Genomic DNA, 143629 nt, shown 5'->3' with positions numbered 1-143629 from the left:
GTCTTTTCTTGCTCCTCCTCGGTTTTGATAATGAGTGTGTATTGTGTCATGTGTTACAGCACTGAAGGAGTGACATCACCAGGAGCAGTTGGAGAGCAGGATTTCAGAGTACTCTTCTTGTGAAATATCTTCCTAAATCCCATGACTCTGGCCAAATCTTACATTAAAAATCACATTTTTTTGTTTTTCGTCACAAGTCCATTGATAGATTGATTGATTCAGGTTTGAAAGTGGTCAGACTTATAGTTTAGATGTCAGAAGCCTCAGTTTGACACAAAGTTCATGCCCAGAGATTGCCTCCCCATTGGTTTACATTGTAAGGTGTGATGTGACGCTGCAACTCTCAGGGCTTATAAAATCTGAACCGTTCAAGTTATTACAAAGTTTTTAACAACTTTTGTTCAGCACAGTGTCATAAGTCATGGATCAAAGTTTCAAAGTCGATACCATTAACATCCTTGGAGGAGATAGCGTTTGTTCGGGGTCCAAAGTTGGCACAAAGTCGTACTTTGATGAAGGAAAAACTGCAGTACAGAGCTACAAATTTTAGTTTTGATTTTATTTTTCTGCAGCACTTTATCACCAAACTGTCACTCTCACTCCATTTTTTCCCTTCCCCTCATAGGTCATCCTCACTATTAATAATACATATAAGACCTACAATTATTGTAAAATAAATGATAATAACCCCAAACCTCATACAAAGTTTGTATATAATGTACTATAAGTATATAGACCTTTCTGCTATAGCCTATAAAACTGAGCTACATTCAACTGTCAGACCCATCCCCCGCCTTTCTTTCCTCCTTCTCCCTGTCAGATTGAGAGCAGGATTTCAGAGCAGTCTTCTAGTGGAAATGTCTTCATATATCCCATGACTTTGGCCAAATCTTACATTGAAAATCACATTTTAGTAGGAATTTTTGTCGTGAATCCATTGAGGTTTGAAAGTGGTCAGACTTATAGTTAAGACATCAGAAGCCTCAGTTTGACACAAAGTCCATGCCTAGAGATTGCCTCCCCATTGGTTTACATTGTAACGTGCGATGTGGCACTCCAACTTTCAGGGCTTATAAAATCTAAACCGTTTGAGTTATTACAAAGTTTTTAATAACTGTTGTTCAGCACAGAGTGATAAGTCATGTAGTAAGGTTTGAAGCCGATACCATTAACGCCCTAGAAGGAGATAGTGTTTCTTGGGGGTCCAAAATTGGCACAAAGTCATACCTTCATGAGTGAATTGTGGACTTCCTGTTGGATTTAGGTCAGGGATGTCAGTGTATGATTTGTAGGTCTTGTTGAGACAAATAATTGAGTTTTTGTGTGTAGGTGTACTGTGACATGGACGGAGGACGGTGGACGGTGAGTGTTTGAACTGAAGTCATCAAGTCACAGCTGAGTGTTTTTCAGTATGAACACTTCCTGTTGGACCTTCACAATAAATCATGAGCTATCAGAGATTTTGTGTGTTTATCAAATTACTGTAGGTTAAGGTAGGTCCCAGACTAACTTAAATTATTAAGGTAGGAGGGAGGTGAATGTTAAGTTGGGTTTGGGTAGATAGTTAATCAAGAAATTCTGAGGCTAATCGTATAGGGAAATTTTGGGCTGAGGCCTTAGAGCGAGAGTAGGCAGGTCTAAAGGTAAGTTAAAGGTTTCTTAGGTATTTTGGAAGTCTAAGAGATTGGATCCTTCCAGGCTGTGGTTGAGTCGTCCTCCAGAGTTTCTTCAGCATCTATGGTCCGTAGGGTTGTCCTAGGTCCGGGTGCATCCGTGGCCTAGCCACCTAAGCTGGACTAGGGGATGGAGAATTTGGGGGTTGTGAGAAAATTTGAAAGAGACCGATTGTTTGGGGGCCAGATTCGTTGTGTGTGGTGCATTGTGGGCTGTTGCATGAGTGAGGCTAACCCTCATAGAAGACTGGGCCACGTTCAAGGTCCTGCCGCCCTGGACCACCACACCCTGTGTGCTGCTCTATAGTCGGGACACAGGGGGGCCGCATACTTACCACCTGACCGCCGCAGGCTATTTGTTAACACCGCTAGGTTGCCCTAGCCTGGCCAGTCAGGTATGAAGATCCTAGGTCTCGTGACTTTTAAAACCGGGTTGTGGAGCCTGTTCCATACTTCGCATGACCCCGGGAATTGCTGGTTTCAAGCTAAAAGCTAAGCGAAAGTAGTGGTTTTTAAGGCAATTTCCTGTGCCCCGTACACCGCACAACCCCAGGATATGCCATTATACTCACCATTATACTGCAGGAATGGAAATCAGTGTCATGCTGAAATTCAGTTTGTAGGTGCCTTTATAAATAGAGCATAAAACTGTTATTTTCTACTTTCACAGCAAAATACTGTTACAAGCAGTGCAAATTAACAATAACTCGTGTATTACTGTTAATTTGAACTTTTCACAAGTGACATACTAACAGATTTTTACCGTAAACAGCAAATTGTACGAAATACTACTCGACACACTATTGTGTAACTGACTACTAACAGTGAGGACTACAGTGAGTTTCAGTACCTTCTCTGTGTAGACTCCAGGTTCATAATTATCCATTTCAGAAGTGACTGGGTGGAAAACTCTGGCAGCACGGCCTCAAATAGCCCCAGCAGTGCGATCCAAACCGTCAGCATCTTTCTCCTGCAGAGCGATGACACTTATTCACGTCCTCTAGCATGTGGTTCTCTGGGACATCAAACAATGATGCAGTTAGTAGTGCATATGTTTTTAGTCAACCACCTTGTTGCAAACATGCCACGTGCCTGCCTGGATACAAAGGTTAGAAGGTAGTGCAGGAATATATTCATTTTAGACATGCTTTAACCAAAGATGGAACGTGTCACTGTTGAATAGATTTGGTTTGTCAAAGACACTAGTAGAGCAATAAAATAAGCGCAGCAGAAACGTCAGTTCGGACCACTGTGTTTAACTAACTGACTGCTAACAGTGAGTTCAAATTTTGAATATTTTTCCCACAAACCTTGTTACTTGACATAATTACTCAGACCGTATTTACAACAGTGAATAAACAACCATTTGAATTGTGACTTCAAATGTTAAGACAAATTATACAACTTCAAAGTGTTTCTTTCAAACCATCTCTCACTTTATTAACATTATTAATGAATGATGCTAAACATTTATACACAATTATAAAGTAATGGAACAAAGCATGGAGTTTATTCAGGTAGTTAAACATTCAAAAGTCATTTAAAATGTACATATTCAAACAAGTAGTGTAGTCTGTCTGAACACTGTACACAAATAAAGACAAAATATATCAACATGCTCCTCTAACTGTTGCATGTCAAAAAATGCTGGGACGACTGAACTGGAAAAATGATATGGTTAAAGAACAATGGGACAGCTTTAGTGGGTGTGTGTCTGTAGCTTAAGTATCTGATGGTTTGGTACAGTACATCTGTAATTGTTGCCAGGTACTAATGCTCACCACATTATTGTAACCAAATAACTGCATCTAATATCAGTGCCTGTTTGTTTTTTAAAATTGGTATTTTCCATTAAAAACCCTAATTAATGTCCCTCTAATGTAAGTTGTAACCAGACTGTCCAAGTGTGTGTTTATAAAAGTTTGTAATGAGCGAATGACTGACTGAGAAAGTGACTGAGTGAATGACGGTCACCATGAGTAACCAAGACTAAGTGAGTAACTGAAAAGTGTGGCTAAGAGACTGATTGTGTGGGTGGGTGAGAGGAAACAAAAACAATGTGTATCATAAACTGTAGTAGTGTAAATAGCACACTTCAGTGTTGCATCTATCCGGGAATGCAACACTGAAGGACTGGGATATTGCTGCAGATTGCTGATGTGTTTCATATAGGCCACTAGAGTAATAAATCTACAAGTACACAACACTACACAGACAGTGATGGGATATTATCAACATAGAATTAAGTTATTTGGGCATGTTGTCATATAAAACAAAGTAAAACGAAACTCACTGTGTAGTTTGGAACATCAGAATCACAAGTCCAGCTCCGCTCCCAGAAATGTTGACTTGCTGCTGAAACAAGATATTATTTTAGCAACAGTACAGATGTAATAGTTAGCAAAACTGATTTCAAAACTTAACTCCTGCATCTTTAGTCCTATGCCTTTTACATTTCAACAGAATTAAATTCACTTCAGGAAAATAATTTGAGTAAAAATATATACACCAGTAAAATAGATTTTTGTTTGATGTTGTGATTGGATGACACGGTACCGGATTGTTATCATGACAAAAGCAAGGGCATATAGCACAATTCAAACTGATTGGAAATGTAATGTATTTTGACAATGCTACAAAGCAAAGCAAAAAGGAACTCACCTGGTGATTTGCTGGATGAAAATGGGTGAGAAAAAAAAAAAAGAAAAGTCATACGCCGCTGTCCAGGTGCACATATGCCAACTCTACTGTTGAGAGCATCAGAGTGGACAAAAGAGTCATTAAGTTTCATTCAGCGTATTCTGCTCATTCGTCATTCACCACAGTTGGATCACTCATTCAGTATACAACAGATTTAAATGTTAAGTGTGTTCATAATGGAGAAGGGACAAAATTGACTTTTGATTTATTTTTGTGTGTGCTATTGATGGATAATATTCTCCCACAATGCAATACACAAAACAAATGAGGGAGCTACAAAAAATATCCCTCTGAAGAAGAGTGTCAGATGGATATATTGGATAGTTGCTTGTAATTACTTTCAGATAATGTTTATATAAGGTAATGATCATTAAAATTATGTTTTTGTAAGCCATTTTCGCATGTTCCTATTTTTTTGTACAGTATCAAACCAATATTTTTACCAGGAATTTACTGTAAATAGATGAGATAATCACATACAATTAAAGCCTAAAGCTCTCAAGATACCACTAATGGGTGTTAAAGGAGGATAATTTGAATATTTTTTACATAATTTTTTTGTGTTTTACATCCAGAAATTTGTGCTTTGATGGGGCAGTCTTAAGGATAAATTGGGTAATTCTATGAATTTACAAAAGAATACTGTATAAAACAAGCCATTATTTAGATTAGGTAATTTTAAAGTATTTCTGCAATGTTTTTCATTTTTTTGTGCACATTTATACATTTATTTAGCATTCTAGCAATATTTTATATATTTTTTTGTTTTTATTTTACAACAGTTGGACTGTAAAAATGCAGATAATGTCTACAGTAAATATCTGTATTTAAAAAAAAATTCTTTGTATACTAACTAAAGGTGTTTTTACCATTATTTGACGGTAAGTGTTTTTTTTTTACTTTTTAAACTTTTTTTTTTTACATTAAATTTAAAGTAAAACAACAGAAAGTTGCCTTAATTTTACATTCCGTAATAGGATGTGTATTATTTGTATTTTTACATAGAATTCAATGTAACGTAACATTCAAGACCATTAAGTAATTGAAAAACCCTGTTAAAAAAACTATAATATTCCACTATATTAATTTACAGATTACAGCCTTTATTTTATGGTGAATATTTTTAATAAAAATAATTTACTGTGTTTTTATGGCATTTACACAGTAATACAGTAATACAGTAAATTTTTGTGAATTAAGTATTTTTTTTTTTTGTACTCAATTTGATTTTAAGTGGACACAGGGACAACGCATATCCTGCACCTGATATGGAGGCACTGACTGCTTGTCTAATTTTCTGAAATTTGTCTGTGAAGAATGAGGCAAATTCATTGCAAGCCTTGGTGGATAGAAGTTCAGGGGCTACTGACACAGGACGATTTGTTAGCCTGTCGACAGCAGCAAATAAGGCACGTGCTTTTTTTTTTTTTTTTGGCAATGATTTCAGAGAAGAAGGACTGCCTTGCATTTCTCAGTTCCAAATTATAAATGTGTTGTCTCTCTTTATAGATGTCTTAATGAACATGGAGATTTGTTTTTCGCCACCTGCATTCAGCTTTTTGACTCTCTCTTTTTCCCCATTCTGACCAGTGTGGCATTTCTCCATGGAGATCTTTTCTTACCAGAGACAACCTTCACCTTAGTGGGTGCAATGGCATCAATAACATTTGTAATTTTAGAACTATCTACAAGCTCATTGATCGAGACTCAAGAGAGGGCAGGTATGACAGAGAAGGCCTGAATAAATATTTCACTGGTGTTTTCAGTGATATACTGTTTTGTGATTACCTCTGTTTGAACATTTGTGTGCATGGAGATAACACTCTCAAAGAAAACACAGGAATAATCAGAGAGAGCAACATCAGTCACCACAACCCTAGAAATGTTCAGACCCTTAGAGATAATTAAGTCCAGAGTGTGCCCTTTGTTGTGTGTGGGCTCCGTCACATGCTCAGTCCATAGTTATCAAGAACATAATACAGTTCTTTAGCCCCTCCGTCCCTGGGGGTTGTCAACATGGATGTTAAAATCACCAACAATAACTACACAGTCAAAGTCAATACAAACAATAGACAGCAGCTCAGCAAAGTCATCAAAAAAGGTTGCACAATATTTAGGTGGCCTGCAGGTAATTAGAAATACAGCTCAAGAGGAGGAATTCAACTGAAGAGCCACATATTCAAAAGAATCAAAGTTTCCATAAGACATCTGTCTGCAGAATGGCAACTCCACCTCCTTTCATATGCACTCTAGCTTCACTCTTAAAACTGAAGTTGGGTGGGGTTGACTCGATAAGACTGTTATCTTGATCTAACCAAGTTTCAGTTAAGAGCATAAAATTCTGTAGCTGTTGTGGAGGTGGGGTAGGGGGCGGACAACGTAACTGTGACGAATGTGTTGAGACTGGTCGAGGACTTAAGGCCATTGGTGGAGGTGGACACCAAGGGGGATTTAGGGGAGAGAAAATGGTAGGTAGGGTGGGGTGTAAGTTTGGTCCCTGCAGTGACCAGCTCTTTCATCTGGTCAGTGAACTCCAAGAGGGGGGAGGAGGGAGAAAGGGTGACTGGGGAAGAGAGTGACCTGGATGGGGTTTGGGGGGGTGAAGGGGGTGAGAGGTGTGAGAGTTGGTGAGGGGGGTGAAGACTCCTCCTCTAAACTCTGTTGACTGTCGTGTTTAAAGCACTCTTTAGGTGGAGGCTGAGGTGGCTCTCTGGACAGTACATGCAGTTGAAAGTGATGTGTTCAGTGCCAACAGTCTGCCGAACCTCCCAACTCCTTTTCTGACTGGCGGTAGAGGGCAACTGATAAACACCTCAGCATTCAGAGAGCTGACTGTGTTCAACACATCACCAAAGTCTCGTTCGTGAGTAACAACAATCATAACAATAACAATAACAGCAGCAATAGCAATAGCAATAGCCGGGGAAGGCTGCCAACAGGACTGCGAGGACTGCGAAGGCTTGGCCTGCAACCCAGGGTTTCCTGATGAGAAAGCACAAAAAACTGTGGTGAAGAAGCCAAGTTAGTAACATGCATTGATGTTACATAAATGTATACAGATGGAGAGGAGGAGGAGGAGAGAGGAGCTCAGTGCATCATGAGAAGTCCCCCAGCAGTCTAGGCCTATAGCAGCATAACTACGGGCTGATCCAAAGTGAGCCCGGTCGGCCCTAACTATAAGCTTTATCAAAAAGGAAAGTTTTAAACATAGAGAGGGTGTCTTCACCCCGGACCGAATCTGGAAGATGGTTCCACAGGGGAGGAGCCTGATAGCTGAAGGCCCTGCCTCCCATTCTACTTTTTAAGACTGTAGGAACTATGAGCTCTTCAAGATATGATGATGTCTGATCATTAATCATAAGTCAGTTCCTGGTGTAGACTGTAAGCAAACAGTGACACTACAGGGCAGAGAGCCCTGCTGATAAACCCTTTCGACTCAAAGTAAAATAACCCCACTGACTTCAAGAAAAATGAGCCTGTAGATTGACAATAAGAAAAAGCCTCAAACGTAGAACAGAGACAGTCCTGCTGAGGTCATCTGGGGCCATGAAGTGAACGTTGTTCAGCAGGTGAAAGGAGGGCAACATGGAAAGTGAACAAGATACCTGTTGCTTTTCCTGAAAGGTGCGTTGTTATTATTGTGCTGGATTGTGACCACACCTTCCTCGGAAGGCAGATCAACTGGACTTCAACTCAAGTACAAATGCATGAGAAAAAACCCTGGAAACTGAACGGGAGCAGGAAAAAGAAGAAGTTGAAGGTTGAAAGCATTTGACGACGTGTTTTTAGGAGACAAGAGAGAAAAAAAAGGTGAATATGAATTTTGATTCCAGTGCTATAGAGCTGCATCCCTCCTGCGGGACACCTGGAAATCCCCCCAGTGATGAACCAGTAAGGAACTCAGACCAGCACATCCAGGATCTGGAGCCAGATCCGGTGCTGGTTTGGGCTCCCAGTGGGAGGCGACTGATCTCCGGGCTGTTGGGGATAAATGTGGTGCTGCTGGGAGCGGCCCTGGTGGCCGGTGAGGCTTTTAACCCCAGCGGCCTGAAGCACCAGGAGCCCCAGGTGTTCATGCTGCTGCTGATGGGGGTCAGTTTGGTTTGGATGTTGTGGTACCTGCTGTGGGCCAGGAAACAGCCGGACATCAGCCCACATAAAGACCACCACGCCGGAGGAATGACTGTCATGGGTATCTTCTTGTGTATTATCATTACAACAAAATTTACTCAATAGTAGTTTTGGATCTTGCGTTCAAGTATTTCTCTTTTCTCCTCCATGTCCCAGTGGTCCTCCTGCTTTTTGCTGCATGCAGTCTGCTGCTGCACATCTGCAGGACTGGTTATTTGGTCAATATGATTGAGTGTAAACCTGCTATTACAGTGCTCTCTACCTTCGTCGAGTCTCCCTTTCTCACACTGCAGGTAAAGATTTTTATTTTCTGGTAGAGAGTTGGTAGAGGTCTGCTGAAAGAATAGCAAAATCCAGAGGAAATGTTATTTTTATGCAGCATCTTATGGTAGAGAAAAGGTACTTAAACCTTGCAAAGTCACAGCTTTCAATTACTACTTGTTATCAAAGGTTTTATCAAATGATTTCTTTTTTATGTAGAAATACTGTAAGTGGTCAAAGTGGTCTGACCTTTTAAAGTAAGGTCATGCAGAAGTAGAAAAAGGTATAATCTGTCAATTTTGCATTGAAAATCAAAGCCACTGTGACCACAAGCAGTAATTACAAGAGGATGTTAAATGCTAAAATACAGTGTAACAGTAGCACAAGTAGAGAAAGAACCATAAGTATATGACTGGCATGCTTATGACTTGGAACAGACTGGCATGCTTATGACTTGGCACAGTTATTGAGGCTGTGGGTGGTAAACAGAATATGCACAAGGGAATCCCCAATCACAACCACCTGTCGCAATTTGGGAACAACCACATTATAAACTCCAACGTTGACTGCAGCTCTGTCTGTGCACACCATAGATGTATAAAGAGAAATGGATGCAGCGTTGCTGCTCAGCCTTGCTTTCAATGTTGCTTTTCTCCTTTACCTCAATTCCTTTTGTTTCTGTACCACTTTGAGATTTGCATTATTTAAAAAAAATATGAATCAATCTTTAAATTGTTACTGTTTTGTCCTATAGTGCCTTCATTTAATAACACATTTTTCTTTTTGTAGACATATTTACTGTGGGCTCATTCCAAAGACTGTGTTCACAGACACAAGATAATCACCAGGTGTATCACTCTACATATGTTAAAGCCTTTTTTATAAATATCTTGTATACATTTTCTTATGTTTATTAGTTTAATGATGATTGTAATTTCCATCTTCAGGCATATGTTACTTTTGCATTTGTTTCTTTCATAAAGTATGTTTACATTGGCGTGCTGTATTTGCCGCAGATCTGGGCTGATGATGATCCTCTCTGCTGACCTTCTGCTGTGGCTGAATGCGGTAACAGAGGACTCCATCCATGAGGAGATTGAGTTAGAAAGAGAAGACAGCAACACAAGCTTATCTAAAGCAGACATGTCTGATTTAGCAGGTAAATAATATGACAAACATAAATCTTTGTGCAATGAAGAAAAACTTCATCTGTATTTTGATAATCAATTAATCATTTTCAATCAATCAATCAATCGTTTAATGAACACACGACAGAGTTTGGTGGAATTTGCTTTTGGTACAGCATGTATGGAAGCTCATATCACTGTGTAGACATATAACAGATAACAGTTTAACATAGAACTGGCAAAACAAACAATATACGTGAATTTGCATAACAATATTTACAGACAGCATATACACTGACATGACATTTATAGTGCAGGTGCATCAGGTAGGGCTTATTGCAAAGATTATTGCAGGGTGTTCAGGGTCCTTATGGCAGTGGGGAAGAAGCTGTGTTTGAAACGGGGATGTTTAAGTGGACAGGGACCTATAGCGACTCCTGTGGGGCATCAGTTGGAACAGGTGGTGAGCAGGGTGAGAAGGGTCAGAGATTATTTTATTTGCCTTTTTGATAGTGTGTTTGATATATAGTGATTCAACTGATGGGAGGGGTTTGCAAATGATCTTGGATGCTTTTTTAACTATGCACTGCAGTTTTTTTCTTGATTGACTGTCCAGGCTGCTGTACCAGACTGTTATAAATGAGGAGAGCACAGAACAATCCCTACTTCTTCAGTGTAAAACTGAAGAAGTAGGGATTGTTTGATTATTAATTTCTTGAGCTGTCGAAGGAAAAGAAAGTCTCTGGTGGGCTTTTTTGGTGATGTGGTCCGAGTTGATCCTCCATTTGAGAGTGTTGCTGATGAATGTGCCAAGAAATTTGAAAGAGTCTATTTGGTTGGTTATGGGCTTTCCAGAGATGTGGATGGGGGGATTGGGGGGGGGGGTGCTCAAACAACTTCATGACCTCGGATGTTAGGGCAATTGGTCTGAAGTCGTTGAGGCAGGAGATCTTATTTGATTTTGGCACTGGAATTATGATTGAGTCCTTAAAGCACCGTGGAACTGTACACTGGCGGAGGGAGATGTTGAAGATGTCCGTGAATGGGGGGGCCAGCTGAGCTGCACAGTGGTTCAGAACAGCTGAACTGATCTTGTCTGGGCCTGCTGCTTTGAGTCATTTTTAAAGATGTGAATATTTTCTTGTTTCTTTAGTCCTCTATGATAGTCTTTGAGTTGTGGACTGTGATTGACGTTTTTCACCATTTTCTGACATTTTATAGACCTAATCGATTAATTGAGAAAATAACCGTCTGATTAATTAATACTGATAGTTGCCAGTCCTTGTGTAATCTTCCACCCCTTCCTTGAACCATATATATTTTCTGAAGTGTTTTCCTCCATGTTTGTTTCCAGAAACTGCCAATTCAACCTTCTGTCGGTGCAGTGCGAGTGCACAATGTCTCATCTTCAGAAAAGGCTTCGAGATCCTTTATCCCTTTAACATCGAGTACTACCTGATGGCAGGCTGCATGATCTATGTGATGTGGAAGAACGTGGGCCGCAGGATGGGTCCAGGTCACCACCACGTTAGTCAGAAGTTAACCATAAATATTGTTTACCAAGGCGGAGTCATATACGGCCTCGTGTTAGGTGGCCTGGTCCTCATAGCAGGAGCGACTGTCTTCATTCTCTATCAGGTTTGGGTGAGCCAGCGTCAGCTCCGCCGCACCGCCTTCCTCGTTTTTTACAGCTACCATTTAGTGGTCATGCCTGTCATGTCTCTTTGCTCCTTGGCTGGTCTGCTGGTCCACAGGCTGGAGAGGAGGGCACACGAGGGGGGACACAACCCCACTCGTAGCCTGGATGTGCTTCTCCTGGTGGCGGCAGCTATAGGCCAGCTCGCCATCTCCTACTTCTCCCTGGTGGCAGCCCTAGCTGTGGGGACCCAAGGGCCTCTGGGGGAGCTAGACCTGTCCTACTCCCTCCTCAGCCTCATGGAGCTCATCCTGCAGAACATCTTCATCATCAAAGGCCTCCACAGGCACCCAAAGCTCCTCGCCAAGAAGGAGCAGAGCAGCATATTCAAGGTACCTGCATTTCATTTGAATGTTTTGTAAACTTGCATGAATCAGTCATTACAAGGTTTTGTTTAAATGATCAACTAATCTGCCCCACAGCCAAAGATAAAGGTTGTTTTGCCAGTAGAAGAGAAGGGGAAGATTGATATTTCAGTGCCGGATGCATCAGCACCCCCTGTTGTTCAAGAGCATGCTGAGAAAAAGTCCTGGACCAAAAGAGTGATACAAGAAATCTGTGCTTTCCTCATCCTATCTAATATCATGGTAATGTCATGTTTATCAACTGATTTAAAAAGAAACATTTGCATTTTCAAAAATGTCTGTAACACAACGACGTTCCCTCTTCTTCCAGCTGTGGGTCATCCCTGCGTTTGGAGTCCACCCTCAGTTTGAGAACGGTCTGGGGAAACAGTTTTTCGGCTTCACCGCTTGGTTTGTTTTGGTGAATCTGGGTCAGCCGCTAAGCGTCTTCTACAGGATGCATTCAGTGGGAGCTTTAATGGAGCTGTTCATCACTGCGTGACGAGCAGCGGTGGTCCAACACTGACTATATGACTGTAAAAGTAGATAAAACAACATGATGCACATCTATAAATGATTATATGGCCAAAAGGTTTAGTTTAGGCACCTTAGTTCCAATGAAGGAGAATCTAAATGTTACAGCATACAATCATATTTTAGATATTATGTGTTTGTTTCCAATGAAATGGCAAGAGTTTGTGTTTGTCTTTTTCCTGTTTCAATATGACAGTGTATCTGTGCACAAATCCAGCTCCATAAAGAAATGGTTTTCCCATTCTGATGTGGAAATCATGCAGACAAGAGATGCAGTTGGAAATCCATCATATTATGTGCAGACTACACAGTAAATGGTTTGACTGTTTGCTTGATTTGGGTTCCTGCCCATTAAGGTGTGGAAGGTAATGAGGATGTAGACATACTGGCAAAACAATCACTTAGTAAATCACAAAGCAATTTAGTAAAGCTGAGGCCAATAAATGTGGCAATAATACTGCGATATCAATCACACATGAAGACATCTTAAACACCTTTAATTATACACTTCAAAATAAAACTCAACTGGAACATACACACACTGTAATCACCCTGAAGAATTTCTTTTTGCATTTATTTATTTTTTTGCTCTACACTCCATTTCAGTAGAACTGCCAATAAATCAAATGAAGAAGTTTGTTGTGGAAGAACTTGACTGGCCTGCGGAGTCCTGATTCAACCCCATTCAACACCTTCAAGATGAACTGGAACACTGACTGTCAACCAGAAATTATGCAAACATCACTAAAATCTGTTGGAAAGTCTTCCCAGAAGAGTGGAGGCTTTTTGAGGAGCAGATAAATGTCTGTGGTACTGGAATAAGTTGTTCAATGATCACTTGTGGGTTTTATGTTCACATATCTACATACTTTTGGCCATATGATGTACTTTAAGTGAAATAACTTCTCTGAGCTTAAACTGATTGCATCAGTTTTTAATTCTGACAGAATAAACAACATCATGTTCACATCTTTAAGTAGTTTTCTTCCTGTTTCAGCAACAAAACACATTTACAGACAGCTTTACTGTCCGAAAATGACAAAAAAAGACATCCCAATCTCATTGAAGTTTCAGTCCATTATCAGACCACGCCGGGTTTTCTTGCAGCTGTTCAATTGTAAAAAGCTTACATACATCATCATCATCATCTAAATCAGTCTTTGGTCCCTGCTGACAGTTTGTGATTTCCAGAACTTCATACAGTATGTGGCAAAGAGCGTCAAATATAATGTAAACAGAAAACATTGAATGTGATCTAAAACAAAAAGGCAAAAGCTTCCCTTCGTCACTTAAACGTCTAATGATATTTTTGGCAAAATGAATGAATTAATATTCAATAAATGTCACATTTGATGATTATATCAAATTTTATGACCATTTGGCATTTCATTCTACTGCATCCACTCATTATAGAGGTTTCATGTGATATGTGTTCACTCATTCATTGACACTTTTTTCTTGTCTAAACCTGAAATTACAGGTCAATGCTTGTTTTCTTCTATAACAAGATGTGAGATCTTCCTCTGATTCTTCACAGTTCAGGTGTGAGGACGGTGAACCTGTAGATCTTGTTGTTGGCGAGTCTGTGAAGACAACAAAGTTAGTGACCAGCTGGTGAACATATGAGATTTTGGACATATCGTACAACCCTTGATTTTAAACAAAAAAAAAAGGAAAAACAAATCATATAATGTTTTTTTTCTGAATTACAGATTATGTACATCCTTTTGAATCTCTTAAAAAGTAATTTTATAGTATTTCTTGTCATCTTTTATCTTTTAGTGCTCACGGTTTCAACATTTTTATTCTAATTTAAAACTTATCGATTATTTATACGTGTTTTTGTTGTGTCTTGTTCATAAATGTGAAGACAATTAAACTGTAAAAAAAAATTCTAAAAGTATATTTTATTATAAAAAGTTGTCTGATTCCTTACTTGTTGATGCAAATTTTCTCCACCTGAACTACATGCAATCTTCCAAAAGTTTGGGGGGAGGAGAAGAGGAACCAGGGGGTGGAGGAGGCCTCCAGGAGGTGCAGCATCTTGTTCGCTGTCACCATGGACAGGCTCTTCAGGTACGTTGATACTGAGGAGGGTGATGACACACAAGAAAGTCAAAACACAGGCACAGATCAGCAGTTCTCCTATTCAGCCACCAGGGAGCGACATTTCAGCTGCAATACTCACTGTTCACTATTACTGTGAGCAGGCAGTCAAAAAGAGGCTGGAGGCGCTGGTGCCCACTTCCGTGTGGCCTCCTTCAGCATGTCCAGGTAGCCGTCCCGGGCCGCCCGGTGGTAGCGGTCGTTCATGGCTGCCCACGGCTCCGGCAGCCCCGGCTCACTCTGAGCTCGCTTCCATGGAGGGTTGCGAGGGTTTTGTTCCCCCCACGGTATTTAGGCGACTTTTAGTCCGGGAGGAGGCGAGTCCGGACGGCCTGGAGAGGAACGGAGCTGGCTGACAGGCTGGTTGCTAAGAGACAAACACGAGGCGTGCTGGTTGTCAGGGAGGGGGCGGGGTTATGATGATGAGCCCCGCCTCCTTTAGGCTGTGCTCTAAAGTCAATGAAAAACTGGTCACATGATTTAAGCTTTATGGTAGTGATATTTTAATTTATTCTTAAAATAACTCAGTGGGCAAGAATGTTAGATTTTAAATACAACTATTTATAGTTTTTTGGAAATGAAATGAACCAACAGAAAACCAAACTTTACCTTATTTCTTAAGTGATATTGAGCTCTATTACAATTCTCTAGTCAAGCTACAAAATAAAAAAAGCAACAATGACCCAAATAATTTTTAAAACATATAAAATTATTGACTCATGTTACTTGATCATTAATCTGCACCCCTTTATTTATTCATTTATTTATTCCTCCTCCTGTGTGTCATGGTTCTGTCCCAGTCTGGCTTTGTGTCCCTCCACCAGTCTACCAGATGCCCTCAGACTTCTTCCCTGTTTGTTGAACTGGACTGGAGTGGCAGTTGACCCTTGAAGTTGAAACTGAATTTTGCTTTCACACTAGCTGTTTTCTTAAGGAAATGTGACTGAGAACTGTTGCTTGCTACACACTGACCCTCATAGAAACTATGTACAAATAAACTTCAACATAACTTGGACAATGGTCTTTAAAGAACTCAAACATACGTTGCTGTTGACATGAACATGAAACAATACGTTTGTCAAGCAGCGTGGCCTGCATGTAACAACAAAAACTGTTGCTCTGAGTTTCAGTTCACTTTTGCCAAATTAATGTAATTCTGAGACAATTTAATGAATGACCATTTATATAAGAAGAGGATTGTGCATGGTTATATTGTGGACTTTTCAGTCTCATTAGCTTCCTACATCTTCCCCAGCCAATCAGCTCCCAGCCTACCCTTGTGTCTTGCCACCTGTTCATTGTTGTTTCATTAGTTCAGTTTGTATTTAAGTCCTGGTTTTCATTTCAGTCTTGTTGGATACTTTGTTCAGTTTGTTCTGTATTGTTTTGTATAGTTCTGTTCTCTGCCTACAGTCTCCTGCATTCGGATCCACCTGCTCCGCTACTCATAACACAATTTATTATTTTGCTTTTATTGAATGTAAAAAATCTTTACCGCATGTAAACATTTTATTTTATTTCATTATGTCAAATTTGAATTCCCTGGCACTTTGTTTCCTCTTTTTGTTCTTCAAACCTATATGTTACTGTTTTTTGAATGTGACTGTTGTCAGTAAAGTTGAGTAAACAAAAAACCCCCCAATGAACAGAAGGGAATATAATACCTTTCAATATGTTGTACAACAGCATATAGGATAAACTTGAGTAAAACAGAAAAGAAACATCTAGAACAGAAGATAAGAGGACTTTATATACAGTTGCAGTACCGCAGGGATGTTCAACTAATTGACTCAACTAAAAACAACAATTGTGATTAGAGTGAAATACCTCCACATAACATAAACAACTTAATAAGAATACACTCCGGTTATGATCTTTAGTAAATTTACAGTAAGTTAGCCACCAACCTGAGCTGGTTGTCGCCACATATTGCATTGAAAACTGGTTGGCAAGCAAGCAGAGTTGTTGAAACTGTTATCAAAAATAAATAAATGGATAAGTGGTTGAAATAAATTGTGAAAAGATTAATGGTTGATGGTTGATGACACACAGGATTTAGTGGATTTCAGTTGATAAAGTTTGCTAAATAGTAATGGATAAATGGCTGAAACAGTTTGCAAAGCATGTTTAGCTGCAGTTTAAATTGTTATCTAAGAGGGTAAACAGTTGAAATGAGCTGAGTTGTAATGAAAAACAGTTGAAATAGTTAAAAGCAATTGAATATATAGAAGAAATAATTATCTAAAAGTAGGCTAAAGCAATTGGAATAGCTAAAAGTAATGAATAAACTGATAAAATACTTAAAAGGTAATGAATAAATGGTTGAATGGTCCAGACTAAAAGTTACCACTCTCTCAGCAAGAAAAGTGAAACAACATATTTCCCCAAAAATGTCAAACTATTGCTTTAAAACGATCTGAATCCTCCCAACAATCATTAATTCATTCTTCACCGAGGTCAGTTTCCTACCTTCTCAACATCTCCAAGTGAGGGAGGAAAGATACTTCACATAGGCAAAGTGTCACATGTCAAGTAAGTTTCTGCTTCACATGGAAAGAAGTGAACATTAAAACTCCTGGAACAACAATAAAAAAAAAGTTTAGCTTTGTTTAGAAGTAGGTGTGATTTGTAGTAAATGGATTAAAACCTGCAAAACCACTGATATGGTGCAACTCAACTGAAAGCGTCGTACCATCATGTCTGAAGGATTTAGCTCCTCAACCACAAATCATACTGTATATTTTTTACTGACCATTTTCCAAACTGTATATTTAAAACAACAGACTTGATGTTATTAGTTTCATGAGCTTTAATATTGCATAGAAATTAATGAAAGCTAATGACAGGGACAGCACTGCAACATTGTTCACAAAAGGCAAAGCTGTAATGTAAAGTTCATGTGATTTATAATAAATCTCGGCTAAAACCACCTGTATGCTCCTTTAAATCACAGACGGAAACTAAACACTATCAGCTGGTTATCAGTTTTGAACTATTAGCTGCAGCTTAAGCACTGCAGTGATAAGAGTCAGGCTGTATATTCATAAGTCAGTTTCTGGTGTAGACTGTAAGCAAACAGTGACACGACAGGGTAGATAGTCCTGCTGATAAACCCTTTCGACTCAAAGTAAAATAACCCCACTGACTTCAAGAAAAACGAGCCTGTAGATTGACAATAAGAAAAAGCTTCACACATATTACAGAGACAGGTCTGCTGATGAAGCGAACTTTGCTCAGCAGGTGAAAGGAGGTCAACATGGAAAGTAAACAAGATACCTGTTGCTTTTCCTGAAAGGTGTGTCGTTATTATTGTACTGGATTGTGACCACACCTTCCAGCATAGGAAGGCTGATCAAACATTACTCAGTAGCTTTCAGATGCATGCTGGCACATGTTGAACTGCAGGACTTCAACTCAAGTACGAATGCATGAGAAAAAACCCTGGAAACTGAATGGAAGTAGGAAAAAGAAGAAGTTGAAGGTTGAAAGCATTTAACAACGTGTTTTTAGGAGACAAGAGAGAAAAGGTGAATATGAATTTTGATTCCAGTGCTATAGAGCTGCATCCCTCCTGCGGGACACCTGGAAATCCCCCCAGTGATGAACCAGTAAGGAACTCAGACCAGCACATCCAGGATCTGGAGCTGGATCCGGTGCTGGTTTGGGCTCCCAGTGGGAGGCGACTGATCTCCGGGCTGTTGGGGATGAATGTGGTGCTGCTGGGAGCGGCCCTGGTGGCCGGTGAGGCTTTTAACCCCAGCGGCCTGAAGCACCAGGAGCCCCAGGTGTTCATGCTGCTGCTGATGGGGGTCAGTTTGGTTTGGATGTTGTGGTACCTGCTGTGGGCCAGGAAACAGCCGGACATCAGCCCACATAAAGACCACCATGCCGGAGGAATGACTGTCATGGGTATCTTCTTGTGTATTATCATTACAACAAAATTTACTCAATAGTAGTTTTGGATCTTGCGTTCAAGTATTTCTCTTTTCTCCTGCATGTCCCAGTGGTCCTCCTGCTTTTTGCTGCATGCAGTCTGCTGCTGCACTTCTTCAGGACTGGTTATTTGATCAATATGATTGAGTGTAAACCTGCTATTACAGTGCTCTCTACCTTCGTCGAGTCTCCCTTTCTCGCACTGCAGGTAAAGATTTTTATTTTCTGTTAGAGAGAAAAGTTTTGCAGCTACATCTCTCTCCAAAAAGGCTGCTGAAACAATAACAAAAACTAGACAAAAGGACATTTTTATGAAGCATTTTATGGTAGAGAAAAGGTACTTAAACCTTGCAAAGTCACAGCTTTCAATTACTACTTGTTATCAAAGGTTTTATCGAATTATTTCTTTTATATGTAGAAATACTGTAAGTGGTCAAAGTGGTCTGACCTTTTAAAGTAAGGTCATGCAGAAGTAGAAAAAGGTATAATCTGTCAATTTTGCATTGAAAATCAAAGCCACTGTGACCACAAGCAGTAATTACAAGAGGATGTTAAATGCTAAAATATAGTGTAACAGTAGCACAAGTAGAGAAAGAACCATAAGTATATGACTGGCATGCTTATGACTTGGCACAGTTATTGAGGCTGTGGGTGGTAAACAGAATATGCACAAGGGAATCCCCGATCACAACCACCTGTCGCAATTTGGGAACAACCACGTCATAAACTCCAACGTTGACTGCAGCTCTGTCTGTGCACACCATAGATGTATAAAGAGAAATGGATGCGGCGTTGCTGCTCAGCCTTGCTTTCAATGTTGCTTTTCTCCTTTACCTCAATTCCTTTTGTTTCTGTACCACTTTGTCCTGTTTTGTACTGTTTTGTCCTATAGTGCCTTCATTTAATAACACATTTTTCTTTTTGTAGACATATTTACTGTGGGCTCATTCCAAAGACTGTGTTCACAGACACAAGATAATCACCAGGTGCATCACTCTACATATGTTAAAGCCTTTTTATAAATATCTTGTATACATTTTCTTATGTTTATTAGTTTAATGATGATTGTAATTTCCATCTTCAGGTGTATGTTACCTTGCATTTGTTTCTTTTATAAAGTTGATACTGGTATATTTGCTGCAGATCTGGGCTGATGATGATCCTCTCTGCTGACCTGCTGCTGTGGCTGAATGCGGTAACAGAGGACTCCATCCATGAGGAGATTGAGTTAGAAAGAGAAGACAGCAACACAAGCTTATCTAAAGCAGACATGTCTGATTTAGCAGGTAAATAATATGACAAACATAAATCTTCATCGGTATTTTGATAATCAATGAATTGTTTTGAGTCATTTTTAAAGAAAGAATGCTAAAATTCTCTGGTTCCACCTTCTTAAATGTGAATATTTTCTTGTTTCTTTAGTCCTCTATGATAGTCTTTGGGTTGTGGACTGTGATTGACGTTTTTCACCATTTTCTGACATTTTATAGACCAAATGACTAATTGATTAATTGAGAAAATAACCGTCTGATTAATTAATACTGATAGTTGCCAGTCCTTGTGTAATCTTCCACCCCTTCCTTGAACCATATATATTTTCTGAAGTGTTTTCCTCCATGTTTGTTTCCAGAAACTGCCAATTCAACCTTCTGTCGGTGCAGTGCGAGTGCACAATGTCTCATCTTCAGAAAAGGCTTCGAGATCCTTTATCCCTTTAACATCGAGTACTACCTGATGGCAGGCTGCATGATCTATGTGATGTGGAAGAACGTGGGCCGCAGGATGGGTCCAGGTCACCACCACGTTAGTCAGAAGTTAACCATAAATATTGTTTACCAAGGCGGAGTCATATACGGCCTCGTGTTAGGTGGCCTGGTCCTCATAGCAGGAGCGACTGTCTTCATTCTCTATCAGGTTTGGGTGAGCCAGCATCAGCTCCGCCGCACCGCCTTCCTCGTTTTTTACAGCTACCATTTAGTGGTCATGCCTGTCATGTCTCTTTGCTCCTTGGCTGGTCTGCTGGTCCACAGGCTGGAGAGGAGGGCACACGAGGGGGGACACAACCCCACTCGTAGCCTGGATGTGCTTCTCCTGGTGGCGGCAGCTATAGGCCAGCTCGCCATCTCCTACTTCTCCCTGGTGGCAGCCCTAGCTGTGGGGACCCAAGGGCCTCTGGGGGAGCTAGACCTGTCCTACTCCCTCCTCAGCCTCATGGAGCTCATCCTGCAGAACATCTTCATCATCGAAGGCCTCCACAGGCACCCAAAGCTCCTCGCCAAGAAGAAGGAGCGGAGCAGCATATTCAAGGTACCTGCATTTCATTTGAATGTTTTGTAAACTTGCATGAATCAGTCATTACAAGGTTTTGTTTAAATGATCAACTAATCTGCCCCACAGCCAAAGAAAAAGGTTGTTTTGCCAGTAGAAGAGAAGGGGAAGATTGATATTTCACTGCTGGATGCATCAGCACCCCCTGTTGTTCAAGAGCATGCTGAGAAAAAGTCCTGGACCAAAAGAGTGATACAAGAAATCTGTGCTTTCCTCATCCTTTCTAATATCATGGTAATGTCATGTTTATCAACTGATTTAAAAAGAAACATTTGCATTTTCAAAAATGTCTGTAACACAACGACGTTCCCTCTTCTTCCAGCTGTGGGTCATCCCTGCGTTTGGAGTCCACCCTCAGTTTGAGAACGGTCTGGGGAAACAGTTTTTCGGCTTCACCGCTTGGTTTATTATGGTGAATCTGGGTCAGCCACTCAGCGTCTTCTACAGGATGCATTCAGTGGGAGCTTTAATGGAGCTGTTCATCACTGCGTGACGAGCAGCGGTGGTCCAACACTGACTATATGACTGTAAAAGTAGATAAAACAACATGATGCACATCTATAAATGATTATATGGCCAAAAGGTTTAGTTTAGGCACCTTAGTTCCAATGAAGGAGAATCTAAATGTTACAGCATACAATCATATTTTAGATATTATGTGTTTGTTTCCAATGAAATGGCAAGAGTTTGTGTTTGTCTTTTTCCTGTTTCAATATGACAGTGTATCTATGCACATAAATCCAGCTCCATAAAGACATGGTTTTCCCATTCTGATGTGGAAATCATGCAGACAAGAGATGCGGTTTTAAACCATATTATGTGCAGACTACACAGTAAATGGTTTGACTGTTTGCTTGATTTGGGTTCCTGCCCATTAAGGTGTGGAAGGTAATGAGGATGTAGACATACTGGCAAAACAATCACATAGTAAATCACAGACAGCCAATATGCAGGTTGTGTTTAGTAAAGCTGAGGTAAAAAATGTAGCAATAATACTGGGATATCAATCACACTTGAAGACATCTTTAAAATATACAAAAACATGTCGGTACTGGAAGGAAGCTGAGTAGGAGCTGAAGGGAATAAACCCGTCTCAGGCAGGTTAGGGCATATAGGACTTAAAGGAGACATAACATGCACATTTACAGCTCTATGTTTTTATTCTGGGACTCTACTAGAATATTTTTGCATGATTTACAGTTAAAAACTCCTTATTTATCTTATAATGGCCCTTTATGCAGCCTCTCAGTTCAGCCTCTGTCTGAAACAGGCCGTTTTAGAGCATTTTTATATATGTTCACCTCATGTCCTGGAAATTTGACCATGTTTAACATAGATATTTGACATCATAACAGTATATAAAAGACAGAAATTAAACACTTCATAAAATAAAACTCAACTGGATCATGCACACACTGTAATCTGCCTGAATTTGTTCAACATGTGCTACTGAAGTGTGTGTCTAAAAGGAGGAAAGCAGCATTAAAAGAAGCAAAGCATCACATGAGTGAACCTCCTTGGAGAAGCATCATGAGAAATATATCATCACGTATATTAGTTTTTAGGTTTTTTTTTGCTCCACACTCTATTTCAGAAGAACTGCCAATAAATCAAATGAAGAAGTTTGTTGTGGAAGAACTTGACTGGCCTGCGGAGTCCTGATTCAACCCCATTCAATGTCTTCAAGATGAAATCTGTTGGAAAGTCTTCCCAGAAGAGTGGAGGCTTTTTGAGGAGCAGATAAATGTCTGTGGTACTGGAATAAGTTGTTCAATGATCACTTGTGGGTTTTATGTTCACATGTCTACATACTTTTGGCCATATGATGTACTTTAAGTGAAATAACTTCTTTGAGCTTAAACTGATTGCATCAGTTTTTAATTCTGACAGAATAAACAACATCATGTTCACATCTCGAAGTAGTTTTCTTTGTATTGTTTCAGCAACAAAATACATTTACAGACAGCTTTATTGTCCGAAAATGAAAATTTCAGTCCATTATCAGACCACGCCGGGTTTTCTTGCAGCTGTTCAATTGTAAAAAGCTTCCATACATCATCATCATCGTCATCATCTAAATCAGTCTTTGGTGGCCGCTGACAGTTTGTGATTTCCAGAACTTCATACAGTATGTGGCAAAGAGCGTCAAATATAATGTAAACAGAAAACATTGAGTGTGATCTAAAACAAAAAGGCAAAAACTTCCCTTTGTCACTTAAACCTCTAATGATATTTTTGGCAAAATGAATGAATTAATATTCAATAAATGTCACATTTGATGATTTTATCAAATTTAATGACCATTTGGCATTTCATTCAACAGTCAATAACAGTCGATGCTTGTTTTCGTCTATGAACAAGATGTGAGATCTTCCTCTGGTTCTTCATCACAGTTCAGGTGTGAGGACGGTAAACCTGTAGATCTTGTTGTTGGTGATCTTGTTGTCAGCTCCTCTAAATCCTCTGGATCTCAAAGAGCCTTATATCCGTGTCGTACCAGACTGGAGGATCTACGTTGCTATGACAACAAGAGTCAGAGAGGGAAAAAACAAGTCACTGTCAAAAGTTGAACCATGACCGCCAAAAGCTGGTGAACATTCGTGACTCGTCAGGCCGGTCTGAAATGAATCATGTTTGTTCTCGCAGGCTGGTCCAGCAGACTGCTTTGTTTTCATTGTTGTAAAACAGAATAAACAGTAAAACAAACAGGTTAGATAAAGGTTTATATTCAGTTCGCTCACCGTAAGTAGATGACTCCCCACATGTAGGTGCGGAACCACATGGCGGTGCCGGCATTCGCTTGGTACTTCCTGATGAGGATGGGATGAGGGACGGGCAGGAGGCCGACAAGCGTTCCGTGTTGAAGGAATTTCAGGATTTCTGACTCGTCTGTCAAACCCCTGAAGAAGAAAACGACACTGATCTCATCTGGATCAAACTAATATAAGTAAATAAAGCCGCTGTAATCAATATTTATATATTAACAATGGCTGAAAAAACAATGTGTATTATCACAACCGACAATTACCACTGATTTGTTGTCCCTCTCAGCTCTTCTGAACGTTTTTAGTGTCTTTTAGCTCCTGGTTTTGGTTTTACAGGCAAAACTTTACTGTGTTGGTTCACTCTTAGTGTTCAACAACCTTGTTTCCAGCAGTAGCTGTCCTTAGTAAAATAAAGCTTTGATAAATAATAAAACACTGTACACTTCCTGCTCAGCACCAAACTGAAGACAAAGTTAGTGACCGGCTGGTGAACATATGAGATTTTGGTCGTATCGCACAACCCTTGATTTTACACAAAAGAAGGAAAAACAAATCATATAATGTTTTTCTCTCTGAATTACAGATTCTGTTTAATCTCTTGAAAACTTAATTTTATAGTACGTCTTTTATCTTTTGGCACTGTTTTAACGCTTTTATTATAATTTAAAAATATATCTACTATTTATATATATTTTTGTTGTGTTTTGTTCATAAATGTGAAGACAATTAATCTGTAGAAATGTTTTTAAAAAGTATATTTTATTATTATAAAAAGTTGTCTGATTTCTTACTTGTCGATGCAAATTTTCTCCACCTGAGGGACGAGAACTTGTAGCAGCCGCATGATGGTCTGTAGAGGAAGTTTTGCCTTCCATGACAACACCTGAAAACACGCAGATATCATCACGATGAGGACGAAACACCTGACAGAAACCACCAGATAGACCAAAAGCTAGAAAATAAAAGGAGAATCAGCAGAAAAGACGTCTCCTCACCCAGTCTGTATTAGCGCTCCAGGCTGCTGATGATGATGAGACGCTCGATAGCCGACTCCTCGCTGCTTCTGACTCTGTGTGGTAGACCTGACAACACAATACAAAGCCTGCGAGTCAGTTTCACTGCAGACAGAAAGATCTGAACCAGAATAAGAGCATCGCCGATGTGAATTCTCGTTTTACCTCGTGGTCTCTCTCCGAGTTGGACTCGGTGTCGCTGGCTGCTGCTGCTATAGCACTGCTGTCAGCAGGCGTCTGTGGAGGGTCTGAGTGCGGCACAGCAACCATCGTACCATCCTGACTCACTTGGGACTTCTCTGTTATCTTATCAATTCCTGAAGAACGCAAGATCATCTGTATTGATTTGCTGGACAAAAGGAATGACAACTAGAAGACGAGTTATTTTGTGATTTATTCCTTCGTGAAGGATGGCAGCTGTAGTCAGCTTGATTCACAGCAGTTACAATAGATGACACTGACTGAAAAATACATCAAAACATCCATGGACATGTTTCAAACTGCTCCTGCTGTATGATGCACTTCTCTGATGTTAATCTGTATATTTAGTATGTTCCAAAAACTCACTAAAAAGCTCAAAACATTACTTCCGTGTCAAACTCTTGTGCCTTTCTAGCTCCAAAGCTCAAACTGCAGTAGTGTATTTAGCGATTTATGGGCGAAGTGGGAAATGTTTGGAAAGATGCTTCATTTGGATGTTTTTATACTTTTTAAAAATTTTTTATCCCATTTGAATTCATCATAATCGTTGTGAATCTAAGTTGACAACAGCTGCTGTTACACAAAGAAGCACAAAACAAATGTTTCAGAGCGAAGGAGCTGGATGGTGTTCAGATGTAAAAACAGATACGTATGCAAAGGAAAAAGAGAGCTGCTCTAATCAATATATTTATTTTATACAGTGTAGTAAAAGGGAAAAAATGCTCTAGAGCTGCGACGATCAGTGGATAAACAAAAAAATTCAGCAACTATTTAGATGTTAGAATAATCGTTTTAGTCGTTCTTAAGCATGTTTTAAGCTTTCTCAGATGTCAGAATTTGATTTCTTTGCCATACATGTTAATAAACTGAAGATATTTGGATTTTTAACTGTTGGTTGAACATCTGAGGACATCACCTTGAGCTGTGGGAAATTATAAACTGGGATTTTTCAGAATTTTCTGGCATTTTGTAGATAAAAAAGTTAATCAAGGAAATAAGCAGCAGATTAATTCATAATAAAAACATAATAGTTGCAGCCTTAAATTGTGGCCATCCAAAAAATGATCAACTGTCTGCAAATGTACTGCTTTGCTTCATTCTCACTGCTCTCATCAGTGTTGTTTTCAGCAGCTGTTTTTGACCAAATCATAAATAGCAGACAGACAAAGATACTAGCAGGTGAACATAGTGGAGCATTTAGAGAGCAAATATTGAACTTACAACATCAGGTCACTAGAAACTTGACTCCAGCTGAACGATAATGTTGCTGTGTGTCTGATGGATGTGTAAATAAGCAACTTTTTGTTGTTTGCGTTGGCAGATTTCATGTTTATAAGGTGATAAAATGTCTGTTGTGTTTACAGCTTGTTGTACTGCCCCCAAGTGGCCAAAAAAAAATCAATTAATGCAGATTTAATGTGACAACATTTTGAAAGTTTCAACAAAGATTTTTCTGGGTGAAACATTACCTTATTAAGCTTGAGAGACGTTGCAATATTCAGTCTGTAGACAAACTCTTTGTGCTTATAAACTTTCACGTCCACAGCGGATGAATATTTATAAGATTTATCAGTGGAGTATTTCTTTAATTGATCAGATATTTATGTAATAACAAAGTTCCCTGCAAAGTTACTCCACAGTTCTTACACAATCATAATGAACCCTTTGGCGACTGCACTAATCTAACGTCATACCTGGGGTGGCCTCTAAGCTGGTTTTGAGCGTGCCGGGCTCAGCTGGTACAGCTGGTCTGGAGCCCTCCATGGACACTGTCTCTATAGAGTTGGTCCTGGAAATCCCAGACTTTTTCTTCTTCTGCAGGGCCTTCTGAATAGCTGCCGTGTCAGACGGCAGGTTCGCTAACTGGTGGAAAACAGTACGCTTACGGATGATGGCGTACACCAGGTTGCAGTTACCTGTGAGGGAGATTTTGCAGTTGGTAGCGATCCGTTGTCTGTTAACTTTACTTTAACTCTGCAGTGTTTATATAACTGAGTTCACATCTGTGTTCTCACCATCAAACTGATACTGGATGATGTTGTTGAAGACCTCCAGCAGGAAGAAGACCAGGTGGTGGTTCTGGGGGGAGGAGAAGAGGAACCAGGGGGTGGAGAAGGCCTCCAGGAGGTGCAGCATCTTGTTGGCTGCCACCATGGACAGGCTCTTCAGGTACGGTGATACTGAGGAGGGTGATGACACACAAGAAAGTCAAAACACAGGCACAGATCAGCAGTTCTCCTATTCAGCCACCAGGGAGCGACATTTCAGCTGCAATACTCACTGTTCACTATTACTGTGAGCAGGCAATCAAAAAGAGGCTGGAGGCGCTGGTGCCCACTGGTGATGATTTTGTGGAAGATCTAAACATGAGGAAGTAAAGAGAATTATTTTGACAAAGTGCTGATGTGTATTCATTCACAGAATATCAGAAAATACAATAACATCATATTTTTAAGGTTTTTCTGAAAGACCAACGTATTCTCTGACATTAGATATCACTACAAACTAGAAAAAAAGTTGGATAGATGGATGGCAAACTTTGATATTCTGAGATCCCTTGTAACATAATTTGTAAAATAATAATACAGTATTATTTAATCACAATACGATTCCAATAAAAGTCAATATTTTTGCCAGACTTAAGCAGAAAATGAAGAACTGTTTGCTTTCAGATGCAGTCTTTAAGAAAGGTTTTTCAACAGTCTAAATTGTCCATATCTAGTCCATACTGGCTGGCAGAGAGACTGGGACTGTAATTTTCTGTAGATATAGTGGGTTATTTCCATATTTCAACATTTTTGTGACCTCCTCAGTACAACGTGAGTGTGGCCTACCAACAGCACAAGCCTGTACTGCAGTGACCAGAAACTTGGTTCTTATTAGCAGCAAGATGCCTCCCTTTCCCCACGGACGACCACCACAAACTTCTACAGAAGATTGCAGTGCTGGAAACCAAAATTCACCAGTTAGAAGTGAATGTTAAAGTGAATGGACTGTGTGGGAACGACACCACTCTACCATGGACTCAAAACAGTGGACAAGAGCATGCTAACACACGGCTAATTAGTACCAACAAGACTACCAATAAACAGGAGGGCTGTGTAGCGGATAATGAATCTACAGGTGCTAGTCCTCCCTCGAACTCTCTTGGCGCAAAGCTTAACAGTAAATTATTACCCTGGGAAAATGGGAGGATGAGTAACAGGCAGAGCCCAGCGCCCTGAGATTTGTGATGCAATTGGCTGGACTGCATCATCATCAACGCCTCTTCAACCCCCGTTCTTAGTTCCCGGGGGGAACTAACAACAAACCTCCCCAACAACCAAGTGTGCAACAAAACAGATCCTTTACTTACTAATACTCCATTACAAGTAAAAGTCCTGCATGCAGAATCCTACTACAGTAAAAGTACATAAGTATTATGAGCTTGATGTAGTTAAAGTATTGCAGTAAAAGTACATAAGTATTATGAGATTGATGTAGTTAAAGTATTGCAGTAAAAGTACATAAGTATTATGAGCTAGATGTAGTTAAAGTATTGCAGTAAAAGTACATAAGTATTATGAGCTTGATGTAGTTAAAGTATTGCAGTAAAAGTACATAAGTATTATGAGCTTGATGTAGTTAAAGTATTGCAGTAAAAGTACATAAGTATTATGAGCTTGATGTAGTTTAAGTATTGCAGTAAAAGTACATAAGTATTATGAGCTTGATGTAGTTCAAGTATTGCAGTAAAAGTACATAAGTATTATGAGCTTGATGTAGTTAAAGTATTGCAGTAAAAGTAGTGGTTTGGTCCCTCTGACTGATATATTATTATATATGACATCATTAGATTATTAATAGTGAAGCATCAGTGTTAGAGCAGCATGTTACTGTTGTAGCTGCTGGAGGTGGAGCTAGTTTACACTACTTTATATACAGTTAGCTAGTTTAGTCCAGTGGTTCCCAACCTAGGGGTCGGGGCCCTCCAAAGGGTCAGCAGATAAATCTGAGGGGTGGTGAGATGATTAATGGGAGAGGAAAGAAGAAAAAACAAAGTTCTGATACACAAATCTGTTTTCAGTTTTTGGACTTTTTCTCTATTCTTTGATTTTTGCTGAAATATTGGATCATTTGAACATTTATTGAAATGAAAGCATGTGAGAAGTTTAGAGGGAAAAATCACTATTTGGTGGAGCTGTTAACAACTCATAGACATGTGAAATGTGACCCCGACTACACACTGCTTTTTGTAAGACGTCAAAAGACAAAAAGGTTGGAAACCACTGGTTTCATCTTTAACAATGTGTTGTATTTTAAAAGCTTGTTATATTATCCATTGTGTCAAATCATCTGAAAAGTAACTAAAGCTGTCAAATAAATGTAGTGGAGTAGAAAGTACAATATTTCCCTCTGAAATGTAGAAAGTAGCATCACATGGAAATACTTAATAAAGCAGTAGATATCTTTGGAAGATACCTCTTTTATTTATACTCCGACTGAAAAGTGAACTGTAATATACCAATCACACACCATGTTGTGAAAGGATGATTATCAATATTATACTGCTTTTATCGAGAGTTGTCTCCTGTTTCACCACCTAACGTCTTACCACAATGAGCAGGTCAGCGTGGGTTCCTGTGAAGACGGGGATGTCCATGGGGACACGGAGAGTGTACGGCTTGTTCAGACGAACGCCGAAGTTCCTCTCACCGCTCAACAGCAGGAGGATGAAGACGCCGATGTGCATGAGACCCACACGAGCTACAGATACACACAAACAACAAAGATGGATTTTTCAGTGCAGTGAGATTACGATCCATGCAAATTAAGCACTAATTACACTGCAATATATTTAATCTTTCTCACACATAAGGCAGAGAGTATGACTCACACTGATCTGCTCTGGCATCGTTCAGGTAGAAGAGGATGGGAACCAGCATGTCCAACACATCACTGCTCTTCAGTACGAAGAAGAGGAATTTCTAAAACACACGAACATACTGTAAGTCAGGGTGTAAAACGTCTCAGCCCGCAATCAGATAACATTACAGAACTAACATAACTGTGTACGACCAGCAAGAAAAAATATAGAAAAAGATTTTTTTTATAAGCCTCTTGAGGTCTTTTTTGAGAAGACTGAATGTTTTTTTTAGACTTTTCAAGCCCTGCAGATACATTCTCTGGTTCCAGCCTCTCAAATGTGATGTTTTGGACTGTTGGTCGGGCAAAATAAGGCATCACACTGGAAAATTCTTGCTTTCAAAATACAGGAATACCCACTACACTGTTTTTTTCCAGTATGAGTCACTTACAAATGTGACTGTCTTGTAGCTGCAAAATGATTAACAGAAAATCGAGCTCCACACCTTGTTGAAGTCACAGAACTTCCAGAAAAGGATCAGCAGCTCCTGGTAGAACTGGATCCTCTTGGTGGATCGAGGCAGGTAAGTCTGGACCAGAGGATTATTAAGCAGTCTAGCCAGACCTTTCAGGATGAAGTTTAAGTCCTGAAACACAGAAAACACACACTTTACCCCTCTGTGCAGAGGCAGTTTTGGCCCTATTTCTGCCTGATTTTACATACCTGCTTAATAACTTCTCACGTAAACATCACATAACTGTGGTTAATGGCTTAAATTAAAGAAGACACTTGCACCATTAAATGTATAAACATAAATTACTGAATGTATTAATGTCAATGAAAATATAGGACATTGAATACACATTGTTGTGAAAAAAATAAAATTCACTTGATTTTTTTTTTCATTTTCTGTGAACCCACTAAAAAATGATTTAGAAAACTTGTGAAAATTGTACAATTCTTGGTTCCTACACTTCCTGTCTACAAGTGTACCAAATTTCAGCTTGATATGTAAAAGTACTAATGTTTTGTAGGGCAATTAGTAAGCAGTGTAACTAGGCGTCCTTTTGTGTACCAAATGTCTCCAAAAAAGGCTAAAATGTGCTTTTCAGTATTTCAAGATACAGATAATCTCTTTGGAGCTAATGATAAATATATTTACAAGCACTAACAACCATAAAATGAGGGAATTTGAATTTTTGATGGGTAGATATGTGTCTGAAATGTGTCCAACCTTCTCCAAACATCATTATGAGGCAGTATTGTTCATTTGTAGCCCAAAGATTTGCTTGTTTGGGTAATTTTATAACTATTTACATCATCTGGCCTGCACTTGAAGATTGTTGAGATTCATCCTTTTCGATACTAAACAGCTTGTTATATCTCACAGTACCTCTTCTCTGTGTATCCTGGAGAGATAATTCACAAACAGGTTATCAGGTCCAGCTGACTGAAAAAGACAAGAGATCATTTTAAATTCTGAATCAGTGTTTTTATTATAAACAGATCAATCATTCATTCATTTCCCTCTTACCTCCTGCTCCTCCACAGCCGCGGGGGACGTGGAGGCGTCCAGGGCCTGGAGGGCGGCGCTGGCGGCCGACTTAGTTTCATGCTCCAGGGTGACGATAAGGATCTGGACCGCCTGCTCCACCAGCTGCTCCCGGTGGTCATAGAACAGCAGGTGGTTGTACGGGAAGCCGTAACCGACCGGGTCGTAGGCACACACCACGTTGAGCAGGGAGGTAAACAGAGGCAGGGCATGTCTGGGTGGAAGCAGTGAAAGACAGGTGGAGGTCAGTCAGTCAGCGCTGTCTGGCTGCTGTATATCTGGTCACGCATGGTGTGCTGTCAGAGCTGCATGTGATCAGATGGCTGCAGTGAAGGGCTCTTCTTCTTTTATGGGGTGAAAGTTAATGCACAGCAGACAGTGATAGATGTGTGTGTTTGTGTTACCGGTTTTCTGTGGAGCAGAAGAAGGCGACCCAGGGATTGAGGGTTTTACTTTCAGACGAGGGAGGGAGGTACATGGCCTCAGAGAAACAGGTGAGCAGCAACTTCAGCAGCTCCGTCCTGAAAAATAAAACAAGTACACAAGATGAACTGATGTAACTAAAACATTACGGGTTCACATCTTTGTTTCATTACTAAGATAACTTTTGTCGTCTCCTATAAGAGAGAGTTGTCTTGGATTAAAGAAAAAGCTGCATCATAGATATTTACAATAAAAACACACTTATAAATAAGAAAATAAAATAAAAAAAAAATAAAATAAATCTTAATCACAGTAAATCAAGACTACACATTCCTCTAAATTTTATACTAAATAAATTTTATTTTATATTTTCAATTATTAACCATGAAAATGTTTTAGAAATGTTTATCCACATCTGGAACTGGACGCACAATAAAATACACGGTGACAGACAATCATTCTGATTGGGTAATGGTGGCAGTTTGTAATCTTATATGGAAATATGAGGATGAACTGAGTCAGTTATGGCCATTTAAATATGTTGTAATAATGTTGCAGTTGTTCCTATGAGTGAATTTTTAAATCACATTATGCAAGAGTCGATAGACATGTTAATGTGGCTGCGATCAAGAGTTACAGCAGTTTATATCAACTAGGAAATAAAGGTCAATAAGGAAAAAGTTTTGAGAAAACTGTGTGGAATACTTTAAAAAAAGTTAATAAAGATGTTTTTCAGACTCATCAAAATGTGTTTTGTACCAAATTAGGTGGAATATTATTTGCAAAATACAAAATATATTCAAAACTTGACAAATTGGTTCAGATGATCCAAAACATAATATAAAATAGCCACAAGATGGCGATATTTAGAATAAACCTTCAACCAGTTTAGAGATGTAAAACAATTAGTTGATTGTCAGAAAATTAATCTACAATTATTTTCATAATTGAAAAGTAGTTTCAGTGATTTCTTTTTAAGCAAAAATGCCAAATTCTGCTGTTTTTAACTTAAAGCTTTTCCTAAATGAATATTTTTGGTTTCTGAACTGCTGATCAGACAAAACAAGACATGTGAAGACGTCACTTTTGACTCTGGGAAACTGTAACTCACATGTTTCACTATTTTCTGACATTTTATGGAAAAAAATCGATTAATCGAGAAAATTATCAGCAGATTAATTGATAGAGACATTAATCATTTAGACTGAAATTACATTTCTAAGATACCAGCTAACACAAAAAGAGCTAAACGGAGCTGAAAACATGGAATTCTTGGCGGTGGTAACAAAGAAAAGCAGAGTCAGTTTTCCACTTCCTCTGACGCTTCAGCCTCACCTGTTCAAGTCATGGACGTAGTTCAGAGGAGGCGACTGAGCGAAGCCCACTCCGGCCTCCCAGATGTACTCACAGCTGTCTATGATCTGAATGTCCTCCGCTGAATCCTGCAGCACAAAAAACAGACTTAACCATCTAAAATGTCCTCAATTCCTGCACACATAGGTGCTTGATGGTGACAAATGCATCACAATAAATCAGTTGTGCGTCATGCTGTCATTCCCATTAGTGTAAATAGAAACAACAGTATAAAACATCAAAAATCCTTATAGTTACAGTATTAAAACACTTTGTATAAAATGTATGAACTCTGATATTTAACAGTCTGCAGAAGTAAATAAACTCTCCATATATACATAGCAACTGGAGACACATTCATTTATCCTGTAAAACATGACCAGCATTCAAAAACATTCATATTTTTCTGCTGTTTTGTTTCACAAATGTCTAAACAGAGCAGCAGGACTGTGTTAACACCTACTTCCACCATGTGATTCAACAAGTGGACTAAGTCGAGTACTCGGCTGACAAAACCTGTGTGTGACACCTCCGCACTGATAACTACAGCTTTATGAATAGACCTGACAAGGTGCTGCCATTGTTCTTCAAGAGTAAACTGACAGCAAAGGGCACAATGCCATGCATACAGAAATCCACTGATGATTAACTGAGCCCAGAGAGACCTGACGTGGTGTTTAGCAGGTCCAGAGACGTCTAGTGTGGTGATTTTCAAATTTTTTATCCCTTTGATAATGTCATGGCCCATCAGTTTTATCTTGAGGTCCCTTTGAAAGTCCAGGCCCCCAGGTTGGGAACCACTGCTCTACTGTAGGTTAAAACAGGTGGAAACTGGGCTAAATTTATCATCTATGTTACATATAACTGGTGTTTCAAAAGCATATTTCAATGTGAAGCAGGTCATAATGACATGTTGAATAATATAGTCATTGAATGTTCACTTTTTAAGCAAATTTAGCCTTTTAAAGGGTTGTTTCACCCACAGTACAAACAAAACTATGAGTCTACAGCCTTGCTAGCAGCTCTGTGAGGCTGCACTTAGACAAAGTGGTGCTTTGCTAAATGAATTGATGTCATATTCTGGTTATTTTGTAGTCGTGAGTCAGAATGTCAGAATTTTTCCCTCAAGCTGTCTTTGTTCCTCAAAACTCCGAATCATTGGATTTCGTCAGTGGACGTCACAGTGAGATCGTGCAGCACTGTTTTGGACAGATGACCAAAGATTTCACCATGTCTCCTTTTCGTTTCAGAAAGCCCAAAATCACACAGTGTAAAGGCGCCTTTAATCAAATTACCACGACAGTGTTGACCCGTTGATACAGTCAGTCTGAGGTTTGGGATGTTTTGTTTGTTGATGTTGTTCTTGTTGAAAAATACATTTAAAAAATTTGCCAAAAAACTTGTATTTCTGGAAACAAAGAATGCTGTTTTCATTGGAGCTACTTTATATATAAAAAAAAAATAGTCCCTTTGTAGATTCATAAGAACTCTCTAGAGGTAAGTGTAATTTGAGTGAACTGACCCTTTAACTTAGGCTAGGGAGGTTTATTTGTATAGCACCTTTCAACAAGGCCATTTGAAGTACATCAAGACAAAATGTAAAAGAAACACAAGACGTTATAAAGACACATTTGAAAACAATTAAAAAGAGTTAGATAGAAAATAACAATAAGCTAAAATAGAATAAGATAAAAAGAGGAGAATAAAAGTTATACAGCAGTGTGAGATATGAATAAGAAGCCCGAAATTTACTTAAATAAAAGGCGGCGACAAACCGAAAAGTCTCGGTTCAAAAGATCTGAGAGTTGCAGCAGACCTGCAGTTTTCTGGGAGTTTGTTCAGATATGTGGAGCATAAAAACCGAACGCTGCTTCTCCATGTTTAGTTCTGTCTCTGGGGACAGAAAGCAGACCTGTCCCAGACGATCTGAGAGGTCTTCTAGATGTTATTTATCCTCCAAATCATCAAAATAAAACTTATTGGAAAGTGAAAGCTCAAAAATTCAAGTGACACCCAGAATATTCCCCTGCTTCCTTCCAGTAACATGTTTTTATGTGTTCAAGCTTCACGGCTCACAAACAACAGCCGCCGGTCATTTTACACCTTCTGCCGCACAGTTTCATCCATGCTCCGCTGACTGTGACATGTCCTCGGGGTGGTTGTGAGGTGTGAGAAGTGGTCTGATCACGAGGGAGGGGGGGGGGGGGGTTTAAGTTAAGACATTTTCTCTCTCCTCTCGCGTTCCTCGGCACCACAGGTGTTTGCTCAGTGCGTTTAAGAAGCGTCCACCCTTTCTTCTCAGCCCAGTTAACAAACACGGCCACTCCTCCCTCCCTCTGTCTCATGGAGAGTAACTCATTAACTCGAGCTACTGCCTGAGAAGGTTGTGTGAAGGAGATAACAGCACTAACAGGCACCGCCACGGGGCTAAACAGCAGGGACCAGCCTCTTTAATATCAGTACAACGGTATTGACACTGTTGTAGCTTCAGGGTGAAAACAAAGTAAACACCAAGTTGAGTCAAGCTCTATTTCCTTCTAATGTAGAGAGAGACATTTTGGGAAACACTGAGAGAGAGATGAGAAGATCGATCTCACGCTGTGTTGCCAGATGGGATTCAAAATGTAGTCCCTCTGTTTAAGGAGATTAATTAGACAAACTCAAAACCTGCAGGTATAATAATGAAACATTTAAAAAACGGAAATCACAAGATAAAAGTCTTTTAGATAATGTTGCATTCAATGTTTTCACTCACATGAACAGATGTTACAGATGTTTTATCACAGAACTAAAACAGAATAATAACTGAAATAATTAAAAAAAACATAATAAACTGAACTGACATTTGGTTTTAATGGTCATCAGTTATTGTGTGTCGAGTTGAACTCAGTCACTGCTAATCTCAATCTACTCAGATGAGAAGAGGACCCGATTTATCGGTGTATAGCTTAACATTTCATCTTTGAAAACCACCCAAATGGCACAAAAAGTAGCCCAAATTATCACTACATTCCCCAAAACGTTTTTTTTTTACCCGTCCAATTAAATAAAACGTAACCAAACTGCAACACTAATATCATGTCTAAGAACAGAGCTGGACGTGGTTAGCCTAGCTTAGCATAAAGACTGGAGGCAGGGGGAAACAGTTAGCGAGCTAACTCTATCCAAAATTAAAATATACGCCTACCAACACCTCCAAAACTATATATCTTGTTTTTTTTTTATCTGTAAATGAAAAAGAAATGTAAATATAACGATTTGTGGTTTCAGGGCTGTTAGGTGTTGGGGATAGTTTATCCATCTGCCCAGTGCTTCTGTGCTGCATCTCTGGCTTTAGTGTGGCAGCACAGGTTTTCTTTCTTTCTTTCAGAAACATTGATACCAAACAGACAACTTCACTGTGCGCAACTGATGTAGAGAAGAAATAGTTCCAGTGCAAAACTCCCCTTAAAATCCATAAACTGTTAGTTCATTTCATTTGTCTCAGGTTAAATAAACAAGACACAACATGTTGGTCCATGTTTTAACTGTTCGATTTTAGAACAAGAATCACACTATTTTCTGTTTCTGTCAACTGGATTATTAGATTTTTACGTGTAGCTGTGATAGAAATACTGTTTTCCACTGAGAAAGAGTGTTCTTTCATTCTGTGAAGCGGACTCAGAAACCCAAATACAACCTGATTTCCCTCACTCTGACTGAAAACCAGTAAACCAGATTATAAACTTGTGTGAATGGGGCCACTAACACTGCACCACATGTTGAAATAAGAGTTAAAATGTACATGGACCCGTGTTAATTACTGAGCGTTAGTAGATATTTTTGAGCCTTGGACAGAGCCAGGCTAGCTGTTTCCCACTGTTTCCAGTGTTTATGCTAAGCTAGGCTAACAACGTCCTGACTACAGCTCTACACTTAATGGTGTGGCTCATTGGCACGTTTTTGATAGTTTTAATAGATAAACACACAATGCTTGTTGGTTTGGCTTCAAACATGAGATTTGTTGACTATAAGTCAAATATAGATAATCACAAGTCTCGTTTAAGGCACAAACATGTCCTTGATATTGATATTCTCATCTCACCCTCAGAAAGAAGGCAAACATATTTACCAAAACTTTTCCTTAAAGCAACACCAGATGTTCTGCAGAAATATCATCTCAGTATCAGCAGGTGTTTGACTGCGGGTGTTTGGCAGGTGCAGACCAGACTTGAACGTCTGCCACATATGAACCACAGTGTAATGCAGAAGTAGAGGACTCACCTGACTGCCCTTTTTGTGGCTCTGAACAGTGAAATCTGGACAGAAGAGCAGATCAGCGATGGCCAGCAGCAGAGATTCAGCCAGAGGCCGCGCTTCTTCATCATCACCGTCTTCGTCTAAATGCTGGAGGATAAACAGAAGAAGTTAAGAGACGTCACCTTTATGGGTTTAACATTACAGAACTGAGTGATATGAATTAAACATGTGGGGATTGTGAGATTTGTGGAGCATCACATGGATCCATCTCTGATTCCAAGCTTCTTCTTCTTCAGTCTTCGATGACAGTAAACTGAATATCTTTGGGTTGTGAACTGTTGATCGGGACAAAACAAGACATTTGAGGTCGTCACCTCGGGCTTTGCAGCAGACCCAGCAGACATTTTTCTAGAGCTGCAACTAACAATCGTTTAATCAAGTAGTTGTTTGGTCCATAAAATGTCAGAAAATGGTGAAAAATGTTGATCACTGTTTCCTAAAGTCCAAAATGCAACCTAATATGTCTTGATTTGTCCACAACCCAAAGATATTCAGTTTACTATCATAAAAGACTAAAGAAACCAGAAAATATCAATATTTGTCCACTGTCAGTGAAGAATAGCTCAGATCTCACTGTAAACATACGAAAATGTCATAAATTATTCACAAGTGAGTCAACAATGTGTTTCCCAGCAGAGCCACAAACCGATTTCATTTGACTACAAACAATTCATCAGCCTGTTCCAACTGCTGCAGCTCTGCGTTTTACCTCAGTCTCACACTTTAATTAAGGGACATTCAATCCCTCCTTAATTCAACCACTGGCCGGGAGGAGGGGGGTTGGGTGGTGGGTGGGGGGGTGGGGGGTTACAATATGGGCAGTGTTTGGACCGAGGTCCCCTGCCGACCAGGTAACCAGAGAACCAGCTGCCGTCAGGATGGAGGGAGGAGGAGGAGGAGGAGGAGGAGGGAGGAGGAGGGAGGAGGTTTGGCTTTGGACAGTGACCTCGAGAGCAGCAACAGTCTCATCTTACACTGCAGACCCTGCTCTGGAAATCAGACAGCACCGTCACTTCTAACCGGTGTAGATTATTAGAGCTCCGAGTATAAAAGAGCCTCAAACCCTCAGATGTGTGGAGAGCTGAGAGGCTGCTGACAGATTAAACTCTGCAAACTGTCTGCGGATGGATAAGATTCCTCCGTCTGATGTCTCCAACACACGGCAGCACAGATTTTACACAAACTGGAGCTGAGAGCTAGTTCACAGGACAATTTTATGATTTATTTATTTTTTTTATCTCTACCAGTTATGTACCAGTTAGTTTTTCCGTTTGTATCCTTGAGAGCAAAAAAAATGTTTTAAAGGAATTTCTTTTTTCATAAAACATTTGCATTTTGCTTTTTTTTTTTAATATTTACAAACCTGCATTTTTTACATTTTTACTAGGTTGCACTTTTCTTCTTTCCTGCCTTTTGCTACATCCCTTAGCGTGTCATCGCCACCAGCTGTGGAACAGCATAAAACTCCAGGAAACAGGAATGTTTAAAACACTGCGAGTACTTGTGCCTCCTCACGTGCAAACACAAGATACAACATACAAACTAAACAGGAACAAGAACTTTGCTCCACAGCGCTACTACAAAAAGTCCACAGGATGCCTTTCATTTCTGGTGCTAAAAGCGTCGAAACATTGAATAAAATAAAGAAAAAAAATCAGAAATATCTCTTTCAAGAGATAATGTCCCACCAAACAGACGTCTAGACCAAATTATTACTTTGATTTTGCTGTCAGAAGAACAGAGGTGTAACTGAAAGCTCCAGAAAAAGGCTAGTCAGTGGACTTTGAGTTATGAATCTTCAGCCACAGAAGCCGCGTGGCCGTGAGGACGGACGAACACTTCGGTCCAGACTGAAATATCTCGACAACTATCGATTGGATTGACATGAAACGTTGTTCAGACATTTAATGTCCTAATGAATTTGGTGACCTCTGACTTTTCTTCCATTTTAGCACCGTAAAAACCTCAAACTGACCCTTTAGTGTACGAGGAGAAACACAGTTCAGCTGTTCAGCTCCTGAAAACAAACCCTTAGTAAGTATCCCGCAAAAGAGTCTGACCCTCCTACTTACTGCAGTGTTACCAAAAGTCTCCCACTGATTCCTCATAACTCACTCAATCACTCATCTTCTCACTGAGCCGACAACATCCGGACACCGAGCTCATATTTCCTCACGTACGACGCGTCTCCTGTGGGATGAAAACACGCCTGCAGTATTCCGAGTCCAACAGCTGACAACACTTCTGTTTGCGCTTCGTTTCTTTCCAGACGTGCGCGACACATGCCGAACCAGCTCCGACATCAGCTGTGACTCAGCGGCACAAATCAGATCAGAGACTCGTAGTCAGTGGTACCGTGAAAATTTAAAAACTGCGGTGACGCAAAAGTAACCGTAATTTGCCACAAGCTTAGTAAAAACCTCCATTAGTATTGTTTTTTTTGGCAAATATCACAGTCACCCAATAGATGGTAAAGACTGTTTCCATGTTGTTTTCACATCAAACAGAAAATATTTCTGTCAGTAAATTCGACTTCCAGTAAATTAAGGAATTAAAACAGTAATTTAGATAATAAGCCTGAAGAAGAGACTCAGGACATAAACACAACTAATACAGGATATATACACACACACACACATTTAACTTGTATAAACAGGCTACTATTGCTTCCTCCATGCATTCCTTACAGTCCAGTCAGAACTGAAGCAGATAACAACATCAGATACTCTCTCAGCAGCTTTAATGTGAAATAATTAATGCAGCTCACAGCCTGAAGACTTCACACTGCTCATGTTCTCTGAGCAGAAGGAAGAAGAAATCATGGAGGCAGAGAGAGAAAGTGTTAAACAGGAAGTGACACACCAGAGAGTGCAGGAGGTTATATATATATACACACACATACATACATACACACATATATATATATATATATATATATATATATATATATATATACACACACACACACACACACACACATATATATATACACACATATATGTGTGTATATATATATGTGTGTGTGTGTGTGTGTGTGTGAAGGGGCTTTGTATCAGACTCGTACCCCAGCTCTGCCGGCTCCGGGGACGGTGGACCAGAAGAATCCTCTCCAGTCGGCGTCCTCGAAGATGTAGGGCAGGATGCGGGTGAGCAGCCGGGTGCAGTTCAGGATGATCTGACGCTCTTTCTCTGAGGGGCAGCCGGACTCGGCTCCCTGCACCAGCCTCTCCACCGCCTGGGATTTAAATAAGACATGTTTATGAGACAGCAGCGATGCTTTTAAAGTCTTCACAGGGTCGTAAAAAACAAACATTTTAATTTCACAGACTTATAAGATTCTGTGATAAGATTCCTTAATTGAAAATGGGAAGACCTCCTCTCTAGAAGGAGCATCATTATATAAAGATCACATGTACAGTTACTGCAAAACAGCATCGATAAAAAGAATAACGTCAGACACCAAACCACAAATTTAACAACATTTGATCCCAGTTGGATCTTTGTCAGGTTCCGTGTCGTTGTTGTCTAAACTCAGTATTTCTCAGGAAGTCCAGTGAGGGTTGAAAGAGTTTTATGAGCCAAAGAGGCAGAAGAACGACTGAACCCATGAAGGAACGTGAACATCATCCGACTCAACTCATCTAAAAATTATTGTAAAAAAAACCCTAAAAGTACAAAGTTGTCACTTAACATTGAAGAGATATGCAGAAGCACATGTTGTTCTTTGGTCAGAAATAAAAACAACTCACAGTAAAAAAATCAAGGCTGCAACTAATGATTATTCTCATTATTGATTAATCTAATGATTATTCTCTCAATATATTTCCAAGAGTCCATGGTGACGTATTCAGACCCAAAAGACATTCAGTTTAGAGGCTGCAAACACAACATTCTGCTTAAAAAAATGGCTAAAACAATTAATTGACTATTAAAATTGATGCAGATTCATTTTATGTCGATCCACTAATCAGTTAATTGACTAATCGTTGCAGCTTCTAGTAAAAATATCTCAAAGTCTTTTAACAGTGATAAAATAATTTGCTTTTATTACAGCAATATAAACACATATACATATTCATTTAAAACCTTTATTTATACAGTGAAGGCCACTGAGGACGAGCTCTACTTTTCAAGGACGCCTTGATTACCATACAAACATAAAATATAAGAAACAATAAAAGCACTAAAACACATAATATGAAACATTTTAAGGCAATAAAAGCATATAAAAGTTAAAGCTCTATTACAACACACACGTTCACACTGCGCTGTGTCTGAGATTTTAAATGATTAAACACATGTATATAAATAATATAAACTAATATGAGTTTCAGTATTGATACAAAAGCAATCATTTTTTTTCAAGAACTTACTTTGAGGAAAACATTTTTCTACAAAAAAAAAGCAGTTTGTCTTTTAAGAAAGAAGCCGAGACCAAAAAAAAAAATAACATTTTGATTTAAATCAGTAACGATCTGATCAAAGAATAAAGATGATTATGACTCTGACCTGACAGCTCTGATACTCTGGAGCCAATCGTGGTCCAGTATTTATACTTCTATAAGTGTGATGTGGAAACTTGGAGCTTCCAGACAACAAACACTGAGAAATATTTACATATTCATAGATTCTGAGGAGAAGGAGGAGATGTTATTTTAAGATTTTTAACGAGATAATTTAACATTCTTTGTGGAAAAAACCATCTCAGACACATTATTGAAAGCAGGTTATTTTAGGGGAAACTTTAAGGAAAATTTAGCTTTTAGTGAAATAATTTCTCTGAGCTTGAACTGATGATATCACTTTTTAATTTTGACATTTATAAAACATGTCTGAATGTGAGGATCTTTAACATTTCTTTATCTCTGCTACAAATCTGCTCCCCGTCGCAGGAAATGTTGGATTTAGTTTGTTTCTGTCTGTTTCCATCTGTTTAATTCAAATGACCTTTAACCTTTACAACCTCTGATGTGACCGACAGTCAAAGTGTGGGAACAACAAACGGCAGCATTCCTTCGACTCCGACTGTATCCACGACGGACACACTTGACCCCCCCGACTGTTGCCTGCAACAGTAAAAACCTTTGTTACCTTGTAGCAGAGCGTCGCCAGGTTGGACGGAGACTCCTCTCTGACGGCTCGGATCTCGGCCGCCGGCACCAGAGCAAAGACGTCCTGGACGGTGGTGGAGGTGTCGGCCCAGAACTGGTCCCAGAAGGCATCGTCTGTGGCTTCTACAGGCTGCGGGAGGGGGGGGGGACACACACGTCACGAACATCACTCTGTTTACAGTCTGTGTGTGTGTGTTTAACACGATCCAGGAGAGAGGAAAACCATCACGTCGTCTCGTCCACGGCGGCCAGAAGAAGAGAGACGATGCGATTCTGCAGCCGCTATTCGATAAATGATTCATGACACAGCTGCTAAATATAGTTAAATGAAAAACAAGAGTGTAATATTAGTTTCTAGGTCATTTAAATCTGATCTATTTTTACTATTTATTGTGTCTTATTTCCTTTTACTTTATGTTGTTTTTGTTACTGGTTTTATCCCTATGGAGTAACTGTGTACATTTACTCCAGTATAAGTTTGAGGTTCTTTATTTGAGTATTTACATTTTATGCGACTTCTTCTAGCTAAATGTTACCACTACACTTATGTGACAGCTAAAGTTACTGTATAGATTAAGATTTTACATTAAAAAAACATATGATAACAGTGATTCTTGACTTTTTTTGAGTTGTGACCCTTCACAGAAAACAACAGCGGCGTCTAGTTGAGGCGCCTCGTCAAACAGGGATTTCCCATCAAACCGAAGGGTTGGCGGTTCGATTCCCGGCTCCTCCTGATGAGACACTGAACCCCCACCGCGTTGCTCCCAGTGCTTAACTGGTTAATTTGTGATGCACTTGGGATTAATGTGTCACATAAATGCAGCCCAATTAAACTTCTCAAATGGTTTCAATTAAATAACCGTTTAGGCCCAAAGAGAAAAAACATAATGTACATGAATCATCTCATGACCCCTCCGACTGATCATGTGACGCCTGAGAGGAGACTAAACTAAATTAGTATGTAAAGTAGTTCAAAGCTGCAGCAGTAAAATGCTGTTTACACAATGATGCATCAGAATTAACAACCTCATGAAGTCATATTTATCAGAATATCAGTCACACGGATCATTCTTCTGCAGAACCAGAACTTTTACTGTTGATACTTGAGGTAAATTTTGCTGATAATACTTCTTCACTTGTACTGAAGTATATTGTTGGTACTTTTACTTATGGATCAGAGTATTTCTGAAAGCACTTTGTGGTTTGACCTTTGAAGAATTATTATTATTATTATGATGGTTTAACATTATGCAGCAATCAGTCGATTAATCGATAGCCGGCAAAATAATTAAGCAACTATTTTGATAATCGAATAATCGTTTCAGTCGTACTTTAAGCACAAATGATAAAAAAAAAAAAAAGTGGTTTGCAGCTTCTTGAATGTGAGGATTTGAAGCTTTTCTGCATCATACATGATGGTAAACTGAATATCTTTAGATGTCAACATGACCTGTAAGAAATGATATCTGACAACTTCCACTGTTGACACTTTACAGACAAAACGATGAATCAGATTAATCAATAATAATGACAATAATTGTTAGTCGCAGCCTTACTTGTTGTTGTTATTGTCTCCACATGAGCTTGTAAAAGCTCCTCACAGTTGTTCCAATATACTTTGTTTGAATAATATAACTACAGGGCTGCAACTATAATCATTATTTTAGTATTGATTAAACTTCTGATTATTTTCCCATTTAACTGAATAATAATTTGGTCCATAAAACCTCCCGAAAAATGTGAAAATGCCTGTTCTGATACCCCAGAACCCCAAATATTCAGTTTACTGTAATGTCAGAGAATAAAAGCAGCAAATTCTGACAAATCTGGAGCCATTAAGTGACCATTAACAAAGTAGTTGTTGATTAATTCCTTTCAGTTCTAGCTCAATATTAGAAGTATGTGATCTGACGGTCAGATATGAAAATCTGCAGGTAAATGTTTGTGACTCACACATGAAGAGTCTATGTAGGACACTGCAAACATGCACAACACTGACACGGGCTGAAAAACCGCGATAACAGCACCATGCAGATCCATATCTGCATCTAGTTAGTCCACCTTAAATGCACCTGCCAGGAAAACACATCGCTGCTGTTTGTTAGAAAACTGACATTAAATTCAACATTTTGCTCGTTTTTGGTTCATTTCGCAGATTAAAAAGGAGAAATAGCAGAGTCTCACAGGACAAAAATGAGTGTTTTCAGCATCTTAAACAGCACAAATGTTAAAATAATGAGAATATTTCAGAGGATCAATTAATATTATGGCTGTAAAAGCGATACTATAAACGGACTGTGTTGTTTTTCTTGCTTTCCTCTCCAGTTTGTGTCATCTAGGCTGCAGTTCAGGCTACCATCTGGCACTCCAACTTTATCTCTACAGCCTCAATTTAAAACCACAAGCGCACAACCGACGCGCTGCCCGTCCGGGGTTTTTCCTTTATATGTAATATATTTTCTGACCTGTGTTTTGGTTGTGAGCTGAATCACCGCTTTCCTGAAGTGAAGTTTGGTGTCTGCGTTTCCCATTTTGTGTCACGAACCGCCTCCTGTGTGTTTGTGTGTGTGTGTGGATCCGTGTTAACAGTGAGTCGAGTAAAGGAGGATAATCTCCCTCATCCACCGCTGACAGCCACTCTGCGCTACTGCTGCGTTCAAGAGCTGCTCGTAAACTGCAGCACCGGCAGCGTCAAATAATAGTCACTGCTTTAGTTTTTAAAGCCTGTTATTTCAAAAATTCTTACATGGTGGTTGTGTTTAATTCATAACCCAAACAATATGAGGTTGTTTTGTGCTGCAACAATGTAACAAGAAGGTAAAAACATGTAAACGTGCAATTCTGTAATGATATTTTAATGATATTTAATTATATTATAAGAGTGAAGCAGAACCCCCAAGCAATACTACAGGTTTACACAGAATTATATGTATTATTATTATTATTATTAACAATAATGATAATGTACTCATATAAAACCTTTCAAAGCAAAGTTAGTTTAGTGCTTTATGAAAACACAACAAAATATCATGCAAATGAAAGTAGATAATTTGATAGAATTAAATATGCAACAATTACAAAAATTACAAAAAAAAAATCACCAAATGCAGAAAACTGATTAGAATAAAATATTAAACAATAACGTGAGAGAAATACTAAAACAAACCAACAAACAAAAACATATTGGAACCGGAGAAATAAATTGTTGGGCTAATGTTGATAAAAGGCTTTTTTTAAAGTAGCGATTGAAATGATGTTACTGCATCGGAAAGAATGTCATATGACAATATTAGACATCTTATTCCCTTTAAATAAACTGTCTTCATTCTGTTTTTCTGTCTGACCATGAAGTCTGATAATTCCGACGGCCCATAAAGGCAGCATCACACAAGCAGGATCCAAACTAAACGACTTCCGGGATCCTAATGTACATATTTGCTCTCATTCATATTATTCATTGGTTGTACTGCCTTCATTGACAAATACTAGAATGATTCATATGCAGGAATGAGGCTGAAAGTACTTCATCTTCATCACCATCCTCCTCATCATCACACTAAACACAACATCACCTGTACAGGTGTCAGATTACCTGCTGGCATCAAAATGAGATGTAGCTGATGATAGTTTTTTTCCCATTTACCTGTTGAGGTTCAGATGAGTCCAACCTGAGCCCCCAGGTGAAGATGCAGCCAGCGTGACACTTCAGGTACAATCAGGATAAATGAGCTCCGCCGCTCATAGAGCAACAGTGACATCCAGTGAATTAATCAGACGCTGTACTCAAAACAAACCAATTCAGCAAATACAACAGGGAAAATAAAAATACTTTTGATTTTTGTCATTCAATATTGTTGTTGTGTTTTGTTGTATGTTGTGTTTTGTCAGACGATGTATTTTCATGTCAAAAAATACATTTACACTGCAAACTGTTGATTAAAAAAGACCTTAAAATTCTTAAATTGAAAGAAAAATGGGAATTAAAAACAATATTTTTCCTCTTTTTTTCTCTCTTACACAAATATAGAACAGCTGCTCTTCAACGGTTGTTTTTTTCTTCATTATTTGCAATTTATGGCTGATGGTATAAGTTAACTTGTGTGGCATCTTTCAAACACAGAGGCAGTTTAAAGAGCTTTACATGTGACAAAAACGACGTGTGTTTAAATCAGCATTTAAAAACACATTAAAACAAATAAATATCAGTTGAATAAAATAAAAAAACAGACTTGGTGGAATATAGAGAAGGGATAAATTGCCCTAAATGTAAAAAACAAACTAAAAGTACAGCAGGGGAAATACATTTAGATTTAAAGTGTCCCGGGTTATGTGCCTTTACTAATGTTGTTTTTTTTATGATATATTTTTTATGATGGAATTTTTTAATGATGTATTATGATGGGGTTTTTTTTTATCACTTTTTCATTTTTTTTTATCAATTTATATTGTTGTATTATGCATCTCTCTGCTCCCTCTATACACAGCACCTTATAAAGCCTTTTATCTTTACTATTATTACTATTACTATTATTGTTATTATCCCAATCAAAGTGTTTCTAATGTATGCCATATAATCTTTTTGGATGAACAAAAAACCCAAGTACCACCCCTAGTTGCACCTTTCTAGTTAATAAACCAAATATGGCGTCACCCATGTCCCTTCTTGGACAACGATTGGCCTGAAACCACATGACCATATATCCAACCCATCTTTGTAGATGTCCCATTGGCTGATATGTGTTTGGATGTATATGATTGGTTGTCTTTTATAATTTTTTAAAACTTTTTTTTAATACCCAACTTACTTTATTTGAATGGTGTTTGTAATGTGTTTTATGATGACCCTGATGAAGGCCACAAGCCGAAACGCGTCAGTCAACTAATAAAGTTGTTCTTCATACTACAAGAGTTGCTGGAGTTCTCATCTTTCCAGACTACTTTGCTAAAGTGGGACAGTTCAGACTGAAATGCCTAAATAACCTTAATTAATACAATAAAAACTGGTCAACAACACTAAAGGCCAAAGTGCAAACCCATGTTTAGTACTTTCAGGAAATATGAATCATGTTTTCACTTCATCATTTTTTTCATGGTAAAATCCAGAATCCATGAATTTCTTTTATTTTTAATTTAATTGTATTGGTTCATTTAAGGGACCATACAGATAAATATTGTTACATACTGATAAATTAATGCACCAGATGTAATGTATTCAGGGTGTCTAGTTGAAGCTAATTTGAAGCCCCTGATTATGCTTTTAAAACTAGATTCAACAGTTGTGTAAGTTATTTCCTGGACCAGGGCTGCGTTTCATCAGTAATACTTCCCATCAGCCCTTGGTGTTACGTAACAACATATGTCGCACAGAAGCCATCTGAGGCCTGAGAGCGGAGGGTGAGCGGGGGATGTAAATGAATGCACTTGTTAGTCAGTAGTCTCGACCTAATGAGGAGCTCTGTGCCTTCTTCTGACACTTAAATACCATAATATCATAAACAAACACTATTTCATGGCCTGTGATTACTATAATGTGAAGCTGTTGTGTAAAACAGTATAATTTACTCTGATTTTCTGGATATTGTTACCAACACTTGCAGCTTGTTTGCTCCGACATGCTTTCTGTTTGTTCCAATCACAAACATGTTTTTTTTGTTTGTTTGTTTGTTTTTAAAAATTTTGTTTATTCAAAACAAAACAATAATGAACACCAATAGACATTATGTGCCAAGGCCTAAGGGGTAAATAAGTTATATAATGACAAGTGTTAAGAGTTTTTAAGGCTTTGGGGTTTGTAGAGTGCTGAATAGTTTGTATGTATTGTTTCATTTAAGAAAATGTAAATAAAGGTTTGCTATTGTAAAATGTACTTTTGTGTAATGTAAAGTTTTGCTAAGATAATAAAAAGATTTATGATACTATAATAGAGTAATATATACTATAGAATACTGTAATATCACAACACTTGAATAACAACAGATAGTTTTGTCTGCAACGTGATGAGTTTGACAACTTCACTGGTCAGAATAGCATTCTGAGACAGTTCTCAATGAAAGTTACATTTTCAAAAAGGTGAAAATTTGGAAATAAATTAAATAAAATTTTTAAATAAATCTTTCAGCATAATTTAAACAAAGTAGCTGAAGTGCTTAAGGACAAGTTTCTTGGCTACACCAAGCCAATTACTCAACCACAGTCCAGAAACTTGTAAGTAAGTAAAACTTTGTTTATATAGCACCTTTGTTAACACAGGTTACAAAGTGCTTTACAGTGACATTGGGACACAAAGAAAATAGGACACAAAAACCATGAAAGACACATTCAAGAACACATACAGACATCTCACCCAGAGCACACACTTGAATTTATCAAATGTTATGAGAAAGCCATTTTAAAAAAGGTTTTTAGATGTTTTTTGAAACAGTCAATAGATTCAGCTGATCTGATGGAAGTGGGGAGATTGTTCCAAAGTCTGGGTGCCAGGGCAGCAAAAGCACAGTTGCCTTTGGTTTTTAGTTTGGCACGTGGTACGGCCAACAGGTTTTGGTTGGAAGACCTAAGTGACCGCATGGTGGTATACGGGCTTAGTAGCTCAGATATATATGCAGGAGCTAAACCGTGTAAGGCCTTGTAAGTGATCCTGAACTTCACTGGCAGCCAATGTAGTGAGGATAAAACAGGAGTGATGTGGGATCTGCGGTCAGTCCTAGTTAATAGCCTCGCTGCTGCATTTTGTACAAGCTGAAGACGTGACAGGTCAGCTCGGCTAAGGCAAGTGAAAAGGGAGTTACAGTAATTGAGACGCGAAAAAATGAAGGCATGAATGATATGCTCTAGGTCAGAGGCTGACAGTAACGGTCTGATTTTTGCAATGTTCCTAAATTGAAAAAAGCAGGATTGAACCAATTTATTGACACAGTGTTCAAATTTCAGTTTAGGGTCAAATATAACGCCAAGATTCCTGGCGTTAGTTTTGACATAGGGGGCAAGTGGGCCAATATGCTGAATGATGCCTTTAGCAGTATTTTCAGGGCCAAAAACGAGAAGCTCAGTTTTGTCAGAAGTTTTGTCCTTCAGCACTTCAAGTACCTTGATTGACTTAGGCTGTACATCACAGATATTAATGAAGATATGTCAATAAAAATGTATGAAAATACACAATGGTTTACTGAAAATAGCAAAATTTTTACTCAATATGTTTCTTGACCCTTTTTAGCAGAAACTGAGGGAGCCTACGGCAGTTGGGACAATACTATTTTCCTTTTGGCACAACCTCAACATTGACACATGAATAATGAAACCACTGAATATGACATTTTGCATTGTCACACAACTCAACCTGGCCACAGTAACACCAGGTTTTTTTCTTGCCTGCTGGCACTCGCTGCAATATCAGAGCCATCTGAATCGACGGGGGCAGATACGCCAGGTTGTGGGGACACGTTAGCCATGGTAGATGAAAGCCTGGTGTAGGACTTGCCAATTAGCATAACGGCTGTGCCAAAAATGTGTTTGCTTTTCTGACATATTATATCCCAGAACTCTTGATCAAATAAAATGTGCTCAAGATGCAGATCTTTCTCTGTCCAAACAACAAAATAGGCAGATTCCAGTCTGCACGCTCCAAGCTGAGTTTTCACGTAGTAGAAATACTGCTGGTTTCTGTTTAGTGTCAGTTTCCCTTCACTAGTCTTCCTTCTCCAAGTAAAATCCCATAACACTGTCTAACTTGTCACTTTTTATACGGAATGGACATTTAATTTCAAGTACACTGACACCACAATAATCACAAGAAACAAGGCCATCTGGGGAAGCACCCAAGAATGGCGCATTTGGACTTAAAAATAAAGAAACGTCCACATTTTCATGAGATTTCTTATGTTCATCTATAAACATATCACGTGCAAATTTCTCAAGAGTACATCCTCAGGTATTGTCTTTTGATGTAAATTTGTATGATTCAGGATAGCATACACTTTTGATCAAGCTGTGGGCTGGTTGGTTTGGATCAGTGCAACATGCAGTTTTCATTTTAGATGCTGTAATTCAACCAGCATGAAATTGAAACCATAGTTTAGAAGAAGCTTGATTCCCTGTAGCTACCTCAACTGCCTTTTCTTGCTCCTCTGATACTGAAATTTCAACATCATTGCAAATACACCGTTATAGTCCATGTGAACTGCTTCCTCGTTTTGCAATCCAGTCAACACCAGAAGAAAGATTTCATCAGTCAGTTTGGGAACAAAATGATCTGAATAAGGTTCAATCAGGGACAAAATAGCAGACTTTGAGCCAGTTGTGATAAGAGCGTTGAATAATGATTTATTGAATAATTCCTTGTACTCCACCTTTGACATTGCAGTAGGTAACAGCCAACATGCTTTTTCCTGTGTCACTGTCTTCAAGTCCCTCAAATTCATTGTTGCTTCGATCAGAAACAACAATGCAGCAACATGTGTGCACGTCCAAGTCCAAGAATCCTACCTGACTTTTCAGCAATTATCCAGGGTCCCAGGGGTTTTTCTTGTATTCGTTGGGAATGAGGTACCTGAATAAAAGACAAGACAACCAAATATAAGCTTGTAAGAATAACACACTAGTTTCTCATCAATTGACTTTTTTAATAAATTGGTTGAAAAGGGAGGTTTTAATTGTTTATATGTTTATGACAGATCAATATTTTGATCCGAAAAATTTGTGTTAGTAGACTATTAGACTTGTGATCCTAAAAATCGAAGTTATTCAAATTTCCAAAATGTAAAGATCAGTTGATCTATTAACATTATTGCATCACCTACCTCGGCTTTCACAATACACGTCATTGATGTGCTGATACTGTGCCTCTCTCCCACCATCTGGTTGTAGGCCTTCAAACCTTTGTAACATTTAAGGTCTTCAGTTGTGTATGGGCTTGGTGAAAAAACAAGGTAGTTTACTATGTCGGGATGGGAAATAGAAGGCAGAATTGTCGGGTCATCATCATCAAGCCAGCTCGTACAGACCTGTTAACCTTAGTTTCTCAAAATATCGTGCCCTTTCCTGCTGACTAAGTCCTTCTCTGTAAGTTTTAGCAGCTTCCACATGTTTTCCTGAACTTTTCAATGGTTTAAACATCCTAAAATCGGCTTAAATTAAATATTCAGCATGCAACCCATTCTGTTGTTTACATCCCAGTACCTCTGTAATGGCTGTGCAAAACTTTATAAGGACAGCAAACTAAGAGCTCCAAATATCTCCATATGTTGTGTCAACTGGTTTTTAGTGCCACTAACAAAGCTCTACTAATTCAGTGAGGAACATTTCCTGTAAATTCTTCACAATAAAAGCCTCCCCTTCTTTAGTCATTTAGAAGCTTTTAATTTTTTTTTTTTTTTTAAAGTAGCAGCAAAGCAGGAGATGTTGGTTTGCATTGGGGGTAACTTAACACGATTCTGATATGGCTGGCCCTCAACAGGCTTCCGGAAAGCTGGCAAATCAGAACAGAGTGGGCTCATCAGGAGGGAGGCCTTAAAGAGACAGAAGCTAAGACTGCCTGTTAGAGACAGAGGCTGAACTTTATAAATGCATACAGTATGTATATATGCTGTACTATATACAGTAATAAAAATTGACATGGGAATTGTAATATTCTAGTGAAGTAAATCTCATAGCAGGACAAAAACTGAATTTTAACATGTCTACCCAGATTTTCTGGATATTGTTACTTACACTTGCATCTTGTTTGCTCAGATATGCTCTTTGTTTGTTCCAGTCACAAACATCTGTTTATTTTTTTATTTATTTTTTAAATATAATTTATTGCAGAACATCATAAAAATGAACATCAGTGGACATTATGTGCTCAGGCTTAAGGGGTAAATAAATTATATAATGAAAGAAGAAAAAGTAAAAAAAAGGTTCAGCAGTTCAGACAATTACACATGTTAAGAGTTTTTAAGGCTTTGGGGTTCGTAGAGTGCTGAAGAGTTTGTATGTATTGTTGCGTTTCATTTATAAAAATTTAAATAAAGGTTTTCTATGATAAGATGTACTTTGTGTAATGTAAAATTTTGCTAAGATAATAAAAAGATTTATGATGTAATACTATTTTTGTTCTGAACTGTAGACGTCATAAAAACCAAACAGCATATCTTTGTATGGTAAGGAGTATATGAGGCAAATTCTTTCCAAAAAAAGAGGACAGCAAACATCTGTTTTAAATACAGTAAATCAGCAACTCGTAGATGTCATAGTGGAAATGATGGGAAACCGCAATGCACAGTAGTTAATCTGCAGCACTCGCTCCCTCAGCCCTCGTAAGGTCAATCTCACAGGGTTCACTTGAGTTTTTCAGAAAATTGGAACGACACCTGTCTTAGCGGCGGGGATTCCCCCGAAGGCAAGTGCTGAGGGGAAGTCAACAAGGTCATGTTGGACGACTAATGAAACACAGCCCAGGACTGGCTTCAAACTAGTTGTGATGTCACAAATCATGTGCGTAGGTACATGTGTTACCGATTTTAAAGTAAAGATGCCAAAAATTAGCTGTTTTCAGACTCTTAGATGTGATGATTTCGATGCTTTTCTGTGTCATACATGACAGTAAACTTAATCCTTTGGTTTTGGACTGTTAGTCAGACAAAAAAAGACATCTGAAGACATCACCTTTGACTCACTTTTCATAATTTTATAGACAAAATGATTCATCGATTAATCAAGAAAATAATTGTTAGATTCTACACAGTGGAGAGAACAACGTCCAACTGAAGGGAAGAAAACATTTCCGAGTAAATGGGGATGTTGAATTGCTCCATGCATGACACATTTAATATGTGTCTGAGAAAACTGTGGTAAATAGGTTTAAAAATAGATTACCTTGTGACACACTAATTACCGACTGAAACCATTTCCTCTTCATTTGGTGATACATTCATGGTATCAGTTACCCAATTGATGCTGATGTGGTGTCACTGGTGAGACTGGTGCGGTGTCATAGGGTGTGGAAACCATTAAACTGAAGGTTCATGACATTCAGACAGTGATTAAACAGGTTTTATGGAATCACTTCATTTACCAGAGATTTACCATTATCCAGATTTATTTATATCTCCTTCTTTTCTGCTTCCTGTTAAATTGACCATGTAAAACAGCTGCAGGTCCAGCATACCAAAGTTATTGAAAAGCTTCCTAGAAATTGAAGATGTGGGTTAACCATGTAATAATTCTGACTCATCCACTCGCCATTCAAACACTATTTCTTCACACCAAATGGGTTCGGCCAATCATCACCCTCTCCCCCTCCCTGCACGTTTCTTCAGCAAGACATAACAGGGCAAACCCCGAGGAGGCTCCCACACAGCTCTCTGCAAGCACGCTCATGCTGTTTGGATTTTAATGTGTGCACTGAGGCGAGACAACATGATAAACTTTTTTGTTTTAATATGCACTCTGGCGGCCCTGTCAACAACTGAAGCAGTACGGAGATTTTTATATTGTATTGAAATGTTGCATTTGTTTTCATGAGAATTTATCTGACTTTTTAAAATTCTTTTAGGGACCATTGAGGGAAAACAGAAGGCATAGAATTTTTTCTTCCTCCTTCTCCTTGTCTTCCTCGTCTTCGTCGTCTTCGTCCTCGCACTCCTCCTCCTTTGAAATTTCAGGTAAGAGATTCTGCATTTGTCAAAGCTCTCTGGTGCTTTACCTTGATTTCACACTGTATTAAGCATAAAGTGTATCATTTCATTTGTTAGGTGGGAGCTGTTTTAATGGAGGCACCCCTTTCCAGTCCTTGCTCACTGGTGAAAACTTGTTTTGTCTGTGTGCTGATGGTTTTGAGGGGACACAATGTGAGAAAGGTATTGTAAAAAGCTAAACTGCAAACCACTTTGCATTTATCTTTTTCATATTTTTACTAAAAGAAACCCCAACTGATCTTTTAGAAAAGAGCTGCTATGAGGGTGTTGGACTGTACTACAGAGGCAAAGTGTCCCGGTCAGAGAGTGGACGGAGATGTGTGGACTGGGATTTGGAGACCAGGACGGAACACTTGTCTACAGATGTCAAATCTGGGAGGCACAACTACTGCAGGTAGGCTGTTATTAATTTGAATCTGAACATTCAGTTTGTACACCAAACATCAACTGAGTCCTGCCTACTTCAACCCAGTACAGAAATCTGTCATGTAAAATAAACAAAACTTTGGCAGAAAATGTTGTGATCATGTAGGACTCCATCACTCATAGTCAGAAGCTGAATAAGAAAATATGTCTCAGGGTCTTTAAAGTTGTTGTTATTGCCAACTCAAAGAAACACATAAAATTCATGTCTTTAATGCCACATATTGTGTAGTTTGATGCATGCGATGTTGTGTTTACTGCAGAAATCTACACTATAAACAGCGCCCGTGGTGTTACGTTCGGAAAGACCAGCAGCTTGTCCAGGAGTATTGTGATATTCCACGTTGTGGCTCTGAGCCATGTGAGTGACATTTTTCTTAAACTCTTCCAAGAAAGTATAAACCAGATGTTTCATTAGTCTAAACAAATCTCTGATCTTGTAGTTCCTGCCCCACCTTCATCTGCACCCAGTGAGCCAGAAGCAGGTGAGTTCACCGCCTCACTGAACTCATCAGCATTTCCATGTTTTTTCCTTGACTGTTTTAAACTTTGTTTCACTCTCCAGCTGCAGAGTCCACATGTGGCCAGCGCACTAGAAGACAACAGATGAAGATCGTGGGTGGAACAGTTGCCACTGTGGAATCCCACCCGTGGGTTGCTGCCATATTTTGGCGCAGCAAATCTAAGGAGAATACTTTCCGTTGCGGGGGCAGTCTGATCTCCGCCTGCTGGGTCCTGACAGCTGCCCACTGCTTCCCCGATGGGTAAGAAGTGAGATCATTGACTGTAACCACAGCAGGTGCTGAGAAATGAAAATGACAGCAGCTTAATTGGACTGTTCCCATACATGTGTCTTTCAGCTCCTACACCAAAGAGCATCGCTTCTCTGTCACTCTGGGCAAAAATGCTCTGAATGAGACTGACACGACCATGGAGCAAACATTCAGGGTGGAAGAAATCATAATCCACGAGGGGTTTGACAACAGTGAGGGGAACTTCAACAATGACATCGGTAAGAACATGCCTTTTGATGCTTCAGTATTGATGATTTAATGTGACCAAAGAAAATAATTCGTTGATTATTGTCATGCAGCCTTAATGAAGCTCAAGGCCAAACATGGTAGATGTGCAGAGGATAGCAACTTTGTGAAGACTGTCTGCCTCCCGCCTCCTCAGCAGAGCCTCAAACCTGGTGTCACCTGTGAGATCGCTGGATATGGGAAAGAGAGATATGGTGAGGGCAGTCGGTGTTCTAGTTCTTCCCAAAGGTGTTTGATCATGGGATTAACTTTGTGTCATAATAATTGAACAAAATCTCTGAAGAATCAAACAAAAAATAACTGGTTGAAAGTGAATAAAAATAAATTGAAAACAAAAAAAAATGACCCCAAAGGTTTAACTTACAATAAAACTATACAAGATTGCTATATTTAATTATAATATTCTCCAATTTTCTCCATATTTTATACATTAACTCATATGTAACAAAATATTTTAAGCTCAAAGATCCACTTACCAGCTTTTCTGAGCTTTCAACCACATATCCAGGCAAGATTTTAGATTTGAGCCTCAACAGATTTAGATTGGAAGCCTCTAAACAATAGTACCTCCAGTCATAGACAAAGTCCTCCAAGACCTCCAGACAAAAAGGCAAATGGGGGTCTGGACACCATTCAATGAGGTGTTTGGTTGCATGGCCTGAGGTGGCACATGAAGACTGGTGGCTGTCAGGTGAAAACTGACTTTCTGGTTTTGAAAATCAAATGAAAATGAAAACCTATGTTAGTCTATGGGGAACAGTGCTTGTACCAAGACAATCTTGCAGTTTTTATCACATGACCAAAGCCCCACACTTTGATCACATGATGACACCTGAGCCAGCTCCATTCCCCGAAGAAGACCATGAGACAAGGCTGAAAGTGATTAGATTAGTTTGTGACATATACTGTTCCCAAAGATCAAGAACTAACATACATGCTCAAACATGATTTCATTCTTATGACAGTAAAATCTGAGAATAAACAATAACTACAGACATCAGATAAACGTTGAGAAAATAAAGTGGAAGGAAAGTAGAAAGTCTATAAAAAATGGAGACACTTTGTCAAGCACCACAAAATTGTGCTGAATTATGGTACTTAAGGGAATGTAATGAGTTATTTCCCACCACTGAATATTCCATAAACTATCATTTGTTTTACATGTGTTTGGTTTTAAAGCTTTTTTTCTTTTCAGGTTTGTGGTATAAGTCCCAGTACCTCCGAGAGGCTCAGGTGAACGCCCTTGCCAATGATGTGTGTCGACAAGAGAACTATTATAAAAATATGATAACTGATAACATGTTTTGTGCCGGTCGTCCCGACTGGAGCCAGGACGCCTGCGAGGTATTTTTACATGTCTGGACGCGATCAGACTTTCTTTCTGCAGACCTGTTTGTTGATTTCTGTTAACACTGCTCCTCTCTTTCCCTCAGGGAGACTCAGGAGGGCCTTTGGTGTGCGAGGTTGACAGCAGGTTCTTCCTCTTTGGAATAATAAGCTGGGGCGACGGCTGTGCAAAGGAGTTTCGGCCCGGTGTTTACACCAAAGTGACCAATTACAACGAATGGATAGAAGAGAAAACCGGACTGTCATCCATTACTGCTGGGAACATGTTCCCTCAGAAGTGATCGTCAAGCAGAGCCACGAGGATGTGAGCTGTTAGTGCTGCTGTTTTGTTATTTCCTCTGTGACTTTAAAGGATAAAGTCTTTTCTTATTATCAATAGATCTCATGTGCAGAGCCAAACCAACAATGAACTGATCTGCTTACAAGTACTGTGTGTGTATCCAAAGCCTCCTTGAAGCAAATTTTCAAGCTATATATATTTTTTTTACTGAAATTACAACATGATGCAGCGTTGTATCTGCTGTGTGAGGGTATTTTATACTTAATTCATGTCTAGGTGCTTATTTCCATCTTTTATAGAGTAACATTATATTATTTTCAGATATGGGAACTAATTGTATATTTTTGTAGGTTATTTTTGTATTTTGTCTTCAGTGATGGATACGGAATTGATAGCTTTGACTTTCATGTTATAAATACTGTAAATAATTTGATGCCTGACCTATATGGTGACGTAATTGATTGGCTCGACCTGGGATCCACACCTGGGTTGAATCAGGTGAACCCTCTTGGTTGACTAATTGATTGATTGATTGATTGATTGATTGATTGATTGACTTTATTTGATACTTTGAAAAAGAAACATGCAGAAGTCCGCTTCTATACACATTCTTACAAAGTTATCAAGGAGAAAACACAATAAAGCTAGAAAACTTATTTCCATTGTGGTCCTTAATTGGGGGTGGGCAGGGGGTGGGAGGGGTGAGGGGGGGGGGGGGGGGGGGGGGGGGGGGAGAAGACACTGAGCGAACACCAACAACATCACAATAATAGAGAACAACAACACAAAAACAGCAACAGCAACTTAATCACCATTTAAAACATAAAATACATCAGACTGACACTGTCATTAAGGCACAGAACACAGCAGAGCCTTGATCACATGCTGAATATCACTTGATGAAGAGTAGTAGTCTTCTTAGGAGTATTTATTTGTGTGAGGGTGTTCTTGTACTTCCATAAAGTTAGAGTTATCAGAATTGCTGCTAAATATAGTTGTAAATATACGGTATGTAACTATAGTAACAACATCCAACCTTGATCTTTACTGTTCAGTAAAACAGAACAGAGAGAACAGAGCTGTATTTTTAACAGTTTGTCATCAGCAGTTTTTGACTTTGATCATCATGTTTTGATGTAAAGACCTTTTTTTAATTGTATAAAATTCAAGTGCAAACCTTTATGGCATATTTCAATTATACATACAAATGTACATTCATGTTGAACAGTATTAAAGACAAAAAAGACAAACACAACACTTAAGTGTGAAATTAGAGTAAGATAACTAAGAATCAGGGTTTTATTCAAGCAGCATGAACAAGTCAAATAAAGAGAAAAGTTTCAGGTCATTTCTGTCTGTCCATTGAAGAGATTTTGCAAATATATTGAGTTCACTTTTCCACCTGCTAATTTGGGGCTTATCCTTTAAATATTTATATCAATGAATACTAATAATTGATTTACTGTCCTTATTCTTGTAGCTGTATTTGATTTGACCACAAGATGGAGCTAAAATGGTACAAATCAAACAGCAGTACAGGAGAGACAGATGATGGATGATTATTTATTATCTTCAAGGATGCCTGGGTTATGTTGATTGAAAATAGCACTGCAATATGCAATGTTAATAGTATTAAGGCAATCGTAACTTATTTTAACTGACTACATGAAAGCATTAGACCCCTGGCAATGTAAATAGTCATGTCTGCAAATGTTGAACTTTGACATTTCTCTTGGTTATTTACATTCATTGTAAGCTGTGCATTCAATAAAGGAAAAACATTTGACTGGAAATGCAAATGAAGTGAAATAAAGTTGTTTCTAAACAAAGATGTTGATGTAAAGAGCAGCTCTTTATATGGTCTTTCCAGTTCCAAGTCCATCAGCACAAATTTATCGCTGTTAGGTTCCTTATTGATTTCCCTATTTAATGAAATAATCCTACATGGATTTTTATGACTCCTCTCCAGACGTTCACGTTGTATAATGAAAACCCCAATTTTGGGGGTATTACCAGATTTCATTGTCTTAAGAGGTGCAATACAATTCAGCGCGCTTAAGTGCCCGCTTGTTCCATGATCTAACTTGTACAAAGAAAATTGAAACGGGAAGTCGAGAGCCGGAAACAGAGACAACTCGCCTTCAAAGTAAAAGTTGCGCGTTTTGAAGCATGTTGGCCGCAGCTCAATTGAAGGAGAGACTACAATAAATAAATAAACAAATAGACTAAATAATGAGCACAATTCATAACTTCTTTTACACATCTTGGAGACAAAATTATGTTAAAAAAAGAAGAAGCGAAGGCGGCGAAACCAACCCAGAGATTTTCAACGTAAACGCAGCGTGTGTTATGGAGACGCATTGAGCCGCTGCAGACATCGACGTCACGTACAGGTGAGTCCAACTTCATTTTTGTGGTCTGCTTGTCTTATTGTGTGCATGACTTTATCGAGTTAACCTCTCCAACCAAACAATTTAAATTATTTACCTGCCCACCACCATAGCTAACTGTTAGCTTCAGAGGACCAACGCTAGCAATGCTAATTGATCTGTAGGTAAACTGTTCTGGCTAACAAACTGATGTTGTATGTTAACGTTACTTCTTTATTATCAGCTTTTGCACATCATTTGGATTATTTGCTGTGTGAAATGTCTACATATATGGGAGAAGTGAATTAACTGGACCCTTTTCAGTCATATATGTCGGGATTAGGGGTGTTCTGACATGCATTTTTGATTTATTAACCCAACAAATGTTTACAATACCAGCAAAGTGTTTGTGCATGCAGACTACAAGGTAAAGACATGTAAATAATATAATAAATGTCATGTGTCCTATTTGACAGGTGTGGGACCTCCATTGGTATGCTGATGCGTAAACTCAACCAGTGACTGTACCAGGATAACCTGGAAACAGCCAGAGGAAACTAGCAGCTGGTATCATCATTCAGACATTTAAGTTGTTTTGAATGAATGAAAGTGATGACTTGGTTTTAAGTAGTTTATGAAAAGTGGAGCAAATGCACTGTTCATCTGTGGATGTAAACACCATCAAAGTAAAGGGGAAAGATTAACCTCATAGTCATGGTTTCATGTCAAAGCCAATGTGCGGAAGTACAGATAAATTACAACACAACTAACAAATTTGTGTAATGGTGAAAATAGTCTTGAAGAGTTTTAGCAGTCGTATTACAGTTCCCTTATTAAACCTTTGCTGGTGCACAACTTAGCATTACATATGTGGCTCTACTGGAGTAGACAGATAATATGTTGGGACTTTTTCAGGGAGTTTTGCCTCAATGTTTTTCAGGTCTACTCACTCGCACCACCACACTGGCTTCCTTTACTTTGTTCATCTGTCACAGGCTGGCAAGACAGCACTCAGGGGCACGGAGGGATGTGTAGTAAAAGTTTAAGTTAACAGATTCACACTTAATTTATTTAAGACATCTGTTTTAAACTTAACAAAACATTTTCTTTTATTACAGAGTTTCCAGAGGACCAGAGTAGAGAGTTTGTGAGACAGCAGAGAAGACAGCTGTGGATGTAGTGTCGCTCACCTCAAATGCTTTTGCTGGGGTTTCATGTCTGTTTGTCTGAGCCCTTAACTGTACCTACCAAGACTGGCTTTCACAGCCAAACATACACTCACCAAGCACTTTATTAGGAACACCTGTGCAATCTAATGCAATCCTATACAACAGCTTTGCCGTAATACTTCTACAAAGTCTATACATATTCTGTCCACCTTGAGGTGGTAGACAAAACATTAGGAACACTCCAGCACACCACCACCACCCTTTACAACCTCATGTAAATAAGTAGAATTATCACCTTTCTGACAATGTCAACAAAAACTGAAAATGAATTTAATTGAATTTAAACACTGTCTTTTAATGTAGTGGATGATTATAAGAGGTAGTTAATCTTTACACAGTTGATGTACAGATGTGTTGATTCTTCATCATCTTTTTTGTCATATGACTTCTGTCTTTTTTAAAATAATTTAAAGTTATGCTCTCTTTTTGTTGTTGAAATTTTCATCCACTTTTTCCTGCTAACAGGCTAAGCACTCCAGTGGCTCATTACAGTCAATGTCAACACGAAATATATAGACAGACAACAGACTGACCTTTAGCCTTTAATAATTGATTATAGTTGAATAATAATTTATTATTACCTACAATAACAATAAAATGTTTTTCATATCAACTGAACACGGTGTCTTTCATTTTCAAATGTTGAGTTTGTGCATAAAGTAATGCAACAGCGTTTCATTGTACTGCCGGTTCGTGTGCAGCTGAGTGACCATTCCACATTTTGGGCCAAATCCACAAAGTATGGATTGCTCCCGCTAATAGCATCGTGAATTGCGCAGCATTTGCACCTGCAGTCTGCCCCGTTTTAAGGTCCTATTCAAAAAAAGATGCCGCTGAGTGTAATTTGCCCTTGTTTTGCGTCTGATTGAGTGAGCAGAGCAGTTTCCAGTGTTTCAGGCTTTTCTCCACATTTCAGCACACGGATTGGTTCATAATGAAAAAATTGCAGAGAGCACAAAAGCCTCAGTTTGCATGTCCTTAATTAGCAGAGGTGCTACACACGGAGCTCTCCACAATCGCCAACCAGTTTTCAGGTATTTTGCATCTTCTCCTCTATTATTTCGCATAATATTATCTACTCAAATGTCAAAATACAGCTATTAATGTGACTCAGACAGTAATCTTACAGTAATGTTGTTCAGGTGTCACTGAATGTATCCGGGATGTTGCAGAAACATCAGCACGGATGTTCTGTTTGTTGCCCACAGCTGGCTGCAGCATCACACAGCAGCTGAAACAATTTAACTAAGCAGCTTTAACTCTGAATTTCGAGGAGAACAAATTAGCTTTCTTTCGGCTTCTGGAGTAATTTGATGTTCAGTCAATTACAGTTATTGGGAGGGACATATTTCCATGTTTCATATATTGAGGTCTAAACTGTGTTGACGGATGGTTGGTTTAAATATCATGATATAAATGTCCTTTATGAAATTAAGACTGTGTGACGTGTTAGTATACTGTACAGGTTCAGCAGAAAATATAACAGTGCTGCTAATTCTCAAACAGTTTCAAGGGGTTTCTCTGTTCCTCCGTCGCGCCTACTTGCTGAGCATGATGAGAGACAGACAGACGCTGCATCTGAACCGCTCACGTGTGCCACCTGGTGGTCGTTGTTGCGCACTGCAGCTACTCCTGGATAAATTATTTCACCCCTTTCACTGTGGCCGTGGCATTGAAATGAGTGACACCTGTATGTGAAATGGTAACAACAGTTTGGTCACACGTGTGCACCTCTGCGATTGTTTGGGAAGGACAACACAGGCTATTTCCACACATGTAATTAATTAGGCTACACTACACAACTAAATAATGTATCACATTTTTTGGATAAAATATATTTCATATGCCTAGCATATGTAGGCCTATTTAGTATAGGTTCGTAAGGATTGTAATGAAGTACACAAACAACAAGGTAAGTTGCAATATGTAACTTTAGTGACTTGAAATTTTAAGTGATAGCTCACAACATTTTAGTAACAAATGACTGAAAAATAAAAAATGGGCCCTTTAATGACATCATCTCGTTGTGATGGTTGTTGGGGTTCCAGGCCTTCAGTTTAAAGCAAAAGATCCACAGAGCAACTATGTTTCCTGGCAGTCCCAGTGCAACGATGACTGATAACAGGATCACAGCCTCCAGTGAAACATCAACTGGTGGGCATCCACTGCCATTGCTGCCTCCACCACCAGAGATTGAAGTCGTGGAGTTTAAAATGGTCATGGTGAAGTTTTCCTTATACTCACTTATTTTGACAAATTAAATCTTAAAATGATGTTATTAACTTTAGTCCATCCAAAATAGACAAATCAATTTGTGGAAAATTTTGACAAAGACAAATAAGACTAAATAAGAATGAAGAAAACAGTTGTATGACTTTATGAATTTGCCTCTTCCCCTTTTCAGCCCTCCTCCTTATTTCTTTAGAATGCAACAGTTCCCCTTTTCCACAGTTCAGATAAAGGACATTCTGTGGGAAATATGTGTCAGCGGTGTGACACAAGAGCATAATGCTAAAGTATCTGAAGAGCATTTTAATAAATAATAAAAAAAAATATTTTATCAAAACACTGAATGTCAAACTGGACCGGTAAAGTCTTAATAAAAGTTGTTTATTACAATGACAACTAGTATATTTTGAATTTTAAAGTTTTAAAGATACTCTACATTTGGACATTTTGGATTTCAAAATCCAAATTCCAAGTAAATATAACTGTAAACATATAATTGAAACATATTCTATCACAAATAAACTTGAAAATGTCATACAGTCTAAATAAGCATTCTAAAATGTATGTATAAATTAAAAATGTATGAATCTTTTCATCATATGTACTTTTGCATGTTGCACAAAAAGTTTCCTATTGAAAAAGTAACTTATCATTACTCATGTATAACAAAGTTAAATATAATTATGTATAAATAATGGATTATGTATAAATGTAATCCAGTTTAAAGAAAACTATATGTAAGTTTAGCATTTAATACAGTAAATATACAGAACTCACCAGTTAGCTGTGTGTCATCCATATCACATTGGAGGAGGGAATAAAGTGATGTATGAATTTGGTCTGTGAATTTATGTTTCTCACGGGAGGATGTTCCTGTGTTGTTGATTTTTATCATGCTTGCATGTCAATCAGGCATAAAGACAATTATGCAAGATCAGATATTCTTAAGTCCAAGACTCTTTCTCTCATCAGCCATCATACAGACTAACATTCAGCTAAAATGTAAAATATCTGCAACATTAGCTCCTAACTTTAGCCATATTAAGGCAAAGGTCACTGCTAACTTAAACCAACAGGACATTTAGGTCAATAAATGAAAACTATCAATGATGTTAGTATGTCTGGTCTTTAACTAGCCAAAAACAGTTCATGTCACTCCACTTTTCATGACTCCACTGGCTCCTTGTTGCTCCTCACATTAAATTCAAGTCACTAAAGCTCCAACTAGCACAACACCCACCTACCTGAGCTCCTTCAGCTTAATGCACCTTCTTGTTCCATACGATCAAGTGACGACTAGTCCTACTGTCACTGTGAGGGAGAAAATCTCAATCCAAACTCTTCTGTTTGGTCTGTTGGTGGTGAAACAAGGTGCCGAACTCGATTATCTCAGCAGGCAGATTTCCCCTTTGTCCTAAAAAATCAAGACAAAGACCTACCTCGTCCAAGATTACTCACTTAATATGCTCTTTCTCCATCTCTCCATCCCTCTTAGGATCTCTGTCATAAAAAAAATTTCTGCTAGTGTAGAGGCTTCTCCTTGATTGACTGTAGTTTGGAGTGTACCTCATTTGTACATCATCATTGGACCAAAGCATCTGCCAAATGAATAAACATCAATGTTAGCTGTTAACTTTGGTCGATGTACAGGCTAACATTATAGTACCGTGTTAGTAACGTTAGCTGATAGAAGCCATTCTATCGGTTAGATGCTACCTTTATCCATTATAAAAGCTAATGTTAAAGTAAACTGAACAAGTGTTGTAACATTACTTATTTACTTTGTCTAATTAAAGAGGTACTGCACACTAAACCGATTTTTGAGCAGTAAACTTAATTATATGACTGTACTGTAATGAAACACACTAATGCTGGTGTTAATATTGACATTGACATCACATTTATAAAAATCGGCACTTCATGAGTTGAAAATGGCTCAACCTGTCATCTGTTGTTTAAAATAAGACCTGAAAAGGCTTGGCCAATGCTGTCGTAGAGTCAACCGTTCGGGAGTTCTCTATGTCATGAAATGTATATAAATGGTAGAGTGTTAACACCCATCTCCCCCAGCCCTGCACTCATTTTCAAATATATGCTGATCAAAACCGTTTTAGCTTCAACAGCTAACAGCAGTGCTGGCCTGCTGGAGAAAATCTCTCCATCTGCGAATATCTGCAGGAGGAAACACTGCTGGCAGCCACAAAAACAACAAAGATCTTCCTCACATCTCGCCCTGCAATCGCTGTCTTGTCTGTCAGCTGAACTTGTCCACTGCTGGAGCAGCTCCGCCTGCTGTCGGACAGGTTCAGTAACGGCTCCAGTAACACTGCGATTTAATGTTTTGAAACAAGAATTAAACCAGCTGATAACTGCATGAACAGACAGCTGGAGAATTAAAGAGCTACAGGACAAAATGCGAAATGACTTCTGGCCTGTTTAAATGTTGTTGCACTGTTTGTCTTCTTCTCATTATTATTACATGTGGAGGAGTAGCTCCTGCCGTCCTGCCTCATTTAGCCACGCTCCCCCCTCTCTTCACCTCTCTCCCATCTCAGCCTTTCCCACTTCTTAGCATTTTTTAAAATTATGCTGTGGGTTGAGTTAGGCTCAGACCTGGGGGTGTAGTTACACCAAAAAACTTACATTGATAAGAAGTGAAAGCTAATTGGTTCCATTACAACATCAGTACGCAGCAGCAGAGTTACGCCTCCGCCACATTGGGCTGAAGGCGACCAACGTATTATCAAAGACCTTAATGACGCCGGTAAAATGTCCCACCTGCAAAGTACTGTTAAAAGTAAAACAAAGTTCTCTCTAATGCCTCTACTGAAATGGCCTGTGTTGAACAATGACTAAAATATTATAAATATTCATACTATTATGTTTAGTTACTTACTTACTAAATTGATGAAAGAATCAAAGCAGAAATTTGTAAAACTTTCATTCAGAATTTCTTTTAATAAACAACACAAACTTTCAAATCATGGGTTCAGATTTTAAAATTCAGACATGACATGACATGACGTGATAACATAACTTTTTGCCTCACACTTCACAGAGGAGAAAAAAGTGAGCAATGGCCATAAATGGAAGCTAAAAAAAAATCAAGCACTGTTGGGATTTTGAGAAACCAGGCGATCTCAAACTTTTCCATGTCGAGGACCTCCAAAATAAATAGACCACAGACCCGTGTTTGAGAGGATTCTGTCTGAAAAAATCCCCTCTAAGAAGGTACATTCCCTGGAAGTTAGTGTAATATAAGTGAAATTAATCCATTTAGTGCTTTTGCTGGGAATCTCTGCAGCCCTCTCAAGGATCCCTGGTGGTCTTCAGATCCCAGTTTGGGAAGCATACTTCTAAACAACTTGAAAGCCACATTACCAAGTGGATAAAATCAGGGATGTCACAATAATCAATACATAGATACCAAATCAATACCAGCAGTTATAAAATAATACTAATACCAGGTTTTTTTTAATTATAATTGGTATCAACACCTCACTCAATAATTCAGTGTTTTTATTCTAATATAGCCAGAATGAGTTTGTTTAAATGCTAAAACACTTAAAGTTTTGGTCATACCTACAGGATTGCAAACCAACATGAGAGCACATAATCACACAGCTGTATTTTTTGATACAACATGGTAAATGGACTGCACTTATGTTGCGCCTTTCTAGTCCTTCGACCACTCAAAGCACTTTTACACCACAAGACGTATTCACCCATTCACATGCACATTCACACACCAATGGCGGCAAGCTACCATGCAGGGTGCTGGCGCAGCCATTGGGAGCAAATTGGGGTTCAGTATCTTGCCCAAGGACACTTCGACATGCAGAGGAGCTGGGAATCGAACTGCGGATCTTCCAGTTAGTGGACGACCCGCTCCATCTCCTGAGCCTCAGCCGCCCATGACATGTCATACAGTTCCTCTGATTTGAAATGACTGTTTTTTGGGCTGCTTTGCTTTCTACTTGAAGGCTACAGGCCAATATTTAATATGTAACTGTTATTCTAACGCAGCCTGTGTGCTTAAATAATGAAATGCCCTAAAATTCCTGTTCAGTTGTTAATGTTTGTAAAAAAAAAAAAAAAATTTAGTAAAGGAGGTGGCTGAATGGGATTTCTGGCTTTGCCATAGTATCAAATCAGGGGCCTTTCTCAAATCCAAGAATGCAAAGAATGGACTTGTGTCCTTGGGGAGAATGTTCTTGCTGGTCCTTCTTGGAAGAATGAATGGAAGAACTCACAAGGTCATGAGCACACTGAAAGCTCCGTTGACAGTTTGAGACGATGCGTTCTTCCTGGTATTGCACAATAACCCCAGCACAGAGGCCACCCGCAGTCCTCCAAAATAACTTTATGGCCCAAAACAATTGATGTTGTACAATTTGCTAAGCTCAGCTGATTACTTCACAACTGTACACTAACAAAGTAATGTCTATTTATAATAATAAAGCAACAGCTGTCCCCTTTCATACTACTTCTGTTGTTTTTTTTTCCACAAAGTGCTTCAAAGTTTCACAAGCCCCTAATTTTCTGTACATCATGAGCCAACGGCGGGGAAAAACCCCTGTAAAGCCTATTGTTTGTGGTTCACATTTGATTTAATGAAGAATAAACGATCAAGGTAAAACAACTATTGAGATAAAAGATGAACCAGGCCGTCGGGAACTACTTTACTGGGAAGCAGAACTGGAGGCTCCTGAGCTGAGGAGGCGACTTAAAGTGAGAAGAGCCAGGATGAGAAGGAGGACAATAGAAAGGTGTTGTGCTATTTTAGCGTTTCCAACCTTTTTGGCTTTTGACATCTTACAAAAAGCAGTGTGTAGACGGGGTCACAAATGTCCATTCTGAAATTAAAACTGTGTAACATGTAAGTATACTGTACAGGCCCAGCAGAAAATGTAATATATAAAATATAATATATTACATATTAATGCTATGACTGATTCCCAAACACTTTCATGGCGTTTTTCTGTTCCCCCATTGCGTCTGCTTGCCGAGCATGGTCGCCATTTTGTATTGACTACCCTACAGAGAGACAAAGAAACTGCATCTGGACTGCTCACATGTGCCACCTGGTGGTTGTTGGTGAGCACTGCAGCAACTGGATATATTATTTCACCCTCCTTCACTGCCGCTGCAGAATTACCGCGGAAAACATATCAATTGAAATGAGTGACATCTGTTAAGTATAATATTTCCATTTGATGGAATGCTGCAGAAATAAATTAATTAAATAATAAATAATAATTAAAACACCCATCTGTAATTTGTTTAACCACAGAAGTTTGAAGGATATTTACAAGCATAACTGAGTTTGGATCTAATAAATGATGAATGACTGAAAAGCTAATGTATTTACAAAGTTCACAGACATACAACAAAGCTTCAACAGCATAAAAAAAGCTAATGAAACATGCAAAACAAGCAGACAAGTCAGTGCAAAATACTAGTCCTGCATGATCCAGTCATTGTCTTGGAAGAAAAGCTTATTACATGGCTTCATTCCCTCTGTCAGCCCTCAGGGGTTTCAGTTCCTTCTGTATGACTGACTGACTTTCAGTTGAGGATGCAGTCATCTCAGCGTCTCCTGCGTCCTGACTGCAGCGCAGGAAACAGGGAAGCAAGCTGCAGAGCGCCTTCTTGAACATGGAGCTGGAGAAGATGTATAAGATGGGGTCTAGAGCCGAGTTCAGGAAGTTCAGCCACAAAGACACAATGGTGAGCCGGATGAAAGTGTTGAGGGTGTCACAGTCCGGCGGGTGATACGAGCGGATGACCCTCAGCCCGATGGTCGTCACCGTGGTCGGTAAGAAGCACACTATGAACATGGCGACGATGGCGTTGCACACCCTCATCGCCTTGCGCACCTTTTCAGGTTTTCCCATCTGCCGCTTCATCAAGAAGCTGGAAATCCGGATGGAGCAGAACAACAGCATGGCCAGCGGGATGATGAACTCCAGCACCGCCAGGATGCGGTGTGTGGTGACCAGGGTGGTGAATGAAGAACAAGTGAAGAATAAGCACTGGCTTCTGTGGTCGTGGACCTCGATGAAGTTGTTAGCCAGTATGGGAACCCGAGGAATGATGACCAACAACCAGACAAACACTAACACGTATACAGCCTGTCTCTTGGTCATACGGCTGAACCGGTGGTGAGGATGGACCACCTAGAACAAGAGGACAGAGATGATCATTTGCCTCAATTACAGCAAAACTGTCAGTGAGCTGATGTTATATTGTCATTTCCTGGAGGCCAGAGTTTCATTGAGTCACAGTCACAGTCTAAATTAACAATTAGTGCCAATCCTAAGAATCAGTTGCTGGGTGATCCAGGCGTATTTTAATGGATTAAAATAAAGTCAATCAGATGTTGATCCTTTCTTTACTGTGTTTGGTTCACCTCAGCCCGCTGATGTTGCTTTCACTCTAGTCTCCTTTACAATAGCTATTAGCAGTTCCTGTTTGCAGTGTAGCCAATGATGTACATACAACTATCACTAGATTACTTTGATACTGAAGAAAACATTGTGAAATATGATGATTCTCAGGCAAGTTCTGCCACAACTTGAAACAATATCAACTTGTTGAGGCATGTCTTTGCATCAGTTGCAGCACACTTGGTGAAAAATACCTTTAGTATTGTTTTTCTTTGACTTTGCCGCCTCAAAATTTGCTTTGTGTTCTTTCTGAATTCACAGTGAGGACAGATGATGTACAGGTTGTACAGCAAATTTGTGATTTCTGATTTTGGGCTATATTAATAAAATGTACTTGACTTGTCATGTGATCACACAGGATAAACTCATCACTTGTTGGTGCATTCAGTTTTTCATGCTTATTTTTTAAAAAAGTCCTCAAAACTACCAGCAAACCAGTCAGTCGACATTGTTGAGGGTTTTGGTATTATGCTATAATACAAATAACCTACTGAAGTGTTCAGTATGAAAACATTTTAACAGCATTTTCGGGTTTATCAGAGTGTGGACAATAATATAATGTGTATACTTCTGTCCTCACCTTAAAGTAGCGGTAAATTGCCAACACAGTCATGAGCGCGATACTGGCTGAGCGGTTGGAAAATATCAGGAAGAGGCTGATCCTGCACAAGCCATCACCAAACACCCAGTGGCCTCTGAGAAAGTCGTCGATCCTGAGAGGAAGACTCACGAGAACCAGGAAGTCGGCGATAATCAGGTTGAGGAGGAACAGGTTGTTGGGGTTCCAGGTCTTCAGTTTAAAGCAAAAGATCCACAGAGCAACTATGTTTCCCAGCAACCCCAGTATGACGGTGAGGACTGGTAACATGATCGTACCCTCCAGTTGTAAACTGACTTGTGGGCATCCACTGCCATTGCTGCCTCCACCACCAGGGATCGGTGTCGTGAAGTTTGAAATGGTCATGGTGAAGTTTTCGTTATACATAAATTATAAATTAAATTATGCTATTAATATAGTCCATCCAAAATAGACAAATCAATTTAATGGAAATTTTTGGAAAGACAAATGAGACAGAATAAGTATGAGAAAAACAGTTGTATGACTTTAAGAATTTGCCACTTCCCCCTTTTCAGCCCTCTTCCCTATTTCTTTAGAGTGAAATCTGTGTGAAAGAGAAAAAAAGAGAGAACATTTTCATTCGTGCATGCAACAGTTCCACTTTTTTTTAGATAAAAAGTGGTGTGACACAAGAGCATATTGCTAAAGTATCTGAAAAGCATTTTAATAAATAATAATAAAACTATTAAATGGCATTAAATGGCAAACTGAACCAGTAAAGTCTTAATAAAAGTTGGTTATCAGAATGACATATAGTATATTTTTATTTTAAAGTTTTCAAGACACACTACAATTGGACATTTTGGATTTCAAAATCCAAATTCCGAGAAAATATAACTGTAAATATATAAGAGGAACATAGTCTATCGCAAATAAACTTGAAAATGTCAGCAGTACAGCAGTCAAAGTCTGGTCTACTCTATCTACTATTTTCCCAAAGTCCGCAGTAGAAAACAGTGCAAGAAAATAGTATTTTACTACATCAACTAAACTAATGCTGAGAAAATAAGCATTTGAAAATGTATGTATAAACTACACATGTATGAATCTTTTCATCATATGTACTTTGGCATGCTGCACAAAAGGTTTCCCATTAGAAAAAATAACTTATTATTACTCATGTAGGTTAAATATAATTGTATGTAAATAATGGATTATGTATAAATGTAATGCAATAAGTTTAGCATTTAATACAGTAAATATACAGAACTCACCAGTCAGCTGTGTGTGATTCATATCACATTGGAAGAGGGAATAAAGTGATGTATGACTTTGGTCTGGTTATTTATGTCTCTCACAAAACAGTTGTGCAAGATCACACATCCTGAAGTCCATTTCTCAAGATTTTCTCTCATTAGCCAACAGACAGACTAACATGCAGCTAAAATGTAAAATATCTGTAATGTTGGCTGCTAACTTTTGTCTTAGCACATGGTTAAACACCTGTAATGTTACGTGCTATAGACAGGTTTCACGTTGCCACAATGTCATGGTGGCTAATATAATAAGAATAATAATAATTTTATTTGTGTAACACTTTTCATACAAGAAATGCAGCTTTAAGTGTTTTACAACAAAAGAAATTACATCCACCAAGTGCTTCACATGAAAAAAGGCCTATCAGAGTAACCAATGAAAGGAGCGGACTGTCTATTCCATCCTCGCTTCCAAAGTCTCATAAGTCAATTCAAAGTGAGTGAGTACTGAGCAGTTGCGAGCACATAAGGAGAGACAAGCTCATGCTCCTCACAGCCCCGTGCTCGCAGGACCGCATTTGTGTACACGGAGCAGAAAAGTTCTCTTGTGAGGATGGTTTTCTGCTTCAGTTACGGTTCTATGCGTTTCTATCACATGCATTCGCCTGGTTTCTATGTGCGTGGGTTTTGAAACTAATTAAACTCCGTAGGCCAACTACCTTTTTAAAGCTCTAAACAGCTGAATTCTGTTTCTCCTCATTTACCAAAGATCTTTTAACACACAACCAAGAGACATTATCACATCACACCTTTTATCCTCTGCACACATGGCTCCAAGAATGTTTTAGAAATGATTTTAAGATCTTACTGACTACTTTTAAGGCTCATCTTATACTCTCTCCTTGCTTTATTTCTGATCTTTTACCATATGAGATTGTATGTAGTGTGAGGAAATCAGTGTGGCTGAGTCGTAACATCTTTTAAATCGCTTCTTTAAGGGGACATATCATCCCTTTTGTAATTAAACATGGTAAACATGTTGGCAATGTTATTTCTACTTCCTCCTCATGATGACATCAGATTGTTCGCACAATCCAACTGTTGCTAAGGTTGTTCCACGGGTCGTCTATTTGCATATTCTGGATCTGATTTGGGCTCTAACAGGAAAGAGAAGTTATATACAAAAACTATTGTTTCTTTAGCCTCCTGAACTGCTGTTAGTCTGCTGAGGGGCATCTTCTGGAAGCTGGCCAATCAGCAAAAACAAACAAACAAACAAACAAACAAAAAATATGCAATGGTATATCAGTAAAGCCCCAGAATATAAATATAGACCTGGAAATGTGCATGATACGTGATGAGAGCTTTTCCTGATTTTCCTTAAGCTTTTATTTTCTGTAAACTGTCTTTTATTTCTGTTTTTATTTCTTTATATATTTTTTAAATTTTCTGTTGTGACCTGACCTTGACTTGTGAAGTGCACACTGCTCCTCTACCATGATGTGTTGACCTTACTCTGCAAGTTTTCACATAGTGAGGGACTTGAGCAATATCACATGAGAGGGTTTCCTTTCCTGTCATTGCTGGCATGACAGTGATGACGTCAGGAACGAGACGCTCTTAGGAAAAATGGAAATCCTCCTTGGAAATAATTACATCATCACACAAGCTGTGTGCACTTCAGCAGAATATGGTTGCATGACAGCCACCCTCCTACCACACAAAACCAACATTTAATAAGCCTACACATCTCTCTCATACACACGCAAACACACCACAGCGTGCACACAGCCAACATTAGTGACGTGCATATTAACGACCGTTTTCCCAAATAAAGTAACATAAACAACAGTGGCAGCAACGGTGAGAATAATATCAGCTGGCACAGTGGCTGTTATTAGAGGCTTCTTTCATTTAATCCTTCACATTCCAACACAAACTGAATAGGCAGGTTTGAAGGGTTTATTTCCTCAGAAATGTTTTGTGAGCCCTGTCACCAAACAGCAGTAAAACACATATTTTCAAGTGAAAAAAACATGGTTACTGGGCTTTAGCCCTTGAGGGTTTCCTGTTTCAACATGTTTCCTCAAACATCAGATGAGAAAATGCAAAAGGATGTTGCATCACATCATCAAGTCACGGAAACAGAAATGATGAACAGAAATATAATACGACTTTATCTTAGAGCCTCTACATGAGAATGACTATTATGATAAGTCAACCAGGCTAAACTAAGGGGGGAAAACTCACAATAAAAAAAGGCTTTTATCTTCAGAAAATAGTTCTTTATGATAATTTCAGATATCAGACATATGTAGTGGTGTAAAAAGGTCACTATTGGTTGATTAGTTTTTCATGACTGAATGGTAACTTATCTTTGTCTTCAGTGATTTTCTGCAGGATCAAGGGCAGTTTCTTTTCATTGGTCTCGGAGTATGGATCTGAAATAGACACAGAGTGTCTGGAAACTGCGCCACTTTTCTTGAATCTTCAGAAAATGCAAATGCATTCAAATTACAAATTGGTGGACAAAGCACATGAGTCAGTGGTTTGGCACACAGTGAACTGCAGTAAGAGCCTAAAAATAGTGCCCAGCTTTCTATTAATCAACTGACAATCAACTCTGAACGGAATCATGATATCCCCACAGATTCCCACCCCTGGAAGTAACAACATTCATTAATATATATTTGTTACCATTTTTAAAGGTGTATATTTACAGTACCAGACATATGTTTGGACACACCTCAAGTGTGTCCAAACTTTTGACTGGGACTATATATATATATTATTATGTTACAACTTTCTGTCTGTTCATCACATCAGAATAAAAACATCCAATAAAAATTTGGTCACACAAAAAAAAAACAAGGAAAAAGGAAGAAATGAAGCAACAGAGCACCAGAACAAATTGAGATCTCTCACCATGTAGATACAGAGCAGAATGTCCACCAGGACGGAGGTGGTGAACATCTTGTGTTGACAGTTCTTCTCTGTGGCTTCACTGTCAGCATCAACAACTGAAATGAGCAGCGTGGTTTGAGGTTCCACCATTATAAATGTTGCGGAAAGCTTGAAGCACGTGTGTGAGAAGCAACAGGAGAGGGGCGGGTCACACACTCCAACACACACAGTCACATACAGTTTCCATTAACTTAGAGGACATTACATTAACTTATATTCATTTCCTGGAGACTTACCATAACCTTAAATCCAGTCTGCATCCTAAAATTGAATGATTTACATTATGGGGACTTGAGTCTTGTCCCCATAAGAAAGGAGAGTCCCCAGAATGTGATTGTATAAACCAGGGGTTCCCAACATTTTTTGGTCCGTGGACTGTTTTTATATTGATTATGTGTGTGCGGTCAGGGGGCATAATTGTTATGTACACTCCATCAGGGCGACAAGATGGACATTAGATGTGTTTGCTTTTTCAATTTACGCATAATGAAACCTGAGTGGAAATGCTGAAAATTTGAAGAAATCTTAAAATATTGTATAAACATCAGATCTGTGTGGAGCGATGAGGAGACTGTAACCTTCCTCATGTTGGGACTCACTAGGGGACCACATGTTACACAGCAAATCCTGCATCCTTTCAGCTTTGGAGCCAAACCCTTCTTAGCCTGTTTCCTCCACGGATTCACCAGCTAAGAAGCAGCACACCACAAAGCATCTCTTTCTTCATGGACTGGTAACAACTGGGCATAGCCTAGCAACATAGTGAAGCATAGCATGGCAAAGCAAGAATGTTTAACTTAATCAATGTACTGTACATGTATTGATTTGGCTAAGGTTATTCATTGAACTATCGTTGTGATGTCCTTGTTGTTCATAGTCAGGTTACTGCATAGCCACACTGCTAGGTTAATGACAGCATGCTTAACACATATTACACCTAGTAGTAACTAGTAACTAGGCCTTGCATGCAACTAACCTCTCCCTAACCTGGCACCTTGATCCTACATCAATTGGTCTTGAATAGAGAACCACACAGTTAAGAGGTTTAAAACCTAGTTTTGCAAACAAGCAGCACATGTGGTTCAAGACACCACATGGTCTGGCCTTTTATCTCTGTGGTTCCCTTTGTCAGCCAAATTGTCGGCATGCCATGTGCTCAGTCACCAGGTGACTGCAGCCATCTAGCCACTGTCCCCCCCCCCCCCCACACACACACACACTTGTATATAGGTACACTTAGCTAGACTATCGATGGTGATAACAGGGGGCAGGATGGCACCCTCCAGTTGACTACAGACTGGTGGGCAGCCACCTCCGCCGCCGCCTCCATCACCAGGAATTGGAGTTGTGAAATTTAACATGGTCATGGTGAAGTTTTTGTTATCTTTAGATATCATTTTGACAAATTAAATCTTAAAATTGTGTTTTTAGTTAGTCTAAACAAAATAGAGAAAATTGGTGGAAATTTGGTGGGAAATTTTGGAAAGACAATCTAAAAAAAGAGATTATTTTCAGGTGCTTCTATTAAAAACAGTTGTGGGTCAGGTGACTGAATAAGAATTACGAAAACAGCTGTTACTTTATGAATTTGCCACTTCCCCTTTTCAACCCTCTTCCTTATTCTTTAGAATAACATCTGAGTTAAAGAGAAAAACAGAGAGAAAACATTGGTGTTTGTACATAACCCAGTTCAACTTTTCCACAGATCAGATGAAAAGACATTCTGTGGTAAATCTGTGCCAGCGGTGTGACACAAGAGCATATTTGAAAGTATTTGAAAAGCATTTTAATACATTACAAATATTAAAATAAGTAATAATAAAAAACATGGCCATTTTGGATTTCAAAATCCAAATTCCAAGAAAATGTAACTGTAAACATAAAAGAGAAAAATATTTTATCACAAATAAATTTGAAAATTTCATACAACAGTCTAAGTCTAGTCTTTACTATTTTTCAAAATTAACATTAGAAAACAGTGCAAGAAAATAGTATTTTACTACAACAACTAAGCTAATGCTGTGAAAATAAGCATTTGACAATGTATGTATAAACTAAAAATGTATGAATCTTTTCATGATATGTACTTTGACATGTTGCACAAAAAGTTTCCTATTAAAAAAGTAACTTGCGTAACAAGGTTAAATATAAATGTAATATATATAATATAAAATGTAAATTATGGATTATGTATAAATGAAATCCAATATAAATAAAACTATATGTAAGTTTACACATTAAATATGCAGAACTCACCAGTCAGCTGTGTGTAGTTCATATCACATTGGAGGACGGAATAAAGTGATGTATAACTGTGGTCTGTGTATTTATGTCTCTTAAAGGAGGATGTTCCTGTGTCGTCGATTTTTATCACGCTTGCATATCAAGCAGGCTTGAAGACAGTTGTGCAAGATCAGATAGCCTGGGTGTAGTCTATTTCTTGAAACATTTGACATTTCGGTGAATTTAGAAGTCACTGAGCACAACTAATGAGCATTTTACACCAAACAATTGAGATGACGGGAACATGCCACAACTCTAGCAAAACTTTTGATTTTATTCTGACAATGGAAGATAAAAGCCACTGACACATAAAAAAGAATTCATACTGAATAATAATGATAATGATAATAATAATAAAACAAAATAAAAACGAGGTGTTAAAACATAGAATAGGTAGAATGTATAAAATCAAGTAAAATATAACATTTTAAAAGAAGTGCAGTTTTGAATAAGTGTGAAGCAGACTGAGAGAAAATCTAGTCAAATGCTAAACTGAAGATAAGCTTTTAGCTTTCTATAAAAAATATTTAACGAGCTGGCTTCCCTGATATCTATAGGTAGTGTGTTCTATAGTTTTGGTTTGTAACTGACAAAGGCTGCAACCCTAACTTTCTTTCGGCTGTTGTTAGGAATCTCCAATAAACCTGCAGCAGATGATTGCAGTATTCTTGAAGGCAAATAGTTAACAAGGGGGTTAGCAATGTAGCTTGGCCCATTAAGGGCTTTGTATATAAGGAGGAGCCAGTGCAATGAAGCTAAAACTGGATTAATGTGTACACTGTGTAGCACCTCTCTCCTCTGGTTTATAGCTGAGCTGCATGGTTTTGAATGAGCTGAAGTCTCTCAGTGTTTTTTTTCTTTTGGGAGGCCAGTAAACAGTGCCTTACAGTAATCAAGTCGGCTTGAAATGAAGACATCCCAGCCCTCCATGACACCCTACCAAGCCCAAGTAGCTTCAGTCTCCAGCAGTGTAAAATAATATAACATATAATAGTCTCATAATATTAGAAAACATTGTTTCAGCCTTGTCATCTAGGAATCCCTTTTGAACCAAAAATTCCCTTTTAGTCTTTGTTAAGGTTAGGTTGGCATCAAAAAACACATAATGCTGATCAGAAATAGGTGGTTCAAATACTGAAACATTGTTAGTGTTTAACCCTGTTGTCATTACCAAGTCTAAAGTGTTACTATGCTGATGAGTGGCATAATTTAGATGTTGGGTGAGTTCAAAACTGTCCAGTAAATTTATAAGCTCCACAGTTTTGGAGTCATCCTCTTTATTAATATGAATGTTCAGGTCTCCGTTCAGGATTAACCATCGTATCTAGTGACACTAATTGAGATCAGCTCTGAGAATTCCTAGAAATAGTGATGAATATTTTAGTGGCCGATACAATGTAATGATGAGCACTGACAATTCTGCTTTGAGCTCAAGAATGAGATATTCCAATGATGTACATTCTCGGAGGACAAGCCTCTATTCGTGTTGCTACAACAGTAGTGCTGTTTAGCAAGGTCTCAGCTAAAAACATACAATGCAGATTATTTTCAATTATCAGATCATTAACCAAAAAAGCTTTGTTAGCCAATGATCTGACATTAAAAAAAGAGCTAATTTCAGCTATAGGGATTCTGTGATTGGAGTGGAGACTGGCTGTGGCTGGACATTGACAACTTTAAGATTACTCAGACAGGTACTAGATGGTTTGTGATTGCTTTGATGTGTTCAACCATGCCACTGGCTATTTAAGATGACTGGTATGTTAAAGGAAGCGGCATGGAGTCTGTCTCATCTCCGATAGACACCTGAGTGGTGATGTCTGTGGATCTTCCTGGGGATCGTTGGGTCAGCTTTAACTGACTCCTTGACTGGTGAGTGTTGTGGATGGGGGGCTGGGGGTCATTGGGTCATTGATTTGGACAGACACATCCTCTGAATGCCAAAATATTGAAATTGTCAATAAACTTTATCCCATAGGTGAAGCATGCTAATGTCAGCCATGTACTCAAGCCAAGGAGTCTGCTAGAAGATTCCCTTCCTTTCTTCCAAGTTGGTATTGGTCCAGAAAAGAGTAAATCTTGAGATTTATAATCCTCAGTTTTTCCAGTAGCAGGGGAAAAAATTTTTTTTTCAGGATTTCAGAGCTAGTTTTCTTTTGCAGAAAGTCAAAAGACCCAATTATAACTTTGATATTACTTGGATGTGTTGTGAGGATTGCTGGCAACAGCTCAGTCAGTTTCTTGACAGATGTGTCATCTGTGTCTGATGTATTAGATCTTCAGTCTTTACCATTTTTACATGCTTGGTTATAGAATCCTCAATCAAAATAGTGCCAGAATCACGTGGGGAGTTAGCACTGTTTGTTCTGGCCCTTGGATTAGCTTCCCTATGTTCAACATGGTTAGCAAGCGTTCTTCTGGCCCTTGGCATAGCAATGGTTTTGGGGCTATTTCTTGGGTTTTAATTAGTCTTAGTTCTAGTTTTATCATACATTTCATTCCAAATCTGTGAATCATACCTGTTGTGCAATGACAGTTCAAGTGTTGGAGTGACCATTGGTGCCCTCCTATTTAATTTCCTGCTGGATTTGCCTCTGTGGTGGACGACATTCAATTCAATTCAGTTCAATTCAATTTTATTTATATAGCGCCAAATCACAACAAAAGTCATCTCAGGGCACTTTTCACATGGAGCAGATGTAGACCAAACTCTTTAATTCACAGAGAGAGAGACCCAACAATTCCCCCATGAGCAAGCACTTGGCAACAGCAGTAAGGAAAAACTCCCCTTTAACGGTAATCATTAAAGGGGAGTAATCATTTCGTTTATAAGAAATATATAATATATATATGTAATAAGAATGCCTGTTATAATTTCCTAGAGCACAAGGTGACTGATTCAAAAGTCTTGGTTTGTCAGATCAACAGTCCAAAAACCAAATAACTTCGGTTTACTATCGTGTGTGATACAGAAAAACTTTAAATATTCACATTTGACAAGCTGCAAACAGCAATTTTTTGTCATTATTGCCAATTTTCTATTAATTTACTCTACCAGAAACCAAGCCTGAGACAGAAAAATCACAGATCCGTTGATGTATTTCTAATATCTGTCCACTAGATGGTGCACATTATCCATCATCATCTATTATGAACTAATGAGTACAGGATCATTTAACTGACATGTATTGAAAGAGATGTTCAGGCTGGTCAGTGATAAATGCCTCACTGCAGCTTCCTCTGCCATTCTCTCAGTAAACCTGGACTCGTTTTACCTCTGAAACTCTGCAGGACTCACAGCTCAAACTAACTGACCTTTCTAGTTCCAGTTCAGATAAAAAAAACTTTAAAAAAAATCTTATATCTTCAATCAAGTGCTAGAGCAAGATCTGATTCAAAATATTTATGTGACACTGCCACTTCATGTGTATTTTTCTAAATTTCCGAAGTGTTTTGAGGGCAGTTTAAAATTTTAAAGGTTCAATAAATACATATAATATAAACACACATCTGTAATTTGTTTAACCACGTAAGTTTGACGTATATTTACAAGGATAACTTAGTTTGCATTTAAGAAATGATTATAATTGAATATCTAATGTGTTTACAAAGTTCACAGATGTAAAACAAAGCTTCAACAGTATAAAAAATATTGATAAAACACACACAACAAACAGACAATTCAGCGCAAAATACTACATAACGGATTTTTACTGCATTATCCAGTCATTGTTACTGAAGAAAAGCTTATTACATGGCTTCATTTCCTCTGTCAGCCCTCATGGATTACAGTTGCTGCTGGGTGGTTGATTGACTTTCAGTTGAGGATGCAGTCTTCTCTGCGTCGCCTGTGTCCTGACCGCAGCGCAGGAAGTGGGGAAGCAAGCTGCAGAGCGCTTTCCTGAACATGGAGCTGGAGAACACGTACAAGATGGGGTCCAGAGCCGACTTCAGGAAGTTCAGCCCCAAAGCCACGAAAGTGAGCTTGGTTAAAATGTTGAAGGTGGCACAGTCCCACGGGCGGTACGAGTGGATGACCCACATCCCGATGATCGTCAACGTGTTGGGAAAGAAGCACACCATGAACACAACAACGATAGCGGTACAAACCCGCATTGCCTTGCGCACCTTTTCAGGTTTTCCCATCTGCCGCTCCCTCAGAAAGCTGGAAATCCGGATGGTGCAGAACAGCAGCATGGCCATCGGGATGATAAACTCCAGCACTGTCAGGATGCGGTGCATGGTGATCAGAGCGATGTGTGAAGAACAAGTGAAGTATAAGCACCGGGTGCTGTTGCCCTCAGTGCTCTCAGTGACCTCAGTGTGGTTGTTTGTCAGCATGGGAACCCAAAGACTGATGACCAACAGCCAGACAAACACTAACATGTATGCAGCCTGTCTCTTGGTCATATGGCTGAACCAGTGGTGAGGATGGACCACCTGGAAAAGAGGACAGGGATGATCATTTGCGTCAACTACAGAAAAAATGTGTCAAAGAGCTGATGTTATATTGTCATTTCCTGAGCCAATGTGATTTTATTGAGTCACAGTCACAGTCTAAATTAGCAATTACAGATGTCCCGAGCCAATCCTAAGAATCAGTTGCTGGGTGATCCAGGCGTATTTTAAAGGATTAAAATAAAGTCAATCCGATGTTGATCCTTTCTTTACTGTTTGTTTCACCTCAGCCCGCTGATGTTGCTCTCACTCTAGTCTCCTTTACAATAGCTATTAGCAGTTCCTGTTTGCAATGTAGCCAATGATGTACAGACAACTATCACTGGATTACTTTGATACTGAGGAAAACATTAAAATGTGATGATTCTCAGGCAAGTTCTGCCACAACATGAAACAACATCAACTTGTTGAGGCATGTCTTTGCATCAGTTGCAGCACACTTGGTGAACAATACCTTTAGCATTATTTTCCCATTGACTTTGCCGCCTCAAAATTTGCTTTGTGTTCTTTCTGAGTTCACAGTAAAGACAGATGATGTACAGATTGTAAAGCAAATTTGTGATTTATGATTTTGGGCTTTATAAATAAGAGTGTACTTGACTTGTCATGTCATCACATTGGATAAACTCATCACCTGTTGGTGCATTCAGTTTCATGTTTATTTTTTAAAAAAGGCCTCAAAACTACTGGAAAGCCAATCAATCGACATTGATGAGGGTTTTAGTATTAGTATAGTATAATGTAAAATAGATGACTTACTGAAGTGTTACAAATATATTAACAGTATTTTTGGGTTTATCAGAATGTGGTCAATAATACAATGTGTATTCTCCTTTTCTCACCTTAAAGTAGCGGTAAATTGCCAACACGGTCATGAGCGCGATGCTGGCTGAGCGGTTGGAAAATACCAGGAAGAGGCTGATCCTGCACAAGCCATCACCAAACATCCACTGGCCCCTGAGAAAGTCATCGATCCTGAGAGGAAGACTCACGAGAGCCAGGAAGTCGGCGATAACCAGGTTGAAGAGGAACAGGTTGTTGATATTCCAGGCCTTCAGTTTAAAGCAAAAGATCCACAGAGCAACTATGTTTCCCAGCAGCCCCAGTATGATGGTGAGGATGGGAAGCAGGATCACGACCCCCAGTAGAATACTGACTGTTTGGCATCCACTGCCATTGCTGCCTCCACCACCGGGGATCGGAGTTGTTAAGTTTAACATGTTTTTCGTTATACTCTGATATTATTTTGACAAATTAAATCTTCAAATTGTGTTATTAACTTTAGTCTTATCAAATCAGACGAATCAATTTGGTGGAAAATTTTGGAAAGACAATCTAAAAAAGAGATTATGTTTAGGTGCTTCTATTAAATACAGCTGTGGGTCGGGTGACAGACTTTATGAATTTGCCTCTTCCCCTTTTCAGCCGTCTTCCTTATTTCTTTAGAATGTAATCTATGTGAAAGAGAAAAACAGAGAGAACATTTGCATTTGTACATGAACCAGTTCCACTTTTCTGCAGCGATGTGCCACAAGAGCATATTGCTCAAGTATCTTTAGAGTATTAATAAAAGTTGGTTATCAGAATGACATATGGTATTTTTTTAATTTAAAGTTTTAAAGACACTCTACATTTGGACATTTTGGATTTCAAAATCCAGATTCCAAGAAAATTTAACTGTAAATATATAAGAGAAACATACTTTATCACAAATAAACTTGAAAATGTCAGCAGTACAGCAGTCAAAGTCCAGTCTACTCTATCTACTATTTTTCCAAAGTTAACAGTAGAAAATAGTGCAAGAAAATAGTATTTTACTACACCAGCTAAACTAATGCTGTGAAAAAAAGCATTTGAAAATGTATTTATAAACTAAAAATGTATGAATCTTTCCCCCATATGTGCTTTGGCATGTTGCACAAAAAGTTTCCTATTAAAAAAAGTAATTTGTCATGACTCACGTATAACAAGGTTAAATATAATTATATATAAATAATGGATTATGTGTAAATGAAATCCAATAGAAATAAAACTATTTATAAGTTTACTAATACAGTTTAATACAGTAAATATCCAGAACTCACCAGTCAGCTGTGTGTCATTCATAACACATTGGAGGAGGAAATAAAGTGATGTATGACCTTGGTCTGTGAATTTATGTCTCTCACAAGCGGATGTTCCTGTGTTGTTGACTTTCATCACCCCTGCATGTCAAGCAGTTACTGCACTTTATGACATTATAACGTGTATGATCAGAAATCCTGGGTGAAGTCCATTTCTCAAGACATTTGACATTTGGGTGAAGTACTATTTTTAGCACACTAAGCACAACTAATGAGCACCTTACACCAAACGATCAAGATGATGGTAACATGCCACAAACTATATTCTGACATTGGAAATTTGTCTGCGACAGTGAAATTGTTTGAAATGTCTTTTGGTGTAAGGCCGGCATAACTTGTTAATAACTGGAACTTGTTTGTCTTAAAAAGACCACTATTTAGCTCAAATGTAAAATATCAGCAATGGTCACTGCTAACTTAAACCAACAGGACATTTAGGTCAAATGAAAACTATCAATGATGTTAGTATGTCTGGTCTTTAACTAGCCAAAAACAGTTCATGTCACTCCACTTTTCATGACTCTCCACTCGCTCCTTGTTGCTCCTCACATTAAATTCAAGTCACTAAAGCTCCAACTAGCACAACACCCACCTACCTGAGCTCCTTCAGCTTAATGCACCTTCTTGTTCCATACGATCAAGTGACGACTCACTGCGAGGGAGAAAATCTCAATCCAAACTCTTCTCCAGTTTGGTCCCTTGGTGGTGAAACAAGGTGCTGAACTCCATTATGTCAGCAGGCACATTCCCCCTTTGTCCTCAAAAACCAAGACAAAGACCTACCTCTTCCAAGATTATTCACTTAATATGCTCTTTCTCCATCTCTCCATCCCTCTTAGGATCTCTCTCATAAAATCATTTCTGCTAGTGTAGAGGCTTCTCCTTGATTGACTGTAGTTTGGAGTGTACCTCATTTGTACATCATCATTGGACAAAAGCATCTGCCAAATGAATAAACATCAATGTTAGCTGTTAACTTTGGTCGATGTACAGGCTAACATTATAGTACCGTGTTAGTAACGTTAGCTGATAGAAGCCATTCTATCGGTTAGATGCTACCTTTATCCATTAAAAGCTAATGTTAAGGTAAAATGAACAAGTGTTGTAACATTACTTATTTACTTTGTCTAATTAAAGAGGTACTGCACACTAAACCGATTTTTGAGCAGTAAACTTAATTATATGACTGTACTGTAATGAAACACACTAATGCTGGTGTTATTATTGGCACTGATACCAAATTGATAAAAACTGGCACTTTATGGGTTGAAAATGGCTCAACCTGTCATCTGCTGTTTAAAATTGGCCCCTGAAGAGGCTTGGCCAATGCTGTCGTAGAGTCAACTGTTTGGGAGTTCTCTACGTCATGAAATGTATATAAATGGTAAAGTGTTAACGCCCATCTCCCCCAGGCCTGCGCTCATTTTCAAATATATACTGATCAAGACAGTTTTAGCTTCAGCAGCTAACAGGAGTGCTGGCCTGCTGGAGAAAATCTCTCCATCTGTGAATGTCTGCAGGTGGAAACACTGCTGGCAGCCACAAAAACAACAGACATCTTCCTTATATCTTGCCCTGCAATCACGGTGTAACCAGAAACTATCTGTTCTGTCTGTCAGCTGAAACTGTCCCCTGCTGGAGCAGCTCCACCTGCTGTCAGACAGGTCCAGTAACGACTCCAGTTACACTGCAATTTAACATTTTGAAACAAGAATTTACCAGCTGATAACTGCACGAACAGACAGTTGGAGAGTGAAAGAGCTACTGGACGAAATGGGAAATGACTTCTGGCCCGTTTTAATGTTGTTGCACGGTTTGTCTTCTTCTCATTATTATAATTATGTGTCGCTGAACAACTCCTGCTCTCCTGCCTCATTTAGCCACACTACCACCTTTCCTAACCTCACCCCCTCTCAGCCGCTTGCCCAGTTTTTAATATTTTTCAAAATTATGCACTTAGGCTCAGACCTGGGGGTGAAGTTACACTTTAAGGCTTGAAAAGTTGTAAAAACTTCAAGAAAGATTGCTGGTAATCATAGTCATCATACAAGTCAACGTAGAGCCACTGTTGCTCAAACTAAAGTGACCACCGTCACAGAGAATAAGTGATGAACAGTCTCAAAAAGCAGGAGTCTGTGACAGAATTTCAGCTTTGTTTAGTTAGCGTTTGTTCACTGTGGCAATGTTAGTATACCCTAACATTATTACAGCAATGCTACCTGCTAACTTTAGTCATCATAAAGGCTAACATTCAGCTAAAATGTAAAATATCAGTAATGTTGGCTGCTAACTTTTGTCCTAATACATGGTTAAATACCTGTAATGTTACGTGCTATAGACAGGTTTCACATTGTCACAATGTCATAGTAGCTTATATAATAATAATAATAATAACAATAGTTATAGATATTTTGAAATACAATTTCTACTAGTAAGAACATTATTGTGGATAGCTTTAATTACCATTCTGATTAGTGAGAATACAATTTTGATTAGGAGAAATACTATTCTGGATATCTAAAATGTAATTAAAGATAGGAGTGTGGTTCCATTAAATATTAAAACGGCTTGCCATATAACCTCTGCTAACCATGGTAATTAGGCTTTAACTATTGAGGGTTTCCTGTTTCTACATGTTTCCCCAAACTTCAGATGAAAACATGCAACAGGATGTTGCTTCACATCATGTCAAGTCACAAAATGATGAACAGAAATGTTCCACCACTTGTGGCCAAAACACCATGACATGATGCTCCCTCCAAGCCTGCACTGGTCATCTTTTCCTTTCCAAAACATTCCTTTGTAGCTAACACCCACAGCCACATCTTCACTTTTGCCAGTACTCCACTCCACCTCCCAGTAACAGCGCACAGTGAGCTCCTCTCTGCACATAACCTGATGATAGTAATCGAATCTCTGTGGGAGACCAGGATACGACTGCTTTGCTCCATGTCGCCTTCTTGTTGTCCTCACACAGAGTGAGTTCGATGTTTGCTGTGTCTGGATCCAGTGTGAGATCACAGGTGTCTGATGGAGAGAGCAAGACGTGACCATGATTACAAGTCATTTTCTGATTTATAATGTCTGCTATGAGGAAACAGAATCTGCTATTGTTCTTCAGAACTTTGGCAACATCATGGACTGTTTTGGCTTCTTCTCTCATTTTGGTTATCACCTCATCTGAGTAGTATCACTGCTCCTGTGTTGGTGGAGTGATACCCTTAGCAACTTGTGATTTAAAGGAATCCAAGTAGTCGGCCATTGCCTGAAGGTAGTGGTCAGTAGTTTCAGAGCACAGAACATCCTCAATACCTGGAGCAAAAACCACTTCATCCAACTCTGACTGATTTGGGATGATCTTTATTCCCTCCATCATCTCCACACAGGACCTGATGATGTTGATTTCTTTCTCGTTATCATCCATCCACTTGGTTAGTTTTTCATGACTGAATGGCGATTTATCTCTGTCTTCAATGATTTTCTGCAGTTCGCTCTCATCTTCTTCACCTGCCCGGATCAAGGGAAGTTTCTTTTCCATGGTCTCTTGGAGTATGGATCTGAAATAGACACAGAGTGTCTGGAAACTGTGCCACTTTTCTCGAATCTTCGGAAAATCATTTACCACCTTTTCCTCCAGGAAATCGTTGCATCCTTTTTCCAGAGGATGCAGGTCTTCCAGAACATTCTGAGCCTTTCTCACAAGTCCAACATTGACCCCAGTCTTCACCTCAGCAGCTGTGGGATCCAAATTCTTCAACTGCATCATCCACACCTGCAGAGGGACACCATTCTCTACATTTTCCGCCAGTAGCTTTGGAAGTAGCACGTATGTCTTCACTGCACCTTCAAACGTTGCAGGGTTGCTTTCGAGGATGATGCCCCCGTAGAATTTGCAGGAGAATTTCTCAGTCAGGGCCTTTTCTTCCTTGTGTCAACTTTGCCCTCAAAATTAAATGAAGGAATCTTTTTTATCACAGCTTCCATGCTGCATTGCATGTCCTGAACGCTGCTTGCTTCTAACTTCTTACTGTCAAACACAAAGAAAGCATTTGCTCCATAAAGGATGCCAGTGACCACATGTGTTGCCGAGCTCCTCTCAATAATATCTTTCTGTTGTTCATTCAGGTTTGCAAGTTGAGTCATGGACAACTGTTTGAAGTTGGTGGTAGCTTTGTACTGAAATGTAACTCTGCTCTGATTCTTGGATTTCTTATTATTATTCAGGTACTTGGCAGATCCTCCAACTTTAATCAGCCCACTCAGAAAACTGGCCTCCAGGGAAACATCAACATCCAGCAGAGAAGACTTGGATTCAACAGAATCAGAAGCAGAAATTTCAGATCCACTGCTGGGCTGAGAGCTCTCAATGGTGTTTGTAGAGTTGCTTTATCCCACAATGTGAAACCTAAAGACACAGACCATGTGTTCAAGAAGGAAAAACATGATGTCACATACAGAGATCATATGGATCTTTCAACAAAGACTGGTAGAAATGTAGGAGACTGAAATGATAACAGTAATCCTTTCAAAAACAGATAAAAATGTTAAACATATCACAAAAGTGATAAATATGATAAATAGTATAGAAAAAATGAAAAGTACGTTCACAAAGGCACAATGTTAAAGAGGGAAAACATGCATATAGTAAGTGCACACGTGTGTGTATGTTTATATTTTTTATTTATTTAAGAGAGAACAAAAACAGGATTATTGTTTAATTCTAAGCATCAGGTTGGGAGTGTTTGTCTTTACGTTTTTGTTGTTTGTTCAGTGTCTAGCTTTACATGGGGCTTTATTTTATGTAATTGTGCTTTTGGTTTCGTATGTAAATAAATCAAAATAAATAAACCAAAACAATAAATAAAGATTTACCTGGGATCAGTTTATCTCTCGTACAACGCTCCTAAGGTGAAAGGTCGACCCCGAGCAGCCATGACATCTGCGGACAGTTCTTCTTCCTGTTGGCAAAAATGAAACAACATACTGCATGTCAATGCACTGTACAACCACACATGAATTAAAGAAGAAGAATTAATTATATAAAACTATGAGAATTTCAACTATAAGCACAATGCATACGACTTTTACAAGATAAAAATACAGAATTAGATATAAATGTAAATATAATTTGTGGTCTGTCACTGTGAAACAGTCTGATTGTGCATTAAGGTACACTGTATGTGCAAAGGACCCTGTATGTTAACATGCTAAACAATGTGTTAAACAAATTAAATTATCAATGTACCAACAGTGTGCTCTCTGGCTAAGAGGTTATGACAGCTGTGCATAATGTATTCTGGCAGCAGTCCTCTCTAAACTTTGTTAAGTTTACTGTTTAACACCATTGTGACATTGCACAGGGAGTGTGGTTGCACCATACAAGTTGCAACTGTGTGAATCATTACATCTGACCTCAGATTGAGACTGAGTTTGAAGAAGAGCATGTAGTTCAACCACACTTTTTTGTGAACTCTTGGTACACTATCACCCAGAGACTGACTGTAGTGGAGCAGCAAACACCAGCACTAACAAATGAGTTTGGCTGACCAACACAACACACCTCAAGTGTGTCCAAACGTTTGACTGGTACTGTAAATATATTATTATGTTACAACTTTCTGTCTGTCCATCACACCAGAACAAAAACATCCAATAAAAATTTGGTCACACAAAAAAAAAAAAAAACAAGGAAAAAGGAAGCAACAGGTGAAACAACAGAGCACCAGAACAAATTAAGATCTCTCACCATGTAGATACAGAGCAGAATGTCCACCAGGACGGAGGTGGTGAACATCTTGTGTTGACAGTTCTTCTCTGTGGCTTCACTGTCAGCATCAACATCACCTTCTGAAATGAGCAGCGTGGTTTGAGGTTCCACCATTATAAATGTTGCGGAAAGCTTGAAGCACGTGTGTGAGAAACAACAGGAGAGGGGCGGGTCACACACTCCAACACACACAGTCACATACAGTTTCCATTACTTAGAGGACATTACATTGGCTTACATTCATTTCCTGGAGACTTACCATAACCTTACCTTACCCTTAAACCCAGTCTGCACCCTAAAATTGAATGATTTACATTATGGGGACTTGAGTCTTGTCCCCATAAGAAAGGAGAGTCCCCAGAATGTGATTGTATAAACCAGGGGTTCCCAACTTTTTTTGGTCCATGGACTGTTTTTATATTGATTATGTGTGTGCGGTCAGGGGGCATAATTGTTATGTACACTCCATCATGGGGACAAGATGGACATTAGATGTGTTTGCTTTTTCAATTTACGCATAATGAAACCTGAGTGGAAACGCTGAAAATTCGAAGAAACCTCAAAATATTGTAAAAGAGTTTTTACACTTGGCAGAGCTGGAAAAGTTGCTGTATTGATAAAAGCAACATGTGACAAAGTGCAATACAAACAGACTTAGTAAATAAATGATGAAGTACATGAAGCATGTGACTTAAACGTCACTCAAGAGCTGAAAACATCAGATCTGTGTGGAGCGATGACGAGACTGAAACATTCCTTAAATGAATACATGAAACAAATAGAAATGTCATATTTCCATCATGTTTTCCACATGGTTTTCCATCGTTTGAGCTTCAACTGCCGACCTTTTAATGACAGCATCTCGTTGTGTCCTCTTCAACCCGACGTCACGCTGTGGCGGCCAATCATAGCCGGCTATAAGACTGATCAGAGCTGAAAAACTCATTTTAAAAAAGACAAGAGACAAAAAGATAGAGAAAGAGAGAGAGCTGAGAACACCAGCAAGAAAGAGAGAGAGCAGTTAAAGTAAAGTGAGCTAGAGAGTGAATGAAGAGAGGGGCTGTGGTAGATAGAAAGTCGGTGAATCAGATCAATAAAACGTTATTTTCTAATTGATTCACAGCGGTTACGTTCTAGAGCACAAACAGGCCCACACTCCCACACATTTCTGCTCAACCCTGAGGTGGTGGGCTGCAATGCCTGATTTGGTCTGAATACAGCCTTTGGTTTGTCCGTTTTGGGCTACTGTAAAAACATGGTGGTGCAACATGGTGGGTTACGTGGAAGAGGACCCACTCCCTTTGTAGATATAAAGGGCTCATTCTAAGGTAACAAAAACACAATGATTAGTTGCCACTAAATTCTACACACTGAATCTTTAAGTTTTCTTTTGCCGATATTCTGGAAATTTTGCAGTACATTTGGATGGTAACCTAGCGAATATGTACTCAAATGCCTTTTGAGAAGACATTTGAAGACGTCACCAAATTGTGACACAGTGCCAGGGTTAGTTATTAGGTACTGATTAACTACTAAAACAACAAATAGCTCTTAAGCCTGTGAAGTTTATCTTTTAACAGAAGAGATTTTGAAGATAGCGATCTGTGCATTTTACTAAAAGAAATTTACTCCAGGAAGTTTAACAAAAAGTCAGCCCCCCCACCTTTCCCAACACTGTAACTACCAACAGCCTCCCCAGGGGGGCGCTGGAGAGTTGAAGGTGAGGCAAAGACACTGAGATGAATTTGGGTCAAAAATCATCCTCCTTCTTACAGTCATAACTCAGATCATACCACACAGACATGAAACACATACTGATATTTTTGGTGTGACCTACACTTCCTGAGGATATCATTATCCCTGATATCCGTTGCTTAAACCTCAAAAAATCCATATAAAAATCAGAGAAAAAAGAGGCTGCAGAACTTGACAGAGAATCAGAACATTTTTAAGTTTTCTTTATCAAAGTAATCCAGTGATAGTTCTCTGTACATCCATGACTCAATATATAGATATCTATATAGATATATTTACAAATTAATTTACATCAATTTGTCTAAGATGATGCACAGCAGATCTATGTGTATTTTTCTAAATTTCCAAACTTTTTTGAGGGCAATCAAACTTTTAAAGGTTCGATAAATACGTATAATTAAAACACACATCTGTAATCTCTTCAACCACAGAAGTTTGAAGTATATTTACATACATAACTGAGTTTGGATTTAAGAAATTATGATAATTGAAAATCTAATGTGCTTACAAAGTTCACAGATGTAAAACAAAGCTTCAACAGTATAAAAAAAACCTAAAAAATACAATACAAGCAGACAATTCGGTGCAAAATACTACAAAAATCAAAGACATCACTCTCAATTTAAAGACACACTTGTGGTTATAAACACTAGTGACAGCTGCAGTAACTGCTCCACTCACTTTAAAAATAATTTTATTGATCTTAAAATACATCCATGGCCTGTATGCGTCTTGTTATGTGCAGCACCATATTTCTTCCCCTCCCTCCGACACTCCACATTAAGTTATGCTGTTACATTAAAATACCAGTTTTAAGGAGCAAAAATATGAGGGGATATGCTCAAAACGCTGAAGCGGTGGCAGCCCACAGGACCTACAGGATGGACCCAAAGTTTTGGCACCGCGCTCACAGCTGTTTTTCACTGTTGCTGAACATGAACACAAACGAGACAAAGCAGGTTTTCGGTGAATAATACACATCCAACGTGTTTTGGAGTCAGTTTAACTCTGAATACTGAGGAGAATAAATCAGCTTTCTTTCATCTTCTCGGAGAATCTGATGTCCAGTCAATTACAAATATCGGGGGAAACAAATTTCCATGTTTCATATATTGAGGTCTAAACTGTGTGGATGGATGGTTGGTTTTGATATAATTACACAAATGTCCATTCTGAAATTAAAACTGTGTAACATGTAAGTATACTGTACAGGCCTTGCAGAAAATATATGTAAGTATTATGTTTAATTCCCAAATACTTTCATGGCATTTCTATGTTCCCCTGTTGCGTCTGCTTGCTGAGCTTGTATTGACTACCCTACAGAGAGACTGACAGACCGCATCTGGACTGCTCACATGTGCCACCTGGTGGTTGTTGGTGAGCACTGCAGCAACTCCTGGATATATTATTTCACCCTCCTTCATTGCAGCTGTGGAACTGTGACACTGCCACATAATGTGTATTTTTTCTAAATGTCTAAACTTTTTGAAGGCAATTCAAAGTTTTAAAGGTTCAATAAATAGATATAGTTAAAACACCCATCTGTAATTTGTTCAACCACAGACGTTTGAAGGATATTTACAAGCATAACTGAGTTTGGATTTAATAAATGATGATAACTGAAAATCTAATGTGTTATGTACAACAAAGCTTCAACAGCATAAAAACAGCTAATAAAACACACAAAACAAGCAGACAAGTCAGTGCAAAATACTACAAAAATCAAAGACATTAAGTGCTGCATGATCCAGTCATAGTCATAGAAGAAAAGCTTATTACATGGCTTCATTCCCTCTGTCAGCCCTCATGGATTTCGGTTCCTGCTGGGTGGTCGACTGACTTTCAGTTGAGGATGTAGTCATCTCAGCGTCTCCTGCATCCTGACTGCAGAGCAGGAAACGGGGAAGCGAGCAGCAAAGCGCCTTCTTGAACATGGAGCTGGAGAAGATGTACAAGATGGGGTCCAGGGCCGAGTTCAGTAAGTTCAGCCCCCCAGACACAATGGAGAGCCGGATGAAAGTGTTGAGGGTGTCACAGTCCGGCGGGTGATACGAGCGGATGACCCACAACCCGATGGTCATCACCGTGGTCGGTAAGAAGCATACTATGAACATGGCGACGATGGCGTTGCACACCCTCATCGCCTTGCGCACCTTTTCAGGTTTTCCCATCTGCCGCTGCCTCAGGAAGCTGGAAATCCGGATGGAGCAGAACAGCAGCATGGCCATCGGGATGATGAACGACGGCACTGTCAGGATGCGGCGCATGGTGACCAGATTGGTGAATGAAGAAGTAGTGAAGAATATGCACCGGGTGCTGTTGGCACTGCTTTTGATGTGGTTGTAAGCCAGCATGGGAACCGAAAGACTGATGGCCAACAGCCAGACAAACAATAACATGTATGCAGCCTGTCTCTTGGTCATATGGCTGAACCGGTGGTGAGGATGGACCACCTGGAACAAGAGGACAGAGATGATAATTTGCCTCAATTACAGAAAAAATGAGTCAAAGAGCTGATGTCATATTGTCATTTCCTGGAGGCCAGTGTGATTTTATGGAGTCACAATCACAGTCTAAATTAGCAATTAGAGCCGATCCTGAGAATCAGTCGCTGGGTGATCCAGGCGTATTTTAAAGAATTAAAATAAAGTCAATCAGATGTTGATTCTTTCTTTACTGTGTTTGGTTCACCTCAGCCCGCTGATGTTGCTTTCACTCTAGTCTCCTTTACAACAGCTATTAGCAGTTCTTGTTTGCAATGTAGCCATGGATGTACAGACAACTATCACTGGATTACTTTGATACTGAAGAAAACATTAAAATGTGATGATTCTCAGGCAAGTTCTGCCACAACTTGAAACAACATCAACTTGAGGCATGTCTTTGCATCAGTTGCAGCACACTGGGTGAAAAAAACCTTTAGTATTGTTTTTCCATTGACTTTGCCGCCTCAAAATTTGAGTTCACAGTGAGGACAGATGATGTGCAGATTGTGAAGCAAATGTGTGATTTATGATTTTGGGCTTTATTAATAAAAATATACTTGACTTATCATGTGATCACACCAGATAAACTCATCACCTGCTGATGCATTCAGTTTTTCATGTTTATCTTTTTTAAAAAGGCCTCAAAACTACTGGAAAGCTAATCAATTGACATTGATGAGGGTTTTGGTATTATGCTGTAAAACAGATGACCTGTGTGAGTGTGGACAATAATATAACATGTATTCTCCTTTTTTCACCTTAAAGTAGCGATAAATTGCCACCACGGTCATGAGTACGATGCTGGCTGAGCGGCTGGAAAATACCAGGAAGATGTTGAACCTGCACAAGTCATCACCAAACACCCAGTGGCCCCTGACAAAGTCATCGATCCTGAGAGGAAGACTCATGAGAACCAAGAAGTCGGCGATAACCAGGTTGAAGAGGAACAGGTTGTTGGGGTTCCAGGTCTTCAGTTTAAAGCAAAAGATCCACAGAGCAACTATGTTTCCTGGCAGTCCCAGTGCAACGATGACTGATAACAGGATCACAGCCTCCGGTGAATCATCAACTGGTGGGCATCCACTGCCATTGCTGCTTCCACCACCAGGGATTGAAGTCGTGAAGTTTGAAATGGTCATGGTGAAGTTTTCCTTATACTCACTTATTTTGACAAATTAAATCTTAAAATTGTGTTATTAACTTTAGTCCATCCAAAATAGACAAATCAATTTAGTGGAAAATTTTGGAAAGACATATAAGACTAAATAAGAATGAAGAAAACAGTTGTATGACTTTAGGAATTTGCCTCTTCCCCTTTTCAGCCCTCTTCCTTATTTCTATAGAATGTAATCTGCGTCATAGAGAAAAACAGAGAGAACATTTACATTCATACATGCAACAGTTTCCACAGTTCAGATAAAAAGACATTCTGTGGGAAATATGTGTCAGCGGTGTGACACAAGAGCATAATGCTAAAGTATCTGAAGAGCATTTTAATAAATAATAATGAAAATATTTTACCAAAACATTTAATGGCAAACTGGACCAGTAAAGTCTTAGAACATTTGCATTTGTACATGAACCAGTTCCACTTTTCTGCAGCGATGTGACACAAGAGCATATTGCTCAAGTATCTTTAGAGTATTAATAAAAGTTGTTTATTACAATGACATATGGTATATTTTGAATTTTAAAGTTTTAAAGATTTTAAAGTTTCAAAATCCAAATTCCAAGAAAATATAACTGTAAACATATAAGAGAAACATATTCTATCACAAAAAAACTTGAAAATATGATACAGCAGTCTAAGTCTAGTCTGCTCTATCTAATACTTTTCCAGTTAACATTAGAAAAAAAAATAGTATTATAAATAGTAGTGATATTTTACTAAACTTGCAACTAAACTAATGCTGTGAAAATAAGCATTTGAAAATATATGTATAAACTAAAAATGTTCCTATTAAAAAAAGTAACTTATCATTACTCATGTATAACAAAGTTAAATATAATTATATAAAAATAATGGATTATGTGTAAATGTAAGTTTACACATTAAATACAGTAAATATCCAGAGCTCACCAGTCAGCTGTGTGTCATCCATATCACACTGGAGGAGGGAATAAAGTAATGTATGAATTTGGTCTGTGAATTTATGTTTCTCAAAAGAGGATGTTGTTGACTTTCATCACCCCTGCACATTAAGCAGTTACTACACTAGTCATTACTCATTAAAAAACATTATGACGTGTATGATCAGAAATCCTGGGTGAAGTCCATTTCTCAAGACATTTGACATTTGGGTGAAGTACTATTTTTAGCACACTGACCACAACTAATGACCATGCAAAAGGATGTTGCATCACATCATCAAGTCACGGAAACATAAATGATGAACAGAAATGTAATACGACTTTATCTTAGAGCCTCTACATGAGAATGACTATAATGATAAGTCAACCAGGCTAAACTAAGGGGGGAAAACTCACAATAAAAAAGGTCTTTATCTTCAGAAAATAGTTCTTTATGATAATTTCAGATGTCAGACATATGTAGTGGTGTAAAAAGATCAATATTTGTGGTAAAGAAAAAGTCTCAGAATGGAAATAAAGTATTAGAAACTCTAATGTTTCAAACGTGGACACATAACACCATAAATTACCCACAAATCTACAAACACATTTGTAAATCTTGTTTTTGTTTATAGATCATGTAACATACATTTGACTAATTTCTCGATTTCAGAAAAAAGATATCCCAGATATAACAGAATGCTGTGATTGATTATGTCAAAGGCAGCTAAGGTCCAGTAGTGCATGAGCACACGCAAAGCATCAGCAGCCATTATAGAAGGAAAATCACAATGGCCATGGTTAACAGACTAAAAGAATACAGGAAAGAAATGTATCAAAAGCTAAAATTTATAAAAATGTATCTGAAATCATTTTGTATTCAAATTTGAATTGACTCATGTGGTGCCTGTTCACAGAGTCAGGAACACATAGTTGTGTTCACGCCAAATCAAGAAGGCTGGGTAAACAGGCCCAGAAGGTGTGGAGGTGACTCAGAGTGTCAGATACGACGTTGTAGAAGGACAGAGTGCCAGCAGGCCAGTCCAGAAACACTCCAAGTCGGGTGCAGCCAGCAGAGGGAAGAGGGAGATTGTAGCATATTTTTTCTAAATTTCCAAACTTTTTATACATATAATTAAAACACACATCTGTAATCTCTTCAACCACAGAAGTTTGAAGTATATTTACATACATAACTGAGTTTGTATTTAAGAAACTATGATAATAGACATTAAAACATGATCCAGTCATTGTTATTGTTAGAAAAGCTTATTACATGGCTTCATTCCCTCTGTCAGCCCCCACGGATTTCAGTTCCTGCTCGGTGGTCAACTGACTTTCAGTCTCCTCTACATCGCCTGCGTCCTGACCGCAGCGCAGGAAATGGGGAAGCGAGCTGCAGAGCGCAAAACAACAGGACATGACGTTCCCTCCAAACCTACACTGGTCATCTTTTTCTTTCCTAAATATTCCTTTGTAGCTAACACCCACAGCCACATCTTCACTTTTGCCAGTACTCCACTCCACCTCCCAGTAACAGCGAGCCAGTGAGCTCCTCCCTGCACATAACCTGATGAAAGTAATCGAATCTCTGCGGGAGATCAGGATACGACTGCCTTGCTCCCTGTGTTGCCTTCTTGTTGTCCTCACACAGAGTGAGTTCGATGTTTGCTGTGTCTGGATCCAGTGTGAGATCACAGGCATCTGATGGAGAGAGCAAGACGTGACCATGGTTACAGCTCTTAATCCATTTACAGTATTTGTCGTGGTTCACAAGTTACATTTGCTTATAATTACAAAAATATCTAAAAGGGTGGGCTCAGATTTTTCAAATCTGTCTTACAATACTCACATGCCCATACATACTGCACTGCATCGATAATTTGTTCCTCCTCTCCACACTGACCACAAGTCAATATGAGGCTTCAGCAGTCTGAGTCAGACATATCAAGAAGGTATCTTTTAAAGTTACAGGGCTGGATTTACTAAGGCCTTTGTGCCTGTTTTTGCATATGCATGTCAGGGAGGGTCACACAAATAAAAATAATCACACAAATGCCTCCAGGCGTAAACAGATAGAATTTACACCACCAGTGACAAAGAAGGTTGAAATGTGGAAAGAAACGTGCATTAAATATATGCTTGCATATACAATACCAGTCAAATGTATGGACACACTTTCTTTTTAAAATGAATGGGAAAGTAGGTAAAAACAATTATTACAAACATACATTAAGCAATTAGGCTTTCATTAACGCACACAATATCTGATCATTGTAACACATATAAGTCATGGACCTGGAGTTTTGGTTTGTCAAACATCAAACTTGAATTTGAACCATAAAATCACTACAGACTGCAACTAAACATCTCTGTCTTTATTTATTTATTTTTATTCTAGATCTGAGTACTAGTAACACTTTCTAGGTTACAAAAAAAATTTCAGATTCACTGCTGGGCTGAGAGCTCTCAATGGTGTTTGTTTGTAGAGTTGCTTTATCCCACAATGTGAAACCTAAAGACACAGACCATGTGTTCAAGAAGGAAAAACATGATGTCACATACAGAGATCATATGGATCTTTCAACAAAGACTGGTTAAGATGTAGGAGACTGAAATAATAACAACAGTAATCCTTTCAAAAACAGATAAAAATGTTAAACATATCACAAAAGTGATAAATATGATAAATAAATCAGTAAAAAGATGTTTGAAAAGGGTGGATTTCTAGGCTTTCCATGAAATCATGTTTATATACTTCTGAATTGTTTTTCCAATGAAGGTCTCAAACTGTGGTGTGTTGTAATAAAGTACATTTACTCAAGTACTGTACCTGAGTAATATTTTGAGGTACTTGTCAGTGTGTAGTTGCATCTCTTGTATAAAATCAGCGTTTAGTTTTGTTTCCTTGTCATGTTTCAGATGTTTATGAGTTCGCAGTTCCAACAAAGAGACGTTTCAATTAGGCAAGTAATAACTTTGGTTAATTTTCATACAGGTACATAATAGAAAAAATGATGTTCACAAAGGCACAATGTTAAAGAGGGAAAACATGCATATAGTAAGTGCACACGTGTGTGTATGTTTATATTTTTTATTTATTTAAGAGAGAACAAAAACAGGATTATTGTTTAATTCTAAGCATCAGGTTGGGAGTGTTTGTCTTTACGTTTTTGTTGTTTGTTCAGTGTCTAGCTTTACATGGGGCTTTATTTTATGTAACTGTGCTTTTGGTTTTGTATTTGAATAAATAATATTAAATAAACCAAAACAACAAATAAAGATTTACCTGGGATCAGTTTATCTCTCAGACCATCGTACAACGCTCCTAAGGTAAAAGGTCGACCCAGAGCAGCCATGACATCTGCGGACAGTTCTTCTTCCTGTTGGCAAAAATGAAACAACATACTGCATGTCAATGCACTGTACAACCACACATGAATTAAAGAAGAAGAATTAATTATATAAAACTATGAGAATTTCAACTATAAGCACAATGCATACGACTTTTACAAGATAAAAATACAGAATTAGATATAAATGTAAATATAATTTGTGGTCTGTCACTGTGTAACAGTCTGATTGTGCATTAAGGTACACTGTATGTGCAAAGGACCCTGTATGTTAACATGCTAAACAATGTGTTAAACAAATTAAATTATCAATGTACCAACAGTGTGCTCTCTGGCTAAGAGGTTATGACAGCTGTGCATAATGTATTCTGGCAGCAGTCCTCTCTAAACTTTGTTAAGTTTACTGTTTAACACCATTGTGACATTGTACAGGGAGTGTGGTTGCACCATACAAGTTGCAACTGTGTGAATCATTACATCTGACCTCAGATTGAGACTGAGTTTGAAGAAGAGCATGTAGTTCAACCACATTTTTTCGTGAACTCTTGGTACACTATCACCCAGAGACTGACTTTAGTGGAGCAGCAAACACCAGCACTAACAAATGAGTTTGGCTGACCAACACAACACACCTCAAGTGTGTCCAAACTTTTGACTGGTACTGTATATATATTATTATGTTACAACTTTCTGTCTGTCCATCACACCAGAACAAAAACATCCAATAAAAATTTGGTCACACAAAAAAAAAAAAAAAACAAGGAAAAAGGAAGCAACAGGTGAAACAACAGAGCACCAGAACAAATTAAGATCTCTCACCATGTAGATACAGAGCAGAATTTCCACCAGGGCGGAAGTGGTGAACATCTTGTGTTGACAGTTCTACTCTGTGGCTTCACTGTCAGCATCAACATCACCTTCTGAAATGAGCAGCGTGGTTTGAGGTTCCACCATTATAAATGTTGCGGAAAGCTTGAAGCACGTGTGTGAGAAGCAACAGGAGAGGGGCGGGTCACACACTCCAACACACACAGTCACATACAGTTTCCATTACTTAGAGGACATTACATTGACTTACATTCATTTCCTGGAGACTTACCATAACCTTACCTTACCCTTAAACCCAGTCTGCACCCTAAAATTGAATGATTTACATTATGGGGACTTCACTTTTGTCCCCATAAGAAAGGAGAGTCCCCAGAATGTGATTGTATAAACCAGGGGTTCCCAACTTTTTTTGGTCCATGGACTGTTTTTATATTGATTATGTGTGTGCGGTCAGGGGGCATAATTGTTATGTACACTCCATCATGGGGACAAGATGGACATTAGATGTGTTTGCTTTTTCAGTTTACACATAATGAAACCTGAGTGGAAACGCTGAAAATTCGAAGAAACCTCAAAATATTGTAAAAGAGTTTTTACACTTGGCTGAGCTGGAAAAGTTGCTGTATTGATAAAAGCAACATGTGACAAAGTGCAATACAAACAGACTTAGTAAATAAATGATGAAGTACATGAAGCATGTGACTTAAACGTCACTCAAGAGCTGAAAACATCAGATCTGTGTGGAGCGATGACGAGACTGAAACATTCCTTAAATGAATACATGAAACAAACAGAAATGTCATATTTCCATCATGTTTTCCACATGGTTTTCCATCGTTTGAGCTTCAACTGCCGACCTTTTAATGACAGCATCTTGTTGTGTCCTCTTCAACCCGACGTCACGCTGTGGTGGCCAATCATAGCCGGCTATAAGACTGATCAGAGCTGAAAAACTCATTTTAAAAAAGACAAGAGACAAAGAGAGAGAGAGAGAGAGAGAGAGAGAGAGAGCTGAGCACACCAGCAAGAAAGAGAGAGAGCAGTTAAAGTAAAGTGAGCTAGAGAGTGAATGAAGAGAGGGGCTGTGGTAGATAGAAAGTCGGTGAATCGGTGCCACTAAATTCTACACACTGAATCTTTAAGTTTTCTTTTGCCGATATTCTGGAAATTTTGCAGTACATTTGGATGGTAACCTAGCGAATATGTACTCAAATGCCTTTTGAGAAGACATTTGAAGACGTCACCAAATTGTGACACAGTGCCAGGGTTAGTTATTAGGTACTGATTAACTACTAAAACAACAAATAGCTCTTAAGCCTGTGAAGTTTATCTTTTAACAGAAGAGATTTTGAAGATAGCGATCTGTGCATTTTACTAAAAGAAATTTACTCCAGGAAGTTTAACAAAAAGTCAGCCCCCCCACCTTTCCCAACACTGTAACTACCAACAGCCTCCCCAGGGGGGCGCTGGAGAGTTGAAGGTGAGGCAAAGACACTGAGATGAATTTGGGTCAAAAATCATCCTCCTTCTTACAGTCATAACTCAGATCATACCACACAGACATGAAACACATACTGATATTTTTGGTGTGACCTACACTTCCTGAGGATATCATTATCCCTGATATCCGTTGCTTAAACCTCAAAAAATCCATATAAAAATCAGAGAAAAAAGAGGCTGCAGAACTTGACAGAGAATCAGAACATTTTTAAGTTTTCTTTATCAAAGTAATCCAGTGATAGTTGTCTGTACATCCATGACTCAATATATAGATATCTATATAGATATATTTACAAATTAACTTACATCAATTTGTCTAAGATGATGCACAGCAAATCTATGTGTATTTTTCTAAATTTCCAAACTTTTTTGAGGGCAATCAAACTTTTAAAGGTTCGATAAATACGTATAATTAAAACACACATCTGTAATCTCTTCAACCACAGAAGTTTGAAGTATATTTACATACATAACTGAGTTTGGATTTAAGAAATTATGATAATTGAAAATCTAATGTGCTTACAAAGTTCACAGATGTAAAACAAAGCTTCAACAGTATAAAAAAACCTAAAAAATACAATACAAGCAGACAATTCGGTGCAAAATACTACAAAAATCAAAGACATCACTCTCAATTTAAAGACACAATTGTGGTTATAAACACTAGTGACAGCTGCAGTAACTGCTCCACTCACTTTAAAAATAATTTTATTGATCTTAAAATACATCCATGGCCTGTATGTGTCTTGTTATGTGCAGCACCATATTTCTCCCCCTCCCTCCGACACTCCACATTAAGTTATGCTGTTACATTAAAATACCAGTTTTAAGGAGCAAAAATATGAGGGGATATGCTCAAAACGCTGAAGCAGTGGCAGCCCACAGGACCTACAGGATGGACCCAAAGTTTTGGCACTGCGCTCACAGCTGTTTTTCACTGTTGCTGAACATCAACACAAACGAGACAAAGCAGGTTTTCTGTGAATAATACACATCCAACGTGTTTTGGAGTCAGTTTAACTCTGAATACTGAGGAGAATAAATCAGCTTTCTTTCATCTTCTCGGAGAAGATGAAAGAAACAATTTCCATGTTTCATATATTGAGATCTAAACTGTGTGGATGGATGGTTGGTTTTGATATAATTACACAAATGTCCATTCTGAAATTAAAACTGTGTAACATGTAAGCATACTGTACAGGCCTGGCAGAAAATATATGTAAGTATTATGTTTAATTCCCAAATACTTTCATGGCATTTCTATGTTCCCCTGTTGCATCTGCTTGCTGAGCTTGTTTTGACTACCCTACAGAGAGACTGACAGACCGCATCTGGACTGCTCACATGTGCCACCTGGTGGTTGTTGGTGAGCACTGCAGCAACTCCTGGATAAATTATTTCATCCTCCTTCACTGCAGCTGTGGAACTGTGACACTGCCACATAATGTGTATTTTTTCTAAATATCTAAACTTTTTGAAGGCAATTCAAAGTTTTAAAGGTTCAATAAATAGATATAGTTAAAACACCCATCTGTAATTTGTTCAACCACAGAAGTTTGAAGGATATTTACAAGCATAACTGAGTTTGGATTTAATAAATGATGATAACTGAAAATCTAATGTGTTATGTACAACAAAGCTTCAACAGCATAAAAACAGCTAATAAAACACACAAAACAAGCAGACAAGTCAGTGCAAAATACTACAAAAATCAAAGACATTAAGTGCTGCATGATCCAGTCATAGTCATAGAAGAAAAGCTTATTACATGGCTTCATTCCCTCTGTCAGCCCTCATGGATTTCGGTTCCTGCTGGGTGGTCGACTGACTTTCAGTTGAGGATGCAGTCATCTCAGCGTCACCTGCGACCTGACCGCAGCGCAGGAAACGGGGAAGCGAGCTGCAAAGCGCCTTCTTGAACATGGAGCTGGAGAAGATGTACAAGATAGGGTCCAGGGCCGAGTTCAGTAAGTTCAGCCACCCAGACACAATGGTGAGCCGGATGAAAGTGTAGAGGGTGGTGCAGTCAAGGGAGTGATACGAGCGGAGGACCCACAACCCGATGGTCGTCACCGTGGTGGGTAAGAAGCACACTATGAACATGGCGACGATGGCGTTGCACACCCTCATCGCCTTGCGCACCTTTTCAGGTTTTCCCATCTGCCGCTGCCTCAGGAAGCTGGAAATCCGGATGGAGCAGAACAGCAGCATGGCCAGCGGGATGATGAACAACAGCACTGTCAGGATGCGGCGCATGGTGACCAGATTGGTGAATGAAGAAGTAGTGAAGAATATGCACCGGGTGCTGTTGGCACTGCTTTCGATGTGGTTGTAAGCCAGTGTGGGAGCCGAAAGACTGATGGCCAACAGCCAGACAAACACTACCATGTATGCAGCCTGTCTCTTGGTCATACGGCTGAACCGGTGGTGAGGATGGACCACCTGGAACAAGAGGACAGAGATGATCATTTTGCCTCAATTACAGAAAAAATGAGTCAAAGAGCTGATGTCATATTGTCATTTCCTGGAGGCCAGTGTGATTTTATGGAGTCACAATCACAGTCTAAATTAGCAATTAGAGCCGATCCTGAGAATCAGTCGCTGGGTGATCCAGGCGTATTTTAAAGAATTAAAATAAAGTCAATCAGATGTTGATTCTTTCTTTACTGTGTTTGGTTCACCTCAGCCCGCTGGTGTTGCTTTCACTCTAGTCTCCTTTACAACAGCTATTAGCAGTTCCTGTTTGCAGTGTAGCCAATGATGTACAGACAACTATCACTGGATTACTTTGATACTGAAGAAAACATTAAAATGTGATGATTCTCAGGCAAGTTCTGCCACAACTTGAAACAACATCAACTTGAGGCATGTCTTTGCATCAGTTGCAGCACACTGGGTGAAAAAAACCTTTAGTATTGTTTTTCCATTGACTTTGCCGCCTCAAAATTTGAGTTCACTGCAAAGACAGATGATGTACAGATTGTGAAGCAAATGTGTGATTTATGATTTTGGGCTTTATTAATAAAAATATACTTGACTTATCATGTGATCACACCAGATAAACTCATCACCTGCTGATGCATTCAGTTTTTCATGTTTATCTTTTTTAAAAAAGGCCTCAAAACTACTGGAAAGCTAATCAATTGACATTGATGAGGGTTTTGGTATTATGCTGTAAAACAGATGACCTAGTGAAGAATTCTAAAAACATTAACGGCATTTTCGGGTTTATCAGAGTGTGGACAATAATATAACATGTATTCTCCTTTTTTCACCTTAAAGTAGCGGTAAATTGCCACCAAGGTCATGAGTATGATGCTGGCTGAGCGGCTGGAAAATACCAGGAAGAGGTTGATCCTGCACAAGTCATCACCAAACACCCAGTGGCCCCTGAGTAAGTCATCGATCCTGAGAGGAAGACTCATGAGAACCAAGAAGTCGGCGATAACCAGGTTGAAGAGGAACAGGTTGTTGGGGTTCCAGGCCTTCAGTTTAAAGCAAAAGATCCACAGAGCAACTATGTTTCCTGGCAGTCCCAGTGCAATGATGACTGATAACAGGATCAAAGCCTCCAGTGAAACATCAACTGGTGGGCATCCACTGCCATTGCTGCTTCCACCACCAGGGATTGAAGTCGTGAAGTTTGAAATGGTCATGGTGAAGTTTTCCTTATACTCACTTATTTTGACAAATTAAATCTTAAAATTGTGATATTAACTTTAGTCCATCCAAAACAGACAAATCAATTTAGTGGAAAATTTTGGAAAGACATATAAGACTAAATAAGAATGAAGAAAACAGTTGTATGACTATGAATTTGCCTCTTCCCCTTTTCAGCCCTCTTCCTTATTTCTATAGAATGTAATCTGCGTCATAGAGAAAAACAGAGAGAACATTTACATTCATACATGCAACAGTTTCCACAGTTCAGATAAAAAGACATTCTGTGGGAAATATGTATCAGCGGTTTGACACAAGAGCATAATGCTAAAGTATCTGAAGAGCATTTTAATAAATAATAATGAAAATATTTTACCAAAACATTTAATGGCAAACTGGACCAGTAAAGTCTTACTAAAAGTTGTTTATTACAATGACATATGGTATATTTTGAATTTTAAAGTTTTAAAGATACTCTACATTTGGACATTTCGGATTTCAAAATCCAAATTCCAAGAAAATATAACTGTAAATATATATGAGAAACATATTCTATCACAAATAAACTTGAAAATATGATACAGCAGTCTAAGTCTAGTCTGCTCTATCTAATATTTTTCCAGTTAACATTAGAAAACAGCAAAAAATAGTATTAGTAAATAGTAGTAATATTTTACTAAACTTGCAACTAAACTAATGCTGTGAAAATAAGCATTTGAAAATATATGTATAAACTAAAAATGTTCCTATTAAAAAAAGTAACTTATCATTACTCATGTATAACAAAGTTAAATATAATTATATATAAATAATGGATTATGTGTAAATGTAGGTTTACACATTAAATACAGTAAATATCCAGAGCTCACCAGTCAGCTGTGTGTCATCCATATCACACTGGAGGAGGGAATAAAGTAATGTATGAATTTGGTCTGTGTGAATTTATGTTTCTCAAAAGAGGATGTTGTTGTGTTGTCAATTTTTATCACCCCGACACGTCCGTCAGGCGTGAACAGTAAGAGTAAGATTGTGTAAGATCAGATATACTGGGTGAAGTCTATTTCTCGAAACATTTGACATTTCGGTGAAGTACTATTTCTAGAAGTCACTGAGCACAACTAATGACCAACTTACACCAAACGATTTAGATGACGGGAACGTGCCACAACTCTAGCAAAACTTTTGATTTTATTCTGACAATGGAAGATAAAACCCACTGACACATAAGAAAAGAATACATACTGAAAAATGATAATAATAATAATAATAATAATAATAATAATAATAATAAAACAAAATAAAAACAAAGTGTTAAAACATAGAATACCTATTTAATGCAGTAAATATACAGAACTCACCAGTCAGCTGTGTGTCATCCATATCACATTGGAGGAGGAAATAAAGTGATGTATGACCTTGGTCTGTGAACTTATGTTTGTCACAGGAGGATGCTCCTGTGTTGTTGATTTTTATCATGCTTGCATGTCAAGCAGGCGTGAAGAGTTATGCAAGATCAGATATTCTGAAGTCCAAGACTCTTTCTCTCATCAGCCGTCATACAGACTAATATTCAGCTAAATAGTAAATATCTGCAACATTAGCTCCTAAGTTTAGCCATCATGAAGGCTAACATTCAGCTAATATAAAATATCTGCTAACTGTAGTCATCATGAAACTGTCAGGTAAACTGTAAAATATCTGCAACATTAGTTGCTAATTCGCTAACAATTTTAGCCATAAGAAGGCTATCATTGGTCAATGGTCACTGCTAACTTAAACCAACAGGACATTTAGGTCAAATGAAAAATATCAATGATGTTAGTATGTCTGGTCTTTAACTAGCCAAAAACAGCTTATGTCACTTTTCATGATTCTCCTCCTCTCCTCACATTAAGTTCAAGTCACTAAAGCTCCAACAAGCACAACACCCACCTACCTGACCTCCTTCAGCTTAATGCACCTTCTTGTTCTATGATCAAGTGACGACTAGTCCTACTGTCACTGCGAGGGAGGAAATTTCAATCCAAACTCTTCTCCTGTTTTGTCCGTTGGTGGTGAAACAAGGTGCCGAACTCCATTATGTCAGCAAGCAGATTCCCCCTTTGTCCTCAAAAACCAAGACAAAGACCTACCCCTTCCAAGATCACTTACTTAATAAGCACTAAAATTGTACTTCATTTGTACATCGCTTTGGACAAAAGTATCTGCCAAATGAATAAACATCAATGTTAGCTGTTAGCTTTGGTCGACATACAGGCTAACATGATGGTACCATGCTAGCAACGTTAGCTGATAGAAGCCAGCCTATCGGTTAGATGCTAAAAGCTAAAAAGCTGAAAGCTGAAAGCTGAAAGCTGAAAGCTAATGTTAAGGTAAAATGAACAAGTGCCATAACATTACTCACTGATGGCCAGCAGCCAGACAAACACTAACATGTATGCAGCCTGTCTCTTGGTCAAACAGTTGAACCGGTGGTGAGGATGGACCACCTGGAACAAGAGGACAGAGATGATCATTCGCCTCAATTACAGAAAAAATGAGTCAAAGAGCTGATGTCATATTGTCATTTCCTGGAGGCCAGTGTGATTTTATGGAGTCACAATCACAGTCTAAATTAGCAATTAGAGCCAATCCTGAGAATCAGTCACACACCACAGCGTGCACACAGCCAACATTAGTGACGTGTGCATATTAACGACCGTTTTCCCAAATAAAGTAACATAAACAACAGTGGCAGCAACGGTGAGAATAATATCAGCTGGCACAGTGGCTGTTATTAGAGGCTTCTTTCATTTAATCCTTCACATTCCAACACAAACTGAATAGGCAGGTTTGAAGGGTTTATTTTCCTCAGAAATGTTTTGTGAGCCCCGTCACCAAACAGCAGTAAAACACATATTTTCAAAAGAAAAAAACATATTTAAAATAAATACAAAATGCAGCCATTTAAAGTTGTATGTTTCTCTCCTAAGCCAAAATAAAAAAGATAAGCCCCTCCCCAGTGCAAACCATGATTAATGGGCTTTAGCCTTTGAGGGTTTCCTGTTTCAAATTGTTTCCTCAAACATCAGATGAGAAAATGCAAAAGGATGTTGCATCACATCATCAAGTCACAGAAACAGAAATGATGAACAGAAACGTAATACGACTTTATCTTAGAGCCTCTACATGAGAATGACTATTATGATAAGTCAACCAGGCTAAACTAAGGGGGGAAAACTCACAATAAAAAAGGCCTTTATCTTCAGAAAATAGTTCTTTATGATAATTTCAGATGTCAGACATATGTAGTGGTGTAAAAAGATCAATATTTGTGGTAAAGAAAAAGTCTCAGAATGGAAATAAAGTATTAGAAACTCTAATGTTTCAAACGTGGACACATAACACCATAAATTACCCACAAATCTACAAACACATTTGTAAATCTTGTTTTTATTTATAGATCATGTAACATACATTTGACTAATTTCTCGATTTCAGAAAAAAGATATCCCAGATATAACAGAATGCTGTGATTGATTATGTCAAAGGCAGCTAAGGTCCAGTAGTGCATGAGCACACGCAAAGCATCAGCAGCCATTATAGAAGGAAAATCACGATGGCCATGGTTAACAGACTAAAAGAATACAGGAAAGAAATGTGTAGAAATCAAAAGCTAAAATTTATAAAAATGTATCTAAAATCTTTTTGTATTCAAATTTGAATTGACTCATGTGGTGCCTGTTCACAGAGTCAGGAACACATAGTTGTGTTCACGCCCAATCAAGAAGGCTGGGTAAACAGGCCCAGAAGGTGTGGAGGTGACTCAGAGTGTCAGATACAACGTTGTAGAAGGACAGAGTGCCAGCAGGCCAGTCCAGAAACACTCCAAGTCGGGTGCAGCCAGTAGAGGGAAGAGGGAGATTGTAGCACTGCTTATGGTGGTACAACATGGTGGGCCACGTGGAAGAGGACCCACTCCCTTTGTAGATATAAAGGGCCCCTTCTAAGGTAACAAAAACAATGATTCTTATTGTCAGGTGATTATATACTAATTAAAACATACCTATGAAGATGATATTCCATTTCTGCCAAGTCTGCTAGATGTCACTAAATTCTAGACACTGAATAAGTTTTCTTTTGCTGATATTCTGGCAATTTGGTTACATTTTGCGTTGCATTTGGTGGAAATCTGGCAAGTATGTACTCAAAAATGCTTTTTGAGAAGACATTTGAACACATCACCATGGACTATAAGAAATTTTAACAGGCATTTTTCACTGTTTTCTGACACTTTATAGACAAAACGTCTAATCAGTTAATTGAGAAAATAATCCGCAGATAATCAAAATAATTGCTAGTTGCAGCCCTAGCAGTCACCATTAAGTCAAGTAAATATTATTATTATTATTATTACATTATTACATTAATTAAATTAAAAACTGGAATGAATGTACATTCACCATTAATGTTAAGTTTAAGTGTTTAAATTTAAAGAAATGTTTATGTTTGTTTGGTTTTGCAGAAGATCCTTCTCTTGGTGATAAAAGAGACTTTAAGTAAATAGCTATGCTGAGCTGTTGGATGGAGGGTGTTTCTGAAATGCTAAATCCTAAAATTTCCCAGGTAAAAAAATCATCCTCCTTCTTACAGTCATAACTCTGTCAGATCATCGCGGCTGTGGCTCAGGAGGTAGAGCGGGTCATCCACTAATCAGAAGATCGGTGGTTCGATTCCCGGCTCCTCCAGTCCACATGCCGATGTGTAAGACACTTAACCCCAAATTGCTGTGTGTGAATGGTTAGCTTCCTCTGATGGGCAGGTTGGGATCTTGCATGGTAGCCCCTGTACCCATTCAGCGTATGAATGTGTCTGAATGGGTGAATGTGATTCGTAGTGTAAAAAAAGCGCTTTGAGTGGTCGGAAGACTAGAAAGTACAGTCCATTTACCACTTACCATCATACCACACAGACATGAAACACATACTGATATCATTTGGTGTGACCTACACTTCCTGAGGATATCATTATCCCTGATATCCGTTGCCAATAAACTTAAAAAATCCATATAAAAATCTGAGAAAAAAGAGGCTGCAGAACTTGCTGATGAATCAAAACATTTTTAAGTTTTCTTAAGTATCAAAGTAATCCAGTGATAGTTGTCTGTACATCCATGACTCAATATATAGATATATTTACAAATTAATTTACATAAATTTGTCTAAGATGATGCATCTATGTGTATTTTTCTACATTTCCAAACTTTTTATACATATATTTAAAACACACATCTGTAATCTCTTCAACCACAGAAGTTTGAAGTATATTTACATACATAACTGAGTTTGTATTTAAGAAACTATGATAATAGACATTAAAACATGATCCAGTCATTGTTATTGTTAGAAAAGCTTATTACATGGCTTCATTCCCTCTGTCAGTCCCCACGGATTTCAGTTCCTGCTGGGTGGTCGACTGAGTTTCAGTTGAGGATGCAGTCATCTCTGCATCGCCTGCGTCCTGACTGCAGCGCAGGAAATGGGGAAGCGAGCTGCAGAGTGCCTTCCTGAACATGGAGCTGGAGAAGACGTACAAGATGGGGTCCAGAGCCGAGTTCAGGAAGTTCAGCCCCAAAGACACGATGGTGAGCTTGGTGAAAGTGTAGAGGGTGGCGCAGTCCTGTGGGCGGTACGAGCGGATGACCCTCAGCCCGATGGTCGTCACCATGGTGGGTAAGAAGCACACTATGTACACAGCGACGATGGTGTTGCACACCCTCATCGCCTTGCGCCCCTTTTCAAGTTTTCCCATCTGCCGCTGCCTCAGAAAGCTGGAAATCCGGATGGAGCAGAACAGCAGCATGGCCAGCGGGATGATGAACTCCAGCACCACCACGATGCGATGCATTTTGACCAAGATGGTGAGTGAAGAAGTGAGGTATAAGCACAAGGTGCTGTTGTTGCTGCCTTTGATGTGGTTGTTAGCCAGTATGGGAGCCCAAAGACTGATGACCAACAGCCAGACAAACAGCAACACATACGCAGCCTTTCTCTTGGTCATACGGCTGAACCGGTGGTGAGGATGGACCACCTGGAACAAGAGGACAGAGATGATCATTTTGCCTCAATTAGAACAAAAATGTATCAATGAGCTGATGTTATATTGTCATTTCCTGGAGGCCAATGTGATTTGATAGAGTCACAGTCTAAATTAGCATTAGAGATGTCCCGAGCCAATCCTGAGAATCAGTTGCTGGGCAATCCAGGCGTATTTTAAAGGATTATAATAAAGTCAATCCGATGTTGATCCTTTCTTTACTGTGTTTTGTCCCCTTCGGCCTGCTGGTGTTGCTTTCACTCTAGTCTCCTTTACAACAGCTATTAGCAGTTCCTGTTTGCAGTGTAGCCATGGATGTACAGACAACTATCACTAGATTACTTTGATACTGAAGAAAACAATAAAATGTGATGATTCTCAGGCAAGTTCTGCAACAACTTGAAACAACATCAACTTGTTGAGGCATGTCTTTGTGTCAGTTTCAGCACACAAATATTAACAGCATTTTCAGGTTTATCAGAGTGTGGACAATAATATAATGTGCATACTCCTTTCCTCACCTTAAAGTAGCGGTAAATTGCCACCACGGTCATGAGCGCGATGCTGGCTGAGCGGTTGGAATACATCAGGAAGAGGTTGATCCTGCACAAGCCATCACCAAAAACCCAGTGGCCTCTGAGAAAGTCATCGATCCTGAGAGGAAGACTCACGAGAGCCAGGAAGTCAGCGATAACCAGGTTGAAGAGGAACAGGTTGTTGGGGTTCCAGGCCTTCAGTTTAAAGCAAAATATCCACAGAGCAACTATGTTTCCCAGCAGACCCAGTATGACGTCAATGGTGATAACAGGGGGTAGGATGGCACCCTCCAGTTGACTACGGACTGGTGGGCAGCCACCTCCGCCGCTGCCTCCATCACCAGGAATTGGAGTTGTGGAGTTTAACATGGTCATGGTGAAGTTTTTGTTATCTTCAGATATCATTTTGACAAATTAAATCTTAAAGTTGTGTTATTAACTTCAACTAAAACAGAGAAAATTGGTGGAAATTTGAAGAGATGGAAAATTTTGGAAAGACAATCTAAAAAGGAGATTACTTTTAGGTGCTTCTATTAAAAACAGTTGTGGGTCAGCTCTATTACTTTAAGTATTTGCCTCTTCCCCTTTTCAACCCTCTTCCTTATTCTTTCGAATGACATCTGAGTAAAAAGAGAAAAGAGTAAAACAGAGAACATTTGTATTTGTGCATAACCCAGTTCAACTTTTCTACAGATCAGATAAAAAGACATTCTGTGTTAAATTTGTGCCAGCGGTGTGACACAAGAGCATATTTGAAAGTATTTGAAAAGCGTTTTAATACATTACAAATATTAAAATAAGTAATAATAAAAAATATGTTATCAAAACATTAAATAGCAAACTAGATCAGTAAAGAATCTTTTCATGATATGTACTTTGACATGTTGCACAAAAAGTTTCCTATTAAAAAAGTAACTTTTATAAAAAGGTTAAATATAATTGTAATATATATATATAATATAAAAATGTAAATAATGGATTATGTATAATTGAAATCCAATATAAATAAAACTAAATGTAAGTTTACACATTAAATACAGTAAATATGCAGAACTCACCAGTCCGCTGTGTGTCATTCATAACACATTGGAGGAGGAAATAAAGTGATGTATAATTTTGGTCTGTCTGTTTATGTTTCTCACAGGAGGGTGTTCCCGTGTTGTTTATCACGCTTGAAGGCTTGAAGACAGTTGTGCAAGATCAGATATCTTGGGTGAAGTGCATTTATTTAGTTTATTTAGTGCATGTATTTAGAAGTCACTGAGCACAACTAATGACCAACTTACACCAAACAATTTTGATGACGGGAACACGCCACAACTCTAGCAAAACTTTCATGATTTTATTCTGACATTGGAAATTTGACTGCAACAGTGAAATTGTTTAAAAAGTCATTTGATGTAAGGCTGGCATAACTTGTTAATACTTCAACTGGAACCTATTTTTCTTTTTTTCATAATTTCATAATTTCATAAAAGACAAAGCACATAATGCAATGCTGCACTGTCTTGGCCATTATAAAGGCTAAGGTAAAGAGAAAGTGATTAAATGCCAATAAATTTAGCTGCATCAAAAAAGCTAGCATTCAGCTAAAATGTAAAATATCTGTAACATTAGCTGATAACAATAGCTATCATACAGGCTAACATTCAACTAAAATGTAAGATATCTGCAGCATTAGCTGCTATCTGTAACTATCATACAGACTAATTCGGCTAAACTGTAAAATATCTGCAACATTAGTTGCTAATTAGCTGATAACTTAAGCCATCATGAAGGCTGACATTCAGCTAAAATGTAAAATATCAGTAACATTAGCTCCTAACTTTAGCCATCATGAATGCTAACATTCAGCTAAAATGTAAAATATCTGTAACATTAGCTCCCAACTTTAGCCATCATGAATGCTAACATTCAGCTAACATGTAAAATACCTGTAACATCAGCTCCTAACTTTAGACATTATGAATACAAACATTCAGTTAACATGTAAAATACCTGTAACATCAGCTCCTAACTTTAGACATCTTGAAGGTTAACAAATGTAAAATACCTGTAACATAAGCTCCTAACTTTAGACATCTTGAAGGCTAACATTCAGTTAAATGTAAAATACCTGTAACATAAGCTCCTAACTTTAGCCATCATGAATACAAACATTCAGCTAACATGTAAAGTACCTGTAACATAAGCTCCTAACTTTAGCCATATTACCACCATTTAGCTAAAATATAAAATATCTGCAATGGTTGCGGCTATCTTAACCATTATACAACATAACATTTAGGTCAAATGAAAAATATCGGTGATATTAGCACGTCTGGTCTTCAGCTAGCCAAAAACAGCTCATGTCACTCCATTTTTCATGACTCTCCACTGGCTCCTTGTTGCGGCTCGCATTGAGTTCAAGTCAGTAAAGCTCCACTTGCATTACACCCACCTACCTGAATTCCTTCAGCTTAATGCACCTTCTTGTTCCATACAATCAAGTAACAATTAGTCCTATCGTCACTGCGAGGCAGGAGATCTCAATCCAAACTCTCCTCCTGTTTGGTCCCTCAGTGGCCTTTTTCTCTGTAACAGGGTTACAGAGAAAAAGGCCTGCAACTTCCTGCAACTCTCGCAGAGTAAAACAGGAACATTCATGACATGCAAAAACAAGAGCACGCGCATAGTAATTAGTAATAGTTTTAAGACATCTAATTGCAGTATAATCCTAATTTTTATAACATGCATAGTATGGAGTCAAGGTAAGTGAGATATGTCAAATCCTCTACATCAAAACATGATATATCCAATATGAAATGACTCCATGCACAAAGCATTGCAATCATATCACTTGGATCCAAAGTAAATGTACTATATGTAAATTGTATTATTATTTAGAATTTCTGTATATTGATCCAACCACTCTATTGTTGCTTGAAATTAATGTCTTAATTTTATTCTGACTGTAATTGCCTCTGTCTCTGGTCCAGAATGCTGTGTCCCAGGGGTTAACTGGTATAGCATGCACTACTGAGCAACACTACTGGAATGCTGGAACCCAGAGGAACCTTGCCCCAAAGCGGAGAGCCACAGAGCCACTGACCAATTTCAGCACAGGTCAAAGCAATTTAACATTAATTTCACCTTCATTCATGTGTGAATGCTTGTGTCATCAATTTAAAACAAATCTACACACACCAATATCCTAGTTTGGTGCTGGTAGTGACAAATAACTATAGAAAGAGATAAAAAAAAAAAAAAAAATAGCATCACGGAGAAAGATGTAATGCTCATACCAATATTCCAGCCATGTTGCCCTTGACCATCACCCTGAGGTTGGTATGAGCATTACATCTTTCTCTCTCTCTGTGTGTTTCTGTTTTTTGAGTGTGCAGTACTTTCCCCTTTTCTGTAGTTATTTTACCACTATTTTACCAAACTAGGACACTGTTGTGTATTTATTTTTCTTTCAACTGATAACTCGAGTATTCACATATGAATGAAGATCAAATTAATTTCACCGGTGTTGTTTTTTTCACAGAAATGGTTTCACCTGTATATAGTCATTCTTTGTATATATTTCTTAAGATTATTTTGTTGTTATTCAAAGTTTTTTTTAGCACTATGTTTATGGGGTTTTGAAAAAAGAAACACTTAGCCTATACACATTCATAAAAAACCTTCCCTCCCTTTCTTCAACTCAGAAATAAAACATTTAATAATCATTAATTAATTTTAATTTCTTCATTCTTCATTGTATATATGTAATAAGCACAATATTTGCTTCTACAGAAACAACACTTTCATGTAATTCATGAACTAAGAGAAAGAAGTCTCCTGTTGTGTGTTAGCAGTTATTATTTTTCACAACTTCAGGATAGGTGCAGATGAAAATGTGACACTTTTGTATATGCTGAAAACATCATTAGTTTCTCAATTGACAAAATAAACTGCAGAAACAAAATTAAAACTGTAAATTAAAACTGCTTTAATACAAAACATTCAAGCAGTTAAAAAAAATCCATTTCATTGTTGAATGCTGTTGAAATTACTATCTGTCTTTCATAAGTTTTGTTACAATTTTAACGTTTTACTGTACATTTCTTGTATGTCTTTTGTGAATAACATCACAGTTTAACATTTTTCAGTCTATCTCACTCAGGACCTTCATGAATCATGTCACCTTGCAGGTTACACAGGACAGCACAAACTCTCAGAATTTTGTCAATTTTTGGTGCAAGGTTTATTGGCACAACCTGTGAACTCTCACGTTAGCAATCCTCCTTGTGCTGGTGGTGTCTTCTTCAGAAAGCTGTGCCCCTCCTTTAGTAAAGGCAGGCATTGTGAGTTTCACCTTCCTTTCACACAGTAGATCACAGATGGTGAAGCCTCGGTCAGCCAGGACCTCATCTCTTGGACACAGGTATTCCAGGAACCCCGAGTCGGATGTAATGAATTTGTCACTACTACTACCTCCATAAGCTGGGAAGATGAACATTATTAGGCCACAGGGTGCAATTGCCACCAGGTACTTAACTGTGTTCTGGGCATAGTAGTGGCTAAAAGACTCTCCCCAGGAATCCAGATTCCTGGCCTTTTAGAGGGGGTCTTGGAGCAGTCTATGATGCAAGTTGTGCCTTGGTAGTGTTCTTTAAGGCACTGGGGCATTGTAGCATTGGATAGTTTCCCTTGGAAGTCAAGGAATGTATTCCCTCATATTTTCTTCCATGAGGTCAATCCAGTAGCTCAATACTCGGCTAATGACACTCTGAGACACATTAAATCTTTCAGCCAAGTCATCCTGGAGCAGATTAAGCCTCAACTTCATCAAAGTCATCAGAAGCTGGTCTGTTGGGTCGAGCTGGAAGCTTCCTTTGTAGAAAGGTATAAGGTGTTCAGCCACTGACCAAAAGGCAGCAAGCGACAAGCCAGTATAGAGCAGAGAGAGAGCTTCGGTCCTCCTGAAGTCTTGAAGAGAGGCTTGGCACATTGTGTTCTGCGGTCAGCAGTGGTGGGCAAGGGCATCAGGGGGAGACTTGAACTGTAGCCATGGTTGCCAAGTGTGCGGTCATCCCACTGGCACCCAACATCACTCTGGGAGTTTGGCACATCCAGATCCATGGCTTCATGCTCCATGCTGGGTGTTGCATTGTCATTTAGTAAAATAGTAAATTGTATTTCATTAACAACATGTAGCCTACAAACAAATATAATAATTTCCCCACTGTAGACTGCTGTAAATGAGACATTTTCATAACTATCAAATTATCCACAATGATGGCAAATGATCTGATTTGTACTTTGACAGATTGTGGTCATTATAAGCAATATATATTTGGCCCTACAAACAGCTATATATATGCAAGGTGTGTACATTAGTGGGTATATGTTATTTCCTGGTGTTAACATTTCATAAGTATAATTTGAAGTATTAACTACTGAATGCTTAAATTGAATGCTGAATTAATTTGATAACAAACTTTATAGTACAGCTTTTGTTTTTTTCACCATTATTATTGTCATTATCGTTTACAAATTGTACACATACTTTTAACAAACCAGTGTAAACAGAGGAGCCTGACAATTGATAATTTGACATACCTGACTGCCTGACTAGCACCCAATGTGGTTTCTTCAACGGAGCTTCATAGCCAAGCCACTTCTCTGGGTAGGTATCCCCTTTTGTTGGCTTTTTATCTACAAAGTGGAAGGAACACACAAAAAGATGTTTGGGTGGGTTTTTCAGATTCAAAGCATTCAACCAGAGTCTCAGAGCTTCGTCCTCCTTCAGAGGTGGTTGCAGGTCATACGGGGCTCAACAGGTGCACTCAGACTGAAGTTGAGGTTGATGTTCAAAACATTCTTGCTGTAAAAACTCCTGTCTTTACTTCCAGTTGTTATGGCACCCTCTTACTGAACATATAATGCTGGTCATTTTTCAATTGGTAACGCAAATTGATAACTATCTAACAAGCAGTACAGACTCGCTGACGTCTAACAAACTGCTACAAAACGTCTGATGATTTAAGTGAAAATAGAATACGTGGAATGCATAATTCAGAGGTGGTAATTTTAGACTTAATAAGCAAAAACCCATAAAGTATTTTGCCATGTCTACATAATCTATAGATTGGCGTCTAGGTCTCTGAAGCTATAAGCATAACATCACCTCCCTTTTCCCAACGATCACAGATGCACCACCAGTCTTGATGAACCTAAATAAGCCTCTTTCAGCTTATCCCAGAACGTCCTCCTACGGGTTTAACCTCAATGTGGGTCTTATCTGTGTCGGGCACAACCCGATACTGCCCCGGATAAAAACAACCTTAGTGGTGCTGTGGTGGTTACAAAACCCACACACCACAGCCTTTTTTCTCAAGCCTAACAACCACTGTGTTGTGAGGCCAGTAAACAGTGCCTTGCAGTAATCAAGGCAGTTTGAAATGAAGACATGTTTTCCTCACCTTGATAATGTGGAACCTGAAGCTTAGATCTTAATGTAAAATAACACCAAGATTTGTAACCTCAGATTTAATCCAGTGAGTTAATTTCTCCAGATTATTAAACAGCATTTCTCTTTTTGTTTTGCGGCCAACTTCTAGGACTTCAGTTTTGTCCTCTTTTAATAATTTAATTTAATTTAATGTAAATTTAATTTTTATTCATTGCTAGAGGACCGGTAGTAATGGAGTTTATAGCTGCAATATCATTTGGTTCAGCGGAGATGTATAGTTGTGTGTCATCCGCATAACTATGGAAACATACATTGTGCTCTCTGATGATGTCACCAAGTGGCAGCATGTATAGTGAGAATAATCATGAACTAAAGGTGCCCACACATGATCAGAGATAAAACTCTCAAGTGAATGTATTACACTCTCATAGATATCAAATAGTTTTTCTCAACATTAGTAACATCAGCATTGTAGGTAAGTCAAATAACTGTAGTGGAGTAGAAAGTATAAAGCACATGGTAAGTCTGTAAGAATGAATAACAGTTGGACCTTTGAAACAGACATGCTACAGCAGGTTGTGCTGCCATGGCACTTCACCAGCAGCAGAGGAAAAGTATGTTGCATATTTTTCTCTGACAGAGTGCTGTTGCAGCTGCGTTACTGCTTCCCACTCTGGCGATGTTCTGGAAGACAGTTTGTAGGCTCTGGATGACGGCACTAGGCTGGTGGAGGTGTATCGAACCATCAAAGGAAGTTGTGGAGGATGACTATTGCCTTCACCAGCTTATCCACATTCTCTGGGCACACTCTGATGACTATGTGGTATATCCTTCACTGTGCTGCCAGGATCCCAAATGCATTTTCCACTATCCGTCTGGCAAGTGAAAACCAGTGGTTGAAGACATGCTGCTGTCTTGAGAGCTGACGTCCTGGAAAAGGTCACAGGAGGTCTTTGTGCAAAGGAAAGGCCTCATCCCCCACAAACCCCACATGTGGTGCTGCACTAAAATGTTAGGCGTTCGAGGAAGGTCCTTTTGGAGATCCAGCCTGCTTGCTTGGAGAGCCTCTGCAAACGGGGAGACAGCGAGAGTGCCTCCATCACTGCTCCTTCCATCAGTGAAATCTACCACTTGGAACCAGTACCTGGCGTCAACCACAGCCAGCGAGACAATGGAGAAAGTCCCTTTATAGTTGTACTTTGAGCCACATGACACAGGAGGCTGCATTGTCCTTTGCGCTGTCCTTCACACTTATCCACACATTCTCGTTTGGGTACGTCATTAGGAAAGGCTGGTGTGGAAGTCTCTGCAGCTAGTCCAGAGCTGTGGACAGTGTTAGACCAAGTCCTGAGAGCCTCCGCAGCTAATCCAGAGGTGTTAGGACACATCCAGGGGAGCGTGTTGGCAGAGTCCATGTCGGGATGCTCTACATTTGATGGTATTCCACGTATAAAGGTCTATGTCTGTCTGTTAGCATTTGGTAGCTCTGTGCCTCGAATATTAGCTGCTACAGAGTTAATGAATTGCTCACTCTCAGGTATTTGATGCAGCATTTCAATCATTCAATCCAAAATACTGTGAAAATGAAAGACATTAAATCAGGATTTTTCAGAGCGCTGCATGACCCAGTCATTATTATTGAAGACAAACTTATTACATGGCTTCATTCTCTCTATGAATCCTCATGGATTTTAGTTCCTGCTGGGTGGTTGACTGACTTCCAGATTAGGATGCAGTCCTCTCGGTGTCACTGAAGAGACAAAAACATTAGATTTGTGTGGAGCGATGAGGAGACTGTAACGTTCCTCAAATGAATACATGAAACAAATTGATATGTCATATTTCCAGAATGTTTTCCATATGGTTTTCCATTGTTTGAGGTTTGACTGCCACTCTTTTAATGACGCCATTACGTTGTGTCCTTTTTTTCTGCAATGGTTTAATGGCACCGACTGGAGAATTAGCGGCACCGACTGTTTATGAAGTGATTTAGGTCAAAAATCATCCTCCTCCTTGGAGTCATAATTCAGTCAAATCTTATCACATGGACATGAAACACATATCATTCAGTGTGACCTACACTTCCTAAGGGTACCATTATCTCCGATATCCATCGCCAATAAAACTCAATAAATCCATACACAAATCTGAGACAAAAAGACATTTCAGAACTTTCCTGAGAATCATCACATTTTTAGATTCTTCAGTATCAAAGTAATTCAGTGATAGTTGGTTTGGTTTGTAGTTCTGTCATCTGTCCACTAGATGGTGCACATTATCCATCATCATCTACTGTGAAGTAACGCGCACAGGATCTTTCATAACTGAGATGTATTAAGACAGACATTTAGGCTTCAGTGATGAATGCTGCTAGTTTTTGGTTTAGAGATTTCCTGTTTGCCTCACTGCAGCTTCCTCCGCCATTTTCTCAGTAAACCTGGCCTCATTTAACCTCTGAAACTCTGCAGGACTCACAGCTCAAACCAACAGACCTTTCTAGTTCCAGTAGAGAGTCTAAACTTTCCAAAGATACCTTATATTTACAAATTAATTTACATAAATTTGTCAAAAATGATGCACAAGAAATCTACAGTATAACATTTCATTTGATGGAATGGTGTGGAAATAAAAAAAAACATAGCTTTAATCAAGTACTAGAACAAGATATAATTCAAAATATTTATGTGACACTGCCACATAATGTGTAATTTTCTAAATTTCCAAGGTGTTTTGAGGACAATTTTAAATTTTAAAGGTTCAATAAATACATATAATTAAAACACACATCTGTAATTTGTTCAACCACATAAGTTTGAAGTGTGTTTACGTACATCACTGAGTTTGAATTTAAGAAATGATTATAATTGAAAATCTAATGTTTTTACAAAGTTCACAGATGTAAAACAAAGCTTCAACATAAAAAAATTAATAAAACACACAAAACAAGCAAACAATTCAGTGCAAAACACTACAAAAATCAAAGACATCACAACAGGATTTTTGCTGCATGATCCAGTCATTGTTACTGAAGAAAAGCTTATTACATGGCTTCATTTCCTCTGTCAGCCCTCATGGATTTCAGATCCTTCTGGGTGGTCGACTGACTTTCAATTGAGGATGTAGTCATCTCGGCATCGTCTGCGTCCTGACCGCAGCGCAGGAAGTGGGGAAGCGAGCTGCAGAGTGCCCTTTTGAACATTGAGCTGGAGAAGATGTACACGATGGGGTCCAGAGCCGAGTTCAGGAAGTTCAGCCCCAAAGCCACGATGGTGAGCTTGACGAAAATGTTGAAGGTGTCACAGTCCTCTGGGTTGTACGAGTGGATGACCCACACCCCGATGGTCGTCACCGTGGTGGGTAAGAAGCACACCATGAAGACAACAACGATAGCAGTGCACACCCGCATTGCCTTGCGCACCTTTTCAGGTTTTCCCATCTGCTGCTCCCTCAGGAAGCTGGAAATCCTGATGGCGCAGAACAGCAGCATGGCCATCGGGATGATAAACTCCAACACCGTCAGGATGCGGTGCATGGTGATCAGAGTGATGTGTGAAGAACAAGTGAAGAATAAGCACCGGGTCCTGGTGCCGTTGCCCTCAGTGTGCTTGTTCGTCAGTATGGGAACCCGAGGACTGATGATCAACAGCCAGACAACCACTAACATGTACGCAGCCTGTCTCTTGGTCATATGGCTGAACCAGTGGTGAGGATGGACCACCTGGAAAAGAGGACAGGGATGATCATTTGCGTCAACTACAGAAAAAATGTGTCAAAGAGCTGATGTCATATTGTCATTTCCTGGAGGCCAATGTGATTTTATTGAGTCACAGTCACAGTCTATATTAGCAATTACAGATGTCCTAAGCCAATCCTAAGAATCAGTCGCTGGGTGATCCAGGCGTATTTTAAAGAATTAAAATAAAGTCAATCAGATGTTGATCCTTTCTTTACTGTTTGTTTCACCTCAGCCCACTGATGTTGCTTTCACTCTAGTCTCCTTTACAACAGCTATTAGCAGTTCCTGTTTGCAATGTAGCCAATGATGTACAGACAACTATCACTGGATTACTTTGATACTGAGGAAAACATTAAAATGTGATGATTCTCAGGCAAGTTCTGCCACAACTTGAAACAACATCAACTTGTTGAGGCATGTCCTTGCATCAGTTGCAGCACACTTGGTGAAAAAAACCTTTAGTATTGTTTTTCCATTGACTTTGCCGCCTCAAAATTTGAGTTCACAGTGAGGACAGATGATGTGCAGATTGTAAAGCAAATTTGTGATTTATGATTTTGAGCTATATAAATAAGAGTGTACTTGACTTATCATGTGATCACACCAGATAAACTCATCACTTGCTGGTGCATTCAGTTTTTCATATTTATTTTTTTTAAAAAGGCCTCAAAACTACTGGAAAGCTAATCATCTGATGAAAGTTTTGGTATTATGCTGTAATATAGATGACTTACTGAAGTGTTACAAATATATTAACAGTGATTTTGGGTTTATCAGAATGTGGTCAATAATACAATGTGTATTCTCCTTTTCTCACCTTAAAGTAGCGGTAAATTGCCAACACGGTCATGAGTGCGATGCTGGCTGAGCGGTTGGAATACAACAGGAAGAGGTCGATACTGCACAAGCCATCACCAAACACCCAGTAGCCCCTGCGCAAGGCATCGATCCTGAGAGGAAGACTCATGAGAATCAGGAAGTCAGCGATAATCAGGTTGAAGAGGAACAGGTTGTTGATATTCCAGGCCTTCAGTTTAAAGCAAAAGATCCACAGAGCAACTATGTTTCCCAGCAGCCCCAGTATGACAGTGAGGACTGGTAACAGAGTCACACCCCCCAGTTGAAAATCGACTGGTGGGCAGTGACTGTGGCCACTGCCTCCACCACTAGGGATCGGTGTCGTGGGGTTTAAAATGGTCATGGTGAAGTTTTCGTTATACTCTGATATTATTTTGACAAATTAAATCTTCAAATTGTGTTATTAACTTTAGTCCATCCAAAATATCCAAATGAAGTTGGTGGAAAATTTTGGAAAGACAATCTATAAAAAAAGATATGTTTTGGTGCTTCTATTCAATACAGCTGTGGGTCAGGTGACTGAATAAGCATGACTTTATGAATTTGCCTCTTCCCCTTTTCAACTGTCTTCCTTATTTCTTTAGAATGTAATCTATGTGAAAGAGAAAAACAGAGAGAAAATTTGCATTTGTACATGAACCAGTTCCACTTTTCCACAGCGATGTGACACAAGAGCATATTGCTCAAGTATCTTTAGAGTATTTTATTAAATAATAAGACAAATATTTTATCAAAACATTAAATGCCAAACTGGATAAATAAAGTTTTAATAAAAGTTGGTTATCAGAATGACATATGGTATTTTTTTTAATTTAAAGTTTTAAAGACACTCTACATTTGGACATTTTGGATTTCAAAATCCAGATTCCAAGAAAATATAACTGTAAATATATAAGAGAAACATACTTTATCACAAATAAACTTGAAAATGTCAGCAGTACAGCAGTCAAAGTCCAGTCTACTATATCTACTATTTTTCCAAAGTTAACGTTAGAAAACAGTGCAAGAAAACAGTATTTTACTACACCAGCTAAACTAATGCTGTGAAAATAAGCATTTGAAAATTTATGTACAAACTAAAAATGTATGAATCTCTCCCTCATATGTGCTTTGACACGGTGCACAAAAAGTTTCCTATTAAAAAAAGTAATTTATCATTACTCATGTATAACAAGGTTAAATATAATTATATATAAATAACGGATTATGTATAAATGTAATCCAATATAAATAAAACTATTTATAAGTTTACTAATACAGTTTAATACAGTAAATATCCAGAACTCACCAGTCAGCTGTGTGTCATTCATAACCCATTGGAGGAGGGAATAAAGTGATGTAAGACCTTGGTCTGTGAATTTATGTCTCTCACAAGCGGATGTTCCTGTGTTGTTGACTTTCATCACCCCTGCACATTAAGCAGTTACCACACTTTATGACATTATGACGTGTATGATCAGAAATCCTGGGTGAAGTCCATTTCTCAAGACATTTGAGCAAGGGTGAACTTTTAGAAGTCATCAAGCACAACTAAGGTGGCTGAGGTCATATGCATGCAGATATACCAATGATAAGTTTATCTTTAGACTCACAATTGAGTCATACCTGAGTCAGATTCATTTATAAAATCAACGTGTATGATCAGAAATCCTGGGTGAAGTCCATTTCTCAAGACATTTGACATTTGGGTGAAGTACTATTTTTAGCACACTAAGCACAACTAATGAGCACCTTACACCAAACGATCAAGATGATGGTAACATGCCACAAACTTTTGTGATTTTATTCTGACATTGGAAATTTGTCTGCAACAGTGAAACTGTTTGAAACGTCTTTTGGTGTAAGGCCGGCATAACTTGTTAATAACTGGAACTTGTTTGTCTTAAAAAACCCAACCCCCCCCCCCCCCCTCCCCCCCCCCCCCCCCCCCAAAAAAAACCATAATGTAATGCTACAATGTCTTGGTCATTATAGAGGCTAAGGTAAAGAGAAAGTGATTAAATGTAAATAAATTTAACTGCATCACAAAAGCCAACAGTCAGCTAAACTGTAAAAATATCTGTAACATTAGCTGCTAACTTCAGCCATCATACAGGCTAACAATCAGGTAAACTGTAAAATATCTGCAACATTACTTGCTAATTAGCTAATAACTTTAGCTAGCCTATATGAAGGCTGACATTCAGCTACAATGTAAAACATTAGTTCCTAACTTTAGCAATATTAAGACCACTATTTAGCTAAAATGTAAAATATCAGCAAAGGTCACTGCTAACTTAAACCAACAGGATATTTAGGTCAATAAATGAAAAATATCAATGATGTTAGTATGTCTCATGTCACTCCACTTTTCATGACTCTCCACTGGCTCCTTGTTGCTCCTCGTATTAAGTTCAAGTCACTAAAGCTCCAACTAGCACAACACCCACCTACCTGAGCTCCTTCAGCTTAATGCACCTTCTCGTTCATACGATCAAGTGACGACTAGTCCTACTGTCACTGCGAGGGAGAAAATCTCAATCCAAACTCTTCTCCTGATTGGTCTGTTGGTGGTGAAACAAGGTGCCGAACTCCATTATGTCAGCAGGCAGATTTCCCCTTTGTCCTAAAAAACCAAGACAAAGACCTCTTCCAAGATTATTCACTTAATATGCTCTTTCTCCGTCTCTCCATCCTTCTCAGGATCTCTCTCATAAAAAAAAAATTCTGCTTGTGTAGAGGCTTCTCCTTGATAAACTGTAGTTTGGAGTGTACCTCATTTGTACATCATCATTGGACAAAAGCATCTGCCAAATGAATAAACATCAATGTTAGCTGTTAACTTTGGTCGATGTACAGGCTAACATTATAGTACCGTGTTAGTAACGTTAGCTGATAGAAGCCAGCATATCGGTTAGATGCTACCTTTATCCATTATAAAAGCTAATGTTAAGGTAAAATGAACAAGTGTCGTAATATTACTCATTTACTTTGTCTAATTAAAGAGGTACTGCACACTAAAACGTTTTTTGAGCAGTAAACTAAATTATATGACTGTACTGTAATGAAACACACTAATGTTGGTGTTATTATTGGCACTGATACCAAATTGATAAAAATCGGCACTTCATGGGTTGAAAATGGCTCAACCTGTCATCTGCTGTTTAAAATAATATCCCCCTTTCCTAACCTCTCCCCCTCTCAGCCGCTTGCCCACTTTTTAGTATTTTTCAAAATTATGCAATCAGGCTCAGACCTGGGGGTGAAGTTACACTTTAAGGCTTGAAAAGTTGTAAAAACTTCAAGAAAGATTGCTGGTAATCATAGTCATCATACAAGTCAACGTAAAGCCACTGTTGCTCAAACTAAAGTGACCACCGTCACAGAGAATAAGTGTTTAGTTAGCTTTGTTTAGTTAGCGTTTGTTCACTGTGGCAATGTTAGTATACCCTAATAGTACAGCAATGCTACCTGCTAACTTTAGTCATCATAAAGGCTAACATTCAGCTAAAATGTAAAATATCAGTAATGTTGGCTGCTAACTTTTGTCCTAATACATGGTTAAATACCTGTAATGTTACGTGCTATAGACAGGTTTCACATTGTCACAATGTCATAATAGTTTATATAATAATGATAATAATAATAATAACAACTTCATTTGTATAACACTTTTCATACAAGAAATGCAGCTCAAAGTGTTTTACAACAAAAAAAAATTACATGCACCAAATGCTTCACATGAAAAAAGACCAATCAAAGTGACCAATGAAAAGAGCGGACTGTCTATTCCATCCTCGCTTCCAAAGTCTCATAAGTCAATTTGACAAGTGAGCGAGTACTGAGCAGTTGCGAGCACATAGGGAGAGACAAGCTCAGGATCGTCACTGTGTACATGGAGCAGAAATGTTCTGGCTTTAAGTGGGGGCACTCTACTGAGACTGCATTCCTATCGGTTATGGAATCACTGCACTCAGTTGGAGCTGCTGGTCAGTCCTCAGCAATTTTGCTGCTAGATGTGTCAGCTGCCTTTGATATAGTTCACCACCAAATCCTTCTCTCCACACTCACTGAGCTTGGTGTCTCAGGATCTGCCCTCCGCTGGTTCATGTCCTACCTCTCAGGGAGATATTTTAGAGTATCTTGGAGGGGAGAAGTGTCCAAAAGGCACGGCTTATCTACAGGGGTTCCTCAAGGGTCAGTGCTTGGCCCCCTTCTTTTCTCAATATACACCACCTCTCTTGACACAATCATCTGCTCCCATGGTTTCTCATACTGTTGCTATGCTAACAATACCCAGCTCTTCCTGTCGTTCCTGCCAGAAAACCACAGTCTCAGCTTGGATCTTGTCATGCCTTGTCGATATATCGGCATGGATGAAAGAATGCCACCCTCAACTCAGAGAATACAATTTTGATTTTAGGAGAAATGCTATTCTGGATATCTAAAATGTAATAACAGATAGAGTGTGGTTCCATTAAATGTTGAAACAGCTTGCCACATAACATCTGCTGTTATCAGGCTTTAACCATTGAGGGTTTCCTGTTTCAACATGTTGCCTCAAACTTCGGATGAAAACATGCAACAGGATGTTGCTTCACATCATGTCAAGCCATAGAAACAGAAATGATGAACAGAAATGTTCCACCACTTGTGGCCAAAACACCATGACATGAGGCTCCCTCCAAGCCTGAACTGGTCATCTTTTCCTTCCCAAAACATTCCTTTGTAGCTAACACCCACAGCTACATCTTCACTTTTGCCAGCACTCAACTCCACCTCCCAGTAACAGCGCACAGTGAGCTCCTCCCTGCACATAACCTGATGATAGTAATCGAATCTCTGTGGGAGACCAGGATACGACTGCTTTGCTCCATGTCGCCTTCTTGTTGTCCTCACACAGAGTGAGTTAGTTGTTTGCTGTGTCTGGATCCAGTGTGAGATCACAGGTGTCTGATGGAGAGAGCAAGACATGACCATGATTACAAGTCATTTTCTGATTTATAATGGCTGCTGTGAGGAAACATAATCTGCTATTGTTCTTCAGAACTTTGGCAACATCATGGACTGCTTTGGCTTCTTCTCTCATTTTGGTTATCACCTCATCTGAGTAGTACCACTGCTCCTGTGTTGGTGGAGTGATACCCTTAGCAACTTGTGATTTAAATGAATCCAAGTAGTCGGCCATTGCCTGAAGGTAGTGGTCAGTAGTTTCCAGAGAGTTGAAAACAAAGCATGTATGCTATACTTTTGGTTTTATATGTAAATAAATAAAAATAAATAACCCAAAACAATAAATAAAGATTTATCTGGGATCACTTTATCTCTCAGACAATCGTACAACACTCCTAAGGTGAAAGGTCGACCCAGAGCAGCCATTACATCTGTGGACAGAAGGTTAAATGTGATAAACAAATTAAATTATCAATGTACTGACAGTGTGCTCTAGTGTATTTTGGCAGCAGTCCTCTCTAAACTTTGTTAAGTTTACTGTTTAACACCATTGTGACATTGTACAGGGACTGTGGCTGTACCATTCAAATTGCATCTATGTGTATCATTACATCTTACTTTATCATAAAAAAACAAAAACAAAATAAGAACTGCTATACACATTTTTTTTACAAGAAGCTTACAATAAGAACTGTGACAGTATGGAATTTTGACTTTAAAGCATATCAGCCTAACCATCAACTCAATTTTTATTACTTAACACCACACAAGCATTCACAATTGCAGATAACTTTGTCTCCTATATGCTCATTCTGTAATAATAGATTTTTATAAACATACAGTATATGTACAGTATACGATGTGGGAGTGTCCTGATGCCTCAGATGGCTGTCTTCTTATCTTATCATCCTGACGTACTGTTGTTAAATAATGACTCATCACTTAAGTGCCTCATACCTAAGAAGTGAGTTTGATAATCAGGTACTCTATTTTCCTTTTTGTTGCATTCACTGTGTTTTTTCTATTAGTGTGACAGAAAGTTGTGTTGACTGAAATGATTACTGTGAATATATGAATAAATACGAGGAAATGCTGATGAAAGGCTGATGTCCATATTATCTATGATCTCTTGCTGTCACTCACTAACAACTTTACTGCCAAGGTCTACGAACATTAACATCTTATCAAACTAGTTCAACATGTGACCAGTTATTGTTATTATCAATTTATTCAATCAATTTATTTATTATTTGATTTTTTTCTTGATTGCTGTAATCAGTTTGTTTATAAGCCCTTTTTTTCTTAGAGCACAAGGTGACTTCTTCAAGTGTCTTTGTTTGTCTGATCAACAGTCTAAAAGCCAAATAAATTCAGTTTATTATCATGTATGACACATTTGACAAGCTGCAATCAGCAATTTTGTAATTTTTGCTAATTTTCTAGCAATTTACTAATAGTTGCAGCTCTACCAGAAACTAAACCTGGGGCAGAAAAATCACAGATCAGTTGATGTAGTTCTATAATCTGTCCACTAGATGGTGCACGTTATCCATCATCATCTATTGTGAAGTAATGAGCACAGGAACGTTTACAACTGAGATGTATTAAAACAGACATTCAGGCTGGTCAGTGATAAATGCTGCCAGTTTTTGGTTTAGAGATTTTCTGTATATAGCCTCATTTTACTTCTGTAACTCTGCAGGACTCACAGCTCAAACCAACAGACCTTTCTAGTTCCAGTAGAGAGTCTAAACAGACATCTGTAATTTGTTCAACCATAGGAGATTGAAGTATATTTACATGCATCACTGAGTTTGGATTTAATAAATTATGATAATTGAGAATCTAATGTGTTTACAAAGTTCACAGACATACACCAAAGCTTTAATAGCATAAAAAAATTAATAAAACACACAAAACAAGCAGACCATTCAGTGCAAAATACTACATAAAGGATTTTTGCGGCATTGTCCAGTCATTGTTACTGAAGAAAAGCTATTTACATGGCTTCACTCCCTCTGTCAGCCCTAATGGACTTCAGTTCCTGCTGGGTGGTCGACTGACTTTCAGTTGAGGATGCAGTCTTCTCGGCATCGCCTGCATCCTGACCACAGCGCAGGAAGTGGGGAAGCGAGTTGCAGAGCGCCTTCCTGAACATTGAGCTGGAGAAGACGTACACGATGGGGTCCAGAGCCGAGTTCAGGAAGTTCAACCCCAAAGACACGATGGTGAGCTGGGTGAACGTATAGAAGGTGGCACAGTCCCACGGGCGGTACGAGCGGTTGACCCACAACCCGATGGTCGTCACCGTGGTGGGTAAGAAGCACACCATGAACACGGCGACGATGGCGGTACACACTCGCATGGCCTTGCGCACCTTGTCAGGTTTTCCCATCTGCCGCTCCCTCAGGAAGCTGGAAATCCGGATGGAGCAGAACAGCAGCATGGCCATCGGGATGATAAACTCCAGCACTGTCAGGATGCGGTGCATGGCGACCAGGATGATGATGGCGCGAGATGCCTCTTTGTAAGAAGTGAAGAAGAAGCACTGGGTCCTGTTGCCGCTGCCCTTGATGTGGTTATAAGCCAGCATGGGAACCCGAGGACTGATGACCAACAGCCAGACAAACAGTGACACGTACGCAGCCTGTCTCTTTCTCATACGGTTGAACCGGTGGTGAGGATGGACCACCTGGAACAAGAGGACAGTGATGATCATTTTGTGTCAATTAGAGCAAAAATGTGTCCAAAAAACTGACGTTATATTGTCATTTCCTCGTGGCCAATGTGAATTTATGGAGTCACAGTCTAAATTAGCAATTACAGATATCCCAAGCCAATCCTAAGAATCAGTTGCTGGGTGATCCAGGCATATTTTAAAGGATTAAAATAAAGTCAATCAAATGTCGATCCTATCTTTACTGTGTTTGGTTCACCTCAGCCTGCTGGTGTTGCTTTCACTCTAGTCTCCTTTACAACAGCTATTAGCAGTTCCTGTTTGCAATGTAGCCAATGATGTACAGACAACTATCACTGGATTACTTTGATACTGAAGAAAACATTAAAATGTGATGATTCTCAGGCAAGTTCTGCCACAACTTGATGTCTTGCGGCAGTTGAGGCGCACTGGATGAAAAATATCTTTAGTCTTGTTTTTCTTTGACTTTGCCGCCTCAACATTTGCTTGGTGTTCTTTCTGAATTCACAGTAAGGACAGATGATGTACAGTCTGTAGAGGACATGTGTGATGTGTGGGCTATATAAATAAAAATGTACTTGACTTGTGTGATCACATGAGATAAACTCATCACTTGCTGGTGCATTCAGTTTTTCATGTTTGTTTTTAAACAATGCCTCAAAACTACTGGAAATGCAATCGATCAACATTGTTGATGGTTTTGATATTACATTGTAATATAGATGACCTTGTGGTGGAAAATCTTCAGATGAGCCAATAAACCTTCAGATCTCCCAAAACATTTAAAACTCAAAAAACTCAATTAAATTCAGACTCAAAGAAATACATCAAGTGTAATACAGATCAAACCGAGGCTTCAATCCCAGGATGAAAAACTTACTGCAAAATCACAAAACATTATCTTATGTAGCTTTCATAACCTTTCGAGGCTCCACCTTGCTCTTAACCGAATTCAGAACTTTTCTACCATTTTTTCTGAGTTAATGACATCATTTAGTGACCTTAACACCTTGGCAATGATCCAAGTATGATTCATCTCGGAAACAATGGTGTCTCAAAAAAATAATGGGGCCTGTGGCCTTTAATCAAACATCATAAGCAAATAATCAAATATAATGAGCACTGACCTTTCCTTGATTCTGTAATAATTAACCCACCTGTGTACTGTCTCTGTAATGACTGTATACTGTCTCTTATAATTAACCCTCCTGTGTACTGTCTCATGCGCTGACACTGCCATGACCATTTGCACAGGGGAAATTATTCTTCCACAACCTAGTTAAGTGTAAGAAAAATATTAACAGCATAACCATAAACCAGATCGAGTTTATCAGAGTGTGGACAATAATACAATGTGTATACTACTTTTCTCACCTTAAAGTAGCGGTAAATTGCCACCACGGTCATGAGTGCGATGCTGGCTGAGCGGTTGGAAAACATCAGGAAGAGGTTGATCCTGCACAAGCCATCACCAAACACCCAGTGGCCCCTGAGCAAGGCATCGATCCTGAGAGGAAGACTCACAAGAGCCAGGAAGTCGGCGATAACCAGGTTGAAGAGGAACAGGTTGTTGGGGTTCCAGGCCTTCAGTTTAAAGCAAAAGATCCACAGAGCAACTATGTTTCCCAGCAGACCCAGTATGACGTCGATGGTGAGGATTGGGGGCAGGATCACACCCTCCAGTTGAATACCGACTGGTGGGCAGCCGCCGCCGCCGCCGCCGCTGCCTCCACCACCAGGGATCGGAGTTGTGAAGTTTAACATGGTCATGGTGAAGCTTTCGTTGTACTCTGATGTCATTTTGACAAACTATATCTTAAAATTGTGTTATTAACTTTAGTCCAACCAAAATAGCCAAATGAAGTTGGTGGAAAATTTTGGAAAGACAATCTATAAAGAGGTTATTTTTAGGCACTTCTGTTAAACACAGTTGCGGGTTTGGTGGTTGAATAAGTATGAGAGCTGTATGACCACACCAAGTAACCTTTTGAGATTCAGGAAATTTCCCACTTCCCCTTTTCAAACCTCTTCCTTATTTATTTAGAATGAAATCTATGTAAAAGAGAAAAAACAGAGAGAACGTTTGAGTTCCACCTTTCCACAGGTCAGATAAAAAGACACTCTGTAGAAAATATGTGTCAGTGTTGTGACACAAGAGCATAATGCTAAAGTATCTGAAGAGCATTTTAAATAATAATAAAAATATTTTACCAAAACATTAAATGGCAAACTGGATAAAAAAAAGTCTTAATAAAAGTTGTTTATTACAACATATTACACACCATTACACATATGGTATATTTATAATTTAAAGTTTTAAAGATATTCTACAATTAGACATTTTGTAATTCAAAATCCAAATTAAAAAATATAACTGTAAATATATAAGAACATATTCTATCACAAATAAATTTGAAAATGTCATACAGCAGTCTAAATCTAGTCTGCTCTACTATTTTTCCAAAGTCAACAACATTAGAAAACAGTGCAAATTTTTACAGTGAAAATAGTCACCAACTGAAGTAATGCTGTGAAAATAAGCTTTTCATCATATGTACTTTGACACGTTGCACAAAAAGTTTCCTATTTAAAAAAAAAGTAATTTATCATTGCTCATATAACAAGGTTAAATATAATTATATAGAAAAAACGGATTATAGATAAATGTAATCCAATATAAATAAAACTATATGTAAGTTTACAAATTTAACAGTTTACAGTTTACAATTTTAATATACAGAACTCACCAGTCAGCTGTGTGTCATCCATAACACATTGGAGGAAGAAATAAAGTGATGTATGACCTTTGTCAGTGTATTTATGTCTCTCACAAGAGGATGTTCCTGTGTTGTTGACTTTCCTCACGCCTGCACGTCAAGCAGTTACAACACTAGTCATTACTCAATGAAAAACATTATGACATGTAAGACCATAAACCCTGGGTGAAGTCCATTTCTCAAGACATTTGAACGAGGGTGAAGTGCCACTTTTAGAAGTCATCGAGCACAACTAAGGTGGCTGACGTCATATACATGCAGATATACCAATAATAAGTTTATCTTTAGACTCACAATTGAGTCATACTTGAGTCAGATTCATTTATAAAATGAAACATTTCCTGAACAGTATTAGCAAGTAATACCAGCTTTGAGAATAATTAAGAAATTGGCTATTATAAAGGCAAAGGTAAAGAGAAAGTGATTAAATGCCTATAAAGTTAGCTGCATCATAAAAGCTAACATTTAGCTAAACTGTAAAATATCTGTAACATTAGCTGCTAACATCCATCATAAAAGCTAACATTCAGCTAAACTGTAAAATATCTGTAACATTAGCTGCTAACATCCATCATAAAAGCTAACATTCAGCTAAACTGTAAAATATCTGTAACATTAGCTGCTAACATCCATCATACAGGCTAACATTCAGCTAAACTGTAAAATATCTGTAACATTAGCTGCTAACATCCATCATAAAGGCTAACATTCAGCTAAACTGTAAAATATCTGTAACATTAGCTGCTAACATCCATCATAAAGGCTAACATTCAGCTAAACTGTAAAATATCTGTAACATTAGCTGCTAACATCCATCATAAAGGCTAACATTCAGCTAAACTGTAAAATATCTGTAACATTAGCTCCTAACTTTAGCCACATTATAGACCACTGTTCATCTAAAATGTAAAATATCAGCAATGCTAACTCAAACCGGATAACAGGATAACTAAACAGGATAACATTTAGGTCAAATGAAAAATGTCTGGTCTTCAACTAGCCAAAAACAGCTTGTCGCTCCACTTTTCATGCCTCTCTACTGGCTCCTTGTTGCTGCTCGCATTAAATTCAAGTCACTAAAGCTCCACTAGCGCCAGTCCCGGCGCCAGGGGAAAGTAACTGGCCAGGCATTTGGTTTTTATGGGCGGCCCGGGCCGCATCCCCCTCCCCCTGTACTATCATGACTCAACTACCGTCCACCCGTCCAACCTGCAGAAACATCAGCCACGCTTAATTACATACAATAATGCATGAACAATCACTTATGACTGCAGTTTAATTTTTTAATTTTATAACAGAAACTACGTCGCCAAAAGGTACAGAAAGTTTGATTTCAGAAAAATAAGAGAGGAAATGTGAATTCTTCTTGTTGGCAACACTAATAAATAACTAATTTATTACATAATGTAATACAAAAAGGACCAGACGAATTACTGGGTTGAACATATGATAATTTAAGACTTTTAGGACACCTACATGTTCTGTTTGTGTTTTCAACAGCTGCTGTCACCACGACGACCACGACACGTTCAGCTGAAAGTCACCAGAAAACAGGGTCAGTGGGTAAAGCGAAACAGGTGTTCCAGTTTAACCAGTGACTGTGTTAACTGGCAACTTTCAGCTCGTGGTTGCTCATAGTGACGGCAGCTGGCTCCTAAAAGCCTAATCGATTTTAGTTAAATCTGTCAATCAGTCAATATTTTTATAATCTATGCCAACCATTTATGTAAGTTAAACTGTGCTCAGCAAAAAGCATTCACCTCGTAACATCTTTTATAACGTGGGAAACAAAACGTGGCCTATAAATTGGCAGTGCAGCTGTAATCTATCCTGTGATTTTACAGTCTCTTTACAGTTTTCAACAGCTGCCGTCACCACGACAACCACGACACATTTCCCTGAAAGCCACTAGTTAACACAGTCAGTGGTTAAAACAAAACACCGGTCGGTATGCTAACCTCAGCTAGCCGCTTTAACTTCCCGCTCCGGTGTCACACGCCGACAAGAACTCTGAATAACAGTAACTTCTGCAAACTGAAGCTCAGTGGGTTAAACAAGCTTCTTAGAAATATAAAGAGATGACAGAAACATTAAAAAAGAGTGAAAGTAAAAGTGTAAAGGTGACTATCATTGATTTAAATTACTAACATAAATAATATTGTTACTTAAAAAAACATGCAAGTGTGAACAAATCATTAAAATGATGTGAATAATGGGATTATTTTCAGTATTTTGAAATCAATAAAACAAGTATTAAAATTTCATTTTGATGTGAACTAGCCAAAAAAAAATAATTTCAAATCAGAGAAACAATTCAACAATCAGACCAAAAAATGTCATTTAAACCAACAACCAGAAACAAAAATGAATGGCCACAATTAATCACATCACCAGGGATGCTTAGCCTACACTAGCTAAGAAATCAAGCTAGCTAGCTGGTGCCACAGCAAGCTAATATTGCTAGCTATAACGTTATTATCATAACATAAAGTCAGCCAGTTAGCCTTTTAGACTGATAATTTCTCACCTTTGGTTAGCTGTTGTGTTATTGCGTTAGATGATGGCGTACATACTTTCTCAGAAATCTAACGTTAGCAAGGCTACGTTACCCAGAATCATTGATGCCTGTTGTGGTGGGCTTCTTACCCCATACTGGGGGGTTTGTCCCTGAAAAATCCTACTCTTACACTTTCACATAATACAAAAAAGTATTTATTTTTTGTTACAATGAATGGATCAACCTATACATGATTCACATATTAACAGTAAAAAAAAAGTTTTTATATGTATATCCTTATAAAAACACAGAGACTTACTCTGTACTGTCAAAATAATACATCAACTTACCTCAAAACCACATCTTTTGATTTCCTCCCACCAGTAAAATGATTTTGATGCTATTCAAAGATTAGTAAGGCCACTACCTTCAGGTTTGATTGTAGATCCTTATCTTATCCAAGGTGAAAAGCAAACCAGCCACACTCATATTGTTCAGTGTTCACTTAAAGATGATACCAATCTTCTTCAGTTTCATTATCATGGAACATGTTTTTCATATTTCCAGACAGCCAGGTAAAGGTTCATATAAAACCATGTGTTTTTCAGCTTGTGTGTTACTGTGTGGTTTCCTGTTTCTTTCCCTCTTGCCCTCATCTTTGACATCGTTGGGGCACTTCAGCAAAAACTCTGGTTGACACAAAGATTTTGAAATTGGTTTCCATTTTGGGGACAAATGTACAAACGATTGAGGAAGTTTTGAAATCGCAGGATTACCGCTGTTGCTGTTGTGTGCGATGAATCAGCATATTGTCATTTTCCAAAAGCTGATGTTTTTTTTCTATTTTTGTAGATACTGAAGTACAACTAAATTACAACAATCTACCACGATATACTGTAACTCCTTATGATTTCGTTTTCAAAAGAAACTGATTTCTTCCATTTTTAATTTCTATTGATATCCATTTTTGATTTTGCATGTCAAATTACTTTTGTACTGTACGATGTAAGAATTGTATTGCACTGAATATAATTTATATTTCGTGTGACGCTGCTTGGTGTTCTGTGAATTTCCTACAACTGGGTGGATCTTTTGTTTTGAAATATTCTTCCGACTGAACATATTCAACTAGAGCAAGACAGGAAACATTGCACTGATACTTATGACAACATAAACATCTACCTAACTTCATCCTCGAGGGTTTTTATTTTTAAGTGAATTCTGCTTTTGCGAGTTGTTGTGGTGTTTTGGTTGGTTTTTAGGCTTGTGCTTGTGTGTATTTATGATATCTTAATCTAGTTGTGTGTATATCGTACATTTGAGCACTCTGGTTACAGGCAATATATTATAGCGTTGTAATTTTGATCTTTTTCAATATATCTCTTTACTTATCTGTACCCAGTTCCTATCTATCACTCTTAGTCCCTCCAGGAAATCACGATCGTGCAATCGCAAAAATTAATGCAAATTCAACCAATCTCTGCAATATTTGCAATTTTTGGGGTTTGCAATTTTGCAAAATTGCTGCAATAACTCTTCATTAAACAGTCCCTCCAGGAAATTGCGATCACAATAATTAATGCGAGAGCTTGCAATTTTGCTAAATGGTTGCAACTTTTCCGCATACAGTTACAATGGCCAAATCAACAGACCGCTTTTGATTTAGACCAACTGTCACATTTTGTGTCCTGATAATTTACGTCAGCGCGCAAGAAGTGAGTACATGTGACTCTTTTTTGGCAGTAGTTTAAAAAAAAAGGATTATTTTCCTTTGTTTGCAATTTTTCCCGAATCCCGCAAATTTTACCACAAAAAGAGCACATAACATTGCAAATTGTATCGCAATTTTTGAGAAAAGTAACTGCAAAATCAAACATTTTTGGCCACAATTATCACAAAAAAAACTGTGAAATCCTGGAGGGACTACTCTCTGGTCTGTTCTTCTGCTGCTGTAATGCTAAATTTCCCTCCTGGGATGAATAATGTTCAATCTTATTTTATTCGACCATAGTTCAGGCATCATCACACTTTTGGAGAGTCATAAAGTCACACAGTAACCTCCATTTATTGTGAGTTGACTGTCTGAACTAGTGTAATTGTGTCCTGCGTGGTTGGATACATGTCAGTGTGTTTCTAGGTGGTTGTTAAAGGGTTGCAGATATTTGTTAGCATCCACTGTGAGGTGGTTAATGTTAATGCTAATATGTGTACTATAAGTAGTTGTAAATGCTAAATACAATGGCTATTACTCCGACTACTTGCAGAATAGCACCAATACAGATAAATAATAAAACAACTACTACCACAGACATGTCCTGGACAGTTCCCAGGGTGTTACTAGGTAGTTGTTAGCATGTTCTGCATAATTGATCGCATCTTCTTGGTGGTTGCTTAGATTTTTCGAGGTTGTCACTACCCTGTCATGTTGATGGTGGGTTAGCTGCTAGGTTGTTGCTTGGTCATGTGTTCAAGATCCAAAGAAAGATAGTTAAACACTTAGCGTATATGCTTATGTGCACTTTGCTGGCTAACTGAACTAGTGTAATTGTGTCCTGCATGGTTGGATACATGTCAGTGTGTTTCTAGGTGGTTGTTAAAGGGTTCTGGATATTTGCTAGCATCCACTGTGAGGTGGTTAATGTTAATGCTAATATGTGTACTATAAGTAGTTGTAAATGCTAAATACAATGGCTATTACTCCGACTACTTGCAGAATAGCACCAATACAGATACATCTACAACAACTACTACCACAGACATGTCCTGGACAGTTCCCAGGGTGTTACTAGGTAGTTGTTAGCGTGTTCTGCATAATTGATCGCATCTTCTTGGAGGTTGTCACTACCCTGTCATGTTGATGGTGGGTTAGCTGCTTGGTTGTTGCTTGGTCATGTGTTCAAGATCCAAAGAAAGATAGTTAAACACTTAGTGTACATGCTTATGTGCACTTTGCTGGCTAACTGAACTAGTGTAATTGTGTCCTGTGTGGTTGGGTACATGGTGTGTGTGTTTCTAGACGGTTGTTGGAGCATTTTGGATCACTGCCACTGTCCTTTGGGTGCTCTACTGCTTCTACTATCACTACCTGTAGAATAGCACCACTGCAGATACAACTACTACCATCAATATGTCCTGGATGGTTGCTAAGATGTTGCTAGGTAGCTGCTCCTGTTTGTTCTGCATAATTGCTAGTGTCTTCTGGGTGGTTGTTAGGATGTTTCTGGGTTGTTGCTATACCCTTGCAGGTGAACGGTGAGGTGAAAGATAGTGAAATACATGCTTATGTACACTATAAACACTTGGAAAAACCTACAATAATAGTTACTGCTGATAGAAAAGCACCACTGCAGATAAAACTACAACTACTTAACACAGGTCTCACTTTCTCATCTTCCTCTTTCCTTTGTTTCTTCCCATCTGTCTTGTTAGTCACATTTTTCAGTGATGATTCATACTCTATTGTGTACTCAAACAAATAAAGTTAGAATTTCTGTCTACAGTATTTGTACACTTGACACTTTCAAAGAGCATCACTGTAATGTTTACAGGTAATTTGTCTTTCCAAATGCATTTCTGAAACCCCAAAGAGGCAACATTTTAAGACATTTAAGCTCCTTCCTGTGTGTTTTTTTGCTGTAACGCTCTAATCTTTCAGCTGAAGAAAGGACACGTTTTTAGAAAATACAGCCTTTCTAGTCTCAAGTTGCTTCTTCTGTAGTGTGTGTGTGTGTGTGTGTGTTTGTGTGTGTATGTGTGTGTGTGTGTGACGGACGGGTATCAGCCTGGATTAGTGAGTAAAGGTAAGCGTGTGTCTCTCCCTGTCGAGGCGGATTTCCATCCCTTCTCTCTCCAGTCACACACACCACCGACCTGGTTTGAACCGCTGCTGCCGTCTCATCTCATCCTCCTGCAGATCACCCGCTGCTTACTTTCTTATGGCGCTGTGTGTTTGTGTGTGAGAGTGTGTGTGTTGGATTTTTTTTTTTTTTTTTTTTTTTGTTGTCTGGGACTGTCGTGCAATGCCATTACTCCCTCAGGAGGCTGAGCGGTTCGATGGGCTGTCGCTACTCTACTGGTAAGCTAATTCCTCCTCCACTGCTCCTTTCTTATTTCCTTCCTTCCTTCCTTCCTTATCTCCTTTTTTTTCAAAAGAGGAAAAACTCGCCTCCTTAAGATGGTTTACAGCTTTTGTTTTTCTGCCCGCGTCCTCGATCTTTGGCTGTGGCTGAGTTCATGTGGGTCACTGACTTCTGATGTGAATGAGGTTTACGGCTTGTTTACTGGCAGATGCCTCGGAGTTTAACTCCACATGCTTGCTTGCACGCAGTTCTGGGTCATGCATGCGAGAGCTGTTTTAAAGGAAGATACCAACATTTTTTAATGACAGAACATTTACTCTGGTTCAAATATCAGTATAGTTTATGTGTTTCCATTTTAGAGATTTTCTTCTTTTTCCTCCAGTAGATTCCAGAGAGACAATATGTACTTTTGTCTGACAGCTGGAGTTACTGAGTATTTTTACAGATTCATATTTTACATTCAGTGTAAGATAAATATGGCTGTTAGGTAAAAAAAAATTGTATCTCCAAAATTAAACACTTTTCAGCCGTGTTATAACTCACACAATGACTTTTAGACATCATCTAAAAGAGTTGAAGCGCTGAAACAATTAGCCGATTAATAAAACAGAAAATACATTTGCAGCAGTTTTTACTTAATATATTAATCATTTTTGTCAGTTTTCAAGCAAAGATCTCGAACATTTTCTGCTTATCTCTTATGTCATGTCATCGCAAATTAAACATCTTGATCGGATAAAACTAGATATTTGAAGATGTCACCAACTACAACGGGAGTTTTTCACCATTTTGTTGCTTCAGGTAAACTCTCTGAACAGCTCTGACTCTGTTTAGTCATTACAGGAACAATGCTTCATAATCATACAATATAATTTTATATCTGTCACAACTTTATACTTATTGTATTGTGTGTGATGACTGAATAAAGATATTACTACTACTACTACTACTACATACAAAACAAGTTATAGTACTTAACTCTAATATATAATACATAGTACAGCCTGTGGAAATCTGTGGTTAAGTCGATACACTCATGTAAGATGTGTCACCTATAGTTTTGTCACATATACAACGTGATTATCTTTATTATTACCATTAATGCAAACTAGGCAGGAAAGTAAACCTGCCGTAGCTGTAAATGACACCTGAATGAGCTCACTGACGACTTATCTTTTCTCATCCGATTGCTCAATGATCCTGTTTGAACTGAAGCTGCAGCAGCTTCCTGTGACTGCTAATAATCTGTCAGCAAATCACTTATCTCTGTGAAAACATCTGCAGCAGTTTACCACGGGGGGGGGGGGGCGGGGGGGGGGGGGTCTGTTTTTATTTGACACTGGAACATATGGAGTCAGACAACAAAACACACAGGAGGAGATTAAATACTGCTGCATTCATGTGCTCCTCAGATGCTTCCATTTCCCAAGTTGGGAAGTCGTTCTTACTTGAGTTCATGAGCTTTTAAGTCGTAATGTGGAAACAACACGGACGCTACTTGTTGCTGCAGCAGTACATTCCTTAAAACCACTCAAATATTGCTTTACCTGACTTGTTATCAGGATTAATGCTAATAAATAACTTTTCTAACTAATCTAGGTCACTCTCTACGTGGACAACAACAAACGGTTACAATCTAATAACATATTACAAATTAGATGTGAGCAAAAAATTATACGCAATATGTGAATAAGAAAAAAAGTTCCTCGCCATCAACCAAACATTTCTGTGTTTCTGAATATATGACGTCAACTTTTGGCAAGCCGTGTACCAAGATTTTCACCGACTTTCCGAGTTGTTGTACTGACTTTCGGGGGCGTTCATGTGAATTTTCCATAGACTGTATAAAAATATGGACGTAGTTACCGTGACGTCACCCGTTGGTTTTGAAGCTCAAAGCGGCCGTCGCCATCTTGGCAGTGCGTGATGCTGCCTAACTCCCAGCCAATCAAAAATGGGTAAAGAGGCGGGGCCAAATGGCTGAAACAAGCCACCTATTGGCTGGCGGACCTGTCACTCAAAAGCAGCCATGTCCTTCATTATGCAGAACTTTACGGCTTAATAAAATGTAAACATGTGAGTTATAAAAATATTCACCCCCCGTACAGTTGTCATGAAAGAGGAAATTAGCTACAGAGACATAAACCGTTGTTTGTACCAGGCTGTAAACATGTTTATTTCTGCTGTAAAGTTGGACATTTTAACATGGGGGTCTATGGGGATTGACTCGCTTTTAGAGCCTCAAGTGGTCGTTCAAGGAACTGCAGTTTTTGGCTTCATTTTACAGCCCCGGAGGTTGCCGCTTGGAATTTTCCCAGTCAGGAACTAATTTTTCTGATTATTCCGACACCATATGAATGCCACATAATAAACACTTCACAGTAATCTTCAGACTGTAGTTCTTCACTGTTTCTTCACAAGAATGTATTTCAATATAAAATTATAAACATTAAATGAGATTATTCATTGGAAATATGTTGCTGCTGGACTTTAGAAACCTCATAACGCAAATATTCTCCAAGTTAAAAGTGTCGTTGTAACTCGTTTTTGATTTTAACCCATTGTGGTTTTAGTTCACAGGAATACTTCCTTAAAACGGACAATCTGAGGCTTTTACTGGAAAATCTTTACATGATTTAGAGCTGCCGCATAGCTGTAGGTGGGCCTGGCTGAGCCTGGACTGGATACAGCGTTGGAGGTAGGACCCCGTTCATTACTATGAAAAGCCAGTTCCCGCTGTAAGGAAACACTCGGATGAAAACATACTGCGCCCGCTCTAAGGGGAGCGTGCTCAGTAGAGACTTCCACCAGCTGAGACGGCTAACTTCTGGTTTAGCCCTTTGGCTAACTTAACATAAACATAACATACTAATATAAAACGATTCAATCATGCGGCTTTGTTAGACTTTCTAGACTCTCTTTCACAATGTAAGTCTATGGGAAAAAAGATTTTTGGGCCAGTGGGCATCATGTGATGTTGTAATTACACGGTTTGGCCGCTATGTAAAATTAGCTTAAAAGCCTGACGCTGTTCTTGTGTCCAGGTCTCTTTATACATCCATGAATCCAGCAGCAACAAGCTGTACTGTTGAAAGACTCTTTTCAACTGTCAGTCAGATAAAAAGTGGCATCATTGCATCAGTGAGGACACAGACTGAACTCTTTGTTCCTGCTTATTTACAGTTCTGGACTGTAGTAGCATATTGTCTACTTTAATATTATTGCTTATTGGGTATAGTTTTTGTTGGGTGTACAATTGGATTTTATGCTGCGTCTGTGGCCGGCGTGCCGGACTATGTTCAGGTGTAATTTTTACTGAGCATGTTGGTGCTGGTGGAGCTTTATCCATACATGCAGCTGTGTGAACATGCGTCCGCCATCTCAGGCCATGCGATGTTGTTAATGTTCGTCTTGGTGCCTGTAACATTACCTCAGATGATGTATGAGGCTGTGCTGCATTCAGGCAAGTATAGTTGTAAAGGTCTATTTTGGTTAAGATATGCGTTTCAGGACCTATTAAGTATGATTCGTCTTGGACGGGTTAAGCCCACCTGATTTCCTCTGTGCCCACTCGCACTGTGATTTCTGCCGACACTACTGCCTTAAAGAGGATATTCTGTATATTTCCAGCTCTATATTTATATTCTGGGGCTCTACTGGAATATTTTTGCATGATTTCCAGTTAAAAACTCCATATTTATCTTCTACTGGCCCTTTATGCAGCCCCTCAGTTCAGCCTCTGTCTGAAACAGGCCTGTCTCTTTAAGACCCCCCCCCGATGAGCCCACTCTGCTCTGATTGGTCATGTTACACATAGATATCCTTCATCATAAAGGTATATAAACAGAAAATCATAAAAAGCATAATATGTCCTCTTTAAGGTTAAGGGAGGTTACAATAATAACCACGTGGTTAAGGACAGGGGATTCAGGGATTTTTAAAAAACAACGTTGACAACGATCTCTCGTGTTGATATTTTGTTGATCCATCCAGCTTACATGGAATTTGTCTCTTTATAATAATGTCACCTGATTTCCTCCTTTCCTCCGGTGATGATTGCTACGGCCAGTAGAGGGCGCTGCAAGGTAAATATACTGTATGTTGCTTCAGGTGTCATTTTTCTTTGGACAACAGTCTCATATAAATGTTTAAAAGGAGACAGTGTTGCTCTTCCAGTTAAAGTTGTAACTCTGCTTGTTTAAACAGGGACATTTTGTGTTGAACACAAAAAAGTTCAGCTGACATTCTTTAATATTGATCTGTTAAATACACACTATCTTCTATATAAATAATAATATAAAACACAGCTGCAACTAATGATTATTTTTTATTATTGATCAATCTGCTGATTCTTTTCTTGATTAACTGATAGATTGTTTTGTCAATAAAAATATCAGAAAATAGTTGAAAAATGCCTGTTATAATTTCTTAGAGTTCATGGTGACGTATTTAAATGTCAGTTTACTATCATGTATGTCACAGAAAACTCTAAAATTCTCA

General features: G+C 38.7%; 10 protein-coding genes, 5 long non-coding RNA genes and 2 pseudogenes across 18 annotated transcripts in view; 6 read left to right on the top strand and 11 right to left on the bottom strand.

Annotated features, from left to right (window-relative positions):
- Positions 1-12025: 12025 nt before the first annotated feature.
- Positions 12026-12629, top strand: LOC122971688. Its single transcript, XR_006399547.1, has 2 exons — positions 12026-12175; positions 12264-12629. It is a non-coding gene; the product is annotated as an uncharacterized LOC122971688 (long non-coding RNA).
- A 750-nt stretch (positions 12630-13379) lies between these two features.
- On the bottom strand, positions 13380-14921 carry LOC122971686. Its single transcript, XR_006399545.1, has 4 exons — positions 14655-14921; positions 14403-14553; positions 13935-14049; positions 13380-13869 (listed from the first exon to the last, which is right to left on the bottom strand). It is a non-coding gene; the product is annotated as an uncharacterized LOC122971686 (long non-coding RNA).
- Positions 13984-15837, top strand: LOC122971687. Its single transcript, XR_006399546.1, has 3 exons — positions 13984-14065; positions 14507-14512; positions 15828-15837. It is a non-coding gene; the product is annotated as an uncharacterized LOC122971687 (long non-coding RNA).
- A 2268-nt stretch (positions 15838-18105) lies between these two features.
- LOC122971755 (proton channel OTOP3-like) lies at positions 18106-21521 on the top strand. The gene is made up of 7 exons (XM_044338495.1): positions 18106-18481; positions 18577-18713; positions 19433-19491; positions 19649-19791; positions 20136-20812; positions 20903-21067; positions 21156-21521. Exons 1-7 carry the CDS (start codon positions 18106-18108, stop codon positions 21324-21326), a joined length of 1728 nt encoding a protein of 575 aa, XP_044194430.1. The 3' UTR covers positions 21327-21521.
- A 1581-nt stretch (positions 21522-23102) lies between these two features.
- On the bottom strand, positions 23103-45042 carry LOC122971685 (protein HID1-like). Its single transcript, XM_044338430.1, has 19 exons — positions 44865-45042; positions 42377-42526; positions 40350-40520; positions 37250-37372; positions 32969-33075; positions 31615-31731; positions 31193-31424; positions 31052-31108; positions 30164-30304; positions 29689-29779; positions 29407-29558; positions 27094-27172; positions 26828-26992; positions 26507-26728; positions 24777-24928; positions 24594-24680; positions 24390-24481; positions 23575-23733; positions 23103-23351 (listed from the first exon to the last, which is right to left on the bottom strand). The coding sequence occupies exons 1-19, from the start codon at positions 44928-44930 to the stop codon at positions 23288-23290; spliced, it is 2427 nt and encodes an 808-aa protein (XP_044194365.1). The 5' UTR covers positions 44931-45042; the 3' UTR covers positions 23103-23287.
- Positions 45043-53225: 8183 nt separating this feature from the next.
- LOC122971260 (tissue-type plasminogen activator-like) lies at positions 53226-57838 on the top strand. Its single transcript, XM_044337836.1, has 11 exons — positions 53226-53850; positions 53930-54038; positions 54129-54233; positions 54318-54465; positions 54758-54855; positions 54938-54979; positions 55060-55258; positions 55355-55506; positions 55588-55728; positions 56730-56878; positions 56968-57838. Exons 1-11 carry the CDS (start codon positions 53770-53772, stop codon positions 57160-57162), a joined length of 1419 nt encoding a protein of 472 aa, XP_044193771.1. The 5' UTR covers positions 53226-53769; the 3' UTR covers positions 57163-57838.
- A 1636-nt stretch (positions 57839-59474) lies between these two features.
- Positions 59475-60771, top strand: LOC122971694. Its single transcript, XR_006399549.1, has 3 exons — positions 59475-59554; positions 60007-60097; positions 60649-60771. It is a non-coding gene; the product is annotated as an uncharacterized LOC122971694 (long non-coding RNA).
- A 5858-nt stretch (positions 60772-66629) lies between these two features.
- LOC122970883 (hydroxycarboxylic acid receptor 2-like) lies at positions 66630-86059 on the bottom strand. Its single transcript, XM_044337232.1, has 3 exons — positions 83677-86059; positions 81800-83161; positions 66630-69167 (listed from the first exon to the last, which is right to left on the bottom strand). Exons 2-3 carry the CDS (start codon positions 82175-82177, stop codon positions 68490-68492), a joined length of 1056 nt encoding a protein of 351 aa, XP_044193167.1. The 5' UTR covers positions 82178-83161; positions 83677-86059; the 3' UTR covers positions 66630-68489.
- Positions 86060-86080: 21 nt separating this feature from the next.
- On the bottom strand, positions 86081-88383 carry LOC122970877 (annotated as a pseudogene).
- A 2396-nt stretch (positions 88384-90779) lies between these two features.
- LOC122970882 (hydroxycarboxylic acid receptor 2-like) lies at positions 90780-94788 on the bottom strand. Its single transcript, XM_044337231.1, has 2 exons — positions 93847-94788; positions 90780-93055 (listed from the first exon to the last, which is right to left on the bottom strand). The coding sequence occupies exons 1-2, from the start codon at positions 94225-94227 to the stop codon at positions 92378-92380; spliced, it is 1059 nt and encodes a 352-aa protein (XP_044193166.1). The 5' UTR covers positions 94228-94788; the 3' UTR covers positions 90780-92377.
- Positions 94789-101493: 6705 nt separating this feature from the next.
- Positions 101494-104550, bottom strand: LOC122970881 (hydroxycarboxylic acid receptor 2-like). The gene is made up of 2 exons (XM_044337230.1): positions 104115-104550; positions 101494-103281 (listed from the first exon to the last, which is right to left on the bottom strand). The coding sequence occupies exons 1-2, from the start codon at positions 104493-104495 to the stop codon at positions 102604-102606; spliced, it is 1059 nt and encodes a 352-aa protein (XP_044193165.1). The 5' UTR covers positions 104496-104550; the 3' UTR covers positions 101494-102603.
- Positions 104551-109565: 5015 nt separating this feature from the next.
- LOC122970879 (hydroxycarboxylic acid receptor 2-like) lies at positions 109566-112323 on the bottom strand. Its single transcript, XM_044337225.1, has 3 exons — positions 112169-112323; positions 111096-111730; positions 109566-110568 (listed from the first exon to the last, which is right to left on the bottom strand). The coding sequence occupies exons 2-3, from the start codon at positions 111513-111515 to the stop codon at positions 109894-109896; spliced, it is 1095 nt and encodes a 364-aa protein (XP_044193160.1). The 5' UTR covers positions 111516-111730; positions 112169-112323; the 3' UTR covers positions 109566-109893.
- Positions 112324-112431: 108 nt separating this feature from the next.
- On the bottom strand, positions 112432-113399 carry LOC122970885. Its single transcript, XR_006399344.1, has 2 exons — positions 113164-113399; positions 112432-113108 (listed from the first exon to the last, which is right to left on the bottom strand). It is a non-coding gene; the product is annotated as an uncharacterized LOC122970885 (long non-coding RNA).
- A 1663-nt stretch (positions 113400-115062) lies between these two features.
- On the bottom strand, positions 115063-117149 carry LOC122970884 (annotated as a pseudogene).
- Positions 117150-118193: 1044 nt separating this feature from the next.
- Positions 118194-123471, bottom strand: LOC122970880 (hydroxycarboxylic acid receptor 2-like). Of its 2 annotated transcripts, XM_044337229.1 has the most exons (3): positions 123435-123471; positions 122106-122738; positions 118194-121270 (listed from the first exon to the last, which is right to left on the bottom strand). In XM_044337229.1, the coding sequence occupies exons 2-3, from the start codon at positions 122487-122489 to the stop codon at positions 120593-120595; spliced, it is 1062 nt and encodes a 353-aa protein (XP_044193164.1). In that variant the 5' UTR covers positions 122490-122738; positions 123435-123471; the 3' UTR covers positions 118194-120592. The 2 variants fall into 2 exon arrangements, with proteins under 2 accessions (XP_044193164.1, XP_044193163.1); XM_044337228.1 differs by lacking the exon at positions 123435-123471 and having other exon boundaries at positions 122106-123344.
- Positions 123472-128472: 5001 nt separating this feature from the next.
- On the bottom strand, positions 128473-133732 carry LOC122970878 (hydroxycarboxylic acid receptor 2-like). Of its 2 annotated transcripts, XM_044337223.1 has the most exons (3): positions 132524-133732; positions 131151-131828; positions 128473-129770 (listed from the first exon to the last, which is right to left on the bottom strand). In XM_044337223.1, the coding sequence occupies exons 2-3, from the start codon at positions 131574-131576 to the stop codon at positions 129078-129080; spliced, it is 1119 nt and encodes a 372-aa protein (XP_044193158.1). In that variant the 5' UTR covers positions 131577-131828; positions 132524-133732; the 3' UTR covers positions 128473-129077. The 2 variants fall into 2 exon arrangements, with proteins under 2 accessions (XP_044193158.1, XP_044193159.1); XM_044337224.1 differs by lacking the exon at positions 132524-133732 and having other exon boundaries at positions 131151-132504.
- Positions 133733-138665: 4933 nt separating this feature from the next.
- The window catches only part of stxbp4 (syntaxin binding protein 4), a 68284-nt gene continuing 63320 nt past the window's right edge, over positions 138666-143629 (top strand). The window contains exon 1 of one of the 2 annotated variants that reach the window (XM_044337877.1): positions 138666-139125. In XM_044337877.1, coding sequence (XP_044193812.1) covers positions 139070-139125 — 56 coding nt within the window. In that variant the 5' untranslated portion in view covers positions 138666-139069. The remainder of the gene's footprint in view (positions 139126-143629) is intronic. The other variant, XM_044337879.1, reaches the window with a different exon arrangement.

The sequence above is a fragment of the Thunnus albacares genome, chromosome 20 (genome assembly GCF_914725855.1).
Source record: "Thunnus albacares chromosome 20, fThuAlb1.1, whole genome shotgun sequence".
Taxonomy (NCBI): domain Eukaryota; kingdom Metazoa; phylum Chordata; class Actinopteri; order Scombriformes; family Scombridae; genus Thunnus; species Thunnus albacares.
Note: the sequence above shows the minus strand (reverse complement) of the source record. Positions and strands in the feature narration are given on the sequence as shown.

Excerpts from the sequence above, each read along its gene's own strand:
- LOC122971755 (XM_044338495.1), top strand. The coding sequence starts at position 18,106 with ATGAATTTTGATTCCAGTGCTATAGAGCTGCATCCCTCCTGCGGGACA. Across the intron at positions 18,482-18,576 it reads CGGAGGAATGACTGTCATGG|TGGTCCTCCTGCTTTTTGCT; the intron begins GTATCTTCTTGT and ends TGCATGTCCCAG. Across the intron at positions 18,714-19,432 it reads CTCCCTTTCTCGCACTGCAG|ACATATTTACTGTGGGCTCA; the intron begins GTAAAGATTTTT and ends TTCTTTTTGTAG.
- LOC122971685 (XM_044338430.1), bottom strand. The coding sequence starts at position 44,930 with ATGGGAAACGCAGACACCAAACTTCACTTCAGGAAAGCGGTGATTCAG. Across the intron at positions 26,729-26,827 it reads CATCCAGTATCAGTTTGATG|GTAACTGCAACCTGGTGTAC; the intron begins GTGAGAACACAG and ends TCTCCCTCACAG. Across the intron at positions 23,352-23,574 it reads TGGGGAGTCATCTACTTACG|CAACGTAGATCCTCCAGTCT; the intron begins GTGAGCGAACTG and ends TTGTTGTCATAG.
- LOC122971260 (XM_044337836.1), top strand. The coding sequence starts at position 53,770 with ATGTGTGCACTGAGGCGAGACAACATGATAAACTTTTTTGTTTTAATA. Across the intron at positions 55,259-55,354 it reads GCCCACTGCTTCCCCGATGG|CTCCTACACCAAAGAGCATC; the intron begins GTAAGAAGTGAG and ends TGTGTCTTTCAG. Across the intron at positions 55,507-55,587 it reads GAACTTCAACAATGACATCG|CCTTAATGAAGCTCAAGGCC; the intron begins GTAAGAACATGC and ends ATTGTCATGCAG.
- LOC122970883 (XM_044337232.1), bottom strand. The coding sequence starts at position 82,177 with ATGTTAAACTTAACAACTCCGATCCCCGGTGGTGGAGGCAGCAATGGC. Across the intron at positions 69,168-81,799 it reads CAATTTACCGCTACTTTAAG|GTGGTCCATCCTCACCACCG; the intron begins GTGAGAAAAGGA and ends CTCTTGTTCTAG.
- LOC122970882 (XM_044337231.1), bottom strand. The coding sequence starts at position 94,227 with ATGACCATTTCAAACTTCACGACTTCAATCCCTGGTGGTGGAAGCAGC. Across the intron at positions 93,056-93,846 it reads CAATTTATCGCTACTTTAAG|GTGGTCCATCCTCACCACCG; the intron begins GTGAAAAAAGGA and ends CTCTTGTTCCAG.
- LOC122970881 (XM_044337230.1), bottom strand. The coding sequence starts at position 104,495 with ATGACCATTTCAAACTTCACGACTTCAATCCCTGGTGGTGGAAGCAGC. Across the intron at positions 103,282-104,114 it reads CAATTTACCGCTACTTTAAG|GTGGTCCATCCTCACCACCG; the intron begins GTGAAAAAAGGA and ends CTCTTGTTCCAG.
- LOC122970879 (XM_044337225.1), bottom strand. The coding sequence starts at position 111,515 with ATGATATCTGAAGATAACAAAAACTTCACCATGACCATGTTAAACTCC. Across the intron at positions 110,569-111,095 it reads CAATTTACCGCTACTTTAAG|GTGGTCCATCCTCACCACCG; the intron begins GTGAGGAAAGGA and ends CTCTTGTTCCAG.
- LOC122970880 (XM_044337229.1), bottom strand. The coding sequence starts at position 122,489 with ATGACCATTTTAAACCCCACGACACCGATCCCTAGTGGTGGAGGCAGT. Across the intron at positions 121,271-122,105 it reads CAATTTACCGCTACTTTAAG|GTGGTCCATCCTCACCACTG; the intron begins GTGAGAAAAGGA and ends CCTCTTTTCCAG.
- LOC122970878 (XM_044337223.1), bottom strand. The coding sequence starts at position 131,576 with ATGACATCAGAGTACAACGAAAGCTTCACCATGACCATGTTAAACTTC. Across the intron at positions 129,771-131,150 it reads CAATTTACCGCTACTTTAAG|GTGGTCCATCCTCACCACCG; the intron begins GTGAGAAAAGTA and ends CTCTTGTTCCAG.